Source organism: Haliotis rufescens, unplaced genomic scaffold (genome assembly GCF_023055435.1).
Source record: "Haliotis rufescens isolate VD_foot unplaced genomic scaffold, xgHalRufe1.0.p SCAF_12, whole genome shotgun sequence".
NCBI lineage: Eukaryota > Metazoa > Mollusca > Gastropoda > Lepetellida > Haliotidae > Haliotis > Haliotis rufescens.
In genome coordinates, this window is record NW_025963802.1 from 36,993,235 (window position 1) to 37,137,413 (window position 144,179).

The 144,179-nt window shown below is 41.4% G+C and overlaps 3 protein-coding genes across 4 annotated transcripts in view; 1 reads left to right on the plus strand and 2 right to left on the minus strand.

The window, feature by feature from the left end:
• The first annotated feature begins 340 nt into the window (after positions 1-340).
• Positions 341-56,153, plus strand: LOC124136574 (attractin-like protein 1). Its single transcript, XM_046502530.2, has 28 exons — positions 341-586; positions 12,498-12,698; positions 13,131-13,262; positions 15,321-15,493; positions 15,635-15,797; positions 17,732-17,828; positions 19,492-19,702; positions 20,410-20,593; positions 21,710-21,864; positions 22,495-22,579; positions 23,437-23,501; positions 24,439-24,558; positions 26,209-26,312; positions 27,477-27,609; positions 29,169-29,360; positions 30,927-31,124; positions 33,563-33,637; positions 34,551-34,616; positions 35,965-36,058; positions 36,831-36,883; positions 37,477-37,571; positions 38,012-38,081; positions 39,575-39,726; positions 40,401-40,459; positions 44,699-44,777; positions 44,937-45,065; positions 46,135-46,288; positions 47,239-56,153. The coding sequence occupies exons 1-28, from the start codon at positions 348-350 to the stop codon at positions 47,337-47,339; spliced, it is 3,579 nt and encodes a 1,192-aa protein (XP_046358486.2). The 5' UTR covers positions 341-347; the 3' UTR covers positions 47,340-56,153.
• Positions 56,154-67,291: 11,138 nt separating this feature from the next.
• LOC124136573 (vitelline envelope sperm lysin receptor-like) lies at positions 67,292-82,816 on the minus strand. Of its 2 annotated transcripts, none has more exons than XM_046502528.2 (10): positions 82,740-82,816; positions 81,771-81,814; positions 79,967-80,006; positions 75,544-75,725; positions 74,368-74,522; positions 73,474-73,622; positions 71,779-71,869; positions 69,792-69,945; positions 68,326-68,374; positions 67,292-67,748 (listed from the first exon to the last, which is right to left on the minus strand). In XM_046502528.2, exons 2-10 carry the CDS (start codon positions 81,810-81,812, stop codon positions 67,327-67,329), a joined length of 1,284 nt encoding a protein of 427 aa, XP_046358484.2. In that variant the 5' UTR covers positions 81,813-81,814; positions 82,740-82,816; the 3' UTR covers positions 67,292-67,326. The 2 variants fall into 2 exon arrangements, with proteins under 2 accessions (XP_046358484.2, XP_046358485.2); XM_046502529.2 differs by having other exon boundaries at positions 82,744-82,784.
• Positions 82,817-102,596: 19,780 nt separating this feature from the next.
• Positions 102,597-144,179, minus strand: part of LOC124136572 (UPF0687 protein C20orf27 homolog) — a 44,467-nt gene continuing 2,884 nt past the window's right edge. Inside the window, exons 2-4 of the mRNA XM_046502527.2 lie at positions 124,626-124,853; positions 105,736-105,864; positions 102,597-104,032 (exon numbers count right to left, since the gene is read on the minus strand). Coding sequence (XP_046358483.1) covers positions 103,932-104,032; positions 105,736-105,864; positions 124,626-124,853 — 458 coding nt within the window. The 3' untranslated portion in view covers positions 102,597-103,931. The remainder of the gene's footprint in view (positions 104,033-105,735; positions 105,865-124,625; positions 124,854-144,179) is intronic.

Below are 144,179 nucleotides of genomic sequence, written 5' to 3' on the forward strand. Positions count from 1 at the left end.
TAAAACCTGCATGACTTCGGGTTTTCTTCCCACATTATGCTGACACAGATATAACATAATAACTGTCAATCGAGCCCACTCACTCGCCCGGAACCAGGAAAAGGATGTGTGTAACCCCACGAGTTATTTTTCCTCTTGGAACAGTATTTCTATTCATACATGTTTAATAACACTTGAAAAAAAGCTTCCTCATTGCCTTTACATTCATTCACGACGGATGTAATAAGTGAATACACGAGTTTCGCCAGTGCTAGAAGCGTTCGTAAAATACTTGAATGGGAGACGATTCGCTCAGCAGGTGCCCGTTTTCCGGAAAATCACGGAAACAGTCGGAGAGTCTACAAAAGATGGCCGACACTTTGGTGTTGGTATGTAAACGGGAAAGGAAGTCAAAAAGAAAAATGAATCTATGTGGACTACTGTTGACGATATTAATTGTTCAGGATCTTTTATTGGAATATGTAGTGTGTACTTCACCAAAATGTCCACAGGGAGGTTGTTCCGAGGGCAAGTGTGTCGGTGGTAAATGTGAATGCGAGAGAGGTTGGACAGGGGAAAGGTGTGAGAAGTGTTATGGACGGAGAAGGTAAGTCTACTAGTGCTTATTTTTTGGTATGTTAAGACTATCTAGAAGGCATTTACTGTCACTGGTATCATTATGAACGTCTATTTTTTAGTGGTAAACGTTGTCTTCATTACTTGGCCAATATGACCAGTGAGTGACGTTTGTTTACATTGTCACATCGAATACAACTAAATATGGTTGATTATCTGTTTTATCACATCAGTGGATACGAACATGATGCTATACACGAATGATTTTCAGCATTTTGCATGAGTATTTCCAGTGATCATTAATCACTAATAAGGTGATATTGATATGGAGGCACCTAATTGAGTTAACATGGTAAATGGTGCTCTCACTCTACCATGTATATTAGGACTGGGACGGGTAACTTTGGTACTCGGGTCGGGTGGGTCCTGAGTAGGACCCGGGTATGTTATTGCAACATATGAGATCTTTGTGTACTATCTTTGTTGTCAAGTCATGTGACCTCCTCTTTGGTCTAGTGGTAGAGCGTCCGCCCGGAGAGCGGAAGGTCCGGAGTTCGATCCTCGGCCGCGTCATACCAAAAGAAGTTAAAAGATGGTACTTGTTGTTACCCTGTCTGGCGCTCGGCATTAAGGGGCTAAAACAAGGACTGGTCGGCTAGGAGTCAATTTACTGTGTCTGAGTGGGGTATTCATGTTAAACTGCGGCATGGTATCTCAGTGAGCTAGCCCTATAAATCGGCATCAGTCCGGTCTAGTACAAGCAGCCACACACACGTGCATGCACCTCGCTATATAAGTGCAATAATCTTGGACGCGACGTTAAACCCCATTTCACCTCACCTCCAGTCATGTGTTGGAAATAACCTTAACTGGGAAAGGATATATACATGATATAGTTACTTTTCACTATTAATTGCAATACTGCTGCAGGTGTAGGCATTTGTTTTCTTAATTCTTATCATTTTGACTGATGTTGATTACTGAATACTGGTGACATGATTGACCTCATAGTCTTAAAGCACAACAATTTACCATGAATTCACTTCTGTTTGTTTGTTTGCTGTTTTATGCCGCACTCAGCAATATTCCAGCTATATGACCGCGGTGTGTAAATAATCGAGTCTGGACCAGACAATCCAGTGATTGATATCATGAGCCTCGATGACATGCTTCAACCAAGTGGTAAAAGTCTATGGCCTGCATCACTTCAGGCTTTCAGACATGTGTGACATAACTGCATGACATTATGCCCAAAGTGGTGTTCAGCCTCACTCACTCACTCACTCACTCACTCACTCACTCACTCACTCACCTGTTTTTGTTATACTGTACATTATGATCAGAACTTAGCTGTGCAGGATATATTTAAATATAATTTGTTTATCCTTAAGAATTAAAAAACAACTTACGAACTATCTAGTACAGTAGACTCGGTTTATTACGAGCTGATATATAAAATACGTTTTTATGGTCCCGGGTGTTTGCTGTATATTTTATCATACCAAATTAATGGATATAACAAACCTGCTTATGACGAAAAACTGGATATAGCAAACTCAATTTTATGGTCCCATGTGTTATATTATAATGAACTGTTAATCTCTGCACTGCTTGCTTGTCATCAATCAGCCTATCATAACATCCACGAGCACGCATAGCTGTTCAAAGCAGCCATAAACAATTGAAGGCAAGTGATCAGATGGATTAAGTACTGATACTTGTCCTCAATTTACACCCTCAATAGTAAAACAGTGATTAGGTAATAGCCTTTAAATTGAATATTTTCTGTCTAACAACTGCGACGGCGAGACAGAGAAAACGTGACTTGATCCAAGATATCGGACAGTCGAAATGCTTACGACGAACTTCGGTTATAACAGACTAAAATTGGTGGTCCCTTTGAGTTCGTTTTAACTGTAGTTTACTGTAGTTTGACGGACTACTGGCTGCATACATCAGTGAATCCGAATCATAAACTGGTAGGACTCTCGGGCGTGTTGGTCCCAGTTGTCATTACCCAGTGTGAATAAAATCTCGAAGACATTTTGGAGTACAGCCAGTCAAAGTCCTAGAAAATGAAATAAGGCATGATTGTCACTGGGTCCTTGTCATAGCCGAATGTTGAAACACCGTGAGGATGTTCCTAGTTTAACATACTGTGGACATGGTAGAGCAAGCCTCAATGAGACCACCAAGGTTTTCCCTGATGCTGAAAACATGTGTATTTGACGCAAACTAAGGAGAAAATATGCAATATTATTTCTCCATTGGGTCAGTCATGACACAGATCATTCAGACTGTCACAATCCATTAATTGCACCATACTGTTGGAACATTAAAATTTGAAACAGACTTATCCCTTGACAATAAAATATGACCGTTATCAGCTTTGTCTAATGTTGGATAACCTGATGTCTACAAATGTAACAGACGTACTGGCAAGCTCTCGGTTGCAGCCAATCAGAATTAAGTCTCAATAGTTGCCTAGCAGGGTGGTTGTATTTCCTGTCAGTCACTGTCAAGAATATGTTACGCCACATCATGTAAAGAGTTAAAATATTACATAGTAGTTCCCTTATCAGTCTATATCAATCTGTTATCTGCAAATGTTATAAAAGATATTGGACATTACAAATTACATGTAAAAAATACTTAAAGCATGATTTAAACAGCTTGATTAGAAAACAAGATAATATGTTTTAAATTAAAAATAAAATTCATTACAAAATCTAATGTCAATTAGTATTTTGTTAAAATGACCCTCTTTGAAGGACATATGACTCCCTGTATTACTGCTAAGGCGTCATTATGACCCCAAGTTTTAAGAGGCCAAGGCAAACCCTGCTCCTACTGAGCACAGCTGCCAATGAAGGCCTTTCAGGTTATATGTTAGTGTTGATGTGCAGCTGCCTTTGATCAACGTAAATGTATACCTGTGACAGTCTCTCTCTGGACCATGCTGACAAAAGCCATTAGCTGTGCTTTAAAAGGAACATGAGGTTTGATGCGTTTTGAGCCACACCAGGAAGTACTTGGTGTCATCCACTTGACCACACATTTACCATCAGCGATTGTATGATGTTCAATGTAGATTAGATTTACGTGGAAATATGACAGTGGCTTTGTGTGTTGCCATGGCTACTCAATATTAGTGTAATAATATTAATAATTATAATAAAACACTGCGTGTTGTAAGCTATTATTACTAATTCTAATTGAACTTAAACGGCAATTCCCATGGGTATACACAACTTTGCAGATTTGGGTGTGTCCTAACGTTGTTAATGCAAATATATTCAAAACATCGAAAGTGGCATGTGAATAAGATTTATTTGCACTTTTGTCCTTTCTATCAGTTTCAAAGGCTGAAACGGAAATACAGAGGAGATGGAGCCTTTTTATACAGAGGATCCATATGTGGATCCATTGGTGGATCGCACACTTGATCACACTAGCAAACCCCTCTGTTCGCACTCTAGCAGATGAGCCTCAGTTCAAGGTCATGGTTTGCTGCATACGTTCTCGGCAAAGCAAACCTTTTCTTTGCCCTTTTTAACCCTTAGACATTCTCCTATACGCAAATAGACAATGATCATTTGTAGACTCTACTTTCCTGCGAATGAGTGGGATTAAAGCATTAAAATATACTCCTCTTTCTTTTAACAACGGAAATGTTACAAAGGCCATTTACATCACAAACTGAGTTCACTATTCGATGAGACAATGTGCGAAATATGCTTTTTCTTCAGTTATATATTTTCTTGCATTTCTGTACTTTCATTTATTTTGTTGTTAGACTTTTCTGTGTTTAAAATATTTGCAGACCTATGTATAAGATGTTGAAGCATTGATCGTATTTATTTCGTTTCTTTTTGCGGTATCCTGGTCACATCTTGTCGATATGTTCGACTGACAGGGAGAATAGTTGTTTGAGTTTTCATGGAATGTGAATGTTCTTGGGAAGATGAATCCACCCGTGAAGATCCGGGGAAGAATAGGTCTTCAGCAACCCATGCTTGCCGTGAAGATCCGGGGTAGAATAGGTCTTCAGCAACCCATGCTTGCCGTGAAGATCCGGGGTAGAATAGGTCTTCAGCAACCCATGCTTGCCGTGAAGATCCGGGGAAGAATAGGTCTTCAGCAACCCATGCTTGCCATAAAAGGCGACTATGCTTGTCGTATGAGGCAACTAACGGGATCGGGTGGTCAGGTTCGCTGACTTGGTTGATGGATGTCATCGTATCCCAATTACGTGGATTGATGCTCATGATGTCAATCACTGGATTATCTGGTATAGACTCGATTATTTACAGACCGCTGTCATTTAGCTGGAATAATGCTGAGTGCGGCGTTAAACAACACACAAAGAAAGAAAGAAAGATAGAAAGAACGATGAATTGGTGATTTCAGGAGTGAACCCCTACCTGTGATCGACAATAGTGACGAAAATAATCAGGATGATCCCAATCTTGGACGCATGGATTACAAGTGATGGCAAAACACAGACAGGGTTTTCTCCAAGTCACAATATCCTGTTGTAGACTAGACTCAAAGATGAAGCGACATGTCATAGACTCACTGAATCCGTGTCACTTGCAAACGTGTTACATTACACTGTACACACGGCTGAGTGTTCTATGATACCTGGACTGACCGTTGACATACATACAATAATCTACTGCTGAGAGATGAGTGGTAGGTGTGAAAAACACCGTTCCTGTTAATTATGTTGATGTCTAACTTCATAATGGCACGGAATGAGGGGGTGGGGATGTGTGGAACCTGCGCCCTAAAATTAATAAGGAATGTATCTTAGGGTGTTAAAATTATGTAATTCACGTTAAATCAAGATTACTTGACACACTCCCCCCCACCACTAGCCACACTCATGACATGCATAGAATCCATACCAGCGTTATATGTACAACTCAGGTCTCCAACAACTAATGAAATGATCGCATACATTCTGACTGACTCGTGGTAATATCCAATTAGCTTGCAGGCCTAGACTGACATGCAAGATAGACCTTAAAATACATATTTTTAATTAAGCTCGTCAGCGCTAACTTTAAGTTTAAAGTTTAAATACTGAATAAAATGTCTATCTTTAAGTTTTCACACATTTTGTTCTCGACCATGGTATTGTACATGATATTAGCTCCATAATGATGTAAAAAAATCTATTACGATTTTTTCACAATGCTTGTACTTTAATCAAGTTAATCAAGTTCATGGGCATTTGAATGTTTTTGGAAACTGAAAATTATTTTTTAGGTGTTCAAAATCATTTGAGGGGTTTTGTGGATCAAATCTGCCAATAATTATGACGCACTGCACTGGACACACTGGACACTATTGTCAGCAACAACAAAACCATACCTCCTGAAAAGACTGGATGTATTCAATGACCATACATCACAACTTATGAATAAGTATAGGATTGGTGAAATAGGATCACAGTTTTTGCTTAATTCAAATTATTTATAATACATTGAGAAATCAGACAAATTGATATCGTTGGATGGAAAACATGCAGGCACCGAAAGTCCCCATTGTAACCAGTGAGGTGGCCTAGCTTTGTTTGGTGGTGGCTTATAGCCCATGTTTTAAACAGTTGTCGATAATATTGTTGCGCCCAAATATCTTTGACAAGTTTGTTTTTAACTATAACTTTGTATTCATGACTCAATTGTGTATGTATCAACTTGTTCTCGTCGCTATATGTGATTGATATCATTAGCATCGATGACATGCTTCAAACAATCGGTAAAAGTCTATGGCCTGCATCACTTCGGCTTTCCTCTGACAACAATCAGACATGTGTGACATAACTGACATTATGCCCAAAGTGGTGTTCAGCCTTGCTCGCTCACTCACTCGCTCACTCACTCATCCACTCACTCATCCACTCACTCATCCACTCACTCACTCATCCACTCACTCACTCATCCACTCACGGCACACGGAGAGACATGTAGTCTGTCAAGTTTGTCAGGTCAGGGATGGCAGTGACACATTGTGATTTAATCCAGTTTTTTAATGCATCTTACATGTCTTCTATTTTAAGCCAGTTGACATTTGTGTGTCTGAAGGACCCGCTAATAATGTTGTGTTTGTTGATAGCAGAGCTCCACACAGCAGTGAATGTTCATACAATTCACAAATATATGTACCGTTATTAATTACTAATGCCCACGGAAATGTCATCAGACCAATAGGATTACTACGTTATTAATTACTAATTCACACAGAAATGTCATCAGACCAATAGGATTAACAACACTAAGTGACATTCCCCAATGTGGCTTCATCACATGAGTACATGTATCACCTTACAGATCGTACTTACCTATCTAACACAGGCATCACTTACACAAACACTAGTGCAGTGAATAATGCACAATAATGCACATCTCTTGTTTTTGTAACTAGACATGTATCCAATACAGGTATCACTTACACAGAGAATAGTGTCCATCATATTGATGTGCCTGTGATATATCACTGTTGTCACCAGCTTATATGACATGTGACCCACCTGGGACAGAACATGAACAAGTGTCAAATAGAAATCACCTCAAACAGCATTTTAAGCAGAGTTATTTGAAATAAATGTTCACTCACTGGTTAAGATGACCAATATACTGGACATTAGGGGGTAAAAATATACTGAATAACCGAGGAAAAATATAAATACTCAGTGAAAATGATTATTTGTGAATAAGTACTCCGTGGCTTACGCAGATATCTCAGGTTCCCATCAAGTTAGCCATTACATCCTCGCCCAGAAGATAAATGGACATTAGAGATAACCAAAGCTCTGCAGTCATCTGTTCTTTCGCTCCAACCTGCTTCTGTAGAGAAATGTCAAAGGATTCTTCATGCTGATAATGTCCAACCTTTGCTAATAACTATGGCAACCAGATGGTTACTAAGCAAAGGTGACTGTCATGTTGGGAAGCTATATGGGCGTTATGGCACTGTATTGATTGTCAGTGATGGCAATTATGATCATTATTTGAGAGGTGAAATATTGATAGTGTGTGATGAACATGGTGAAAAGATATCGATAGACACAATTAAATTTTATTAAATTTATTTTATATGCTCTTTTTTGTTTCTGTATCAAATCAATCTCTACATCCAGGATTGAGTGATGAAATTGTTTTGTGAGCGACGAACATATTTAGAGTGGTGATACAAAATCATGTAATTAATCACCTTGACAAATATAAGCTTAACTAAATCCAAGATTCATTTCAGTTTTAGAAACTTGGTTTGAGGGCTTTCCTCCCACACCAAGCTGACACACCGTGATGTAACTTGGAACACTGTTCATTGTGTCATTAATTGCTACTTACAGTGATTGAAATGTAGTAACATTGATTAGAAAGCAACTCATTTAAGAACCTAAAATTTATTGGTTACCGCAAAGTGCAACTCTAAATACTCAACCAGTTCTCAATGTTCAGTTTTGCTACAAATTTGAACTGAATGTAACTGACAGAATACTGTAAGTCTGGAAGATTTGCAACAGGAAAGGACTTTAAAAACTGTGATTGGCACACACTCGCAATATTTTCATGATTCAGATATTTTTGTAGACAACAAACAAAAGTCGTAAGGAGGCATATTTCTCTAATTGCTTTCACACTTTGTCAAACCAGCCAGTACATGATGTAACAGGTAATCCCTCTTAGCTTGTGATTCTCTGATTACACATTGTCACTCGGTGTCAACAGTCTAATTAGTCCAAGGTCACTAGTCGTAAGTGCCATGTTTCATCAAGTTGGGGGGCACGGGTGGCCCAGTCGTCTAAGGCGCCGCGATTCACTGTGCAGTATTGCGTCCCTTTGGCACGCCAGAAACCTATGATTTTGGGTTCGAAACCCGGTTTGACCCAATTACGTTTCTAGGTTTGTCAGCACCATACCTGTGCTCGTGGGTTTCACCGAAGTGGTAAACGTCTGAGACCTGCATCACTTCGGGCTTTCCTCCCACATTAAGCTGACACGCCGCGATATAACTGGAATACTGTTAAAAGCGGTGTTAAACCCAACTCACTCACTCATCAAGTTGATATAACACTGACTGAGTAATCCAGACATACACCAGAATACCCATTACTCCAACCTCCCTTGTCAGCTACAATAACACATGCATCTAGTTTTAAAAAACACTGACTGACACAGAGTTATCATTTCATTATGCCGCTTCCTGCTTATAAAAAAATAACAAGTGCAAATGTATCTTTGATCTTTGGTCATTTTAACAGGGTGACGCAAAACTTTCCAGATGTAGTTAAGGGTAGTGTTAGCCACTTGCAGTAAGTTCATGGCGCACAACTGTCCAGATTTACAGTATGTAATCATTTTTGTCTTTTTTAAGAACTAGCTACAAAGTCCTCCAGACTAGTCTTAAAAAGCACCCGTGGAATAGGTCGGAATATAGGTCTTCAGCAACCCATGCTTGCCGTAAAAGGCGACTATGCTTGTCGTAAGAAGTGACTAACGGGATCAGGTGGTCCTACTTGCTTACTTGGTTGATGCATGTCATGATATCCAAATTGTGTGGATCGATGCTTATGAAGTCAATCACTGGATGGTCTGGTCCAGACTCGATTATTTACAGACCGCCATCATATAGCTGGAATATTGCTGAGTGCGGCGTTAAACAACAAACAAGCAAATCTAAAAAAAGACAAATTTCTGAGGCTGTTGAAGCTTTGTGTTTCAGATTGTTTGTTAATGTCATGGAGTTATGTATCTCTCTATCTGTAAGTTCGTGTGACTTTAACATATTGAGTAGGAAGCTACCGAGTGTCTGAACTGCAGGGAATGGGTGTGGTTGTAATACAATGGAGGCTTCAAGGTGCTGTAAGCTTGTGATTCACATACAAGTTTATATCCTCACTATAACAACACAAGTGGTATCTCATGAAAACAGCTTTACAGAGAGGATGTAGTTGTTATTTGTGTCCATATAAATCGTGTTCTAAATTCAATGACACATATTTCTAAATATTTGCCTTGTCACAGCCTGTATTTGTTTCCCTTGAATTTGTGTTATAATGAGGTCTGTAGCCGGTATTTTATATAAGGTGACAATCAAACAAGGTATTTTTAGCTGTCAACAATGATGTGGTAAATGTTGTTGCTTGTAATATCACGAAATAGGACAAGAAAAGTTTAGAAACTATTAACATGATTTATTGGACACATTTAATGTTAAATAATTATATTAAATCATGTTGGTATAGAATTTATGGCAATTTTATTTAATCAATTGTAGAGCTACAATTTTACAGTATTTTCTGAAGGCAAATTCTCCATTTGTCATATTATTTAGATTTAACAATATTTCTGATTCAAATAAAACAAATATCACACTTGAAAGAACATTGACAAACAGATTTGTAGAACATTGATTGTATTTTGTTTTGTTAGTTTGTTTGTTTGTTGTTTAACGCCGCATTCAGCAATATTCCAGCTACATGTATCTGTAAAATAATTGAGTCAGGACCAGACAATCCAGTGATTGACATCATGAGCATCAATCTGCGCAATTCGGATAAGATGACATGCATCAACCAAGATAGGAGGCCACTAAGGGGATTTGGTGGTGAGGATTATGTGAACATGGTGAATACACTGTACATGTATCTAGTGATGACCTTATTATGTCTCCCTGTTGCATATGTTGCAACAGGCATTTAAGAGCATTCACGCCTCATGCCGAAGACCCAGTTCAATTCCCTCCATTGGACAATATGTGAAGCCCATTTCTGGTGTCCCTCGCCTTAATATTGCTGGAAAATTAATAAAGGTGGCGTAAAATAATACTCACTCACTTTAACTACCCCAGTTATGGAGATTATAATAATAAGTCCATTACATTCACCAAGTGAATGCTCATGGCGCTACTCTATTATTACATCGGTCAATAGTCAGTGTGCACGTGATTATCTTTCTCATCTCCCTGGGGAGTATACAATCCATGCTGCCACTGGTGCCAGTGAGGCGCTAGTAGGTTGTCATAATACTGTCACATCCTACCAGGTACCCATTCACTGCTGGGTGAACAGAGGCATGTTTCGAACAGTCTCTTGCCTAAAGAGACGCCACATGTGCTACATGTGCTTCAGTGTGAGGCAGGGACTGAAGCTTGACTGGCCCTCATCTGCCGAACACGGTCACCCAGCGATCAGCTTTGCTTAACTGCCCCTGATTTGTGACCTGTGTGTTGTACACAGGACCTCGTGCCACTGTTTCTGAGTGGAGAAGAGGTGGAAGGTTGTGCGTGATCCGACTCTTTGATTCAGCATTCTTCAGCAACCCATCCTCACTCCTGTACTCTGAGCAAAAAGTAGCAAGACACATGTAATTGAACTCGTCACCTTTTGGTCTGCTCTTGTATCAATCAACAATGCTTGTCATCCGACCCGTGAAGATTCCGGGGTAGAATAGGTCTTCAGCAACCCAGTCTTGCGACTATGCTTGTCGTAAGAGGCGACTAATGGGATCAGGTGGTCAGGCTCACTGACTTGGTTGATGCATGTCATCGATCCCAATTGTGTGGATCGATGCTCATGTTGTCAATCACTGGATTGTCTGGTCCAGACTCGATTATTTACAGACCGCCATTATATAGTCGAAATATTGCTGAGTGCTGCGTTAAACAACAAACAAAATCATGTTATATCAGTGATCAGTGTTCACTGAAGTAATGTTTTTTGTCAAACATGCGAAATTAGAAATTATGGGAATGTTTAATACTTATAAGAATAATGGTTTTCCTCACAGAATATTTCTTGACATTTTGGTTGCTATGGTTTCTCTTGCGGTCATGACGACAAGTAAGTGGAAAAAAGTCATTTCATCTTGAAAAAAAGTATTAAAAATGTTAAACCCCCCCCCCCCCCCCAAATATTCAAAACCCAATTACTTTCAATTAACTTAAGTACAGAAAAACTCACATGTATAGTAAATACCCAGTGAAGCTTTCTCAGCATGTGTACAAAGGAGCTAATTTCCATAACCCAATTATGATCTAATTTACTTTCCGAGTCAAGCCTATATATTTAGAACAGTTATATACCTCTAAAGCATTATTTCATTTTTTTTTTAAATCATAAAATGTTGACTCAGTAATGAATAGATGAGTGAAAAAATACTGGTTACCCAATGAAAAATGTAATAACCCTATTAACATCGATTTAGATCGAAATCCTAGACAATGCTTGAGTAAAAACTCAATTGCTCAAAAAGTTATCTGGACCTCTGTCTGGGAAAATGAGATGATCTGATATCCAACATTCACTGACATGAACAGAATTAGTTAGTCAACAAAAAAGGCTGTGTTGTGATGATTTCAATCAAACTTGCTGGGACAGCCAGTATTAAAATTTGAGTCCCCCCTTAAGACTACAGAACTAAGGACAAGCAGTTTCACCTGTTTCATTTTATCGTATGCAACTCAACATTTGATAGAGATGATCAGTTAACATGGTTAAGTCCGATATATGTAAATATACAGTTGAATGTCAGAATGAGTTTTGTGTATCATGGAAAGATACACGTATCCCTGTCAAAAGAGGAGTAGAGTATATTCACTTAATTTACTCTGTATTTTTAATGGGTTTATCACTTTGTTTTTTTGAAAATTCCCACACTGACTGATTTGTCGGCACCATGCCAGTGCCCTGAGTTTCACCAAAGTGCTTAACGTCTTGAGACTTGGATCACTTTGGGATTTCCTCCCACAACATGCAATGATAAAATTTCAAAGCGGTGTTAGCGTACTGACTGTACGCTACTGAAGAAAACAGCTGCTAAAAACAAATATCGGCAACAGTTGAGATGAGGACAGGTGAACCTGTTGTTACTGCTACTTGTTCTATCCTTTGCCCAGCAGAACCTTTAAAGGAGAAGTTTGTGTTTCAGTTTTAATGGCACAGAAGGATCTATATATGATGGTGAGGGGAACTACACGCTGGACACCAAGTGCAGCTGGTTGATAAACACCAACAGTAACAACACCACCATCCGACTCAAGTTCCATCAGTTCGCCACGGAGTGTGGCTGGGACCACCTCTATATACACGATGGGGACTCGGCATTCTCTCCCCTCCTGGCGGCCTACAGGTAGGTTATAACTGTCAATACAGCATTATCTCCCTGGTTATCCTACATGCAGGTTATAACTGTCAATACAGCATTATCTCCCTGGTTATCCTACATGCAGGTTATAACTGTCAATACAGCTTTATCTCCCTTGTTATCCTACAGGTAGGTTATAACTGTCAATACAGCATTATCTCCCTTGTTATCCTACAGGTAGGTTATAACTGTCAATACAGCATTATCTCCCTTGTTATCCTACAGGTAGGTTATAACTGTCAATACAGCATTATCTCCCTTGTTATCCTACAGGTAGGTTGTAACTGTCAATACAACATTCTCTCCCCTGTTAAGCTATAGGTATGTTATAATGGACAATACAGCATTCTCTTCACTGCTATGCTACAACTGTTTCATAAGAAATGTCCTATTTTGACCACAACTATTATATTCCAGTGGTCTGCTGCTCACTAAAGACAAGGCCTACACAGAGGTGGACTTCATCACTCGTATACGCCAGCCATACATCTACATCCACTTCTACAGTGACGCTGCCTACACCATGGCCGGATTTAACATATCATACAGGTAGGTGAACCTGGTTGGTCAGTTTGATGGAACACTAATGCAGTATGTTCTTCAGGCAGTGCCATGGATTATTACTATTTCTGTTGATGTCAGGATTTCATGGTTGAACTGCTTCCCATTTGGCACGAATCATTTCATCCGGCAGTTTTATATTCTGCACCACACGATGTATACAGTGTAAGAATCAGTAGCATGGTACACTATATTATCGCGGTAGTTAATTGATAATGGATTGTTATAGCGCACGCTTACTAACCTATTAAATGTCATAAGCAAAATGTCAAAACGTTTCTGACACATCAATTAGGATTGATTGATTTTCTTAACGGAGTTCTGTAAACAAAGTACCGGTCATTAGCGACTCAAGGGTGGGCAACTCTATATTTTTGCCGTATCACTATTTTGTGGTGTGATACGTGTGGAATATGTGCTTTACATCACTTCCTGTTTGGGATTATGCATTATCAGTATGCATACGACTTATGTTGGGTCAAGGGACATTGTGTAAAAAATGGGTTCTTTTATGATCAATTTCGAATGGAGGTAGGGGTAATTCCACTTCAAGAACATTCCAGAAACTATCATTAATAAGTTCTGTATTCGATCCAGTGATGAAATATCGTGCTTAGATTTGCATAAGTAAACAGTAGATGGGGCAGGAATTACGATATTTACCGATACTGTGATAATATGGAGTCCTACTGTATCCACCATACCCCTGCAGTAGGTTCTTGCCAAATGGTAATCCTATACAACCTGTGTCACTTCAGTCTTTCTTCCTGCTTTGAGCTGCCAGCCAATGAAATGTCGGAAATACTATTCAAAGAAGCATTAAACCCAACTCACTCACTCACTCACTCACTCACTAAATAAAACATTCACCCACTTTCCCATCCTCCTCAACACTCACCCACTCACTCACTCACCCAACCCAACTCACTCACTCACTCACTCACTCACTCACTCACTCACTCACTCACTCACTCACTCACTCACTCACTCACTCACCACCCACGCACTCACTCACTCACTCACCCAACCACAAACCCACCCACCCACTCACTCACAAATTTGATGTCTAGCATAATCCAGCTGTATTATGTGACGTCCATAAGGAAACACATGGTGTTAGCCTGCTTGAAAACAATAAAACAATAAAACTTGGAGGGAGGGAAGCAAGGAGGAAGCTTTCTCTTGGATATCCCACTCAGTGAAGTTGTATACCTGTCTCGTATATCAGTGGCAGCCTGCTGGAGGAGCACTTCACGTGGGTTATGGCCATGTGACTATTGGCAACTCACATCCTGACAGCCAGTTTCCCCGATTGGTTTTAGATCACATCAACCCTAACAATATAAAAAAATGGAAAAATGTACCTGAAGAGCATTTTTTTGCATCCCATCAAAAGACAAGCCTAGGCATTATATACAGAAAGGTTGTGCATGATCTGATAGGTTTAGCTCCAAGATTTACAATCTTAACCATAATAGCTGATATAGTCTCCCACACCCTAGAGAATAAATTAAACAATAAATGAATTCAACTCAAGTCTAGAATGATTTAGCAAGTCTAGTTTGCCTCAGCTCTAGGGTCTGTCCAAGTCTGCAGGGCAATGAAATTAAAAATTGTTCTGGGCTCCATTTGGATTTTTTATTCGTTTTGTAGATTTGGACTTTTTAATAAGATTACTTTTTTTCTGGGACTAAATGTTAGTCCATAAGCTGACACTGCAAATGGGTAATTAAGATATGTTCTTTCAGAAAGTCACACTTCAAACTGTCTTTCCATTTCAAAATGCTGCTATTTGGAGTTGTAGTTTTGAATCTGACTGAAGTCTGATGTAAAAAAATGAAATTCTTTTGAAATATTTTCAGATCTGCTTGAGTACTATGATCATGATGATATGAAAACATGTTTTCATTTCAGTAATCACTTGTTACCACATCTTGACTCACTCACTCACCCACCCACCCACCCACCCACCCACCCACTCACTCACTCACTCACTCACTCACTCACTCACTCAAGATGCGTAACTGGTTGTATTCTCTTCCCCAGCATTGGAGACTGTCCCAAGGGATGCTCGGGGAATGGGCAGTGTAATAACGAGATCTGTTCCTGCAATGCCAACTGGACAGGAAGTGCGTGTGAGACGGCAATGTGTCCCAACAGCTGCTCCAATAACGGAACCTGTATCAACGACATCTGTGTGTGCGATCCCGGTTACCGAGGTGAGTACTTCAGACTAGGGGGAGTGTCGATAGCGTCTGTGTATTCCAGCACTAATGTTAGTGTTGTATGAACACTACTAGTGTACAGTACTAATGGACAGTACTAATAAACAGTACTAATATGTGTGGCTCCCCCTACAGGTGAGGACTGCAGCCTGACCAACCAGGATGGGGTGTGGTCCACTCTACAGACGATCACTCCACCGGCAGGGTCAGCTTCCCACTCCGCCCTCGTTGACGACAAGACCATGTGGGTCGTGGGCGGCTACAGCCTCAACGACTACAGCTACGAGAGTCTCAAGAAGTATGTGCTGTTCCTCCTGGGGTGCTAGTTTTCCAGTTTCCTGACTAATCAGGGATGATAAAAGCGTCATTAGTTGGTGATGAAGGCTTAAACACTCGTTTAGACATATACTATGGATGTGATGATAATGATATAAGAAAAAAAAAAGTAATCCATGCATTTTCTCTCCTCCATCACCCCCCAAAAATAATGACAAAATTTTAATCTCATTAAAATCAGATCTTATTACTCGCTATCGCTAAACAAAGATCTGAAGACATCCCATTTCGGGTCACGTCAGAACGACCTTTCATCCGACCAATCAAAGCGTCACTTACCAGCTCATGAAAGTGACAGTCAGAATGTGTTTTCTACTCATGCAACCTCGAAAACGTTGACACAGGGTATTCCGAACAACAGTTACAGATTGATTTCGTGAAATTATCCTCTATCTCTCGCTTCCATGGGATAAACATTTGAACGGAGGAGGCGTTGCACAGTATGTGGGAAGTACAACGTACTGCCATACAATCCCAGCCATATATTAGACATTCCAGAATGTCCGTTTTGTTCACTTTTCAAAATTTTGAGCAAGAACTGTGTCAACATATTGTTCAAGTGTAGTCTGAAATGGAAGTCACCAGGTTGAAACCAGTGCTGTAAAGCTCGAGAAAGCTGCTTTCTAATTGGCTGATGTAGACTTCTTGTCGTTCTGACATGACCCGTAATGAGATGTCCTCAGATCTTTGTTTAGCGGCAGCGAGAACTTAGATCTGATTTTAATGAGATTGGACAAAATTTGTAATTTGGGGGAGGCCAAGCATGATGTTGTAATTTTAGGCTCAAAATCGTAAGTATGGGAATTACGTCCACTCATAATGGTTGGGTTGGCTTAATTACAGAGCTTCAGTCGCAAATTTCTATTTGTAAATTAAATATTTACATGCATGAGCAAATTGTTGTTGCACCAGTGACATGAAGCATTCTGCCCACTATGCTGACCAGTGAGAGCCTTGCTATCAATTCACATCGTGTTGAAGTATTCATTCCCTGATATGAGGTCTCTGATTGGTTGCATGTTAAAACACACTCATTTGTTGATCGATTTTTTTGGGTGCAAAGAGGGAACAAATTGCATGTACACTGTTATAGCTTCAGAACTCAAAACACCACATTGCCTTTCTGAAAAACAGTTAATTAGTGTCACATGATACACTTTACGATGGCGTGAAACTAGATCACATTATCTTCCCAAAGGCAAAGGAGTTACCTGACATTAATAGACCAGTTTCCACCCTTGCCAAACTAGGCTTGAATGGAGTTAAGGTTTGTGCAATGTCCAATCAAAATCAAGTAACAAAATCGACATCCGGTTCGTAAACAACATTCACATTTCGATTGACTGCAGGATTTGCAAATCATGTGTACCGTCAACTGGGCGTTGACAGAAATTTTGCAAATCTTTTCATGTTTTTAATCAAGGTGCTCACTGATTTGATGCACTTCGTGGGGTAAGACCCATTATAATACAATATGGATCCTGATTATCAATCATATTGTCTTGACTGGGTGCTGCCATTTGGTTTGAATCAAATGCAAGCAATATGAAAGATGGAATCTGATTGGTCAATAGGAGGGACAGAGAAGGAACATAACTCGTAATAGCCACTGGTGGCGCTGCAGATGAGCTGGGAAATTCCAGCCTAGTTCGGCAAGGTTAAACAATGGACTTTTACAGTCAGTTAACTCCCTTGCCTCAGGAAGATGAGACTAAATGTTCATTTACATCTAGGCCTAACGAAAATGTCGGAGTGAAAACCCATGTCATGATAACTCTTTTTCACATGAAATTACACTTTTTTATCTCACTGACTACCCCAAAGCTTCAATGTCAGGTAGGCATCTGTGTATCTCCTTCAGATTGCCCTGAGCATTCAGCCATGTTGTGTTTGCAGGTATGACTTCAACAGTAACACCTGGAGCCCTGCTGCGGTGGTAGGCGATGCTCCTCCCCCACGATACGGACACTCTACTGTTCTGCATCAGGACCAGGTAATGCCAGCGTACATGAAAGTGAGTTACCGTATTCGACATAATAAGTGCCCCACTCTAATAAGCGCCTACAGCAATATTTGCCAATGTATTGGCAAGTGAACAATCTCAATTAGCACCCTTCCGACTGATCAATGTACACAATTCATGTACATTTATTCATGTATAATACGCACTCGTGTGTGATATGCACCCTTAATTACAGGCAATTAAATTCTGGAAAAATATATCTGTCATGTATAAGACGCACAGACTTTTCTTTTGTATCATTTTAGGCTGTCAGCAGAAACCATAATATTTACGATCTTTCGACTCTTTCACCAAAATTATATTCTAATATAAGCCCCCTATTTCTAATTTTGAGAGTGCCCTGGGCGCTTATTACGTCAAATACGGTATGTATAGGATAAAACCCGATTCCTTTGTTGAGAATGTAAACATGATGGGGAGAGAGATTCAAGTGGGACAAAGGCAAAAGGCATTCTCTCGACTCCAAGTGTTTACATTCTCAACCATGCTTGAGGAAGAGTGTTTTATCTTAATCAGGAACCAAAAGAAAAATCTGAAACATTTATCAACAGTTATGATCATTTTGCAGCAGCTTAGACGACAGGGACTTCCTTGTCCCCCATTCTTGATTAAGTTCTAAATCAGTGATGGATTAGTAGGGATAAGATATATAGATAAACAACTTCTTTATTAAGTAAAGATAAGCTATATGGATGAACAACTTCTTTATTACAATTAGGGGCGACGTTTTGGTGTAGGTTCTAACACTGTTATCAAGCAAGTGATGTACAGAGTATGGTTGACTAGTATATATACAGGATTTGAGGCAGTGTTTATACAGTTGAGTAGGTTTAAGATGTAGTTACACTGTTTGAGTGGAGAAGGTTGTTATGTATATTGTATAAAACTGTCTCATATCCTGTATATATACTTGTCAACCATACTGTCAATCAACAGTGTTAGAACCTACACGGAAACGTCGCTCCTTATTGTAATAAAGAAGTTGTTCATTCATATATCTTATCCTTACTAAGTGCTCAAACTTCTTAATGCCTTTCAAAAAAGTAACTTCTTTAGTAGGAGTGATGTTTCGGGGTAGGTTTTAACACCTCAACCACGCTATCAACGGTGTTAGAACTTTCACCGAAACTTAGCTCCGAACTGTGATAAAGAAGTTGTTCATCCATACATCTTATCCTTACTTAGTGCTTCAACTTCTAAATGCCTTTCAAAGAAGTGACATTAATGGATGGATTTTTTAACTTCATATGAAGATTCAAACTGGAGGCACAAAAGAATCACAAGAACTATTCATTGAGAATCAACACAGCAAGTTGGAATCAAATTTTTTACACAGAAATGACACAGATGTAGCCACTGTGAGTGGCAGCACTAATGTCAAGACCATGACCTCATCACATCTGTGGTCACCTGGGAGCTGTGTGATAGGGTTGTCCTCACAGCTAATTGAAACAACTTCTTCTTCAGCAAGACTTCACACAGTTTTTCTTCTGTCAACAAGAAGCAGTAATATGCATTTAGGAGTAATGCAGGATAAGTATACAAAAATATAAAATATCTAGGGATTTTACTGGTTACAAAGAAGTATGTCACTGTCGGATTGCATATACTGATGACACAGTTGTTGTTACAGAAGCTGTTTGTGTATGGAGGTGTGGTGGACGGCATCCCCGTCAGCGAGAACTGGATGTACGACATCACCGCCAAGACCTGGAGCAACCTGACAGCCTCCGAGTACCGCGTGTCTGGCCACACTGCCCATTTGCATGATGGGAAGATACACGTCATCTTCGGATACAGCCCTCTGTATGGCTACCTCAACAAAGTACAGATATATGATATTGGTGCGTTTGTTGTATTGTTCTACTTGACAGTTGTAGGAGCGGATGAATATAATATGAGAGCAAGGGAAATGAGTGACTAAGGCCACACTTTTTAAATTTTATGTTTCACAGATTTATTCCAGCTTTTCCACACATGGTCGCTTGAAATAAAAATGAATAGCTATGTCAATCATTTATTTATTCGTATGAAAATCCTTCTGCAGTTTATTAAAAACTGCAGCTCACTTCTTGAACCTCTGATCATGATGTAGACATGGAATTTATATGAATTTTTTATTGAGGGTCTATATTACTCAAATTAAAAACTATATTAATATAAATGAATATTTTATGTTTAATTTATTTATTTCCCCCTGCATTTCCATTGGGGCGGTGGGCCTGTGGAACGAAAAATAAAATATGTGTGGCCCAATAGTCAAGCATATGATAGACTGAAATATGAGGTCAAGTTTGCAAAAACTGATTGCATATGATGAGGATTCAAACTCGGACATCATTGTAATACTGCATGCCTTCTGGCCTCACTACCACGAACCAATTACTTTGTTTTCTGTCAGTTTGCTGAAAAATATTTCCTAAATTCCAGGCTGCATTTTCATAGTGTGTTAGCATTTAAGATGAACTGCTGACATTCTGGAAATGCCTGTATTATAACAGGGAGTCTAGAGCCAGTGGTATTTACCCTTTGACGACTCTTTCCCATCCAGCCAACGACTCCTGGAGCCTGGTGGACACAATCGGTGCTTCTGTTCGAGGTGGATATGGCCACACCAGTGTGTATGACCCCGAAACCAAGAAGATCTATGTGTTTGGGGGCTACAAGTCAGGGAGCCAGTCCAGCTACAACCTCACAGACATGTTGTACTCGTATGATCCAGAATTGAAAAAATGGTATGTCATCAATTTGAAGTTTAAGATTTAATAACCACTTTACAAACCTCCTGGTGTCATTGTCAGCAACCTGTGAAGATCCAGGGTAGAATAGGTCTTCAGCAACCCATGCTTGCCATAAGAGGCGACTAACGGGATCGGGTGGTCAAGCTCTCCAACTTCGTTGATGCATGTCATCCTATCACAACTGTGTAGATATATGCTCATGATGTCAATCACTGGAATGTCTGGTCAATTGTTTACAGACCACCGTCATATAGCTGGAATATTGCTGAGTGTGGCGGTAAAACACAGACATACAAACATTGTCAGCATTTCATGCAAAATCTAAATTGGAAAGGATGTGATTGTACTACATTTATTTGGAGATGTTTTTTTCGGTATTTATTGCATCCATCCATTCCTACCTTCCATCCATCCTTTCTTCAATCCATCAATCAACCCATCTACCCAACCATTCACTCTATCCTTCCATCCGTCCTTTCTTCAATCCATCGATCCAACCATCTACCCAACCATTCACTCTATCCTTCCATCCGTCCTTTCTTCAATCCATCAATCTACCCATCTACCCAACCATTCACTCTATCCTTCTATCCATCCTGTCGGTCTCCATACACTGATGTTGTGTGACGTTTACAATGACGTACAGATCGGTCTCCTTACACTGGTGTTGTTTGACGGTTACAATGACATTCAGATCGGTCTACATACACTTGTGCTGTGTGACGTTGACAATGACATACAGATCGGTCTCCATACACTGGTGCTGTGTGACGGTTACAATGACGTACAGATCAGTCTCCACACACTTGTGCTGTGTGACGGTTACAATGACGTACAGATCGGTCTCCACACACTGGTGTTGTATGACGGTTACAATGACGTACAGATCGGTCTCCACACACTTGTGCTGTGTGACGGTTACAATGACGTACAGATCAGTCTCCACACACTGGTGTTGTTTGACAGTTACCATGACGCACAGATCGGTCTCCATACACTGGTGTTGTATGACAGTTACATTGACATACAGATCGGTCTCCACACACTGGTGTTGTTTGACGGTGACAATGACATACAGATCGGTCTCCATACACTGATGTTGTGTTCCAGGATGATCCTGAAGAACAGTGGGTCACCGCGCTATCTACATTCGGCTGTCATCATGAATGGGCTGATGTTGGTATTCGGGGGCAACACCCACAACGACACGTCTGTCAGCTACGGCGCCAAGTGCTACTCCTCCGACTTCATGGCCTATGACATCAGTAAGTATCTTCCCTCTGTGGAGTCAGCAGATGTAGGCATGATAAGGCTCACAAAAAACACTGATTCAAGGAGTTGCTCTCTCATTTCTGCCTTTACAAGTTGCGATGTTGTAGGAATTAATTGGGAATTTTTGTCACCGGATCGATTAAAATAGATTTCAGTTTAAACCAACACACTGGTAGTAGTGGGACCATACACTTCTCCTTCAATGGATCAATACAAGTTTCGATCACAGTTGCACACATAGTGAAAAATATCGATTCTTACTTTGTATGTTTTCTTTAATAACTGTCACACCAAACACTAATTACGAGCTTTTAGTAGTGAAAACGTAAATATTTTCATCCATTGTGCCATATTTGACACTGCCAACTGTAAATCGTCAGTGTGCAAGGTATTTGGCCATCCTGTCTATGAAAAAGGTTGCTTACACACCACAGAGAAGAGCACATACAAGTATCGTGATATGTATCGGATTTTGAACAAGGTATCCTTATACATTTCGGACCGCACAGTTGGTGTATCGTCCAAGCCCTACTGATTGGTGTTTTGTAGCTGATTTCTGTGAAGTGCTTGACTTCCGTAATGTGGCATTGTGTTAAAGTATGTTGTGTTACATTGTGTTCCAGCATGCAACACATGGCACCACTTGCCTGAGCCGAGGCTGAAGGATGAGATCAGTAGATACGGTCAGAGTATGGTGGTCAAGGATGGGTGAGTCTCGCTTCCCACTCTCTACAGGTTTACAACCTTTCTTAGCATAAGATTGCCGAGAATTAACTCAAATATTCTCCAGAGAAATGTTGTTCCCAACTCAGTCCTCCTGTCATCTTACGGAGATTCATGTTTAGAATAAGTCCCCAGCAACCAATGCTTGTAGGAGGCAGGTAATGGATGGAGAGGTCAGGTTCTCTGTTTGCTGTCTTTGTACCCTGACAGCATGGGATATTACTCATAATATCAACCATTGGTTTACCAGATCCTTGATTATTTAAGACCGCCTCCGTGGTCTAGTGGTAGAGCGTCCGCCCAGAGAGTGGAAGGTCCAGGGTTCGATCCCCGACCATGTCATACCAAAAGACGTTCAAAGATGGTACTTGTTGTTACCCTGTCTGGCTCGGAGTCAGTATACTGTGTCTGAGTGGGGTATTCATGTTAAACTGCAGCATGTAATCGCAGTGAGCTAGCACTATAAATCGGCATCAGTCCGGACTAGTACAAGCAGCCACACAAACACACACGTATATGCACGTCGCTATATAAGTGCAATAATCTTTGACGCGACGTTAAACCCAATTTCACCTCACCTTGATTATTTACAAGCTGCCCTGACATAGCTGGAATTCTGCTGACTGCAGTATTAAACAAAAAGAATACAACACATATTCCATCATTAATATCAATACTGTTACCATGGTTACCAGGGTTACCATCTTTAAGTAAATGGAAATATACATAATTATTACAGAATCCAATTTTAATATATTTTATTCAATTATTTAATGTTTATTTATTAATAGACATGATAGAAGGGATGTACAGCTTGTGAACACTATGTGACTTTGTTTCAGTTCCGTATACATGTTCGGGGGCTTCAGCGGTGTGATGAGGAACGACCTCATCAAGTTCGAACCAGGTACAAACTTTCTGTGTGGAACCTTCAGGGGTGTATCCTGATGTATTGTCCATGGAGACTCATTCGTGTTAACTGTTTGTGTACACTTAGAAAAATCATATAATCCACAGTCAGACTGACATCACCATTTTGGGAAAAGTTACATGCTTGTGAACAATGATAAATAAGTGGTACTTTTAATTTGTCATGAAAATGTGCCATGTTCCTACATGTTCAGTTACATAGTTATCAGGACCTGTCAAGATCCGGGATAGAATAGGTAAATGTAAATGGTTATTAATGAATACGAAAACCAATAAACAGTTCTGGACGAGATGCAGCGATCAACAATTGCTATAGATTACCAACAGTGTGCCACATAAGGATTTGAAATATGTTTCTGATAAAAAAATTATTATAATGAGTTAGAATAGGTCCACAGCAACCTATGCTGGTCAAAAGAGGCGACCCAATGGATCGGATGGTCAGGCTCAGTGACTTGATTGATTGGGTCATCATGCCTCAGTTATATGGATCATTGTTCACAACGTCAATCACTGGATTGTACAAATGGATCGGCATGTCGGGCTCGGTGATGGTTCATAGTGTGTCACCCTGCCTCCATTGCGTGGAGGGCAGTCGGGTAGCCTAGTGGCTCTTCACACCGAAGACCCGGGTTCGATTCCCAACATGGGTACAATGTGTGAAGCCCATTTCTGGTGTACCCCGCCGTGACATTGCTGGAATAATGCTAAAAGCAGCGTAAATCCATACTCACTCACTCACTCCATTGCGTGGATTGTTGTTCGTAACATCAATTATTAGATTATCTAGTCCAGACTTGATTATTTACCTCTGTCATATAGCTGGAATACTGCTGAGTGTGGCGTTAAACAAAAAAACCAAACCAGACAAATATTTTAACAAAATTGATGTGTGTTGACTGTGTCTATTTCAGGTGTGTGTGATGCCTTCACCGACAATATCAGCTGTAACAGTGTGATGTCTGGCGTGCGATGTTCGTGGGAGGGCGGGGTCTGTGTGCAAAAGAGCCCCACCAGCTGTAATACTTCACAAGGTACGTCATGGCCGCATATTCATCCACTCTGGTAATTGTGTTGCCTGGTCATGTACGACCAGGGGCAGTCGGGTAGCTCAGTGGTTAAAGCGTTCGCTCGTCACGCCGAAGACCCTGGTTCGATTCCCAACATGGGTACAATGTGTGAAGCCCATTTAAGGTGTCCCCCGCCGTGATATTGCTGGAATATTGCTAAAAGCGGTGTAAAACCATACTCACTCACTCATGTACGACCAAATTCAGTTACTGAATGGGATACAATGAAATAAACCATTATTGTTGATGTAATAATGATATGCTGCAAAAACGTATAAATGTTGACATGTTGTCATAATATTTTAAATAACAATAAATAATATGCTGTTCTGATATTTTTTTATTAATCACATATTTAATGTATTTTTCACGGCTTCTGTGTTAATACGATTTTTTGTTATATCTGATTTTGAGATATTTAAAATTTATTGCTACCATTAATCACCTATTTTTGTATAGTTTCCTGCGTTTTAAAACAATCCTAGAAATGTGAGTGAGTGAGTGAGACAGTAGCAAGGGATTTTGGTCTCAGATTTAGGAGCATCCTGGTTCACTGAGTTATTGGGGCAGTCGGGGAGCCTAGTGGTTAAAGCGTTCGCTCGTCACGCCGAAGACCCGGGTTTGATTCCCGACATGGGTACAATGTGTGACGCCCATTTCTGGTGTCCCCCGCCGTGATATTGCTGGAATATTGCTAAAAGCGGTGTAAAACCATACTCACTCACTGAGTTGTTCTGGGAATGACTTATACACTGACCCACTGGACAAATACCAGTGAAGCTTACTCCGGGCCAGTGTGAAGTCAGGATGGTCTGACTAGCTAGAGGACAATCTGAAATGTCAATGTTTAACATGCTTAATGTCTTCAGATGGCAAGATGCTTGTGGAATTGAGTTTGAAGTAGATTAATGAATTTGTGAAAGGAGATGTTTTGCAGCTGTCTAGAAGATGTCTGTGAGACCTTCATGTATCAAAATCCTCCTAGTGCCAACATTTTAAATGTATATGTAGATTGTGACATCTTGACATCCTAGATCCCCATATCTTAGATCAGTGAACTGTGAGGTCTTCATGTCATAGATCTGTGGACTGCGCGGTCTTCATGTCATAGATCTGTGGACTGTGCAGTCTTCATGTCATAGATCTGTGAACTGTGCAGTCTTTATGTCATAGATCTGTGGACTGTGCAGTCTTCATGTCATAGATCTGTGGACTGCGGGGTCTTCATGTCATAGATCTGTGGACTGCGGGGTCTTCATGTCATAGATCTGTGGACTGTGGGGTCTTCATGTCATAGATCTGTGGACTGCGCGGTCTTCATGTCATAGATCTGTGGACTGTGCAGTCTTCATGTCATAGATCTGTGGACTGCGGGGTCTTCATGTCATAGATCTGTGGACTGTGCAGTCTTCATGTCATAGATCTGTGGACTGTGCAGTCTTCATGTCATAGATCTGTGGACTGTGAGGTCTTCATGTCATAGATCTGTGGACTGTGCAGTCTTCATGTCATAAATCTGTGGACTGCGCGGTCTTCATGTCATAGATCTGTGGACTGTGAGGTCTTCATATCATAGATCCCCCAGGTGCTAATGTCATCATGTCTGTGTTTCAGCTGTGACTATGGACTGCGAGGTCTTCACGTCGTGCCCAAGCTGTCTCGACACGGCCAACAACTGTTCGTGGTGTGATTTCAAGTGTACCAAGGCATGTGACAAGGTGAGTGCAGCACAGAGTAAAGTCAAAGGAAATTATCAGCGGCAACTTCTGAATCTCTCAGTTTTTCGTCTCTCTGCTGTCTTTTATATGGCAGTATCTCCACTGGTGAAATTTTCAGTTTAATGAACTTGACTAATTGAAGCCAAAAGCACCCACCATAGAATAAAATAAAGTGGTTTTTACTTGCTTTGCCCAATTGCTCTATCTTTCATTGGGTTAAATGATAGAACTACAAAAACCTAACAATATGAAGTTTTAAGGTGATACTTGATCAAATGCATTGTAAGGTGACATTTATTATCTCTGGCCTGTGCAAACATCTTTTATTCTTCAAAAGAAAGTACAACAGTAAAATACGTTTATAACGAACATGCTTATAAGGAACTGACGGATATTACAAACTTTATGTTTGGTCCCGGCCAATTGCTGTATAGATGTTGTATATATGCTTATAACAAACTACGGTTATGACAAACTAAAATTAGTGGTCCATTTGAGTTCGTTAAAATCGTAGTTTACTGTATCTCAGAAAGAAATGATGTCATATAATACTTGACTTAACACAACTTATATATATGTGACTTGCAAAAACCTTCTGTTGAAATTATGAAAATATACTCACTTCAGCAAAACTGTTTAATGTAATCATGCTGACAGTGATTTCAACAGTTTAGACATTTCATACAGCTATCTTTATAAAGGAAGATTAATGTCTTGGGGACCTGAATGGGAAGCTTATTAGAGTAGGGAGCTAATGATACAGTGTTGTACAGATTCAGTGTTAGTTCATTTCAGAATTATGTTCGTTTTATATGACATTTCTATACTGATGCTGTATGTAATAAATCAAAATGCTAGCTTGATGCTAATATAATGAGAGATTTGCATTCAAAATCGTGGCCTTGTAAGAGCGAGCCGTTGTATGGATTCTGAATCACTGGATTGTCTGGTCCAGACACGATTATTTAAGGACCGCCGTCATATAGATGGATTATTGCTGAGTGCGGCGTTAAACAACAAACCAACCAACCAACACATGCACACACATACCCACTTTTCTCACACACATACACACTTCTCACACATTGTTGCACAAGTTGAGGATTGTACCAGTATGTATTATGTATTTTGTTTTATTTCATTTCGTGTTTTCCTTTGTTTTAGACCAATCAGACTTGCAGCAATTCCAAGAACTACGATTGTGAACGTCTCAGCACATGTAATGCATGCATAGAAAACACGGCATGTACGTGGGAAAATCAAGCGTGTAACGTGAAGAACGCTCGACAGCTTGCAGGTTTGTAGTTCACATACAATCTCACGATAAACAGAATGTGACAAGTCCTTCCCTGTGCTTCTTTCCACAAAGTGATCCCAGCACTACAACTGTTTTCAATGTATGATTGTGAACAGGACTAGGTGAGGTGAGATTATTGCACTTAAATAGCGACTTGTGTGTGTGTGTGGCTGCTTGTTCTAGTCCGGACTGATGCCGATTTATAGTGCTAGCCCACTGAGATACCATGCCGCAGTTTAACAAGAATACCCCACTCAGACACAGTATACTGACTCCGAGCCGACCAGTCCTTGTTTAAGCCCCTTAATGCCGAGCGCCAGACAGGGTAACAAGTACCATCTTTTAACATCTTTTGGTATGACGCGGCCGAGGATCGAACCCTGACCTTCCGCTCTCTGGGCGGACGCTCTACCATTAGACCATGGAGGCGGTCCGTGAACAGGACTAAGGTTAGGTGCCACGGAAACGAAATTTAGGCATGTTATTGAATATCAGAGTCGCCATGTTTGGGCACCCCAAGCATCAGAATAGATCCTACTCCATGTGTTAGAAATGGATCGTTGCAAGATTTGCTATGGGAACGATTTTCCCTAAACATTTCCTGCAGTGATTGGCCACATTTAGTTGTATTTTGTAATGACAAAATATATATGATGATAGGTAGAGTTACTTCCCTTTGTCCTGTTATTTTATGAGAGTTACTCCCCTTGTTCAGAGTGAGCATTATACACTTATTCGCACGGCATCGGGCTCGCTAGCCAAGTTCTCCACATTATAATTTGAGTTAGATTGAAATGTGATGCCAGATGGTTGTCTGTATTTTCACTTAACACTGACAGTTGATTCAAATATTTGACTGGATAGTAAGAAGCTGAATCAGGTCCTACATTGGTCAAAATGCTTGATAGTATACAAGTCTTTGAGGCGAAATGAGACATTTTGAGAAAATTCTACATTTGATAAGCTGATAAACTTTTTAAAAAACCGAAAGTCAGACCGACTTTCTGAGATAGGAACTCCTGATAAGGAAACCTGTGATGAAGACTGTCTCTATCAAGACTTCCCTGCTCATTTGAATCTGTTTACCAGTTGTCTTCTCTTGGCAAGATGATCTGCATAATTTAAGAATTCTAGATTGTAATCCTTGAGCACTTGAACAAATTCCCTTTGTTTCCTCTTGCATTTTAAAATTTCAAAATTAATTTTCTTGAAAACAAAGAATTTGGTCTGGCCTGAATTAAATTTGAAATATGACTATCGCAAAAACCTCAAAAGCCTGTATGTAAAGTAGAAACGTTGTGTGAATGATAATGATCATAATAATAACCGTAAGTAGTTCCATGTTCGAGAAGTCCGCTGTTCTGTTGCTACAAGGCACAACACGGTCATGACACTGTTTGTTTTTTTTATCTTTATGCGGAAATGAAACTCTGTTCTGCAGGATCATTTAACTCTTATTGAAATTAATGTAAACCAAATATTTGATTTTTTAGCGGGATATGTTTCTGTATTCGAAAATAGCATCCTTCATAATCCCTTTTATTTTTGTCTTCCTACAGAAGAAATTGGCGCCAAGATTAACAGTCCCCAGTGCCCCATCCCGTGTTCAGAGCGCAAGGCGTGCAGCAACTGCACCAAGAACAACTGTATGTGGTGCAGCAATATGCAGCAGTGCGTGGAGACCTACTCGTACGTCGCCTCATTCCCCTATGGCCAGTGCACCGAGTGGACAACCAAGGACAAGTGTCCAGGTCAGTAAACTGTATACCGTTGATAACTCGGACCTTGATGCCAGAAGCTGAATTCGAATCACCGTTTGTCCTGATTATGTTTGTAGGTTTGTCAACACCACACCCGTGCTTGTGGTGAATTTTGAAGCAGCTCCAATAATTCTGAGTGAGTGAGTTAGTTGGGTTTAACACTGCTTTTAACAGTATTCCAGTTATATCACGGCGTGTCAGCTGAATGTGGGAGGAAAGCCTGAAGTGATGCAGGTCTCAGACGTTTACCACTCTGGTGAAACCCACAGGCACAGGTATGGTGCTGACAAACCTAGAAACATAATCGGGGCAAACCAGGATTCGAAACCAACAATCATAGGTGTCTGGCACGCTCAATGGATGGAACTCGACACAGCGAATGGCAGCGCCTTAGACAACTGGGCCACCCATGCCCCCTCCAATAATTCTGAGGTTATGTGAGATGAAATGATGTTTAACATTTGCATTGACTCTAGGCCACCCAGTCCTTGATTTATCATTTTAAGGATAACTGCCAGGCAGGGTAACAACAAGTACCTTCTTTTGACATCTTTTGGTATGATGCAGCAAGGGTCCCCGAGCTCCCGCTCTCCGGGCAGATGTTTTATCCACTCACCTCGACAGCAGTCTCGATAATTTTGAGTGACAGAAAAGGATGATCATTTATAAGCTTCTGCAATTCTCTGTGCATAGTTGCCTCCCTTAGATGTGCCAGAAACTTGTGTTGGTTTTCCATTCATTTTGACCAAAATTATATATTGGGTCATAAGTCCAAACTTTCAAGTGTAAGAAAGAAACAAGGCAAGTTGAACATCTGTGGTAGAATAGGTCTTCAGTAATCCATGCCTACCGTACAAGGTGACTATGCTTGTCTTAAGAAGTGACTAACAGGATTGGGTGGTCAGGCTTGCCGATTTGGTTGATGCATGTCATAGTACACCAATTGCGTAGATTGATGCTGATGATATCAATCACCAGATTGTCTGGCCCAGACTCGATTATTTACAGACTGCAGTCATATAGCTGGAATATTGCTTAGTGCAGTGTTAAACAACAAACGAAAAAACAAACAATCATTGCTGATCAAAGATGTCACCCGTGAAGTTAGAACAGGTCCCCAGCATTTTATGTTGAACATCAGAGGTCACATAGTTGATCTTATGGTCCGGTGACTTGGTTCATGGAACATCATCAAGCTCATGCAGCAAGGAGAGTTGCTCTCAATATCAATCACTGGATTGTCAGGTCCACATTATATTATTACAGGCCTCCATCATTCAGGGGGGTGTTAAAGCGTTCGCTTGTCATGCCGAAGACCCGGGTTTGATTCCCGACATTGGTACAATGTGTGAAGCCCATTTCTGGTGTCCCCTGCCGTGATATTGCTGGAATAATGCTAAAAACGGTGTAAAGCCAAAACTCACTCACTCACTCACTCACTCACTCCATCATACGGGGGAAAAATTGCTGAGTGGTAATAACAAATCACTGGTTATACAAATAACAAATGAAATGAAGTTTTTAGTGATGTCTTTCTGACACTTCTTCTGTCTGCAGCCACCACATGTAAAGGTCTCAACTCGTGTGAGGAATGCCAGGCCCACCCCATGTGCGGCTGGTGCAACGACCCCAGCAACACCGGGCGTGGCAGGTGTATGGAGGGCGGACGCCAGGGACCAGTCACCAATGCCACTGACCACACTATAGATCTCGGCCAGTGCCCCAGGGAGCAGTGGTTCTTCACTGACTGTCCAAGTAAGTATGTTTGACTGTCCCTTTAAGAATGTTTGTTTGAAAAGTGGTTGAGGTGGGGTAGACTAGTGGTTAAAGAGTTTGCTTGTCACACACAAGACCAGGGCCCACTTGCACAAAGCGATCTTAGCGCTAAGACTATTGTAAGCCTATGTTAAAGTATGGGAGTTAAGATCATCTTAGCGCTACGACTATTGTAAGCCTATGTTAAAGTATGGGAGTTACGATCATCTTAGCGCTATGACTATTGTAAGCCTATGTTAAAGTATGGGAGTTAAGATCATCTTAGCGCTACGACTATTGTAAAAGTATGGGAGTTAAGATCATCTTAGCGCTATGACTATTGTAAGCCTATGTTAAAGTATGGGAGTTAAGATCATCTTAGCGCTACGACTATTGTAAGCCTATGTTAAAGTATGGGAGTTACGATCATCTTAGCGCTATGACTATTGTAAGCCTATGTTAAAGTATGGGAGTTAAGATCATCTTAGCGCTACGACTATTGTAAGCCTATGTTAAAGTATGGGAGTTACGATCATCTTAGAGCTATGACTATTGTAAGCCTATGTTAAAGTATGGGAGTTAAGATCATCTTAGCGCTACGACTATTGTAAGCCTATGTTAAAGTATGGGAGTTAAGATCATCTTAGCGCTATGACTATTGTAAGCCTATGTTAAAGTATGGGAGTTAAGATCATCTTAGCGCTACGACTATTGTAAGCCTATGTTAAAGTATGGGAGTTACGATCATCTTAGCGCTATGACTATTGTAAGCCTATGTTAAAGTATGGGAGTTAAGATCATCTTAGCGCTACGACTATTGTAAGCCTATGTTAAGGTATGGGAGTTACGATCATCTTAGAGCTATGACTATTGTAAGCCTATGTTAAAGTATGGGAGTTAAGATCATCTTAGCGCTACGACTATTGTAAGCCTATGTTAAAGTATGGGAGTTACGATCATCTTAGCGCTACGACTATTGTAAGCCTATGTTAAAGTATGGGAGTTAAGATCATCTTAGCGCTAAGACTATTGTAAGCCTATGTTAAAGTATGGGAGTTACGATCATCTTAGCGCTATGACTATTGTAAGCCTATGTTAAAGTATGGGAGTTACGATCATCTTAGCGCTATGACTATTGTAAGCCTATGTTGAAGTATGGGAGTTAAGATCATCTTAGCGCTACGACTATTGTAAGCCTATGTTGAAGTATGGGAGTTAAGATCATCTTAGCGCTACGACTATTGTAAGCCTATGTTAAAGTATGGGAGTTACGATCATCTTAGCACTAAGATTGCTTCGTGCAAGTAGGCCCTGGGGTTGATTCCAGACTTGATTATTTACAGGCCACTGTCATATAGCTGAAATATCAGTCTTGCTTGACAATGGTATAAGGATCTATACTGAAATGTCAATACAAAAAATAGTATCTACGTAGTAACTTCTAAGAAATGTCTATGAAACAGCTGTGTGCAGCATTAAACACATCCAACCAAAAGGACTGTAATACTTGTCCATTTGTAAGATGCTATCCATGCAGGATATCATGCTGAAAACACACAGAGAAAAAGCAAAGTTCAGTCAAAGGTTCCGTAGAAGAGATGGGTCTTGAAGGATGTTCTGAAGGCAATGTAGGTTGGAGAGACGCAAAGCTCAAGGGGAAGATTGTTCCAATGTTGGGCTGCTGCATTAGAAAAAGATCGCTTAAGCTTTAGGCACGAGAAGTTGACGTGATTCTGAACAGAGAGATCTGGATGGAGTGTGGGGCGGACAGAAGGCCAAGGAGATGTGATGAAGCTGTTTGAAAGTGGCACTGATGGGTAGTTGATCTGATAAATGTGTAGCAGTGAAATGTATCGAGGATATTTCGTGTGTCGAGTGAAATATCATGTTTCTCTCATCGAGTGACGGGGGGAAAGGAGATATTTTCACGAGTGGCGAAAATTCTATATCATACATATAGATATGATTATAAACAAAATATCAAAAATATTCTTGAAAACTAGGAGACTGCTGTTAGAAGCAAAAGAATACACGCTGGTCAAAGAAATAAATGGCGCTTTGCGATTGACGAGTTAAATGAGAAATTTACAGTTTATAACTAAACATTTTCGAAAGAATAACAAACTGCAAGGAGTGATATTAACTCCATAAATGACCATCTGTCATTATTTTGCCTTGTCAATGTGGAACTAGCGTAAAAAGGACGTCAACATTTTATGTAGGGGCTAGACACTTACGATAAAGGGAGACAATTAAAGGGGACAATAGTTCTGTCTAAGTGTTATGTTCACTGCAGTGAATTATCAAGTGTTATGTTCACTGCAGTGAAATATCAAGTGTTATGTTCACTGCAATGAAAATATCACTTTTCTCAACTTCTGAAAACTCAGTCTTTCACATGTAAGTGTATAATAAATTTGAATATCTTCTTCTTACAGAATGCCAGTGTAACGGCCATAGTACCTGCCTCAATGAAAGCAGCACCTGTGATGAGTGCAAGAATCTGACTACAGGTAAGAACATGGGTCTAGTATCATTTGTCTCCTTTATGCCACAAGGTCATTGTGCAGTGTTGCGTCCTTGTGTGTGAGAACTGTGTATATTTTGTAAAGAAGGATGGTTCATATACTGCAATGGGGAGACCTGTGGCCAGATGGGTGAGTTGGATTTTAAAAGCCACATCCTCTCTTCTGGCCCTGGTGAATGTCAAGGTGGCTGGAGCCTCTGACTTTAAGCTGCCATGATGGCACTGCTGTAGTGTGCAAAATGGCATTAAACACAACTCACTCACTAAACCCTGTTGATATGTGAAGTTCTCCTATCTAACTTTAGCAAACCATTTTATTTGAAGAAACAGGTGATAATATACTTATCAGCAAAACGTTGACTCAATCATGCAGAAGGTAGGGTAGCGTAGTGGTAAAGGCGTTAGCTAGTCATGTTCAAACCCCAGGTTTCCTATCTCCGGACGTGATAAAACCTAACACTCACGACCTTACTAACAACAATGACACAAGATGAAGCAGCACCCAATTATCCCCCAATGAACTCAAGGACCACAAAATTGAATTGTGAAATCTTATTTTTATGCTACTGGTTTCATGCTGAGAAGAGAGAAGCCCCCAACATTCATCCCAATGCCCACCCCAACAGCCACTCCAATGTCCAATCCCAACACCCATCCCAACGTCCATCCCAACGTCCACCAGACGCCCACCTCAACATCCACCCCAACATCCACCCCAACATCCACCCCAACAACCACCCAAATACCCACCCAAATGTCCATCCCAAAGCCCATCCCAATATCCAAAGAACCACCACTATGCCCACCCACTGTCACCATGGACTGAGAAGCAGGTGTTCCCATGTGTTCATCTGGAGACCATACATGCAGGCTACTGACTCACTGACTTCACGTTTCAGGCTCACACTGTGAAAAATGTCAGGATGGCTTCTTCGGGAGCCCCAAGAATGGTGGCGAGTGTAAACGTAAGTATGTGTGAAAGATTTTACAGAGGCCAAAAATCATTAACTTTGTTCTTGATTACCATTATTTAAATCTCGGACAAATACAAGAAACTCTATAATTGCACCAGGAGGAGAGTTCCTGCTGGGAATCTTGGTACACGTACAAAGGGATATAACCCAGTACCCAGGATGCATTAGAAACACCTACAAACTACGGGGAATTAGGATGATCTGGAATTCCATGTAGTGACTTGTAGGGCTGTTACGATTCACTCGCGTATTCGGTGAATCAAACCGTATCCATTCATGAATTGAATTCGTTATTCGTGGTCACTAGAATCAAATATTCATGAATATGCAGTCATGTGCATTTACATACCCTGACCCTTAAAATATCCGTAAGAACTTATTATATGCTTAGATTTCTTCAGTGACAGTATTTTAGTCACTGGTCATTGTCGCATTTGAGCAGACACTAGTACCTGGATTAGTGAAGTATATAATGTATAATAAATTAATAATTAACAAACCATGTCAAATAATTCATTTTGTTATTGTTTCACTGAATATCATAAATAATACATCAACTGCTGACTTGTTATTATTCGTTACCCTATATTCATTATACGAATCATATTCGCCTTATGGTGTATTCGTTGCAGCCCTAGTGACTTGGTTATTCCATAGCAGACCTCCAGATAACTTTTTGAGCAATTGAGTTTTTATGAGGTTTCTATTTTAATTGGGTTATTACATTTTTCACTGGGTGACCAATATTTTTTCACTCATCTATTCATCACTGTTAGGTTTTTCCAAAATTAGTGATCATTTTAAGAGTTACAAAATAATGAAATAATGTTTTAGATGTATGGAACTGTTCTAAATATGTAGGATCGACTCAGTAAATTAGCTCCCATTGAAAAGACCGAGGGCTTCTGCAAATGATAATGTCCTGAAAAATAGCATTACTGTTATTATAGGTATAATGGATTGAATTTGTTATCAAATAAAAATAAACAACAATATCGGTTTTGAAACGTTTACTGCAATCAACACGAATTTCAGTGACCCACTTTTACACAAATATGGAAATGTCACAGAACAAACCAGATGACGTCTCTTGTGAACGTGACCTCACCTTTCCCTATCTCTATGACGTCACCCAACAATGGCCGTGATAATGGCATGTCGTCAAGCAATATGAGGGCATTATCAAGTTACAGTGTCCCGCTCATTTTTGATAACATGCGGGCGGTTTAATGATAATTCTATCCATTTAAGCTATCATGATGCTAACAGTGCATTACTGACCGCAATACACGACATAGTATTTCCTCGCTACATACATGCTATTCGTCTCTCCCTGCAGCGTGTGAGTGCAATGGTCAGGCGGACAGCTGCTCCCCTGACACCGGCGCCTGCTACTGTCGGACGAAGGGTGTGACCGGGGAGAAGTGCGACAGGTGGGTGACCGGTCCGAGCTATCATCTACATCATCTGCTTGTTCCATCAGGAAACAGTAGTCCATTTGTGGATGTGGCCATTTTTTAAAACTTTTTTTTTTACAAGTTTTGTTTTGATTTTTTTTTTTTCACGTTTTTTGCGAAAAGAATTGTTTGGTTAACCAATCAAATGCCATTGAATCACTTGCAAACTTTTTACATGTATATGACATTCAATACGTCTTGACCTGGATGGGACTTGGTACCAGACAGTGGAACACTGTCTCCCCTTAAGTCTGTCAGATTTGTTAGATTTGTCATAATGTTAGTTGCTTGGAAAGAGAAATGTTTTGCTCAATATTTTGTATTATTTTTCATTATCCATGTTAACGGAAACAAGTTAAGCCATCTGTCAGATGCAGTGTAGTTCTAACATGTAAGGGGTACTACGTGTACTGTACACACCCGTGCAGATTCGGGGTAGAATAGGTCTTCAGCAACCCATTCTTGCCATAAAAAGCATCTTTGCTTGTCATTAGAGGCGACTAACAGGATCGGGTGGTCAGACTCGCTGACTTGGTTGATGCATGTCATCCCTTCCAATTGCGTGGATAGATGCTAATGATGTCAATCACTGGATTGTCTGGTCCAGACTTGATTATTTACAGACCACAGTCATATAGCTGGAATTTTGCTGAGTGCTGCGTTAAACAACAAACTAACAAAACTTGTAACACGTAAGGGGTAGATGTGGATTTGCTGGGTCCATGACTCTCGTTGTGTGTGTTGACAGCTGTGACGACACCCACAAGTACTACGGCGACCCCAAGTCAGGAACCTGCTACTGTAAGTACTAACAAACTGCTTGTATGGGCGCTTTGTTAAAGTTGTTTCAGAATTTGTCGCCAAAATCTTTATTAGGCAAGTCTGACAAGACTTAACATTAAGAAAAACAGAAAAACTAGGAAAAACATGTATAATGCTTGCCAAATCTTATTTCACAGCCCCTGTTGATTGTTTACTTAAGCAAATCTATTTCATCGCTTGATTGAATACAGGACTCGTTGCAGTATCCCACAGCTACTTATAAGTATACACAAAAACTTTTTTATGAGTTTCTGGAATGTTTTTGAAGTGGAATTACCCCTACCAGAAATATCCGAAATTGGTTAGAAAAGAACATATTTGTTTGGACAATGTCCTTGACCCGTCCTTGGTCATATGACAGGTACTTTGTTTACCGAACTCAGGTAAAGAAAATCAGGATCGATCAGTCCTAATTGATGTGTCATGAAAGTGGAACAAAGAACAGGAAACATTTTGCACATGACATATTTAATAGGTTAGTAAGCGTTCACCATTACGATCCATTATAAATTAACTACCACGATGGTAAAGCGTACCATGCTACATGCTAAACTGTTGAACGTTGCTTACAGACCAGCTTGTGACGGACTACCAGTTCACGTTCAACCTGTCCAAGCCCGATGACAAGTACTACACACACATCAACTTCATGAACATCCCCAAGGCTGTGAGTCATTACGCTTTTCTCTTCTTCTTCATCTTCTTCACTTTATTCAGTATTTGTAGGCCACGGGCCGTTTTGTACAGACAAAATACAATTAAGGTGCAAACAGTATAAGATATAATACACATTTTTTGTTTTTTAACAAAAGCAGCGTTAACATAATTTTGTTTGTTTGTCCAGACTTGATTATTTACAGAATGCCGTCATATAGCTGGAATATTGCTGAGTGCAACATTAAACAACAAATGAAACAAAACTTTGAAACGCAGTTCACGTCACCTCTAATCCCTACTATTGTGAATGAACTTAATGGTTGACATTTGTCCTGGCTGAGGGTGACTGAGGGGAAAGTTTTGTTGAAAATATTGGTTATAAATGTTACGGAGAGTGTCTCAAGTTTGGTGGCTCAAGTTTTGTATGAACCATGTGTTTTCTTATTGCAGAGCGACAGGGACGTGGACTTCACACTGAACTGTTCCGGGGATGCCCTGCTCAACATCACCTTCAAGTCCAGTAAGTTCCTCATTGTCAGTGTGACCCCTGGAGACCGGGGTAGAATAGGTCTTCAGCAACCCATGCTTGTCTCCCCGTGAAGATCCGGGGTAGAATAGGTCTTCAGCAACCCATTCTTGTCTCCCCCTGAAGATCCGGGTAGAATAGGTCTTCAGCAACCCATGCTTGTCTCCCCGTGAAGATCTGGGATAGAATAGGTCTTCAGCAACCCATGATTGTCTCCCCGTGAAGATCCGGGGTAGAATAGGTCTTCAGCAACCCATGCTTGTCTCCCCGTGAAGTCCGGGGTAGAATAGGTCTTCAGCAACCCATGCTTGTCTCCCCGTGAAGATCTGGGGTAGAATAGGTCTTCAGCAACCCATGCTTGTCTCCCCGTGAAGATCTGGGGTAGAATAGGTCTTCAGCAACCCATGCTTGTCTCCCCGTGAATATCCGGGATGGATTAGGTCTTCAGCAACCAATGATTGTCTCCCCGTGAAGATCTGGGGTAGAATAGGTCTTCAGCAACCCATGCTTGTCTCCCCATGAAGATCCGGGGTAGAATAAGTCTTCAGCAAGCCATGCTTGTCTCCCCGTGAAGATCCGGGGTAGAATAGGTCTTCAGCAACCCATGCTTGTCTCCCCGTGAAGATCCGGGTTAGAATAGGTCTTCAGGAACCCATGCTTGTCTCCCCGTGAAGATCCGGGGTAGAATAGGTCTTCAGCAACCCATGCTTGTCTCCCCGTGAAGACCGGGGTAGAATAGGTCTTCAGCAACCCATGCTTGTCTCCCCGTGAAGATCTGGGGTAGAATAGGTCTTCAGCAACCCATGCTTGTCTCCCCGTGAAGATCTGGGGTAGAATAGGTCTTCAGCAACCCATGCTTGTCTCCCCGTGAAGATCCGGGGTGGAATAGGTCTTCAGCAACCCATGCTTGTCACCCCGTGAAGATCCGGGGTAGAATAGGTCTTCAGCAACCCATGCTTGTCAGGATGTCAATCACTGGATTGTCTGGTCCAGACTCGATTATTTACAGACTGCCGTCATATAGCTGGAGTATTGCTGAGTCAGCATTAAACAACAAACTGAAAAGAAAAAACACTTTAGGTGTTGAAGGTTGTCACCTGAAGGTTACGATGAGACCAGACTCCAGTCCAGTGCTTGTCGTGAGTGTCATCATTCATGGTGTTCATGCTGTCAGTCACTAGTTTGCTGAACTCCATTACTGACATCCACTGTGATACAGATGGAACACAGCTGACTGCAGCTTTACACAACTCTCATCCACTCACAGGTCTCTGTGGTGTAGTGGATAGAGCGTTTACCTGGAGACCGGAACATTGGTTGTGTGATCTATAGCCGTGTCATACAAAACGATGGACTAAGATGGTAGTTGTTTCCCAGCCTGGCGCTATGTATGTGTACTGAACACATGAGTGTTTTATATGTAGCCCATTCTAGCTGTTTAATTAGGATAAAAAGTCACCAAGAATATTCCATTTTTCCTGCTGCAGAATCTATCCCCGAGGGACGGACCATTGTGTATCAGCGAGAGTGCTCATACTACCGCAGCAAGTTTGAACACAAGGATTACCCATTCGCAGGCGAGGAAAACACAACATTCCTGGTGTATGTCTACGACTTCAAGACGCCATTCTGGCTCCAGGTACTGCCCCCACATGCTTGTCGTGAGCTTGTCTCAACTCATACACATGTAGATAGATAGACAGGACTCTGGCGTGTTGTACAGACTGGATTTAAATAAATTCAAAAGCACTATAGGTCGGGTAATATCTGTCTAAATATGACCATACCGGTATATGTTTTATGTAAAATGACTACTATGCTTGCAACTATGCATGAATTTAAATTCTGATGTTAATTGTAAAAGTTGAAATAAGACAGACAATTATAAAATATTAATTATTTTGTAAACTAGGTTTTTTACTCTGAGTTGTTAAATTTTTATTTATTTATTTTTAATATTATTATTATTATTATTATTATTATTATTATTATTATTAAAGCTGTTTGGTGAATTACAAAATCATTAAAGGATCAGCAAAACCAGAATAAATATTTACCATATAACATTTTACCAATTACTGACTAAATAAGACTTAAACACCCATTATCATCCTTTTTTGTCTAAATTTATTACTGGCTATTGACTAAAAGCATGAAATATGGAGGCAGTACAGTTATACTTCCAATGATATGGTAGCTGAATTATCATCGCATGAACTGTAGACTCGGCGTGTGTGTGACTGTAGGAGTAGTCTTGATGTGTTTTCATGTTGATTGTACAGCATCATCAGTTATCTCCCCTGCCTATTGCAGATCTCCTTCTCCCAATTCCCGAAGATCGACCTGGTCCACTTCTTCGTCACATTCTTCAGGTACGTCTCATACATCCACTAGCTGGGAGTTGGTGTCTGTAGTCACTCTGTTAGATAGTGTGTCTAGTGGGACAGGAGTGTTGGGAGTTGTTGCCTGTAGTCACTCTGTTAGATAGTGTGTCTAGTGGGACAGGAGTGTTGGGAGTTGTTGCCTGTAGTCACTCTGTTAGATAGTGTGTCTAGTGGGACAGGAGTGTTGGAGTGGGTGTCTGTAGTCACTCTGTTAGATAGTGTGTCTAGTGGGACAGGAGTGTTGGGAGTTGTTGCCTGTAGTCACTCTGTTAGATAGTGTGTCTAGTGGGACAGGAGTGTTGGAGTGGGTGTCTGTAGTCACTGTGTTAGATAGTGTGTCTAGTGGGACAGGAGTGTTGGAGTGGGTGTCTGTAGTCACTCTGTTAGATAGTGTGTCTAGTGGGACAGGAGTGTTGGAGTAGGTGTCTGTAGTCACTCTGTTAGATAGTGTGTCTAGTGGGACAGGAGTGTTGGAGTGGGTGCCTGTAGTCACTCTGTTAGATAGTGTGTCTAGTGGGACAGGAGTGTTGGGAGTTGTTGCCTGTAGTCACTCTGTTAGATAGTGTGTCTAGTGGGACAGGAGTGTTGGGAGTTGTTGCCTGTAGTCACTCTGTTAGATAGTGTGTCTAGTGGGACAGGAGTGTTGGAGTGGGTGTCTGTAGTCACTCTGTTAGATAGTGTGTCTAGTGGGACAGGAGTGTTGGAGTGGGTGTCTGTAGTCACTCTGTTAGATAGTGTGTCTAGTGGGACAGGAGTGTTGGAGTGGGTGTCTGTAGTCACTCTGTTAGATAGTGTGTCTAGTGGGACAGGAGTGTTGGGAGTTGTTGCCTGTAGTCACTCTGTTAGATAGTGTGTCTAGTGGGACAGGAGTGTTGGAGTGGGTGTCTGTAGTCACTGTGTTAGATAGTGTGTCTAGTGGGACAGGAGTGTTGGAGTGGGTGGCTGTAGTCACTCTGTTAGATAGTGTGTCTAGTGGGACAGGAGTGTTGGAGTAGGTGTCTGTAGTCACTCTGTTAGATAGTGTGTCTAGTGGGACAGGAGTGTTGGAGTGGGTGCCTGTAGTCACTCTGTTAGATAGTGTGTCTAGTGGGACAGGAGTGTTGGGAGTTGTTGCCTGTAGTCACTCTGTTAGATAGTGTGTCTAGTGGGACAGGAGTGTTGGGAGTTGTTGCCTGTAGTCACTCTGTTAGATAGTGTGTCTAGTGGGACAGGAGTGTTGGAGTGGGTGTCTGTAGTCACTCTGTTAGATAGTGTGTCTAGTGGGACAGGAGTGTTGGAGTGGGTGTCTGTAGTCACTCTGTTAGATAGTGTGTCTAGTGGGACAGGAGTGTTGGAGTGGGTGTCTGTAGTCACTCTGTTAGATAGTGTGTCTAGTGGGACAGGAGTGTTGGGAGTTGTTGCCTGTAGTCACTCTGTTAGATAGTGTGTCTAGTGGGACAGGAGTGTTGGAGTGGGTGTCTGTAGTCACTGTGTTAGATAGTGTGTCTAGTGGGACAGGAGTGTTGGAGTGGGTGTCTGTAGTCACTCTGTTAGATAGTGTGTCTAGTGGGACAGGAGTGTTGGAGTGGGTGTCTGTAGTCACTCTGTTAGATAGTGTGTCTAGTGGGACAGGAGTGTTGGAGTAGGTGTCTGTAGTCACTCTGTTAGATAGTGTGTCTAGTGGGACAGGAGTGTTGGAGTGGGTGCCTGTAGTCACTCTGTTAGATAGTGTGTCTAGTGGGACAGGAGTGTTGGGAGTTGTTGCCTGTAGTCACTCTGTTAGATAGTGTGTCTAGTGGGACAGGAGTGTTGGGAGTTGTTGCCTGTAGTCACTCTGTTAGATAGTGTGTCTAGTGGGACAGGAGTGTTGGAGTGGGTGTCTGTAGTCACTCTGTTAGATAGTGTGTCTAGTGGGACAGGAGTGTTGGAGTGGGTGTCTGTAGTCACTCTGTTAGATAGTGTGTCTAGTGGGACAGGAGTGTTGGAGTGGGTGTCTGTAGTCACTCTGTTAGATAGTGTGTCTAGTGGGACAGGAGTGTTGGGAGTTGTTGCCTGTAGTCACTCTGTTAGATAGTGTGTCTAGTGGGACAGGAGTGTTGGAGTGGGTGTCTGTAGTCACTGTGTTAGATAGTGTGTCTAGTGGGACAGGAGTGTTGGAGTGGGTGTCTGTAGTCACTCTGTTAGATAGTGTGTCTAGTGGGACAGGAGTGTTGGAGTAGGTGTCTGTAGTCACTCTGTTAGATAGTGTGTCTAGTGGGACAGGAGTGTTGGAGTGGGTGCCTGTAGTCACTCTGTTAGATAGTGTGTCTAGTGGGACAGGAGTGTTGGGAGTTGTTGCCTGTAGTCACTCTGTTAGATAGTGTGTCTAGTGGGACAGGAGTGTTGGGAGTTGTTGCCTGTAGTCACTCTGTTAGATAGTGTGTCTAGTGGGACAGGAGTGTTGGAGTGGGTGTCTGTAGTCACTCTGTTAGATAGTGTGTCTAGTGGGACAGGAGTGTTGGAGTGGGTGTCTGTAGTCACTCTGTTAGATAGTGTGTCTAGTGGGACAGGAGTGTTGGAGTGGGTGTCTGTAGTCACTCTGTTAGATAGTGTGTCTAGTGGGACAGGAGTGTTGGGAGTTGTTGCCTGTAGTCACTCTGTTAGATAGTGTGTCTAGTGGGACAGGAGTGTTGGAGTGGGTGTCTGTAGTCACTGTGTTAGATAGTGTGTCTAGTGGGACAGGAGTGTTGGAGTGGGTGTCTGTAGTCACTCTGTTAGATAGTGTGTCTAGTGGGACAGGAGTGTTGGAGTGGGTGTCTGTAGTCACTCTGTTAGATAGTGTGTCTAGTGGGACAGGAGTGTTGGGAGTTGTTGCCTGTAGTCACTCTGTTAGATAGTGTGTCTAGTGGGACAGGAGTGCTGGAGTGGGTGTCTGTAGTCACTCTGTTAGATAGTGTGTCTAGTGGGACAGGAGTGTTGGAGTGGGTGTGCATGATATCATACTGCTGTGAACAGCAATGGGGCACAGAACAAGACTGGTCAGTATACTGTGTCTGAGTGTGGTATCCTTTTTTATCCCCCGCCAAAAAGTGGAAGGGGGATATAGGAATAGGTGCTGTTCATTTTGTTTTGTTTCCAGAGCAGAACTGAAAAACCATAAGAGATATCTTAACCAAACTTGGCACATAGATAGGTCTTGTGTGAACTGGTGCCTTTTGATATTTTGGGATTTTTATAAAAAAATATGTATTTTCGAGTTTCCATGGCAACAACTTTGACTTAGACTGAAAATGGCGGTAGTTCTCCTTTCCTGAGCAGATCTTGAAAACCGTACAATATTTCTTCTCCAAACTTGGCACATAGATAGGTCTAGTGGTAAACTGGTGCCTTTTAATAGTTTGGGATTTTTAATTTCTTTTATTTTTCTAGCTTCCTTAGCAACAACTTTGACTTGAAAAGATCTTGAAAAACGTACAATATTTCTTGCCTTGACATTTTTTAATGGCAGGGGATACTCAGGGGATATGAGTATTTCATGCTTGTTGACTGTAGCATGGCATGAGGGCTGGGATGAGGCCAAATATACTACCCCGGTACCAAACACCCTGTTACTCGACCCTACCCGGGTACCCGCTTAGGGGTCAAGAGAATGTCCAATCGGCAAAATGTATTTAGAGACACTTATAAGACGATCTGGCCATGCATACCTGAAGTTGACTGTACCTTTACCTTAATTCAAACATTTAAAAGTCTGAAGGAATGGTTGCGTAAAAAGCAAGAAATGCGAACATTAGTGACTTGTAGTTTAACCATAGAGTTCTAGATCATTTTTGTCATTAAACAATATATCATGTGACTAAACACGGGTCCAGGTAGTCCTGTGGGTACTTCTCAGCATCGATCTGAGTACCGGAGGTACCCCTCCCAGTCCTACATGGTATCTCGGGGCTTTTACTATTAAAAAACAACATAAGTCTGGACTCGTACAAGTAGCCCCACACGTGTTGCACAATGCTGCATAAGAGCAAGTGTCTCGAACACGACATTCACGACTTCACGTCGTCTGAGGGCGGTCGGGTAGCCCAGTGGTTAAAGCGTTCGCTCGTCACGCCGAAGACCCGGGTTCGATTCCCGACATGGGTACAATGTGTGAAGCCCATTTCTGGTGTCCCGCGCTGTGATATTGCTGGGATATTGCTAAAAGCGGCATAAAATCCAACTCACTCACTCACACTCACTCACGTCGTCTGACATTGTTCTGTGTTTTAGCTGCTTCCTGTCTCTCCTGCTCATCGCTGCTGCGCTGTGGAAGATCAAACATAAGTACGACAGCTACAGACGACGACAGGTGATAATTCTACATCTGTTACAATTTTTATGCTAATAATGCTGTCTAAAACCAACATATAAAAGCATCAACAACCAGAGCATAAAGTTATCCACATCTGTTCAAGATGGCTTCAAACCTAACAAACTCACTCATTCACTCACTGCTCCGTGTTTCCAGCAAATGATAGTCGAGATGCAGCAGATGGCTAGCCGCCCGTTCGCCACGGTAACGGTAGACGTCGACCGCAAGACGGATCCGGATAAGAAGGATCATAAAGAGGTCACGGAGCTACGCAAGAGGAAGAGGGTGAGAAGTGCTGTGGTTGTATTGTGGCAGCTGGATAACTAGCATGCATTGGGTTGGGAACATTACAATATATGTGACCCTTTCAAGAATGCAGATTAAATAAGTCATGTTTGTAATGAACAGGTGACAATTTCTGATGAGGCTGACATCAATACTTTAGTCATTACATTAGGAAGTGTCAAGTCAATTATGATGTACCGTATTCGACGTAATAAGCGCCCAGGGCGCTCTCAAAAATAGAAATAGGAGGCTCTTATTAGAATATTATTTTGGTGGAAAAAAACAGAGTTGAAAGATAAATTTCGTGGTTTATGCTGATGGCCTGAACTGTTTATATACGACAGATATATTTTTCCTGAATTTAATTGCCCATAATAAGGGTGTATATAACACACGTGTGCATATTATACACGAATAAAAGAGTCTTTTGTACATTGATCAATCGGAAGGGGTGCTAATGGGGATTGTTCACTTGACAATATGTTAGCAAATATCGCCGTGGGCACTTATTACGTCAAATATGGTACCTCATATTGAAGACATGTACAGTATATCAAATTTTGGATAAAGAAAGACGAAATAACTAGATAGATTAATATATAGATTTCATCCTGACCAATAATACCTTGAGATAACTTCATGTGTGAATTGGGGCATGGTTGGCCCAGTCGTCTAAGGCTCCGTTATTCGCTGTGCAGAGTTGCGTCTCTTGGGCACGCCAGGAACCTATCATTGTGGGTTATATAACTGGAATACTGATAAAAGTGGCGTTAAACCCAACTCACACACTCACTGTCCATGTGTTTATGTGTCCATGTGTTAATGTGTCCATATGTTAATGTGTCTATGTGTTTATGTGTCCATGTGTTAATGTGTCCATGTGTTTATGTGTCCATGTGTTTATGTGTCCATGTGTTAATGTGTCCATGTGTTTATGTGTCCATGTGTTAATGTGTCCATGTGTTTATCTGTCCATGTGTTAATGTGTCCATGTGTTAATGTGTCCATGTGTTTATGTGTCCATGTGTTAATGTGTCCATGTGTTAATGTGTCCATGTGCTGTGTTCAGGGCGGGAGCAAGCCAGCAGCTGTAGCCCTGGAGCCTCTTCACAACACTAAGGCAGCCATCTTGACCGTCATCGTCCAGCTGCCAACAGGCTTTGAAGAGTACGCTCCTTGTGGTCAATCCGGGATAGCCATGGGCAGTACTTTAATATCATATGGTGAGTCTGGATAGTGGGCAGTACTTTAATATCATATGGTGAATCTGGATAGTGTGCAATACTTTAGAATCATATGGTGAATCTGGATAGTTTGCAGTACTTTAGAATCATATGGTGAGTCTGGATAGTGGGCAGTACTTTAGAATCATATGGTGAGTCTGGATAGCCATGGGCAGTACTTTAGAATCATATGGTGAATCTGGATAGTGTGCAATACTTTAGAATCATATGGTGAGTCTGGATAGCCATGGGCAGTACTTTAGAATCATATGGTGAGTCTGGATAGTTGGCAGTACTTTAGAATCATATGGTGAGTCTGGATAGTGTGCAGTACTTAAGAATCATATGGTGAATTAGGATAGTGGGCAGTACTTTTGAATCATATGGTGAGTCTGGATAGTGTGCAGTACTTTAGAATCATATGGTGAGTCTGGATAGTGTGCAGTACTTTAGAATCATATGGTGAATTTGGATAGTGTGCAGTACTTTAGGATCATATGGTGAGTCTGGATAGCAGTACTTTTGAATCATATGGTGAGTCTGGATAGTGTGCAGTACTTTAGAATCATATGGTGAATTAGGATGGTGGGCAGTACTTTTGAATCATATGGTGAGCCTGGATAGTCATGGGCAGTACTTTAGAATCATATGGTGAATTAGGATAGTGAGCAGTAGGTTGTTTTACGCATCATGGTCACTGCTTCTTCACACTGTCTACCCTCTGCTGGGGAGCATGAGTCGCCCAGGCATCTAAGGCACCATAATTTGCTGTGGAGAGTTGTGTTCTTTAAGCATGCTAGGGTTTGAAAACCAGTTCACGCGGAGTATGTTTCTAGGTTTGTCAGCACCATACACATGCTTGTGGGTTTCACCAAAGTGGTAAACATTTGAGACCTGCATCACTTCTACCCTGCCTTTGCTGAAACATAAAACCAAGATTGTGTTTGCAGGTAATACAAGAAAACAGAGTGTTGAGCATATAAGAGGGGACCGAACCCGCCTACGCAAACACCCGCCGACACACCACACACAGCCCGATGCCAGTGCCTAGAGTCAAAGCAGGTCTCTCGACAAGAACTCTCCGATAACTACAGTAACTCTCTCTAACACCACTCTCTAACAGCAAAGTGGTATATTCGTTCTAAGACACAAATTCTGACAGGACCATAAGTTATAGATCAGAAGCCTACATTATAAGAGGAAGTTGTACCGACTGGGCTAGGTGAGAGAACCAGTGTAGTGCGAGGTTAAAGTATTGGAACGTTATGCCGATACACTGGACCTTTTGTGTCAACAGGTGGGATGTAACTGGAATATGGTATAAGCAGCATTATAGGGTAGTATCTGCCCATTGTCGGAGGACAACTACCCATGTATTACATAGAAACAAGCTGGGAGACGCCAGAGGCATTGAGGACGTCTGCAGAGTCTGAAATATTGGCAATTCTATTTTCATCACTTATACAAAACCCAGAATTATATAGTCACAAAATACTTGTGAAATGTACTGGCTACTCTTCCCTTCCTATCCTGAACTCGTTTATCGAGCGACAACATAGGATTGAATATATCCCTTGCAATGTACTGATGTAGGTGAAGATGGTTGCTACGTCACCGTGTCACGGATGTAGGTTACGATGACGGATTTAACAGAGAGCCAGAATAGAAAGACCCTGCTCTTCCAGGCTGTAATTGAGTATTGTAAACCTATAGAAAGTGTGTTCTGTGTTGTGATTGGCTAATTTGGGTCACATGACCAAATGTCAAAGGGTGAAAATATGATTTGCATTCCCTGAAGCAAGCGACCGAATCACTGTGTAGGAATACATAATTACACAACTGTGATAGCTCGCTGAGTTAAAGAGTGTGACAGTTCTTTTGCAAATTGAAATACAAAATTAACATTCATAACAAAGATTTTGATTTTCTCTATTCATGGGAATTATTAAGATTTTAAAATTTTAATTAAAAAAAAATTATAATGAAATAATTATCAAAATCACAATCACCATAGCAACAACAGAACGTTCGATGTTGACGCCTCACAACCGAGTTAGTACGAGGTTCTAAAGAGTGCGCATGTTTTTTTCTAAATAAAACAATAGGTTTACAATATCGATAAATACTATGTGTGTGTCACACACATAGTATTTTCTAAATGCTCCCTGTCCAAGCTGCACAAGGTAATCTTAGCGCTCTGAATATCATAGCTGCCATATTTACAAATCTTAGCGCTAAGATCACTTTGTCCCAGTGGATGCCCGTATATATGTAGCTTTGTCACCGTCACCGTCCTGTAAGAGAGGTTTCCTTAATAACAGGGTCTGTACTTACAGGGTAGGAACTATCATGGATTATCGCTTGACTCCCAAAGATTCGTTAGAAGAGAGATGTAAAAGAAATTGTTCCATTGCGTGTAAATATTTTGTCATGGAGAGTTCCCCAGAGAGGCCCTTGTATATTGTTGTCTATGTTCACACACAACTGATGTATATAAGTAGATATAGACGTAATGTAAATACATGCTGGACCCTGGTCCTCCAGCCTGTGTTGTGTGAGGGTAGTCGGCTACACCAATGTCAGGCCTCAAGTCTCGGCTTGTTCAATGTCATCTTTGTACTAAGACAATCAATCTTCCCCTACTTTAACACAGACTTACGGTTGTTTTCCTACTGAGATTGCTTGTTGAACTGTGCCCTGGGTCTTAGCGTTTCGCAACGTCCGTGTTACGGTATGGAAGTTGTGACGGTTGACATTAAGATTCCTTTGTGGAACACGACCCAGGAAGCTATAGTATAGAAGCCAGGTTTTATGATCTTTGACTTTAAGAGATTGTACGTCCAGTCCTTTGACACAAACCTATGATAGTTATACCACTAAGATTACTTTTTTGACAGCTCTCTGGGTCTTAGCACTTCGCCTGTCATAAGTCTGTGTTAATGTAAGGGAGTTTTGCCGTTGACATGCTAAGATTGGACCACTGAGACAGTACTTTGTTGACAGCTCTCTGGGTATTTGCTTTTTGCTGTCATAAGTACGTGTTGAAAGTTACAATCTTTGTGTAAGATCACTTTCTGTGAGTTGAAGCCATCTGACACCAGACTCTATCACAAGTAGAGACTTCAGATCCAGATGTTGATCTGTTTATCAGAAGCACTTGTCCATCCTTGAAAATGAAGGTTGTCACGTAGCTCAGTAGGTCATGTGTGTCCATGTCTCGCATAGATCTGGGTTCTAATCCTGCAGCAGGGCAACATGTCTGGTGCCCCGGAGGTGTGCTGGATCTCAGAGGCTGAGAAGGTCTGAATCCCTGCCCAATCTCATCCCCCCAGGATGCTGACCCTCACACAATACAGGACTGTATGGGGACCGTTGTGCCCTCAGATAACACTGTCTCACCTTCCATTCCACAAGTGAAGCTTTTTCAATACAATAATGTTTGTGACTTGGTTAAAACTGTCCAAAAACAACATCCGAGCCTCCTTCCACAAAGCGATCTTAGTGCTAAGGCAATCTCATAATTTAACATAGACTTATGATTATCGTAGCGCTAAGATCGCTTTGTGGAACGGGGCCCAGGTCCACATAGTGTTGTAGATATAATTTTGTTCTAATTGATGAAGACTTAGTATGTTGTTTTTATTCTTCCCTTTGAATCAGCTATAATAAGGTTCGGTGGGTTAGTCTAGTGGTTAAAGTGTTCGCTCTTCACGCTGAAGACCCGGGTTCGGATCCCCATGGGTATATTGTGTGAAGCCCATTGGTGGTGTCCCCCTGCCGTAATATTGCTGGAATATTGCTAAAAGCAGCGTTAAACCATACTCACCCACTCACTTGAATCAGCTATACTCACAGGAGCCATTAATCAGAGATAGTTTCTTCGAAATTAAATCAATGTTATTCCCTAGTCTAAACAGTTTTTACATTTGCCTTGTTCCTTGCAAATGAGATACACACCTAATATAAAAAGGGCATGAGTTCACTAGTTGTCTAAGCTAAAGAGTTGTGTCCCTTAGCCATGCCAGGAGTTGATGATCGTTAAACATTATGCTGACATGTGATTAGAACACAGCAGTCATGTACTGGAGAAGCTTCATTTGCGCAAGTATTGGAGTTGTGACACAAACCTAAATGTACACTAACACAAATCTGTGATGAATATTGTGAATATGTCAAATGTACAGTTTTAGTTGAAATCACTTGTCCATGTATATAACACTCCATAATCATGTTTACATATGACCAAAAACATAACTATATTATTTCATTTGGTTTCCTGATGTTGATTCAGTGGCTGCTTAAGTCATTAGTCCTCCTTGTATGCACTCTACATTGATGTTTCTCCACATTATACAGAACAGCTGCATATCTTAATGTATTTCAAAATACTTCCATACACAAATAGGGGCGGTCGGGTAGCCTAGTGGTTAAAGCGTTCGCTCGTCAACCCGAAGACCCGGGTTCGATTCCCGACATGGGTACAATGTGTAAAGCCCATTTCTGGTGTGCCCCGCCGTGATATTGCTGGAATATTGCTAAAAGCGGCGTAAAACCATACTCACTCACTCACTCATAATCATGTTTACATATGACTAAAAACATAACTATATTATTTCATTTGGTTTCCTGATGTTGATTCAGTGGCTGCTTAAGTCATTAGTCCTCCTTGTATGCACTCTACATTGATGTTTCTCCACATTATACAGAACAGCTGCATATCTTAATGTATTTCAAAATATTCCCATATACAAATAGGGGCGGTCGGGTAGCCTAGTGGTTAAAGCGTTCGCTCGTCACCCCGAAGACCCGGGTTCCATTTCCAACATGGGTACAATGTGTTAAGCCCATTTCTGCTGACCTGCCGTGATATTGCTGGAATATTGCTAAAAGCGGCGTTAAGCCATACTTACTCACTCCATGCACAAATGGATGTCAAGGATCTCTGTTCTAGTGAGGGGTTTTAATTACTAATAACTATTAATTTACTACCCTATGTAAGTGGAACATCATTGTCTTCTAAATACGAGGGGAGGTGGGATAGCCTCATGGTTAAAGCGTCGGCTTGTCACGCTGAAGATCCAGGTTTGATTCCCGACATGGGTACAATGTGTGAAGCCCATTTCTGGTGTACCCCCTGCCGTGATATTGCTGGAATATTGCTAAAAGTGGCTTAAAACCATACTCACTCACTCTTCTAAATACAAGTTTTGTATAAAAGACATTGCTTTCTTTTTTAAAAAGCAGAAATTTGTATTTTGTAGATCCTCATTCTCATCTAAAAATGTGTGGTACAGGCTACGTGAGTGTGTTGGTGACACCACCCTAAACACAGGTCATTGGGCTTTTAAGTTTAAATCCTCATACAGTGAAACCTCTTTAATCCGGACACCACTGTTCCAATTTTAATTCTATAATTTCCAAATCACTGAATGATTGTTACAATCATTCAGTGATTTGGAAATTATAGAATTAAAATTGGAACAGTGGTGTCCGGATTAAAGAGGTTTCACTGTAGCAGGGTTTCCAGATTATGAAGGTTTTATGAAGATGGGATCACCTGTATCTTTTATACATCCAAATATTACAACGACTTACACAGTATATGGCATCATGTATTCTCTTGTGCTGGTAAACACCTGTTTTTGTTTGTAATTCTGCATGGGAGATAGTGCCACGTGACTTTCACAGCAACTGTAAGAATGTTTTGGTGGGTTGAAACACAACCAGCCAGTTGCACCTTATACAGTGGAACCTGTCTAAACTGAATACGTGGGACAGAAAGTTTAGGCTGGTTTAGACAGAGGTCGGATTACTGAGATTGAAACACGATAAAATTGTGAAGTTGAGTTGAGGTTGAAACAAACTATTCATTGCAGATGGAAATTGAGCTCCATACATGTGGTCCAGTTTTGACAGGTTTCACTGTACTAATAACGGCTGATAGGATTTTCACATCACATTTTTAGTCGGCCAGGAGTCGAGGCTGGGAATATCAACCTGCATGTTGGAGAAACCGTGCAGGATGTAATGCCATGTTTTTATAAAGATGTTTGTGTAGCTCTTGGATATGCAGAGCAGTACTAACACATTGGATCATCAATAACTTACCAGTGAGAGAAACTGTATCACATCCATTTACCATATTCGCCCTAATAAGCCCCCCTGACAACTTCTAGCAAGGGTGGATCCAACAATTTTAAAACTGATGGGTCCAGATTATCAAAATCCTCTCAGATAATTTTACTGTCTACAGCATACTACATTTGGTTTTCAAAGAGGGGGGGACCTCCTGGATCTGCCTATGTCCAGGCAAATCTATACGGAATCTTCATAAGCTAAATGACCAGAATACATATGACCAGTCAGTCCTTTTTTTCATGTGTATAGTACAGATACATTTTTTTCACAGAAAACATCAGTGCTGAATGGGTATATTAATGCCTTGTAACTATTTTCTAAAATGTTTCAGTTGAATCAATTTATTAACCAAGTTTGTTTACTTATTTTACGAGCGGTGTATGGTTTTGTTAATTTTCGAAGCAGACAGGTCCCTTTTCACAAAGCTATTGTGGCGCTAAGACGATTGTAATCCTCAAACATTAACAGACATAGACATATGACTTTCGTATTGCTGATGTCGCTTTGTGGAACGGGCCCCAGGGTATTTATTATTGTGAATATGGTAGTTGGTCATGCTCAAATAGTTCTGTATCATTTTAGTGGGTGCTTCTGACGAGTGAATAGCTGTATCAATTCTTCTTCCTTGGTAATGCTGAAATGTGTTATTATTCAGCGCTTTGTTCATAGGCTTAGTGAGGATAGTCAGAATTCTAGTTCCTGTGATAATATCGGATTCTTAACACTGCAAGTATTTGATTTTGTGAATCTCGAGGCAAATTGGTGTCTCGGTGTATAGATTATATATCTCTGATAATCAGAAAGTCTCATCTTGTACACTGTAAAACTATATGAGACAACATGTATATTTATCGGTTTATGAAGTATTGATGTGTAAGCTTCAAATCTATTATTTTTCGTATGAGAAAAGTCATTTTGTGATCTGTATGCTTAATCATTAATGTGGAACATTAGTAAAATATTGCAATCTTGCACCATTTCCGTGTTACGTTAAACCATGAGTCTCAGCTTTTTTTGTGAAAATTTCAACTGCAATTTAAATGTGTATTTTTATAGAACATTGTGACTATGTTTTACATTGTGTGTGATACATAACGTCATTTGCCATACTGAAAATATTCACAAGCAACCAATCGACATTTATGAATTAACGTGTCCTGTTCAGGCTTACTCTAAAACGTTCATGTACTTGTACTGTAACGCCAACCACAAGTTTAACATGGTCGTAGTTTCCCATTACCCTTGGTATAGAAATGTTACTTAACATTACAACAGAGTCCTTGATTGCTACGCAAAATGTTCTGTTATTGGTACAATGTGTGAAGCCCATTTCTGGTGTCCCCCGCCGTGATATTGCTGAAATATTGCTAAAAGCGGTGTAAAATCATACTCACTCACCCCAAATGGTTCTAAAATTGTGAAGTTTATGTTTTCACGGACATAACCAGCTGCTCAAGGCATTACCTTCTTGCACGAATGGCCACAGAAGCCAGGGTTGACCTTGAGACAAATTCACCCCTGAGTTGAGACTACAATGCTGTTTAAAATTAAGTACCCTTAACTGGCACATCAAATACTTGGTTGTGATCATGTTTGTACACTAGTCAAAACTAACATCCAATAAGTGTTGCAAAGGGTTTTTTGCACGATATTGTGGGATGTTTAAACAGAAGAGTATTTCATAATCAATTCACTAAGATTGAATGATTTGCTCAGATTTTGCAGAGTTAAAATTTTTGCTCCATGAAACAATCATTTCTGTAATAATACTTTTGACAGTTTCCATGTCAGGGGTGTCTTCTAATTGGCCATTTTACTGTTAGCTTGCTGTGCAAGTTCTTCATACTGATAGGGGCGGTCAGGTAGCCTGGTGGTTAAAGTGTTTGCTCGTCACGCCGAAAACCCGGGTTTGATTCCTGACATGGGTACAATGTGTGAAGTCCATTTCTGGTGTCCCCAGCCGAGATATTGCTGGAATATTGCTAAAAGCGGTGTAAAACCATACTCACTCACTCGCTCTTCATACTGATAAGATGAGGTTCAGTCTTGTAACCCCCACAAAAAATTCAAATGTTTTGTCTGTAAAATGTTATTTCTCCAACACAATATGTTACCATTATGTGGCATGGTGTCGTGGTTATCAGTTGTGTATATGAAGGATAATAGCTTCTATTTTGATATGTTGACAGTAAACAATGCCTGTTCTGAAGGTTGTGCAAGGTTTGTGCCCATTAAATCAATATCCGGTCATAGCTTCTTTCACTGCTACTGTGTAAGCTACTGTCCATAAGGTATATGGCTGGTCCAAGGTGTCACAATGCATTGTGCAGAGTTGCATCCCTTGGCTGCACCAGGATGTACTGGTCATGTCTCTGTCAGTACAATGCACATGCTCCTGGGTTTCGACAAAGTGGTAAAATACATACCCCGCATCACTTCTTGCTTTTTTCTCGTGATAGGACTGAAAGTGTTCAAAGCAGCCATAAATGCAACTCACACACTCCTTTAGCCAGACTGCTGTGAATGGATAAGCCACACCAGGTATGGGCATTGTTTACTGAATGTGGGAATTTAATTGACTTGTGGCTTCTTGTAATGTATTATGTTTGTTATGGTGAGATAATGGGAAGAAACAGAAATTTATTATCAAGATAAGGACATTTCCATTGTAGATCATTGGTTGAGGTGACAGACATCTGGTGTTAGACCAGCACACAATAACTTCACTTTGTACAGTACTGTAGCATATATGGATGCACTAGAATAGAAGAAATCAAAATTATTTTGAACTTTTGAACAGTACAAGCTCAACTATATATATCCTATGCATTAACATTCAACATCTTGGTTGTGAAGAACAATCTAAAGCTGTTTTGACAGCCCCCTCCCCAAATAATGTGGCATATTAGCAATATGTATTATACAGCAAGGCTTCAGATCTTAAATCCAAGATGGCCGACTGAAAGCCATTTTGAAATCTGTCCACGTCCAACTGTGGTATTCAGCCTTATTTTCATTTAGGTCCTATGACTTATGTATGATGTAAATAAGAAATGTATAATAGAGAAATTAAGTTCTTATCTGTAAAATATAACCATCATGTGTTTATGCTACTGTATCTAAACAGTACACCACTGATATAAAAATGACAAAAAAGGAATATTTTTTGGCTTCAAATTGAAAAAAAATAGTCGAAGGCCAGAATTTGTTGTGACCCGAATTTTCAAAATGAGTCGTTACATTCTGGACTCAGAGCGAATGTTTTGATGGAAAATTGTAAGGGTTGGCCTCACAAGTGTCCCGGAATCTTTTCTGCCTCCCTGGAAAATATATGTATGTAAATTAGTTTGAATATTGTTGGAGGAGAAAAGATTCAGGATGTATACAGACCACATGTACATTTAGTTTGAATCGTTACTTTTTCAACTCGCGCAATTGTTTGACTTTTTTATTGCCAAAATAACAAAAAATAAAACAGACCCATTTTCCTAAAAACTGAATATCTTGCTTCAAGAGAGTAAAAAAACATGCTCCATAAGCAATTATCATTTCCTTATAAAAGTATTACTGTAACTTTTGAGACCACCCCTGAGCGTTGAGATGATTGTTTGCCTAGAGAGGCGCCTGTAAGCTATAATTGTGTATGTGTGCAATCACTGTATGAATGTGAGAATCTCCAGTAATGATGTTGACTTGTTTGTTAAATAAACTAAATGATTAACAGCGACTTGAGTTATGTTTTGAAAAGTGACCTCTGCACGATTGCCCGTGGACACTTATAGGGTCCCACGGATAAGGTTAGCCAATGTAGGCTTGTCAACTGTCTCGCAAGACCGCTCACGACTGTGCAGTCATTGAGGAGGTTAATGTAATGCATGTAAGAAAACAACACTGGGTGGTCACCATGGGTGGTGTCTGGTCCAGACTCCATTATTTACAGACCGCTGTCATATAGCTGGAATAGTGCTGAGTGCAGCTTTAAACAACCAACCAACCATCCATCGGTGGATCCAGAATTGATATAAGAGAGGTCCAAAATATCAAAATCCTCTTTAAATTTTACTGCCTACAACATTTATTAGGGGTTGGGGTGGGGCAGTGTACCTTTGAGGGCAGAAGGCAGAAGCAGCTTTCTTGGGTCAACACAATGTCAGGATGCAAACCTCTTTGGTATCGGCTAAAGTGTGATCAGCAGGGTATGGAATCGATAACTGACGTTTGGATCAGCTACCCAGGGCAGGTGGTCCACCAGCGGTCCACCAGCGTTCCACCACACAGCGGGAGACGTCATCACTTCATGATTACCACCACACTCAGAAATGACCTGCGGAACGCCTGTGGCTCAATCATGATTTGTGGTGGGATCAGTAGCATTGGAAAAACCGATCTCCGTGTCCTACAGCGGCACTGTGACAGGTGTGTGCTACAGGGATGGTATTCTGCATGAGATCGCGAGACGTATGCTGTTGCTGTCAGACCGAATTTCATCGTCATGGACGGTCAAGCGCGACCTCATTGTTTCAGGGTCGTTTAAAATTGACTGGCCTAATGCAAACCTTACGGTCCCTTTCAGACAATGTTAAGCATAATGATATAGATGTTTTACTTCAACTTCTTCAGTGAGGTGCATGACAATATATCTTTATACATTAAAGTGACTGTTTCGCCAGCTCTCCGTCGGGCTCCGATGACAGCACTTGGAGCCGTATAACTAATGTAAACAAGAGATAAAAACGCAAATGGAACGTTTTTCACATTTTAGCATATTTTCTCAATGAAAATTGACCAGTCTATGACATGTTTTCTAGACGTGTGGACTCGTCAAAATTAAAACGAAAAACATGCAATATCTTGAATCCTGATTCTTAAGATGAGACGAATTTTCACTATGCTGACCGCATGGAATTCTGGATAGGAGATATGCCCTGTCCAAACGGCATCTATAGGAACTCGGCAATGTTCTTACTGAAGAGTGGAACAATCTTCCCTTGGCCACCATACAGACACTAAGGGGGCATGAGATGACGGTGCCACTCTGTTATCCGAGAGCTGGGTTATTTTGGACAATGAATATGTTTTCGTGATTTTTTTGACGTTTCAGTTGTGGTCAAGTACTCTCATTTTGACTGATTATTGCTCACGTTTGTTGGCATTGTGTGATACCGACACCCTTTCGTTGGGCCCCATCTGTTGGTGACAATTAAAACTCACCTACTCATGTGTTAAAACGTATATATATGCGCCGATACTATAAAAAACGACCAATTACCTAAAACAAATGGATTTTAATGAATACTAATGTTCCATACTTATGTGTATGACATGGTATCCCGGAAGTCGTAAAAGTATCAACTTTGACAGGCCACTCAATATTCAAATAGTATACTCATGAAACTTTTATCCATGATTAGGTGAGGTGAAATGGGGTTAAACGTCGCGTCCAAGATTATTGCACTTACAAAGCGACGTACGTGCGTGCGTGCGTGCACTAGTCCGGCCTGATGCCGATTTATAGTGCTAGCCCACTGCGATAACATGAATACCACACTCAGACACAGTATACTGACTCCGAACCGACTAGTCCTTGTGTTAGCCCCTCAATGCCGAACGCCAGACAGGGTAACAACAAGTACCATCTTGTAACGTCTTTTGGTTTGACGCGGCCGGATATTAAACCCCGGACCTTCCGCTCTCTGGACGGACGCTCTACCACTAGACCACGGAGACGGCCCTATCCATGATTAGAATTACGTATTTCTTGAAAATAAATACTAACATGTAACATAAACCCCTTTATTATAAAGATACATTGAATAAATACCAACATAATATCAACCGACCCGTGAAGATCCGGGGTAGAATAGATCTTCAGCAACCCATGCTTGCCGTAACAGGCGACTACGCTTGTCGTAGTAGGCGACTAACGGGATCGGGTGGTCAGGCTCGCTGACTTGGTTGATGCATGTCATCGTATCCCAAGTGCGTGGATCGATGCTCATGACATTAATCATATGCCGTCATATAGCTGGAATATTGCTGTAGAATATTGCTGATATCGGCGTTAAACAACCAACCAACCAACCAATAATATCAACCTTAGGTTTTGATCGTAACTTAAGGCAGTGTTCGAAATACCTGCCTGCCCGACCGTCCGAGACGGGTTAATTTCCACTCGGGCTGCCAGATTTTCAAATCCCCCTGCCCGACGGTCGGGTTATATTTCATATGTAAAAATATTCTAAATATTTCCCGATGATAAGCATTATTTACATGATGTATTCTAGGATATTAAATACAAATCTGACCTAAAAAGTGTTTGCTATTTCTTTTCTTGCATTACTTCATGTTCAATGAATTCGATTTAAAGTTTTAATTAAATTATCCTGAGAAACATATGATTATAGTGGGCAGGCAGGTTTTGGCCAGGGCTGGCAAGTAATTCAGCTAGCCAGTCCTGTGGTCTGGCTGAAAATGTTGGGAGTTTCATACCCTGCTTAAGGTTAACCTTAGTCCAGGTTGCGTGGAACAGTATGCTAACCTTAACTAAGGCTTAGGTTGAAATCTCAGAACTGACGATCACCTTAGTCCCAAGGTTATTTTGTTGAACGGGCCCTTAAATAACAATAAAGAATAGTGCAACGGAGAAACAAGCTTTAAACTTTGAGATCACTTAGGAAGATACAAGCCACAGGGAGGATATTTTTACCTCGCTTCATTATCGGCCATAATAACAGTGCCATGATCACAGCGGTGTTATCCGGAGGCCGCCGTGTGCGACAACGTCTAGACCCCAGACGCAGCTGCAGTTGTTGAGGATGCAATTAGCCCTGTCATTGCACCACTTCGTGTCTGTAACTGCCATAGCAGCTGCCGCCATGGAACTGTCACAGTACAGAGTCCAGGGTTCCACCACCAAATGGACATCTACTGTTTGTTTGTTTGTTGTTTAACACCGCTCTCGGCAATATTCCAGCTATATGGGGGCGGCCGGGTAGCCTAGTGGTTAAAGCGTTCGCTCGTTACGCCGAGGACGCGAGTTCGATTCCCGACATGGTTACAATGTGTGAAGCCAATTTCTGGTGTCCCCCGCCGTGATATTGCTGGAATATTGCTAAAAGCGGCGTAAACCATACTCACTCGCCCACTCACTCCAGCTATATGACAGCGGTCTGTAAATAATCGAGTCTGGATCAGACAATCCAGTGATTGACATCATTGGCATCGATCCACACAATTGGGACACAAAGACATGGCCGACAACCAAGTCAGCGAGCCTGACCACCCGATCCCGTTAGTCACCTCTTACGACAAGCATAGTCGCTTCTTATCCCAAGCATGGGTTGCTGAAGACCTACATTCTACCCCGGATCTAGACCGCCTCCGGAGAGCGGAAGGTCCGGGGTTCGATCCCCGGCCGCGTCATACCAAAAGACGTTAAAAGATGGCACTTGTTGTTACCCTGTCTGGCGCTCGGCATTAAGGGGCTAAAACAAGGACTGGTCGGCTCGGAGTCAGTATACTGTGTCTGAGTGGGGTATTCATGTTAAACTGCGGCATGGTATCTCAGTGAGCTAGCACTATAAATCGGCATCAGTCCGGACTAGTACAAGCAGCCACACACACACATACACGTGCATACACGTCGCTATATAAGTGCAATAATCTTGGACGCGACGTTAAACCCAATTTCACCTCACCTCACCTACCCCGGATCTTCTCGGGTCGGGCATCTACTACGAGAAGAGCTTCCTACCTTTGTTTGAATTGGTCATAACAATGTTAGAAGACAAATAACGCAGCGTCATTATTACAGGGTCACCTCGGTATGTTTCGGTTTTTTTGTTTAACGCCGCACTCGGCAATATTCCAGCTATATGCCAGCGGTCTGTTCATTATCGAGTCTGGACATTATGAGCATCGATCTAAGCAATTGGGATACGATGACATGCAACAACCAAGTCAGCGAGCCTGACCACCCGATCCCGTTTGTCGCCTCTTAAAAGCATGGGTTGCTGACGACCTATTCTACCCCGGACCTTCACGGGTCCACCTAGGTATGTAATGTGAAGCCATCACGCGTCAAGGTCTGGGTACGTTGACAATGTGATTAACAGCTGAACATGTTTATGCCATTGTCACACTGATTAGATTCGTTTACGAAACTGGAAAATGGACAACGCCTATTAAAGACAAAGAAAATGTGAAATTGGGTTTAACGTCGCGTTCAAGATTATTGCACTTATTAAGCCGCGTGCATGCACGTCGAGTGTGCGTGGCTGCTTGTACTACTCCAAGGAGACCACCAAAGGAAATGTCAAACTGCAAATCAAGGTAAATCTTCAAAATACGAAAACTAAATTTGAGTACAGGACTTCCTACATAATTTCATTTGTAAAAACATTTTTGGGGATGTATTTGGTTGGAACATGCCTGCCAATAGCCCGATTCATTGCTCCAGACACAATATGGCCTCCGATCCACTGGTTTCTGTAACTAAACGGACAAGCAGGCTGTGGCACGTTAACCATCAGCTAAGCTGATATTACACCCAAAGCACACTCTCTGCGGGAGCGGCAAGAAAGCTTAAGACGACCAGTTAATTTGACCCGAGTAGGATGGTAATTTTAGAATCTAATTAAAGGCTTCACGTATACAAAGTATCCACGAACAACATGCAGTTCTTCCCTATGCCAATAAACACTCCTACTCAATTTCGGCGACTTGGGAAATGAGAAATGGCTTCGAGAAAATAGAATGGCTGCAATTATTTCCATTTGCTTAATGACCAGAATTCGTATTTCACGAACTGAGCAAAAGTACACGACCAGCGACACCTGATGGCAATGTCCTCGTTGACCCCAATTGATATCTCCGCAATGACATGCGTGTAGTCTTCTAAAGCAAGTGCCACGCGGGCTTTCTCCGTCGCCGACAGCATGTCTGAGATGTTAATGATAGCAAACATTTTCGGCGCTATATCCATGGAAATTGATTGTCGATCGTTTGTTTGTTTGTTTGTTTTGTATTGTTTTGTATTGTATTGTATTGTATTGTATTGTATTGTATTGTATGTAGCAGGTGTATATATTTTTATAGGTATTTTCTATTTCAGCGTCTGTTTCTGTTGAACTATATTCAACAGAGGTTTGTTGTCATTTCAGGATGGCAATATATTTTGTTGTCCAACAAGTAGTTTTTATCCCTACATTCTCTGTCCAGATCAATCACATCCCAAGCTATCCTGTGATTGGCCAAATTCAAACTCTAGCTTCTTGCTCTGACTAACTCCATATTGCCACTTTCACAATGTCCTGCATTGGGGGCACTTGGGGATCATCACTTAAGGTTAGTTTATAAGATATCTTTACTTGGTAGTAATCAAAGGTTAGGTTATAAATAAGCATCTAAGCAGTAATTATCATATTTACATTAAATCATATGTTTGTATGAATGTTGATGTTTTAAATGAATGTATTTTAAAGGTTGAAGTTTAACCTAAGCAAGTAAAGTTCAATAGTGTATTTTAATATTTTCTTGCATATATGCTAGGGTTTATCTACCATTATAGAAGTGCACAAACTATATATGCATTCTTATTTTTATTTCATTGCATTTGGTTTGCATCGTAATTTGTCTGTGCATAATTTGTAATGTTATTTTCTTGTCGCTTAAGTATTTACATATTGTGTCGAATTATGAATAAGAATTTATTCCTGCTCTTTCATGTGCAGGACATACGTCATGAGCAGTGACGGTTGAAGTGTGTCACGTTTCACACCCTTGTGCTACATGGGGCATGTGGGCATTAGGGCTGGGACGGGTAACTCGGGTCTTCTGGTCGGGTGGGTACTGAGAAGGACCCGGGTACCCACAGAACTATCCGGACCCGTGGTTGGTCATGTGATATATTGTTTAATGACAAAAATAATCTAGAACTATATGGTTACACTACAAGTCACCTGTCACTTTCTGACTATGCACCCAGACTTTTATATGTTTGAATAAAGATAAAACTTCAGTCAACGTCAGTGTATGCATGACCAGATCGATTTATACGTGTATCTAAATACATTTTGTCCAGGGCTACAGTCAAACTATTCCCAATCGGGCAGTTTGTACCTCTCTCTTGAGACCAACAGTGGGTACCCGGGTAGGGTCGGGTATAGGTGGGTGGGTACCCGGGTAGTAAATTTGGACTCGTCCCAGCCCTAGTGTGCATTGTATATTTTATCATCTATGATACATGTAGAAGTACATCACGTGTAACTATTTTATCCAATATGAATTATAAGCCATTTCTCTCATATCATCTAATATTTGGTTGTAAGCAGTGTAACAGAAATTATTGTATTGCTTTGATGATATATGTTATGCTTTAATATGCATATACTATATTATCTATTGTTTATTATTACACTGAGTGAGCGAGTTTGATTTAACGCCGCTTTTAACAGTATTCCAGTCACATCACGGCGTGTCAGCTTAATGTGGGAGGAAAGCCCGAAGTGATGCAGGTCTCGGACGTTTACCACTTCGGTGAAACCCAAGAGCACGGGTATGGTGCTATAGGTTTCTGGCGTGCCCAAGGGACGCAACTCTGCACAGCGAATCGCGGCGCCTGAGACGACTGGGCCACCCGCGCCCCCTTATTATTTATAGAATAACCCACGAGGTACGAGTGATTACGGAAAATATGTCACGAGTGAAATTAATGTTTTAAGCTCCGAGCTTTAGCGATAAAAAAAATCAGCTGTTTTGTATCAATCCGCGCGTGAAAAAACACTGTCCATTCACTCTAATCGCATTACTCAATTAACGTGCCGTTATGCGTGAAAAATATAGTTCTGTTTAAGAACTGTAAAGGTCACATTATTCCAGTTATATTTCTGTCCGATTTACACAGCGTAAACTCTAGCATTGATATAGAAGACATTTTTCCAAAAAGGTTCATCAGGTTTTTTAATCAAGGCTTGTTTTGACAAGATCTCGTCACTGACAGACAGCCCCCGTCGTGCATAGGCAGAGACATGCATTTCACATTGAGAAGAGAAAACACGTCAAATTTTTTATGTCATTTGAAAAAAATGCCAAAACCTACAACAACAGACGGAATGTCCAGAAGTCTTGTTTTTTAGAGAAAAGTTACGAAAAGAAGGTAAACTTTCAAAAGTACGATTGCCGCCACGGTGTCTGAATGAATGATCCGACATGTGAAAGCCGAAACCAGGAATGACGAGAGAACCGGTGTTACAGTTTAATCCGGACAACAAGTTTAATGAACATCGTGTGCGATTTGAGACAAATGTGACTGAAGGGAAACATGTGCATGTGGGATTTTAGGAAGACTTGTTAAACACGCTTGTGGAGTGGACACAGATGGCGAGAGTTTGTTGATATTTTGATGCGATTCACAATACAGGGTGTTTACCTTGCGCATTAACAATAAATAGAAGCCTCACACCCCGTAGCAGTCTTTGGTGTCGTCTGTATGTTATGGATAATGCCACAGAAAAACAAGGTTACGTGTTTGGAGGCCCCAGTGAGGAACACGTGTGTGTTAAAGAACTAATTCCGTGTAGATTTGTCCATCTCGCGAGTGATTGTCAGGTCCATGTGGTTGGGTCTTGTGACCCTGGGACCTACTGACCTTGTGACAGTGACCTTGACCCAGAGACTCCAAGGCAGGTCATGTTGACATTTTATTGGACTTGATTCAGTGATTGTGAATTGCGACTCATTTTCCGGACTATTGTTTCACATATCTAATTGGATGTTTTCATTGTTCTTGAACTGTAAGCATGTTTCTACATTGCCATACAAGCAATTTTGCTTTGATGAATGTAAACATTCATCATTCTGTTCATTATGAACTTGTAAATAGTTGCCTGGCATAAAGCCCCATCTTTGCTTCAATTACCTTTACGGTCTGTAGCATTGGTTTTGTTTCCATATTACCTGCAGGTTATTTACCTTCAATAAAATGTAGTGTCAAGTGCATTTATTTTCATTCAATGTACACATATCCATGTCAATTTGCGTTTGTTTGTACATAGTTGCGCTTGTACAAGCTTCGCCGATGTTCTAGTTTATTTCCACACAGAAGTATCTTTAATCATTTACATTTTTCAGGTGTGACGTGTGAGTATGATTGTGTGAATATCATTAAACTTAGCCAAATAAACTTTGGTTTAAATCAATCTTCATTAGCTCTTATCAAGGGGTATATTATTCAACGTGTGCTGCTACTTTCTTTGTCTTTAATAATTTATTGTAGGGTAGAATAGGTCTTCAGTAATCCATGCTTGCCGTAAAAGGCGACTAACAGGATCGGGTGGTCAGGCTCGCCGACATGGTTTATGCATGTCATCGTATCCCAATTACGTGGATCGATGTCAAAATGTGTAAATATTCAAACAACTCAATTAGTACTAATTGGGCCTTGGCACAAATACAACATATCACAGGTTTTTATGCCTTTTTACAAGTAAAAGTGTAAAAATGTGAATAAAACAGACTATTGTGAAACAGGGCATAACCAGGTGTAAGTAGATCAAGATGAATGTCCATAACCTATGACACCTTGACAGGTGCATAATGCCTATAGTCTGTTTCTGCTATGTCAATTTGGACTTGCTTTTATTTTTGAAAGTTGAAAGTGACGACAAATTACCTCTTTAAAGTACATTTTGTATTGTTTACTGAGATCAAACTAGCAAATCCAGACTAGTACTTTACAGTACTATTTACAGCGACGTAACACTTTGTGTCGATTTTTAAATTGAGAAAAACAGTTTTTGTCCATTTTCGTGAGTACTTTAGTCTTCATAATTATTGTGGTGCACTTATTATTCTGCCTCTATATACCATGTTATAATCTTAGGTCAAATCTTGTGAATTACTCATGTGTGCAATACTTGTATTTTCCATTTAAATCCAATTGTTGTTTCCTCGCTGTATGTTGCTTTCACAGTATCGTCTTTGTAGATGACACATTCACAAACCACCATCTCCTTCACTTCAGGTTATTGTGTTGTGCCTATGAACTATTACCGTCAGTGTTTGATTTGTTTCTTTACTTGTGCCATTGAAGATGGGTGAAATTCAAGAAGAATATGCCAGTCTGGTTGATAATCACGGTTATCGGACTCAGGGTGCAAAACTAAGTCTTGGTTGAAGCAGTAGTTAAGCAGGGTGGTCCAGTTGTGAAGAAGGAAGAAGCTTCCACTTCAGATGGTTCTCAGCCAGAGCAAGTGCCACTTAGTTCTAAGGTTGCTCATCGTCACTTCCCTAAACCTCCTGTGTTTAGTGGTACGGCGACCAAGGATGCTGGGCGGTATGAGGTGAACTGTCTCATGGAGTCCAAGGTCCATGACAACTTATCCTTCAGGCTATTCGTCAGTCTCTTAAGGGTGAGGCGGCTCTAATTGTGATGAAGCTTGGTCATCATGCAGTTAGAGTTCTACAGCCCTTACCAGCGAGATGAAGAAGTGACTGCATGGAGCTGTCGACTTGAGAGACTGTTATACCAGTTGGCGGAACAGAAGCAGAGCAGAATGAGATGTCGAGGTCCAGAAGTCGAAGTCCGCATCCGTCAACATGGCCAGTAACCAGCCACTGACATCACTGAGCTGAAGGTGATGATGAAGGATCTGACCTACGTGACCAACATCAGCAGCTGTCAGGCCAGGTGTACCAGCCTTCCTTTAGTCCTACCGCCCACGGACAGCAGTATGGGAGAAAACGACAGATCAAGAGGCCGCGGACAGAGGAGGATATCATGAGCTTTGTATGATCCACGATCCAGCGAGTATCCTGCTCCACATCCCGATTGGACGAGTGCCGCTGCCCCTTCCATCAATCTGCAACTAACGACAACAGATCTGCCGCACCTGGACAAGCGTCGGATCATGAGCCCGTGTTTCATGTGTAGGTATCCTGGACATTTGTATTATGGTTTCGTGTACGTCTTGACCATCTTAAAGGGCCACCACGTCTATGGCCCGGTGTGTTACATCTGTTGGGAATCCAAACGAGGTAGATATACTTTGAGTATATTCCTGTTAGGGCATTAGTGGACACAGGGGCCATAGTGTCTACCTTATTTTATGATAGGTATCTCATTCATATTCCCATACACGCAAAGATAGCGTTCTTAATATATCTCGGTTTTGCGTCCATATAAACAAAACACACATTCTATATCAAATTAAATACAGATGATCCGTCTGACGTAGCGAGTGTCTCTTACGCCGCATTTAGCAATATCACGACTCTTTGTACCCAGGTGAGCTTGACGAGCTAACTGTCAACAAACCGTCAAATGCCTTGGATGAATCGTAAATATTGTAATTTTTCACAAGTAATGGGGGAAGTGCGACTGTCCAATAGTTGTTCGATCAAAGTTGTATGGTAGACATTTGACACGCTGACAAAGTATGTCCGAAGCAATTCCCTATCCCCATGTATTTTCGCGAACGCCTGGCATCATCACATCACTATTTGACTCACAAACATGCTCAATGCACCGAAAAGCTGTTTTTCATCGGTCAAATAGTTTGCCGCATCGGGAATCTTGCAGCTATTCCCGGCCATCAATATTTCTGCTGGACCCGTTTAGAAATAGGACAATGCTCAACAGCTATCGTTTAACGCGGCACTATTCCACCTCTGACGGCGGACTGTAAGTAATCGAGTCTTGACCAGACAATCCAGTGACTGACATGAGCATCGATCTAGGCAATTGGGATACGATGTCATGCATTGACCACCCGCCTCTTACGACAAGCATGGGTTGGTGACCTATTCTTATCCGGATCTTCACAGTATAACTAAGGCGGTGGCAGACAAACGACAATATTCTCTTCCTGAAACCACAAGTTTTTTTATTACCATCGTGTCTGTCACACTTCACCATGGCTGCTATTGCAAGGTATCTCACATACTCCACTGGAGGACCTGATTTTATAGGGTCTCTCCGTTTCCAGATGTGCAAGGCGGTTGAGGTCATTCTGAGCCGCCCAGGAGCTCATACATCCCCCTTCGCCATCCCAACTGCAACCGCATGGCCTCAAGGACAAGACACTGACCTTTGGCGCAACCTCGTACTTTCTCGCGAGATTCCGGCGTGCGCATGCGCGTGTCGCCGCTCCGATTGATACCAGTACACCAATTGCCATAATTATGACGACTGGCGCCCAAATGAACACTCTCGAGACCCAAAGATGTTCGTCGGATGTCCGTCTCGAAACAAGCTCGACAGACTTCCGGTGGTCGATTTTGTCTGGAGAAATAAAACCGGAACTGGCAGGAATGAAGCTCTCGTCTGGAAATAAAGTATATTGACTACAGTACACGAAAACCTGTCGTGAGAATATTATTGTCCTCTACGTGAAATAGAAGCACTAAATGTCGTTATTATTTGCATGATAGTTGCATGTGTAGTAATACTTTGGCTTGTTTTCACTGCAGATATGCATTTTGTCTTCGTTTATTATAATCGCGTATTTTCGTGATTCTATTTCACGTGGTAATGACTATAAACCGATTTTAGCGATATGAAATACTGAGTCAATATTTAACATTTAGTTATGTCTTCGATTAAAGGGGGGGTTACGCCGTACTCGGCAATATTCCAGCAAAATGACGTCGGTCTGTAAATAATTGAGTCAGGACCAGACAATCCAGTGATTGACATCATGAGCATCGATCCACGCATCAACCAAGTCAGCGAGCCTTATCACCCGATCCCTTTTTCGCATCTTACGGCAAGCATGGGTTGCTGAAGACCTATTCTTACCCGGATCTTCACGGGGCGATACTCATGATGAGACTCGATGTACAGAACCGCTGTCATACCTGGAATACTAGGCCTAGTGCGGCGAGTAGGGACTCAGACCTACCTGAAGAAGCCGACTTCCGTCTTCTTGCCTTGTCCACTGCACACGAGTCCTGGTAAATAATGACGACTTATTTAACAATTATTTATAACACCAATAAAGTGATCGATCAAGATGTAGCTATATAAATATTTAGTCGTACTATAACTGTTGCCATAAAACAAATCAAACAAAATATTCGCATCGAAGTGACCGAGTTGGTTTTAACGCCGCTTTGAACAATATTCTAGTCACAAGACAGCGAGTTTATTGTTGGAGGAAAGCTCAAAGCAGGTCTCAAACGATTACCACTTTGGTGAAACCAACGAGCTCGGGCGAACCGGGATTCGAACCCACGACAAATGGCTTCTGGCGTGTCCAAGGGACGCAACTTGCTGTGCCTATCCTATCGAAAGCATTAACATCGGCCTCTCAAGCACCAAACAGTTTCACAGATCCTCTCATTGTAAATCTTGTCGAATAGATGGCAGTGATTGAAGTATATGCTTCATAACATTTACTTTTAGGTTTCGGGTTCGCTCGCGATTTTGGTAGATTGCCAAACGTACATGTCAGGAAGACTTCATTGATTTTGGGTCTTTACATCTTTGCCTAAAGGTTTTGGTACAAATCATAAAAAGAATTCATTAGAAAGGTTATTACTACCTGTGGTTTACACATGGTAGATGGCAACAGACAACCACCAGGCCAAGATGCACTGCAGGCGTGAATTGGGTTTAACGTCGCGTTGATCAGTATTTCAGTTATTTCACGGCGTGTTAGCCTGATTTTGGAGGAAAGCCCGAAGTGATGCCTTTTGCCACTTTTGGTGAAACCCACCAGCACGGGTATGGTGCTGACAAACCTGAACACAATCGGGGCGAACCGGGATTCGAACATACGATCAAAGGTCAGATGAGAACTTTCTTCAAAATGCTTTGGTTTGTTTAAGGCCGCACTCAGCAATATTACAGCTATATGACGGCGGTATGTAAATAATCAAGTCTGGATCAGACAATCCAGTGATTGGCATCGTGAGCATCGATCCACGCAATTTGGATAGGATGACATGAATCAACAAAGTCAGAGAGTCTGACCACCCATCCCGTTAGTCACCTCTAACGACAAGAATTGTCACCTTTTATGGCAAGCATTGGTTGTTGAATTCTGCCCCGGATCTTCACGGGCTCTTCAAAGTGGGAAATAAGAACCAGGGGTCTGCTTTCACACCACATTTGTTATTGAATTTAAGTCAACCATGCAATGATCTATCTACATGTATGCACAAACACAAAGCCTAGAACAAAATGTGAGCTGCCAGGATGACAAGAATGGTCTTCCCACTGTACCTATGAGGGGATTCGAACCTGAAGGGTGTGATGGGCCAACGTTTCAATCACACCCCAAAATATCAGACAAAAAAATATAGAAACTAGAAAACAAAAAAACGACTTATAGGGCGCATTAATAACATGTAGGTTGAGACTCACCCCATCACAGTTTCTTTCACACACAGTGAAGTTGCACTGGAACCGCATCGGTTCCTTATTAGGGAGGCTGAAGGCGCTGAAGAAAGGGCTGGCGCAGGACAAGCCCCTGGTGGTGAAACCCTGGTTCCGTTTGATGAACCACCCGTCTCCGCATCTGGAGGTCAAGTGGGGCAAGATGTATTATCTCAAAACCAACCTAATTCATAACAGTATCCGCACATAGCCATGACGTCATGACAATACGTGAGTGAGTATGGTTTTACGCCGCTTTTAGCAATATTCAAGCAATATGGCGGGGGAAACCAGGAATGGACTTCACACATTGTACCCATGTCGGGAATCGAACCCGGGTCTTCGGCGTCACGAGCGAACGCTTTAACCACTAGGCTACACGACTGCCCCACTTAATTTTGAACAGCATTGTAGTCTCATCCTAATGAGAATTTGTCTCAAGGTCAACCCTGGCTTCTGTGGCCATTCGTGCAAGAGGGTAATGCCTTGATCAGCTGGTTATGTCCGTGAAAACTTTATATTTTTAGAACCATTTGGGGTGAGTGAGTATGATTTTACACAGCTTTTAGCAATATTCCAGCAATATCACGGCGGGGGGACACCAGAAATGGGCTTCACACATTGTACCCATGTCGGGAATCGAACCCGGGTCTTCGGCGTGACGAGCGAACGCTTTAACCACTAGGCTACACGACTGCCCCTCATGACAATAGATGACAATAGGTAACAAAAGGTTCCCACCATTCCAAGCAGCAATTGTTGTCCATCAACTCCGCCTTGTGGCACTTACCATTAACACAGTGAAACCATTTAAACCGGAGGAACAGTTTCACCACGACAAATTCTTCGCATGTTGGTTATATCTTATTTAGTTCAGGTTGCAATTCCTCGAAATAGATAATTCCGCAGATATACAAATGGTTTTGAACTGACATGCCGATGTATATATCAGGCGTACAGAACTTCCATGGCAATACATACCAAGCTCGGGACAAAGAGAAATCATGGGTACTCTCCGAAAAGCCTTATTTTGTGTAAATGTTATGCGAATTTGTATCACCAAGGTCAACCAGCCCGATCTGATCTCATCACACCACATGTCGTCGATCCCAATTGCGTTGATCGATGCTCATGATATCATTCACTGGATTGTCTGGTCCAGACTATTATTTACAGATCAGCCACCCCCGCCCTCATCACACCAGGGCCATCCACCACGCCCTCATCACACCAGGGCCATCCACCCCGCCCTCATCACACCAGGGCCATCCACCACGCCCTCATCACACCAGGGCCACCCACCCCGCCCTCATCACACCAGGGCCAACCACCCCGCCCTCATCACACCAGGGCCATCCACCACGCCCTCATCACACCAGGGCCACCCACCACGCCCTCATCACACCAGGGCCACCCACCCCGCCCTCATCACACCAGGGCCATCCACCCCGCCCTCATCACACCAGGGCCATCCACCCCGCCCTCATCACACCAGGGCCACCCACCACGCCCTCATCACACCTGGGCCATCCACCACGCCCTCATCACACCAGGGCCATCCACCACGCCCTCATCACACCAGGGCCATCCACCACACCAGGGCCATCCACCACGCCCTCATCACACCAGGGCCACCCACCCCGCCCTCATCACACCAGGGCCAACCACCCCGCCCTCATCACACCAGGGCCATCCACCACGCCCTCATCACACCAGGGCCATCCACCCCGCCCTCATCACACCAGGGCCATCCACCACGCCCTCATCACACCAGGGCCATCCACCACACCAGGGCCATCCACCACGCCCTCATCACACCAGGGCCATCCACCCCGCCCTCATCACACCAGGGCCACCCACCACGCCCTCATCACACCCCGCCCTCATCACACCAGGGCCACCCACCCCGCCCTCATCACACCAGGGCCATCCACCCCGCCTTCATCACACCAGGGCCACAGGTCGTACCACCTACCCGGATCTAAGCAAGGCGAACCTGGCTCCGGTCGTCACTCCAATGGCGTCACAAGATACAGGTCGCAGACCCCGTTCGTTGGGAGCAGTACCTGCAATGTCGGTCGAATTACAAATAAGCGAGTTGTGTGACGCAGCTATCTGTACTGAAGGCATGAACAGCTATCCACGAGGACTCGGGGTGAGGGTGAAACAGGGTTGAACGCTAGGTTATAACATCATGTACAAGATTATTGCACTTACATAACGACGTGCGTGCGCGCACTATTGCCAATATATAGCGCTAGCCCACCGAGATACGATGAAGCCGCAGTTTAACATGTATACCAAATTTAGACACAGAGTGACGAACAGTCCTTGTTTTAGCCCCTTAATGCCGCGCGCCAGACAGGGTAACAACAAGTACCATATTTTAACGTATTTTGGTATGACGCGTCCCGAAATCGAAACCCCCGTCCTTCCGACCTCCGGGCAGACGCTCTATCCACTACACCACGGAGGCGGTCTACAAAGACCAACGCAAGCAATCATCTCACCGGGTCTGGCCACCTGAACCTCCTCACGTTGCTCTTACACATAAGGATCATAATGAAACTGGAACATCGTGGAATGAGGTAATAATCCACACTTTGTTGTTTAATGCTGCACTCGGTAATATTCCAGAATTATGACGGCGGTCTGTAATAAGAGCCCCATAGGGCCTGTATCGCTCACCTGGATATTTACGCAATCATGACAAAATATACATTTGCATTGTACATGAATATAATACTGCAAATATTTCGTAATTTTGACTGTCAGCATTTAACATAGGTGGGTGGCAAATCTGACAGCATGAACGTGTACTTCCCTTGATACAAATGTAGCATAAAGATCTGAGTGAGTGAGTTGGGTTTTACGCCGCTTTTAACAGTATTCCAGTTATATCACGGTGTGTCAGCTTAATGTGGGAGGAAAGCCCAAAGTGATGCAGGTCTCAGACGTTTACCACTTCGGTGAAACCCACGAGCACGGGTGTGGTGCTGACAAACCTAGAAACATAATCGGGGCGAACCGGGATTCGAACCTACAATCATAGGTTTCTGGCGTGCCCAAGGGACGCAACTCTGCACAGCGAATCGCTGTGCCTTAGACGACTGGGCCACCCGTGCCCCCTATAAAGATCTGAACCGTTTCCAGCCCCTCCATTTGTACAATTGTGAATTCCCACCACCTGAGAAAACTTCCAACCAAATATGGTTGATATCTATCTCTTCCAGAGAAGTCGTTGTTTAAAGCAATATTGCTATATTTCCTTTTTATCCCCGCGGGGGTTCAGCCTCTCCATTTCTCCAGTTTGAATCGCCACCATTGGAGAATGCTTCAAACCATATATGGTTGATATCTTTGTTCCAGAGAGGAAGTCGTTAAAAGCAATAACGCCAAACTGCCCCTATTTGGTCCCGCCCCTCAGCCCCACCATTTGTACAATTTTGAATCTTCACCACAAGGGGATGTTTCCAGTCAAATTTCGTTAATTTCCAATTGGTGGTTCAGAAGAGGTAGTTGAATAATAAATTGTTGACGTACAGACGACGGACGCCACGGCGTGGCATAACCTCACATTGGCTTAAAACGAACAGCCTCATGATAGCTTTGCAAGAAACTAATGTCACAACGGGAGACAACTCGACTATACCAAGTGGAGACAACTCGCCTGTCGCAAAAGCCTTGAGCTGCACCTTGCGTCCTGCCGCCAGCCTCTGGCCATGCACGTCTCTTCCAAGGACATCTACCAACAGGAGGCGAATGACGGCGTTTGTCTTCTTCCCTGACCACGACTTGACCTCCTTTGGGGCTACTCGGCTGGAAATGTCAACTAAGACTTAGACAGTCAACCCTACCGCGTGAGTGATCTAATCCTGCTCTGAGGCAAGCGAGTTAACTGACTAACTGGACGTTTACGGTCGGTTTATGGTCCAAGACCTGCATCACTTCTGACTCCTCACTCGTCAAGCTGACACGCCGAGGTGTGAGGTGACGTGAAATCCAAGATTATTGCACTTATATAGCGACGTACATGTGCGTGCGTGCGTGCGTGCGTGCGTGCGTGCGTGCGTGCACTAGTCCGGACTTATGCCGATTTATAGTGCTAGCTCACTGAGATACCATGCCGCAGTTTAACATGAATACCCCACTCAGACACAGTATACCGACCCCGAGCCGACCAGTCCTTGTTTTAGCCCCTAATGCCGAGCGCCAGACAGGGTAACATCAAGTACCATCTTTTAACGTCTTTTGGTGTGACGCGGCCGGGGATCGAACCCCGGACCTTTCGCTCTCCGGGCGGACGCTCAACCACAAGACCACGGAGGCGGTGCTGACACACCGAGACAACTGAAATACTGTTTAAAACGGCATTAACACCTCACACTGTAGGGAAAACATTCAGCGGATCCTGTCACGCGACCAAAGGGACGCAATTACACAGCGAATTCTGTGCCGCCCCTGCCAACTTCCCTCACCGACTTGTCTTTAATGAAAGCAAGATTAAGACAGGAATACAACATTCGTTCTGAAAAAAAAATGTTAACCAGTCGCCGTTTCCTACCTGGCTCCGATTTTCAACTGTTTCGTAAGTTGCGTATTCTTGGCGTCGAACGTGCATGTGATGGTGTACTCCTCTTGGCTGTGGTGGAGGGCTGCGCCCGGAGAACCGTACGATACGAACATCTTCAAGACGTACACACGAGCGCCTTTCCGTTTCTGATTGCAGAAGATAAAGTCAATACGTATAACTTCTGTGGATATTCTGATGGATTCTCCGACGTCAGATACACTCCCTAAAATGTATATTAACCATGACCAACCCTCTGACGCGACAGTATTAGTAGGATGTAGAAAAACTGCGGTGTCTAATCTTAAAATGCATTTTAGTTCAAATATCGAAATAGTGATATCAAGTTCGATTTAGTGAAATCAATAAATCGCCGTCATTTCTCTAAAGAGTGGAACATTCAATAAATTTGTGATATCCTACCAATTAGTCCTGTCACACAATCAACTCCTCACTTGAGTGCGGATTGCTTAAATTACTACCGGAATGTAATGTTTTGTTTTAATATTAAGTCAAACTGAAATATATCCATAAATTTATGTACGCGACATTTACGACACAAGGGTATGTTTGGCATAATCAACTGGTACCTAACAACCCAGATTCGTTTATAGTATCTATATGCCAAAGACTTACAAAAATGGTCATCGCATGTTTTAAGTTCAGAAAAATGCAATTATTACAAGCGTTTTAAGACAGCTATTTCCACAGAATTCCATCATTTGATATCAATTTTTAAAAATTTAGAATATGTTTAGCACAATTAAGATGCAGCTCTCACACTTTACGATCGAAGTAGGCGGACATAGACACAGAGCTAGAGAATTGAAAACGTGAGCAATGTGATTTAAATTTGATTGAAAATGAGTTTGATTTTCTGTAAGTCCAAAATACGTAGTCCATCTAAGTAAATATAATGAACTGTCTATGTACATCCCACTCAACAAACAATTACATCGATCATGTCAACAACTGGCGGCAGAGAAGTGATAACAAAAACAATAAAACTTGTTATTAATTCATTTCTTCGTATCACAAATTCGATTTTGACTGATGTCAATAAAACCGATGCATTTTTAGATCACAAAATAGAATCTGTTATATCAATAAATGAATGATTGATATAATAATACAGGGAATAAGTAGAAAAAATGCGTCGTCTCCCAATACCTGAAACTGACAGGCGTGAGAGCCAAAGCCAGGGTATCCGACCGACAGCTTGAAGTTGACTTCGTCAGTCGACGTAAAGTTCTCACTGGACGTTGCGCAGTCTGCACGAGCCGCTATGTCCAAGTCCGTTACTATGGCTATTTCGGCACCCTTGGCATTTTCCTTACCGCAGTTGGAAGTCACTGGATTGGAAACATTCTAACTCACAAATGAGTCTTAAACATGGCGCCAAGTGAGTAAGTGAGTGAGTATGGTTTTACGCCGCTTTTAGCAATATTCCAGCAATATCATGGCGGGGGACACCAGAAATGGGCTTCACACATTGTACCCATGTCGGGAATCGAACCCGGGTCATCGGCATGACGAGCGAACGCTTTAACCACTAGGCTACCCGACCGCCCCACATGGCGCCAAGGCATTGTAAGCTCACCCGAGTCAGCTTTGAGTTAGTATTATAGTTGTACGTCGCTTTTGGCATATTCAAGCAATATCATGGCTGGGGACACCAGAAATGGGCTTCGCTCGCTCATTGTACACATATGGGGAATTGAACACTAGTCGGCAAGACTTACGCCCGTTTTCCCCTAAAAAATATATATAATTAAAACGACTGCGCGGCAATGCATACATATATAAGTTTGGAGGGGGTGTGGGGGTGTAAAGGTGGAAGTCTCTCTTCCCACTAGTCTACCTTACTGCTCACAAACAATGGAAAATGTGAGAAAAAAATGATCACTTAGCAAAAAGTCATCATTTCTTTCTAATCTCATTGAATATATGTTTTACAAAAGACAAAATTTATCCAACTTCAAAGAAATGATAGTGACAAATTCAACATAAGTGTTTAATATTTCAGTTACCTGTATCGGAGAAAATGCTTCAGGAAACGCCTTTTACTCGTGACCTCGACCCTTGACTAATCTTGGCCAAAACCTTATAGCAGGATCCAGACAATGGGGATTCCGGGAAAATAGGTCCACATCAACCTAGGCCTGTTGTAAGAGGCCACTAATGGATCGGGTGGTCAGCCTCGGTGACCTTATTAATTGCTTGTCATTTTTTTAAAAATGGGTGGATCGATGACCATCACGCCAATCACTGTATTGTCTGGTACAGACTCAATAACATAGTTATGTAGTATAATAACTAATATTTCGGTTCTGCGTTCAAGAGCAAACACATAGAAATCAACACATAGGTACTTGCGAAACTGTCACTTTAGTGAGAATCTTTATAGTGACCTTGACCCCTGACACGTGACATGATACCCAAGTCCAGTGAAAGCACTCATTAACAATATTGCCATGGTTTTTTTGTAAAGGAAATTGAAAATGTTAAAACAGCTTAATTTATCTTTTTCGTGATTATAGAACCCTTTTAACTTATTGTATATGAAATAGATGTATGCTTTAATAGATTCTGCGACAATTCGGTAAAACGTTTGTTCTTCCAACATTGCAGACGGCATCGAAGTTGAACGCCACCTTCAACATCTAATCCTTTTTTATTAAAAATATATCAGCTCTCTGGACCTTAGGTCTTTTGGAATAAGATGTTTTCAAATAATGATCCCAATGATCTGATTAAACTATGAACATGCACGACAAATTTCAGCATAATCTGAACACAAATTTCACAAGTTGACAGGAATGCATTTTGCACACGAATCTTAGGGCATGGGAGTTGTCAAGGTCAATTTAATATTATCGCAAATGTAATCACAGTTGTGGCCCCACTGCTAACACATACTAAATTTCATTATATGGTGAAACAAAAGACTTTAAAAACAGGATTCAATTTTTTAGAACGGATTTAGTTGTCATTAGCGGATCAAGTATACCATGTTTCAGCTGAATTGATGCAGAGGCTGCTTAGGAGCTGATGTTAACTTTGTTGTTTAGCACCGCACTCAGCAAAATTACAGCTATATGACGGCGGTCTATAAATAATCGAGTCTGGACCAGACAATCCGGTCATTGACATGAGCATCGATCCACAAAATTGGGACACGATGACATGCATCAACCAAGACAGCGAGCCTGACCACCCAATCATGTTAGTGGCCTCTTAATTTTGTCAACAGATACGGGCTCCACCGTCCGAGACAATGGCGTAAGCTAACCTCACTTTCAGTCAGGTGAGCTAGAGGTGAGGTGAGGTGAAATTGGGTTTAACGTCGCGTCCAAGATCATTTCACTTATATAGCGACGTGTGTGCGTGCGTCTGTGTCCAGACTGATGCCGATTTATAGTGCTAGCTCACTGAGATACCATGCCGCAGTTTAACATGAATAGCCCACTCAGACACAGTATACGGACTCCGACCGACCAGTCCTTGTTTTAGCCCCTTAATGCCGAGCGCCAGGCAGGGCAACAACAAGTACCATCTTTTAACGTCTTTTAGTATGACGCCAGGTGAGCTAGAAAGTGATTGCCGCTGGTCGAAGGAACCTCAGCAAACAAGAAAATAAATCTTGTTTCTATGGTATTATTGGAAACATTTAAAACCCACATAGGTCCGTATCATATTACACAAAGTTAATCACCCGATTCTTTCAAATTACTGTAGTTAATCTGTCATGTCATGAGATTAAATATGTTACTGTGAAAGAGTCGCGTGAACCTTGTTTACTTTTGGAGAAGTATGTAACGGTATCCTATTTATTTGCCGAGTTGGATATGAAATACAAGAAGTCGACTCCGTCTTGCCATCATGTTACACTTATATTTCTGCGACATTTAACTGAATTGATATTTAGAATACAGTTTGAAAAGATCAAGGGCAAATATAACTATTGAAAGCCTTTCAGAAACAATTTTCGTTTAACTTTCATCGTAAACAAACGCTAACCATGCACACCTTTACCTGAAAGGTGAAATGTGGGTTCAGGCTGAAGCCGCTCTCTAGATATTCTCATGATTATCGTGTGCTGCACATATTAGATCGAGGTCTACTTAAGAATTAGGTTTCCAAAATTTTGGTTCTGACATGACCTGCGATGGGATGTCCTCAAATCTAAGCGGTTGGGAGCACTAAGCTAAAACTTTTAAAGAGATTGCGTCTATGTATATTGTATGGGAAATGAGTGAGTTTGGTTTAACGCTGCTTTTAACAGTATTCAAGTTATATCACGGCGTGTCAGCTTAATGTGGAAGGAAAGCCCGATGTGATGCAGGTCTCAGACGTTTACCACTTCGGCGAAACCCACGAGCACGGGTATGGTGCTGACAAACCTAGAAACATAATCGGGGCGAAGCGGGATTCGTACCCACAATCATAGGTTTCTGGCGTGCCCAAGGGACGCAACTCTGCACAGCGAATCGCGGCGCCTTAGACGACTGGGCCACCCGTGCCCCCGTATGGGAAATGAAAGATCTGATTTTAATGCTATTGTTTCCATAAATACATGGTTCTTATCACATTGTGCCGTGCGTAAACAGTTCATTACGCTGTCCCAAACCTTCAAAACAACGGTTACCCCTTAAACACGAAATATAAATTACATGTGTGCTCAAACGTATTATGAACATACTTATGTGTGATCTATAGTCTATGTATCCCTTGCAAAAACATGTTTGTTTGTTTAACGCCGCACTCAGCAATATTACAGCTATATGATGGCCGTTTGTAAATAATCGAGTCTGGACCACCCAATCCAGTGATTGATATCATGAGCATCCATCCACGCAATTGGGACAATTGGGATGTAATGACAAGCATCAAGAAAGTCGGTGAGCCTGACCACCCGATCTCAATAGTCGCATCTTACGCAAAAACATACCAATGTATTTGCATGAGCAACAATGTCAGTTATAATTCTTTGTCTTGGAGTAACTATTTACTGCTAAATTCGTTTCCTTGTCCTTAGAGTTATAGTTGATGTGTTTTCCTGGTGTTTCAATACATAAGCGATTGTAAGTGAAAACGTCACAATACCTTCTGATGTTTAGTATTTGTGTATACTGAAACTGGTTATGTAAAGTTATGGTTTAGGTTTCGCATGAAGCACCCATGTAGGTAATCGAACACGGATCTATTAAAATTATGAGCGACACCTTCCACTGGGCCATCGCCCCGAGTGTCAGGGTGGATGGTCTGGGATACAGGTTAAATTTTCAAACTAATCTAAATCAGACACCAAACCCGTGAAGATTCCGGGGTAGAATAGGTCTTCAGCAACCCATACTTGCCGTAAAAGGAGACTATGCTTGTCGTAAAAGGCGACTAATGGGATCGGGTGGTCAGGCTCGCTGACTTGGGTGATACATGTCATCGATCCCAATTGCGTGGATCGATGCTCATGATATCAATCACTGGATTGTCTGGTCCAGACTCGATTATTTTACAGACCGCCGTCATATAGCTGGAAAAATGCCGAGTGCGGCGTTAAACAACAAACAAACAAACAAACAAACAAACTTACCATGTAAGATGTATCCGTGTGGTATAACAGCCCAGGCACTCTGCAAACGCAAGGCGATACATTCAGCAAACCAGCTACACTAAACATTCGATACCGACAACGAGTTATTTAAACGGTTTGTGTTTTGTTAGTTGTTTAACGCCGCGCTCAGCAATATTCCAGCTATATGACGGCGGCATAAATAATCGAGTCTGGACCAGAGTATCCAGTGATTGATGTCATGAGCATCGATCCACGCAATTGGGATACGATGACATGCATCAACCAAGTCAGAGAGCCTGACCAACCGATCCCGTTAGTCGCCTTATACGGCAAGCATTGGTTACTGAAGACCATCTAACCGGGTTCTTCACGGGTTGTGTGGGTTATGGCGTTTCCAGCCATGACGCCAAACAACTTAGCCACAAATAAGTGAACATTTAGTTAGGAGTGATCTTGCATCCCTTGCATCATATCAAACCAAAAATGGGGCACAAATTGCAAAATAATTGGTCAACTCCAACCCACTAAAATGTTAACTTAATACTAAAGACATAGAACCATCCATTGGTATTATTTTAATGTATTGACATATTAATAGAGCGTTTTGTGTGTGTGTGTGTGTGTGTGCGTGCGTGCGTGCGTGCGTGCGTGCGTCCGTGCAACACCAAATTCTTTCATGTTCCAATAGTTCACATTAAGTATAGTAATGAATGAATCGGGGGTTCTTTAACTTCTTTTGAGTAGTATACTGGCTAGTAACCAGTTATCGCCGAGGACCAATTATCGCAAACTCCCCCTTAATAGCGCACGTGAGCGCATCTTATTTAACTTTTGCTCGTTTTCATTAGAAGAGAAATATTTATCCGAAAATGATGAACAAAACGGACTATTGTGAGGAAATATTAAAACAAACACCATATAATCACTTTGCTCAAATACGACTTTAGAAAATATGCGGGCGGTGTCACGTGACTGATTCATCCGAAAATCAAACTACACGATAATGCACATTCAGTCATAGCTGACTGTCAGTCATTTCTTTCCAAAAATACAATTCTAAAACCTATTTGAGCTAAAAAAAATTCTCCAAAATGCAAAACCTGCATGTCTCGAAATCCATAGTACAGTGTAAAGAATAAGCATGTATAGATCGAATTTGGGGAATATTGGTTTATGTAAGTTTGCAGACGACAAATTGAAAATAGCATTTCTTAACAATTTTGATGAATGAGCGCGATACCCGAAATACTAAAACTAATTTGTACAACAACCGGTGCACGTGATCTCGTGGCACGTGCTGTTAAGACGATGGCGATAACTGGTACAGTTAGTCAAACGGGAAAGTTCTATTTCCACTGTTTTTATTACCTATCGTAGCGCCATAACAAATTTAATGAAACTTATTCCACGGACAGAAATAAGCGCATTTGCACATAGTTTCACAAAAACCAAAGTTACTGGTACAGTCAACTTTGCACGAGGAATGTCAGAAATAACAAAATGGCGATAACTGGTCAGTGACCAGTATCTCTATTCGAGTGAACCAACTGCATGTGTGGTTTGGTTTATCGTGACGTCTGGCTTGGATTGGTATAGAAAAAGTTCAAACATATTTCAGATTCACTTCATTGTGGTTCAACATGGCTTCAACGTATTTCGTTATCCTACACCTGTTGATGGGCGTTCATAGCGTCATTTAACTTTGATCAGGTCAAAAAGATATTACCCGTATATGCCTTTTGTCGTTCTGTCCGCCCGAATCCCAGTAGCATTATAGTATAGGGTAGTGTTACATGTCTAATGCGAAAGTATTTTGACGTACCATGACACAGGCGCTCACCAACAATAATGGGAACAGCGACATGACTGAAGAATAAGAATAGAGAGCCATTAATACATCTATTCAACATCTGGTCACCTCCGAGGATCGGTTGATCAGGCTCGCTGACCTGGTTGATGCATGTCATCGTATGCCCAACTGCCTACATCAATGCTTATGTCAATCACTGGATGTTCTGGTCCAGACAAGTATTTACAAACCGCCGTCATATGGCTGGAATATTGCTGAGCGAGGCGTAACACAAACAAAACAAACCACGACAGTGAGCTTGCTACTGCAGCTGAAGTCGTTGTGCAAATACAAGCAAACGCGGCTTCGTCCTTCTTGGCCAACAATACACTCGTTCTAGGTATGTCACTAAATGAGTTAGACATAGGGATCTTGTACATTTACTTTAAGTATGCCCTAAAACATATTTCGAATACTTAAATGTGTAGCAGGATTTGGTTGGTTGGTTTGTTTAACGCCGCACTCAGCAATATTCCAGATATGTCGGCGGTCTAAATAGTCGAGTCTGGACCAGACAACCCAATGATTAATATCATGAGCATCGATCCACGCAATTGGGATCGATGACATGCATCAACCAAGTCAGCGAGCCTAACCACCCGACCCCGTTAGTCGCCTTTTACGACAAGCATAGTCACCTTTTACGGCAAGCTTGGGTTGCTGAAGACCTATTCTACCCCGGAATCGTAGCAGGATTTGAAAAGGGGATATGCGCACCCCTGCCAGACCTGAACTCGCCTAACTTTCCATTCAAATATTTCAGCTAACGTTCTATTTAGGACTTCCGCCCGTGTCACCCCTCAAAAATATATATAAGTACGTAAATGGCTTGAGCGGCAACGCGTACATACACAGCTTTTGGTGGGGGTGTACAGGCGGAAGTCTTTCCTGAAAGTGTGAGTTGACATATAATATAATTATGGAATATCTTTGATGTCTCACCTACGAGCCAGAATCTTCGACCGTCAGGGCAGAAGCCAGGCAGTTGTGTCAGCCACACTCACGTTTTCGAAAGTCAGACATACTGGTCTCCATTCGTGTTCCATCCTTCCTCAGTCACTCTGTCGCCACGTTGGGTGCAGGCCACGACACGGCAACCCTGTCCCATCAGTCACGATATAGAAAGCAGACCACCCATACTCGAGATATCTGCACGAGAAAAACGTAAACTTTGCTTCTCACGTGCACGGGCGGCCGTCTTGGCGGGCATTGTTGTCAGTTGAAAGATCAACACATTTTGGTGGTGTTCTTATTTGGGTTTTTGTTGAGTGAATCCAAATTAAAACATTAAAAAATTTAAACCGTTTTGTGTGTGAGAGACCAATAGCCGTAATAATTAACGACTGGTGAATATTCACTTTGAAGTCTTCCCTGGTATGAAATGAAAGTCAACGTCTGTTTATCATGGACCCGTGAAGATCCGGAGTAGAATAGTTCTTCACAGGTATCACCTATATGGAAGAAAATTTATATTTTGAAAAGGGGTGACTTTTCTTTTCACTGTTGTTTAAGTAAATTCAGAACTGATAAAAAACTCTAAAGTAGAACAAATGATGAGACCGTTGATATTTTATTTCATGTGTATTTTATTTCATTTATCTGAAAACGACTTGCGTCACGTTTGTGTTTCTAGCTGACGCACCTGATAGCACTGAAATACTGGTCTAACCGGCGTCAAACAAAACACATTCAGTCCAGGACAAATATCAATCAGACAATAGGATGTGAACACATTAACTGATTACATGTATAATTTGCAAATAACTGCCGACGGAAGTTTGTGCATGGCAAATTAAACAATCAATCAAATCTCCAAAACAACGCCCTTCTGTTCTAAACGTTGTGTGTTCAGCCTGGTTCCCTGGGTAGGCTGCGATTACGCTGCACTGACAGTATGTGCGTTCGATTGGTATAATTTGAGTGGGCTGTGTCAACCGAGGGTACCACATTACTGACAACTGCGGTTGAGTCGGGTTGACTAGATTCAACCTGAGTTAACCAGTGTTGATCAAGGCTTTTCTAGGACAGTACCCGATATAAGACGTATAAAATACAGCCTAATATCAAAAGCAGTATACAGTATACCAGTGTAATATACAGTATGCCACATGCAGTAATATACAGTGGACCGCGAGCAGTGTGCGCTGGGCAGTAGCACACATTTCCTCCCCCTCTCCCTCAGGCCAACCCCTTATGGGGGAGTAAACAGGTCACAGGTCAGGCGTGCACTGGTCAGCTGTTTCACCGCTGGCTAGTGAGGGGTGCGGGAGCCCGGCCATACATACTCTTAGAGTTATGGGACTGCAACTTGATGCTTTTGTCTTATAAGGCCAAGAGTAAGATCACCAGGGCGACCACTGCACGAGAGGCATGTGGGTTGTGGACGAGGTACTACGTGGCATAGCTGTATTACCTTAGAAAGAATAGTATGAATGTTAGAAAGAGATATATGCAGCTAGACCGGCGCAAGCTAGTAGTTGAGATCTGGGAGCTGAACACGAAACAGTAAAGCTCTCATGCTCAATAAAACGTTGTGGGGCCGCAGACGGAGTTGTGTTGTATATTGAAGACGTATCCCCTAGAACAACATACATTTTCTACGGCGGAAACTTAGATATAATGATGTCTGGCAGGAGGCAGAAAAACACAACAGCAATGTGCTTCAACACACAACTATGAAGGATTAACAAGGTTTTCATTGCTTGACGACCCGTGAAGATCCGGGGTAGAATAGGTCTTCAGCAACCCATGCTTGCCGTAAAAGGAGACTATGCTTGTCGTTAGAGGCGACTAACGGGATCGGGTGGTCAGGCTCGCTGACTTGGTTGGTGCATGTCATCGTAACCCAATTGCGTGGATCGATGTTCATGATATAATTCATTAGATTGTCTGGTCCAGACTCGATTACTTACAGACCGCCGTCATATAGCTGGAATATTGCTGAGTGAAACAAACAAAGTAAGCATTGCTTAACAAAACTGTCATTGTACCTTTTCTATTAAATGCATATAAAATGACAAGGTACTTCAAAATAACGCCTAAAACATCAAACGACATGCAAAATCATCATCAAAGATGCATTTTTAATTCTAAAGTATTTATATACACAATCGAAGGTTAAATTTCCCTGACCCATATTAGCAAAAACATCGACTTTCAAAACCTAGTTAGTTATATTCATTAAAATGTTTTATTCACGATTGAATCAATAAAAGAAAGAAATAATTGTACTTACCGATGACGTCAACCAGAGGACCCAAGTTGTCCCAGATGGTATGGGAAGCTAAGGTCAACCGAAGTATGACGTCAGTCAGTTAACATGTTCTAACATTGGTCAGCCAGGGTTAACTTGGTGAAAACGGGTACACCTGGGTTTTCAAATCGAACGCAAGCAGTGTAGTGCAAGTGTAGCCTACCAAGGGAACACTAAATATGCGTTTGATTAGTAAAACTTCGCGGATTACTCGAAATAGAACGCAAAATATGCAACTTTGGTCATAACAATGTCTGCCAGGAGAAACACCACAACCATTGCTGTTGCCAAGGGTAACAAGTTTGTCATTGCTTGACAAAGCTGCCATTGCACCTTTCTATTTAATGCATGTAAAACGACAAGAAAATTCCAAATAACTCATTAACACCAAACAAAGATGCAACATCATTGTCCAAGTTGCAAAATTGATTCTAAAATATTTATATAAACAATGGAAAGTTAAAGTTACGTGATGCATATCAAATAGATATATACCATCAGTAACTGGTTAATTGTATTCATTAAAATGCTTTTATGCATGATCACTTATGGGCTGATAACTCTGCTGCTTTCTTTTCAGGAGGCACGGGTGGCCCAGTCGTCTAAGGCGCCGCGATTCGCTGTGCAGAGTTGCGTCCCTTGGACACGCCAGAAACCTATGATTGTGGGTTCGAATCCAGGTTCGCCCCGATTATGTTTCTAGGTTTGTCGGCACCATACCCGTGCTTGTGGGTTTCACCGAAGTTGTAAACGTCTGAGACCTGCATCACTTCGGGCTTTCCTCCCATATTAAGCTGACACGCCGTGATATAACCGGAATACTGTTAAAAGCGTCGTTAAACCGAACTCACTCACTCGCTCACTCTTTCTTTTCAGTCACCATTCGTACGTGGGTATGCTCCCACAAGCAGTACGTTGTCTGATTCGTGACCTATGACCTTAGAGTACACACTTGAATCTTGTCCTTCCGCGTAAACAGATCGACAACCTTCTTATGACAGATGCTAAAACAGTTCACATCCCAAGAATACTGTCTATTTCCTCAATCGTTGTTCCAGGATTCTGAGCACTTACCATATTGGCATCAATGCTTGGGTTTTTTCATTGTGAAGGGTGCTATTAGCGACCAGAATGTTCCTGAAGACAAGACAGATTACTTCATCTGAAGCTAAACTACTCGTAATTAAATTAACGCCCGCCATCTTCTGTGTAACGCGAGTTAAGCGGTATTAGATCATCACCAGAAGTGCGGACAGTTATTTGCATAATGATGCATGTTCTCGTCAAATCTCGTCTCACGAGAATATCAGCAACACGCCTTCACCCTACTGATGGATATATACGTTGTAGGGGCGCAGCGTACAGAAGGGAGAAGCCATTTGGGGCCTGAGGTAAACGTCCGCATCGTGGTCAAGGCAGTGTGTTGCGGCCAACAGGGTGTCGTGAAATGAATTTATTCCCGAGTCCCTAGAGCATCGTCAATCTAATCATTGTCAAGTAGGACCGCAAGAGAATGAATTGTTGATGATTGGGGATGACAATGGAGTTGTTAATTCGAATTTGAATTTGATTTATTTCGAATAATATATGTTTTAATGATATTTCCTTGAGCTTGACAATCAATGAATAGCTATGTTTTTTCTGTGATGCCTTCTCAGCCTGAGGCAATTGTTTGGGAGAAACATACTTGGCCCACAAAATGTCTGCGCAGGTAATTGAGGCAAGGAGGTCTATACATTTTTTAAAACTAAAGTACACTGCTCCTGGTCCAAAACAAGAAACAGCATCTATTGTAGTTGATATTCAGTCATACACCGTTGTGTCGAACTTTGATGTGTTGAACTTACGGTTGTCTCGAAGTACAAACATGGTCCCTGCATATTCCTTCTTTATTCATTTTCGGTTGTCTAACATCGGATAACTCGAATTATGTACGTATGTTCACTTCGACACATCGGTGTTTGACTGTAATTGATTCCTATATTGTTCACCGTTTCAGATAATCTCTATGTTGGTAGCGCTTTTCGAGTTATATGTGAGTGTATGTGATGAACGATAAGACCTCGTGCCTCGTCGTTCTTGTGGCAACGTTTCACGTTCCCATTACACGTGTTCGTCGTCAGCAATAAAAGGTGGCGTAGTGTGGCTGACAAAGCATTGGCTTGTGACGCCGAAGGCGACAGCGAGAATCAAGATCTGATTTAAATGAGATTGGGTTCATTCCCCACAGGACCACAATGTGTGAATCACATTCCACATATCCCTGCGCTGTAGGTGGCTGGAATATTGCTGCAAACGTCGTAAACCCGTCAAAGTCTTTGTGAAAATGCAAAGGTGTGATGAGGTGAAATGGGGTTTAACGTCGCGTCCAAGATTATTGCACTTATATAGCGACGTGCATGTATGTGTATGTGTTTGTGTGGCTGCTTGTACTAGTCCGGACTGATGCCGATTTATAGTGCTAGCTCACTGAGATAGCATGCCGCAGTTTAACATGAATACCCCACTCAGACACAGTATACTGACTCCGAGCCGACCAGTCCTTGTTTTAGACCCTTAACACGTTTTGCACTCCATTAGTAATTTGAAAATATCAATAAAGAAATAATTGCTAATTTCCGCATAACCTATAATATGTATTAGAACTTTCAACGGGTGATTATTCTGTGTTAAAGTTTGAAATAACTGTTTCAGTGTTCTAGCACCAATACCTGATTCCAGGCTAGAGCGCCGTCTTTCTACCGTGTGGCCCTGGCGCGTGCTGCGTCAGAAAGGTGAAGGTGACGGCCCTGCCGAGCAGACACTTATAGCACAGTACGGATATTGCAATTGGTTGTAATTGTGAGTTATTTGCCGCATCCGTTCAGTAGTGACACAAAGCAGACACAAAATTAGAACTAACAGAGACTATCTGGCGAAGCTGAATCTCACACACGATGGCAAAAACTGGTTCTGGGTTAGAGCCGACCATTTTGATATACGTGCATTTCTGCTGCTGTTGTTGTTGATGTTGTTGTTGTGTGTAGTGACACATAGCAAACACAAAATTAGAACTATCAGAGACTATTTGGCGAAGCTGAATCTTAAACACAAATGCTGGTCCTGGGTTAGGGTCGACCATTTTGAAATTCGTATATTTCTTTTGTTGTTGTTGTTGTTGTTGTTGTTGCTGTTGTTGATGCCATCTGTCTTCTTTTTTAAGGGTGTGTGTGTGTGGGGGGGGGGGGGGGGGTTAATCTGTCGACGTAAATGTTGGAACATTTGTCCTCAGACTATACCTCTGTCAGCGTCCACAGAGGTTATCACGCGAGTGAGTTTGGGGTGGTAAATATCCTGTATTGGGAATAAATATTCTATTCAGCGAACCTTTTTATCATATTATGTCATTCATCTTACTCAGAAGGTAAGTGCATGATGTGAGTCTGTCGGACAGTGACAACAGTCAATATAGTTCCAACTGAAACCTGTTGCTTAGACATTGGCGTATGTACATATAGGCAAAACAACACAAATTGTTTCTAGCGGTCTGTCCGCTAGAGTAACTGCCCTTTATCAAACATTATCACACAGACATGGAAACTGGTCCTGCTAGGCTAGTGTCCTCGCTAAATTGTCTCGCAATTTATATCTCCAAAGTTGCCAAAACTTGTAAAATGTCTCAGCTACGTCACAGTTAAACACTGATTTTCAGTATATCAGACAATTCTTTTGATAATGATAGCAATTATTCCAGTAGTTTCTCCAGAGTCCCGATGGTTAATTCTGACTCGATCGCCGAATGACATGGGCGACGCCATGTTTGTTTCTAAACACTGAAAGTAGTACCTACTTGACCCTACATATTTGCATCTATCCGAATATGACCCCAATTGATATCGTTTTTATCCCTTGGCTCTATCCTGCCGGCTCACCTACCCATTATATGATAAAAAAAATGGTATGTTTTGCAGCGCTGACAAAAATATAATCTGTTTTTAATTGAAATATCCCCTTAGAAATATTAAAAATGCTTGGTCCCTCCTTATACGACAAGGAAAACGGGACAACGTAAGCAGTCATTTTCACTGACGCATAATGTCTCGAAGCTCCCGAATATCCTTCATTAACCATCTCGTGGTTCTCCTTTCCATGCTTGTCATATTTGTGAAAAACTAAATGGAAATATTCATTATCGGTGTCACGGAAAGTGAAACTGCTAAAAGCGTTTGCGCGTCACGTTCAACATCAACACTGGCCGATAAAAGGGGGCAAGAGTTGTTACAACTAGGTTCCGTCTTGTCTGCGAGCAACGTCACAAATCTATAATTCTGCATTGCGTACAGTGAAACACCATTCTGAAATGATCCGATTGAGTTAAGTCAGGGAACTCAAGTCTGAATAGCCGTCCTCTGGCCACGAACTTGTGAACCTCCTTTCATTCAATCTACATCGTCCAGAAGAGGCAATGCACCTTCTCAGTAAATGCGCCCGTGATGCCATGAATGGGTTTAGCTCAAATGTCATAAGATTCCTGTTGGTAAACTGAAGTGTAACTACTGATGGCAATGTCATTCCGGGCCTTCAAGTGCTTGCATTTACTGTCCTATACATGGAGACGGGATCATAAACACGAACTTTCAGTTTCTGGAGGCTTCAGAGGAAATGTCGAAAATGCAATAAACACGGTAAACAGATGTATATGAAGGTCAAAGGCCATAGCAGTGTAGATAAAAATATAAATACACAAAGAAACGTCAGGTATATATTTTTTATATCACGTACTTCATTATGTTACATGCACAACTGCATAAATGATAATTTCAATATGTCTGCCGTGGCGGCCATGTTTAATATCTGATCGGATTTCTGTCAGCATGTTCAAGATCCACCATAGCTGGGATCAGTTTCTGTTTCAGACACATCGTAATTTCAGAGATGTCGAAAAAAGACTTGTAACAAGTCAATGTTGGAGATGATTGACTTTGTTTGCCGTCAGGAAGGTCATTGTCCTATTGTTTAGCATGCCTCGTTATAAGGACACTGATGAGTGAGTGAGTATGGTTTTACGCCGATTTTAGCAATATTCCAGCAATATTACGGCGGGGGACACCAGAAATGGGCTTCACACATTGTACCCATGTCGGGAATCGAACCCGGGTTTTCGGTGTGACGATCTAACGCTTTAATTAACCACTCGGCTACCCGACCGCCCCAGGACACTGACGAGGAGGCCTAATGGTTAAAGCTGTCACCGAGAACAGGGTTTGATTCTCCACAGGGGTATGTAAGAACCACAGTCTGGTCAGTCTGGAGTGCTGATGCTGCAATATTGCTAAAAGCCGAGTTCAACCCTATATCGACGATCTATGGCGTCCCACAACATGAGTGATGTTTTGGAAAAGAACTATTTTGTCTGCCTGCATCAGAAGGATCGTTACCTTATCGACATTGGTGGAGAGATATTCACAGCACATTCAACAATATTCCAGGTATATGATGGCGATTAAGTGTGGTAAATCAGAGGCACGCAGCATGAGAATTGATCCGTGATGGCACGATCAGTCAGGACGTCATGCATTGAAACCACCGGGGCCCAGTTTCGCAAAACGATCTTAGTTCCTCCCATACTTCAACAGAGACTTAATTAGTGCTGAGTTCGCTTTGTGAAACCCGCCCCTCGTCCCCAATTATTGCGTTTGCAAGAAGCAAGCACAATGGCAGACCCGGAGTGTGTGCGTGCGTGCGTGCGTGCGTGCGTGCGTGCGTGCGTGCGTCAGTGCGCGCGTGTTACCTGTTAAACTAACATGAAACTGAAGGCAAACCCAGATTAGAACTATCTGGTAACTTCAATATACCATGCCAAATAAGGGAACGCTACTCAACAGTATAGAGACATGAACATTATTGCCAGGGAACGTTTGCCATGGCAGATATGAGCTCCTGTACAATCGACTTCATATTTAAGACCACGGAATACTTGAACGGCTGCCCATACCATTTCAGTACACTACTTTAAACAGCCAAAATGAGTTTAATAGGAGTCTGACACGAACATACAAGTATTTGAAACCCAGCCAGATCTGTGAACAGCCTCCACCTTGGAGGCGGAAGCCACAAATGAGTATTTTTAAATTGTTTCCTCTTTATAATTTTTCAGTTTTCTGAAGCGGGCAAAAGACATTCGGCGGTTAAGTACTCCCAGTACCTTCAGCAGTGCGCCATGACGGGGGCTCGGGTGGCCCTGTCGTCTAAGGCGCCGCAATTCTATGTGCAGAGTTGCGTCCCTTGGGCACGCAATAAAAACCTATGATTGTGGGTACGAATCCCGGTCCGCCCCGATTATGTTTCTAGGTTTGTCAGCACCATACCCGTGCTTGTTGGTTTCGCCAAAGTGGTAAACACTTGAGACCTGTATCACTTCAGGCTTTCCTCCCACATTAAGCTGACACGCCGTGAAATAACTGGAACACTGTTCAAAGCGGCTTTAAACACAACTCACTCACTCACTGCGCCATGACTAAGCTCCACCATAGACTTTCTATAAGTGTTAATAAATTACACATTTACAGCCTTTTTCAAAAAGCGTTAATGTTCCAGCTTTCCCCGATGCTATATATGCTGTCATGCAGTGTTTATAATTCTTGCTGCCACAGCGGTGTGACTGACACGGAGAATGGACATCCCATGTTGCATCCTTATGGAATCGAACCCGATCTCAAGCTCCCGTATTGGCCGCTGGTGTAGCCCAGTGGTCAACGCGTTCTTTCTTCATCAGAAGCTCTTAAGCTGTACAAAACCTCATCAAGCAAGGTCTTGGCATATACTGGTGATCACACATCTAGGCATTGTTCTTGCTCAACAGGGGGCACGGGTGGTCCAGTCGTCTAAGGCGCTGCGATTCGCTGTGCAGAGTTACGTCCCTTGGGCACGCCAGAAACCTATGATTGTGGGTTCGAATCCCGGTTCGCCCCGATTATGTTTCTACGTTTGTCAGCACCATACCCGTGCTCGTGGGTTTCACCGAAGTGGTAAACGTCCGAGACCTGCATCACTTCGGGCTTTCCTCCCACATTAAGCTGACACGCCGCGATATAACTGGAATATTGTTAAAAGCGGCGTTAAACCCAACTCACTCACTCTTGCTCAACAGCCATTGTGTCAAGGGAATACCCCATTTAAGTTGCCCTATAAGAATATTTGGGACCTGCTATTCGATAACTGTGAAATAATTACAAATCTTTGCTGTCGTGTCTCTGGATTGTTTGCTCCATCACTGGATTGTCTGGTCCATCTATTGATTGTCTGGTCAAGACTCCATTGTTTGTGACGGGTGCCGCCGGTGGGGCGGGATACGCTCACCTTATCGCGAACACGTGGTGTCATCACTGTTGGATAACGATTCATAAATACATGCTCATGATACAGTCGGATTCGTACAGTGGACTCTGTGTTTGGCAGAGATTCCTTACAAATATGGTAAGGGTTTTCTCGCTTTTATTACAGGCCGCCGTCGGATGGTATTAGTACTGATGTGTGTCGTCAGGCAACAAACAAATAGTTCCGTGTGCAAATTTTGCGAGTGGCCGGTGATACCGGTATGGCCGGATATGTTTTGCGAACACCTGGTGTCATCATTGATTTTCAGTGATCCATTCTTTAATTCTTACCACTAATTTGCCTTTTCGCACAATGGAATCTGTTTCGGCAGATACTCGAGACTGATGGGTTTTTTTCTGGAGTTGACGTTTTATATTTGAGAGAGAGAGAGAGAGAGAGAGAGAGAGAGAGAGAGAGAGAGAGAGAGAGAGAGAGAGAGAGAGAGAGAGGGGGGGGGGGGGGGGGGGGGGGAGAGCGAACTTACAATAGCATGCTTACAATAACTGGAAAATAGCATGCTTACAATAACTGACGTTTTATATTTGCCTTAAATGGCCAAATAGTTAATTTCCTTCCACTGATTTACCCACATGAACTAGAAACCAGTGAGGAAGCCTCGCCTGTTTCATATTAAGATCTGTGCATAAAAATTCAGTGTGACACCAAAAACCTCTCCACTGTTTCTTCAACTTTCCAATAATCAACTTTCCCTTTATGTCGAGCAATATTCTAGCAATTCCAGTCTTTGGTATCTAAATGACACATTTTTTTAGGTACAATCAAGGAGGCTCTTTCTACGAAGATTTCAAAGAGCCTCATACGTCTCTTGCACAAAACTTGTTTACAACGTTCAAGGCTTCAGTAAAGCTTTCATGAAGAGTTATGGTGGAATTGTGAAGGACATTTCAAATTTGACGCAAAAAAATTGATATCCAATACAATCACCTATTTGGACTCGTACCATATGTTTTCTCAGGTGAACAATTGACTAGTCATTGCATGTGTTTGTGATGGGTGACACCGGTCGGGCAGGTTACGCTGGTATCATCTCTATTTGAAAGTGATTCATCATGCTCATTATACAGTAAGAATCGTACCATCTACTCTGCTTTCAGAAGGTATTTTTCTAGCCTATGGAAAGGGTTTTGTCGCTTTCATTTCAATATGGTGACAAAAAACGAAAAATGTGATATTGAGTTACAACAAGATTGCATTATTGCCCTCACTGCGACCGTGACAAAGTTAGTTAAAGCCAAACAGACAAAACATGCTTTGTATTGATTTTTCATCTTGAAATACTCCACGTTGCTATTTGTTCAAGTCCCCAGCATCACAAATCACCTCAAGAGTAATTACTGCAGAGACAGCCCATTCCTGCACCGTTCGAGTTAATGGCAAAAGTGTATTTAATAACAGCAACTAAATGAAGCAATATTTCTTTTTCCAATATTTTATCTTTTACCGTGAGATTTAACAAGAATTGATTTGAATTGAGAAAACGGTTTCGTATGTTTCCTTCATTAATGTGGTGTCTGTAATTCGCAGTGAATAGTTAAATATTTTATTTTTTCGTCAACTGAAAAACTGCTCGTTTCCTTTTCACACATTGCTTGTGGAACGTTCAGTTAAATGTCTCTGAACGTGTGGAATAAAGTTGTTGCATCGCAGCACGTCCCCCGGCCTGGTTTATTGCCAAATGCGGCTTAAAACACAACTCACTCACTGTAATCAAATACACATTCACTGCATGTCAAATGACTCAATGATACGTTCGTATTTACCTAAATTACATTCCCCCCGCGGGGATTCTTGGTTGGACTTAGACCCCTGCAACCTATGCTGATCGTAGGAGGCGATAAATGGTGATCAGACTCTGTCACTCGGATGATTGCGTGTCATCGTGACCCTACGGCGTGTTTCGTTGCTCATGATGTCAATCACTGGACTGGACAGGTGGAATGTTGCTGAGTACGGCGTAAAGCAACAAATAGATGACGTGGTTGTATGGCTACCAAAGTGGTCGTGATATTCTGTATTCATCAACCCTTGAGACACCATCTCTGGGATTATCCCAGTCTAACATTTAGTCCCAGAATTTATCTTTTAAAAAACAACAAATCTACCAAAAAAATCTAAAACAAGTCCAGAACAATGCTCAATTACATTTAATCCCAGAAATAAAAACACATTTAAAAAATATGTATTTACAAAATAAAATAAAAAAATCCAAAAGGAGCCCAGAAGAACCCTTAATTTCAGTTAGTCCCAGAAATAAATTCATTTCATTTACAATGTTTAATTTCCCAGAGCTGAGGTAATCAAGACTTGTCAAATCATTCTAGACTTGAGTTGGACTCCTTTCTTAATTTATTTTCTAGGGTCTGTGAGACAGTCTAGGATTATCCATGTGAGGTTTCAGCAGCAATATATGACTTTGGCCCAGTAAGTGTTTTTGTTCGTTTGTTTATTGGTTTGTTTGTTGCTTAACGCCACACTCAGCAATAATTCAGCTATATGACAGTGGTATTGTATACAGGCTTGTTCCTCTATCGCCCTTGAACACATACGACCAGAATCTATATTTAGTCTGCTAATGCAATGAGGTCGTAAAGAGGTCTCATGGAAGGTCAAATGAACCTAACACTGTGCAGAAACTTTGTGCGAACCCTGCCATTGCCTGCCATAAAAGCAATGCAATCATTAGACAAACCATTGTTAGAATCTACATGGTAATGCTGTTATAATTGTAATAAGACAAGTTGGAGTTTCTTTCCTGCACCAGTAGATGTTGGGACCCGTGAAGATGCGGGTTAGAATAGTTCTTCAGCAACTCATGCTTGCTGTAACAGGTGATTAACGGGATCGGGTGGTCAGACTCGCTGACTTGGTTGATGCATGTCATCGGATCCCAATTATGTAGATCGATGTGCATGATATCAATCACTGGATTGTCGATTTTATTTTTACAGACCGCCGTCATATAGCTGGAATATTGCTGAGTGCGGCGTTAAACAAACAAACAAACAAATAAAAACATATCAGCTTTCTGGACCTTAGGTATTTTGGAATCACTGGATTGTCTGGTCCAGACTCGATTATTTACAGACCGCTGTCATATAACTGGAATATTGCTGAGTGCGGCGGTAAATAAACAAACAAAAACAGAAGATGTTGTTTCACAGTCATCTGTCCGCAAAGCCACCGTAACGCTATGGCCTACGTGGACCAACTCGTTACAAACGGAGCCTTATGTTGTGGCAAGGCTATTCTCCCCATGTGCAAGTGAGCCCTGGCAAAATCAAAACAAGAGAATTTGGCCAAGAAGTTTAACTTAACTTCGGGTATATGGATTATCTGAATTCGTTCAATAACGGTGAAATAGCCAATTACCATCCACTGATTTACCAATCTGAACTAGAAAAAAACCCAGACCGGTGAAACCACCTCATCGGTTTCATATTTAGATCAAAGATAAAAGGGTTACAAAAAACTCACCACAGCCTATGAAGACAGAAATGACTTCAACTTTCCCTTTGTATCGAGCAATTTATCTCCAGTCATTAGTGTCTGCATTTCACAACTTTTGAGGTACAATCGAGCATGCTCTTTATCGCAAGATTTCAAAGAGAGTCGTACGACTATTGCTCAAAAGTTGTTTGATCAAGGTACAACATTCAAGGCCTCGGTTTTATGAACCAACTACAAAACAATAACAGACCTAATGCTCACCTCAATGAAATGCTAAGATGTTAACTGATCCTAAGGTAGTATTATAAGATCTGAATAATAAATTCGATGTAAGGTGAACCGTAAAATGAGTGAGTGAGTGAGTGAGTATGGTTTTACACCGCTTTTAGCAATATTCCAGCAATATCATGGCGGGGGACACCAGAAATGGGCTTCACACATTGTACCCATGCCGGGAATCGAACCCGGGTCTTCATGACGAGCGAACGCTTTAACCACTTGGCAACCCGACCGCCCCGAACCGTAAAATGAAATGAATGGACACTCCCACTTCTATGCACCATAGAAATAGCAGCGTAAGCAAGTAGGGACATTAAATGAGATTTTGTCACAGTCAACTAGCATGACTTTCTGTGGCAGAACAACGAATCCTAAACAACACTGAGGTATCTCTCATGTCTAAGACATGCCCTGCAATGGTAAGCGCACTTTGAAAACATCTAAACACAGAAAAAAAGTCTTTGCCTTTAGTGATAACATCTGGAAAATAATGAGCAAAAAAATCATCTAATTTCTATTTGCTAATGAACATCATAGCTCCAAGCATAAACCTTCAGGCTACGGGAATGTAATCACTCAGAAAACAGATTCTCATAACGGTTGTCTCCCACTTCAGGAAGAACCAGAAAAATAATATTCTTGCCTAAATGGACAGGATATCTTTTTGCAGGTCACTATTTTAACAAAATTATTAAATTAGTTGGCATACAGAGATGGGTTTTTTTCAAATGGTCAGTTGTCAAAATTAAAGAATAAAATTTGTAATAATGCCGTCTCTTATTGTTGGTTGGGTGAAATAAGAAAATGGATTGAAAGAATTGCAGGTCGACGACTTTCCCTTGCCAACTTGAGTCATTTTGGATTCTATTTTTATTGAATATTAGTTAAGTTTTGGCCAAAAAAATATTTCCTTCAAATTTAATTTTATGAACATTTGGGTAGACATGCCCGCAAACCAAGTAATAAAAGCTGCTTAATCACAACAATTGTTACTGAAATATATATCCGTGAACTTTCCATCCATCCATCACAAAACGTTTCATCCAGTAATGAATACTTCACTTAATCTAGTTCCAAGTCGTCCTGACCGCGAGCCGGTATTAATTCATTAGTGCTGCTGTCAGCTTCAATATGCAACAGTAATATCAGTTGATATCATTAATCTTTGATGTAACCACCTAAGCTTATACTGCCAAACGATATCAGGAGGAATGGTCTGGAACATCAACTCAATCATTGCCACGAATACAAATATTGGTAAAAAAAAAGATCTGGGAATACCGTACATGGTGGCATATGTTCACAACGATGTCAAAATGGGTGATGGTCGCTCCAAGAGAAAGGTTTTCAATATGGAGGTTAGAGTGATGTAAAATATACTTGAAAATGCTCAAATCCTTTTGTTCAATAGTGAGTGAGTGAATATGGTTTTACGCCGCTTTTAGCAATATTCCAGCAATATCACAGCGCGGGACACCAGAAATGGGCTTCACACATTGTACCCATGTCGGGAATCGAACTCGGGTCTTCGGCGTGACGAGCGAACGCTTAAACCACTAGGCTACCCGACCACCCCCTTTTATTCGATAACCAAGACCCTGTCACATGTGTCTCGTTTGAATATACTGAAGGAATAAAGTAAGAGAACACATGCCGTAATATAGCGAGTGAGTTTGGTTTAAAGCTGCTTTGAACAATATTCCAGTTATATTTGTGGGAGGCAAGCCCGAAGTGATGATGATGATGATGATGATGATGATGATGATGGTGGTGGTGGTGGTGTTTGTTGTTTAACGCCGCACTCAGCAATATTCCAGCTATATGACGGCGGTATGTAAATAGTCGAGTATGGACCAGACAATCCAGTTTTGACATCATGAGCATCGATCCACGCATTTGGGATGCGATGACATGCATCAACCAAGTCAGCGAGCCTGACCACCCGATTCCGTTAGCCGCCTCTTACGTCAAGCGTGGTCGCCTTTTACGGCAAGCATGGGTTGGTGAAGACCTATTCAACCCCGGATCTTCACGGGTCTTGCAGGTCTCTGACGTTTACCACTTCGGTGAAACCCACGAGCACGGGTATGGTGCTGACAAACCTAGAACCATAATCGGGGCGACCGGATTCGAACTCACGAGCATAGGTTTCCAGCATTCCCAAAGCCCACAGTGATAGGCAGTTACAACCATGCGTGGAGTTGAACTCGCAGCTGACTGGCCGTTTATATGTTTACAAACAAGTGATGACTGTCGTGATGCTGAATGGATCACGTGGTTACAATCCGATTGAGGCTCGACGGTCAGGTGACTGCGAGCGAGCATATTGAGCGCTATTGACCAAGGTCGCTGCTGAAAAAAAACTGCTCACAGTCGATTGTGACCCGGATTGTAACCACGTGATCTAATCGCTAAGAAAATGGACATTTCTTGAAAAGCTCACAGTTTCTGCCATTACAGTAGGTAATATTAATTTCCTAATCGGTGGAATGGCTTCTTTTCACTTTATAAGTTTCTTCTTCATCTTCGTGAATTAATCATCGCCATATTTCGTGATTCTATTACCAGTAGAGCGGACTATCAGTGGTGATATCAGGTTACACGACTGGACTTCCACACGCTGTCTCAAATTCAACTTGAGTTTCGTACAGAATAAATACTTCCAGTCGTTGTACTCAAGAAAATATCTTTTCCTGCTAAGGCCTGACGTTTTTTAGGCTCACGGGTGTTAGCCCTAGAATTCAGGTCGGTAGGTCGAAAAACAATGTTTTTTAATTCCAATTTCCAATAATGTTATTGATTTCTTCCTGTCGTGATCATTCGTTGTGTTTGAAATTGTCTAAGATACATTTTCAACAGGTTTTCATTACAGTATTTGATCATAGGAACTCGTTAATTGGTGAGTAAAAATATATCCCCCCATATATATATATATATAAGTCGAGAACATATTTGGGGTATATATTGACTGACCAATAACGAGTTCCTGTGTATTTTAAATAATTTTCTTAATATTGATAGCGACAGTTTGTTGGTTGTTGTTTTACGCCGCACTCAGCAATATTCCAGCTATATGACGTCGGTCTGTAAATAATCGAGTATGGACCAGACAATCCAGTGGTTGACATCATGAGCATCGATTCACCCAATTGGGATGCGATGACATGCATCAACCAAGTCAGCGAGCCTGACCACCCGATCCCATTAGTCGCCTCTTACGACAAGCATAGTCGCCTTTTACGGAAAGCATGGTTGTTGAAGACCTATCCTATTCTATCCTGGATCTTCACGGGTGATAGCGACAGTAAATTATGAGGTTGTTTTTCAACATATTATTTATTTCTTGCTGGCGGTATAAAACCTAATTTTAATTCTTTAAAAAATATATATATTTCAGGCTTGCTGGGTTTATAATGTTGATCTATGCAGACCTCTTGTTCAGAAGAGGCAGTATGATTGTTTGGTGAACTTCTGTGAATAGTTGGTGATAAGAGTGATGGTAATGTCAACATCACTTCTGTAACAAGGCTATTTGGGCGAACAGATACGGGGTATTTATCATAATAGAATGGAAATATGACAGCCTGCATGGATAACTGTAGATGACATTCGTCACCACTCGCCCCTTTCCGTAACCTGCAAGAAGACTCGTCCCCCTATCGATGAATGTCATGTGTGAAAATACAACAAACCAATCAAAATGCGCCTAGTTCTTCGTCAAAGAATCCCTTAGAAATAGTTTTTGATATAACATATGTCTTGCATCTAAAAATAAACCCAAGACACAGTTAAATGTGTTCTATCACACTGTATAATTCGGCATGTTTCGATGTGCTTTACATTGCATCTGAAATATATATAATATATGGGGAAATATATGTGAACCATTACGTAACGAGTTGACATTGTGTTGGGTATGCCCGTTTGCGCTTAGACGGAGCCCGGTCGCCAAAATGGCCATGAGAGAGGCACGAGTCGCTATTCGGCCTGTCCCGGAATAACACGAGTTGGTCACGAATGTGTGGATGAGTTACCAACTGGTGGACATTTTGGAGATGTTCTCATGCTAAAAGAAATCCGATGCATTCGCTGGTGACCCAATAGTTGATGACATGTCACTGTACCCATAAAGATCCTGGGTTAGAATTGACCAATACCTGTAGCAAGAGGTGACTTTGTCCCATGAAGCAATTTTAGCCTTCAGGCGGTCATAACTCTCATACTTCGTCAAAAATGACTAACGGGATCGAGTGGCCACCTGGCTGACTTGGCGGATGCATGTCATCGTATCCCAATTGTGTAGATGGATGCTCATGATGTCAATCACTGGATTGTCTGGTCCAGACTTGATGATTTATAGATAAATAGTTGGAATAGTGTTGAGTGCATCGTTAAACAACAAACAAAGAAACATGTCACTTATATGCACAAACAAGTCCATTATTTCAGCAAGCCAGAAGCTAAATTGGCTTTTTTTCAGTGACTTCACTGACAAGGCGAAGATGAGCAAGTATTCAAAGATTTATGTTTCTCATGCCATTGAAAAAGGTAATGATTTGAAACATAGTTATCAAATCTTATGTGCAAAGCCACTGTGACAGAAAACCTGTATGACTGCAGTTAAACACATTTAAAACTGTTAATTTCAAGAAGACAAAAAAGATCGAATTTCAATTTTGATCTTGGTAATCTTAAATCTGTTGCTAAATCAGTGAGCGAGAGTGAGTGAGTGAGTTGGGTTTGAATGAGTGAGTTGGGTTTTACACCCCTTTATAGGCAATATTTCAGCACGATCATTCTGGGGACAGCAGAAATGGGCTTCACACATAGTACCCATGTGGAGGATAGACAACCTCTAACCACTAGGCTATCTCCACACTGTTCAGACAGCTAGACATGTTGCAGAGCCTCCCAGATGCTGCAGCCAGGCTTGTGACTCAAACTGCCCAGTACCACATCACACAGGTCTACGCTTAGGAGTCCCAACAGCCTTCAGGACAGTAAGACAGGCTTGTGACTCAAACTGCCCAGTACCACACCACACAGGTCTACGCTTAGGAGTCCCAACAGCCTTCAGGACAGTAAGACAGGCTTGTGACTCAAACTGCCCATTACCACATCACACAGGTCTACGCTTAGGAGTCCCAACAGCCTTCAGGACAGTAAGACAGGCTTGTGACTCAAACTGCCCAGTACCACATCACACAGGTCTACGCTTAGGAGTCCCAACAGCCTTCAGGACAGTAAGACAGGCTTGTGACTCAAACTGCCCAGTACCACATCACACAGGTCTACGCTTAGGAGTCCCAACAGCCTTCAGGACAGTAAGACAGGCTTGTGACTCAAACTGCCCAGTACCACATCACACAGGTCTACGCTTAGGAGTCCCAACAGCCTTCAGGACAGTAAGACAGGATCATCTTCAAGCTGCTAACAATTGTCTTAAAGTCAGTCTATTGTTTGCCACCAGTTTATCTTCAGCAGCTAGCTGACATCTACAAAAAAGATTGTTCAGCTGACCAGCTAACATATTATTAATATTTTTAATTCCCATCTGGGAATTTTGCAGACATTTTTGGAGTGAGTTTGTTCAACATTGCAGTATTTCCGTTATATCATGGCATGTGAGCTTGGTGTGGGTGGAAAGTGAGTGAGTGAGTTGGGTTTAACGCAGCTTTTAACAGTATTCCAGTTTTATCGAAAGCCCGAAGTGATGCAGGTCTCAGACATTAACCACTTTGGTGAAACCTACGAGCAAGGTATGGTGCTGACAAACCTAGAAACATAATCGGGGCGAACTGGGATTCGAACCCACAATCATAGGTTTCCGGCGTGCCCAAGGAACGCAACTCTGCACAGCGAATTGCGGCGCCTTAGGCAACTGGGCCACCCGTGCCCCTAAAGTCATAGATGCTTAACTCTGTGGTAAAAACCATGAGTAAGGGTATGGTGCTGAACAGGAAACATAATGAGGGCAAACCTCAGATTCAAACCAACGATCATAAGTTTTTGGCATGTCTAAGAGAAGCACGTCTGCCCAGCAAACTATGGTACTTCAAATGACCAGAGAGTTTACTAGAAAATCCACACACATACATTAAAGACATAATTCTATAAACCCCAACCCCAAATATTTTCAAATTAAACCAGTTCTTAAAAGGGTTTGCCTTAGAACTGATTGTTCTTCTTTCTTGATAAAGTGAAGTAATTCTTGAGAAATTCTTAACATAAAATCCCTTCAAACATGAAAGTATTCTGTTAAATGCCAGTACTAGCAAAGTACCCATCCTCTCAATCTACAGTACATTTCAGACTAGCATCCAGATGCTACCTGACCATCTCTACAGAGCACGAAGATGAACACCCCATGGGATGCACGGAGACTGACACTCTGCTGAAGAAAAGCTGGTCTTTGCTGTGAGATTAACAAGACTGACACCAAGTTTCACATTCTTCGACTTTTAATTCTAGAGCACATGTGTGAAATCTTATGACATAGCATTATAAAGACGCTCATTCAGGCATAGTTTTTCTGTATAGAAATATTGCTAAAAGTAATTTTAAACAGGAAAAAACCTAATACTGAGCAGCTCATGACCATAACATATTTCTAATACCATCCATCCATTTCTAACACATTTCTAACACAATCTATCCATTTCTAACACAATCTATCTATGTGACTTCGCTTGTAATTATTATCCTCTTCTACCACATTTGCATACCTTCAGACCTGTCAGGTAAGTTGGTTTTGAAATTTCATGGAAGTCAAGGCCCCACTTTCTCAGACATGATATTGAACTTTCCAGATTAATTCCCAGAACAGCGGCATATCAAACCTCATGCTGATGACAACCTTTGACCTTATGCTTTGCTTGCGGATCAAAGAAATCATGTCAAAATTTTACTGTAAATATATATAAAAGCCCTCTTTTCAATGGTCCAATTTAATCACCGTCTAAACAACATACAAAGTAATTATTTCCTGTTATTAAATCCCATATTGATATTTGTGTTATGAAAAGATCAATTTACTTGGAAACAGAGAAATGAAAGTTTCTTTGACCTTCACCTTGGTTTCTTCTTTTCAAGGTCATTGTGTTACCATGGTAACTGATCAATAACATTTTGCATTCAAAGAACTTCAACCAACATGACCAAGACAGTCAATGATTGACAACATTCCCATTTTGTATGTACATTTCAGTTACGTGAACACTGCAGCTCCAATTTCACAATACAAATAATAGGACATTATTTCGGAGTTTACAGTTGCCGTTGAAGGATTTAAAAGAACCTCAAACAGTAATATTTGACATTAGGATGTCATTTTTGACAGGTGTGGAGTACCCAACTCCAAAGTGGTCATGTCTTGAGTTCAGGGTATGTCTTGTTCACGACGGTCCCATCTTGACGGCAACAAAGTCCATACGGACATATCCTAAAACATCGTCAATACTTCATGGCTTGTATACACTATGTTCCTCTCTCACCTGTGAACACATATGGCCGCCATATAGGGTAGTAGTGACACATATTTTAGTGAGTGAGTGGTTTTACGCCGCTTTTAGCTATATTCAAGCAATATTACAGCAGGGGACGCCAGAAATGGCTTCACACATTGTACCCATGTGGGGAATCGAACCTGGGTTTTCAGTATGATGAGCAAAACACTTTAACCACTAGACACAAATAGTGTCCCCTGTATTCAAGTGTAATTGAGGAAAGTTGTGTGTACAAGCCATGGGTGCGTCAACAATGATGTTGTCGGGAAGAGTCTAGTTGAAGCCCTGCCAGTCGCTGACGTCGGAGTCTTCGTCCCAGTCCACGCTGAGACAATGGATGCCGTTACGTAGAGCAGGTGTTCCCTGGCCCTTCCCTACAACAAAGATGGCTGGAATCAATGTCTTCCTCCATGTCAGCTGTGAAGTCCTACCTCGGTACTGATCTGCCTTTGCTAGCCGACATCTAGCCGTCACTAACACATAGCTACATCCCGTTTTCTCATCGTTGCTGTGTTCGAAAAATAGTAGCAGCTGACGTGGGATGCTGACAAGTTTGTATGTTGAAGGTGGGATGCTGACATGTTTGCGAGTTTTGGGGAAGGGTGGTTACAGGTTTGTCAGTTTTCCATCTGACAAAATCAACTTACCGTATTCGACGTAATAAGCACCCCCCTCTAATAAGCGCAATATTTGCTAATATATTGGCTAGTGAACAATCCCCCAAAGCACCCCTTCCGATTGATCAATGTACAAAAGACTTATTTATTCGTGGATAATACACAGTCGTGTGTTATATGCACCCTCAATTGTGGGCAATTAAATTCTGGAAAGACATATCTGTCATATATAAACATTTCAGGCTGTCAGCATAAACCACGAAATTTATCTTTCAACTCTGTTTCTTCCACGAAAATAATATTCTAATAAGAGCCCCCTATTTCTAATTTTGAGAGAGCCCTAGGCGCTTATTACGTCGAATACGGTATCAGAATTTACACAGTTCAAGTCCACTAACAACAGCTCCAATGTTCGTATCTTTACCCTGAAAATTACTTGTGTCACTCTTGTCATAATCATAGGTAAAAAGAGTTGAATTCAAATATTTTAAAAAGAAAATATCATGCCTGTGTGAAACCCTTCCATGGTGTGTTGATACTGCTCTATAAATTCTGTTGTAGCGTGTGTGGATAAACTGTATGCAATAGGTGTTTGGGTGTTTTTATTTCTGAGATATTCTTTATAATGATGTCTACATTTTCACAATTTAAGCATCAAGGGGAATGTCAGAAAACTCTTTAAAATCATATCTTAGTGCTCGCTACGGCTACCTCTGACCTTTCGCAAACTTTGACCGACTAATGAAATGACTAACAGTAAGTCAACATTAGCCAATCAGAAAGCAGCTTTCACTTGTGAAAACAGATCAAAAGAGTGAGTGAGTGAGTTGGGTTTAACGCTGCTTTTAACAGTATTCCAGTTATATCGCGGCGTGTCAGCTTAATGTGGGAGGAAAGCCCGAAGTGATGCAGGTCTCAGACGTTAAACACTTCGGTGAAACCCACGAGCACGGGTATGGTGCTGACAAACCTAGAAACATAATTGGCGAAGCGGGATTCGAACCCACAGTCATAGGTTTCTGGCGTGCCCAAGGGACGCACGTTTACACAGCGAATCGCGGCGCCTTAGACGACTGGGCCACCCGTGACCCTACAGAACAAAAGAAAATTCTGTAATGTCTAATGGATGGCCGAGAATGTTTGACAGTACCCCCCATGGGCTATAGAAAAAAAGTATCTTTCTAATCAAATGTTAATCCCATAACAAGCTACTAAAATCTCATTTTAATGAGATTGGAAAATTTAAGGAATTAAGTTTTGAACTGCTTCTTAACTTCCAGTACAGATGTACCGAAAAGCTGACAAAAAATAATGGTAGAATGATAGAGTTGAAAAAAAACTGCCTCTGAGTAAAAATAATGATCCTCCTGTCATTGAAATAAAAGACATTCGACAAAGAAAACTAATCTAAAACGTCAATTGTTCAAAAAGGGCACATAATAGTGTGTTCTTCATCTCACCGAGGACACGAGCGTGGAAGGCCAGTGTTATAGATTTGCTCTTGTCCTTGGAGTCTGTAACCTTCAGACTTTCTTCTAAAACCTTCTCTCGATGAGCGTTGAATATAACGACCACTTGGTGCCCTTCTCCTGAAACAAACACCGTCATCATAGTTGTCAGTCAAAACTGTTATTGTAAACAACAGCATAATTGGGTTTTACACCTTGTCAGCAAAAAAAATTATTATGGCAGCCAGCAAATTGCAAACAGCCTTTGATGAGACAAAGCAGCGAGTGCTGTAGGCTATCTGGCAGCCACGGTTACCATCCTGTCAGAATTTCTATAATATAACAAGGCCGCAGGAACATTCTGAGTAAGATGAAAGATGTATGTAGTGAACTCTTCTGCAATGAAGTTAAAAAAATGGACATATGACATTACGAAGGTTTAACATATTTTCCCATTAACTGTGTCTTGTGGTCTTTTTGATGTTTTTCAGAATTCGCAATTGTTTAAGCCGAGTTACTGACTTAATTTTGGGGGCCAGAAACAGGTAGAAACTATTTGAGTCTGTATTTTATGTGGGCCGGAAGTGGATTAGTCTGCATCCACTAAGCTTCTCGGGTCTACAATAATTAAGTTTGATCAACACAGAGTAGCATCTTGAAGTGACTAATGTTACCTATACTCACAAGAGAACTGGGCTTCTCGTTTCAATCAAACCACTACTCATACCAAACTGGGCCCCATTCCACAAAGCGATCTTAGCGCTAAGTCGATCGTAACTACCATTCTTTATCACTGACTTACGACAATCATAGCGCTAAGAGGGCTTTGTGGACTGGGCCCCTGAACGCCAGCAATTGTGGCTGAGTCCTATTCCACAGGGCTGTAGATATTAGGATCATAACAATATAGCTTAGAATATTGCTTAGTCTCTGAATACCGTACTCAATGTAATAAGCGCCCCGCTCTAATAAGCGTCCACGGCGATATTTGCTAATATTTTGGCAAGTGAACAATCCCAATTAGCACCCTTTTCAATTGATCAATGTACAAAAGACTTATTTATTCGCGTATAATACGCACTCGTGTGTTATATGCACCCTTAATTATGGGCAATAAAATTCTGGAAAAATATATCTGTCGTATATAAACATTTCAGGCTGTCAGCATAAACCACAAAATTTATCTTTCATCTCTCTTTTTTCCACCAAAATAATATTCTAATAAGAGCCCCCTTTTTCTAATTTTGAGAGCGCCCTGGGCTCTTATTATGTCGAATACGGTATATATTATTTCGATACAAACAAGCAGCAGCTACAATTAAATTGAAATGGAGCCCCAGTGAGAGGGGAGATTCAGTTACTAATAACATCTGCTTTGGAGGCTGCTGGGGTCCTCATCAATTAGAAATCACATTCTGCTACAATCAGATGACAGTTTCAGCTACAGACATACCGGGTATATAATTGCCCTCCTACCAAGCTCTGTCCTCTCTCCATGGAGCCCACCCTGTATCTGTGAAAATCTAGACTTGCTTCATTTGGGGCTGTACTATTACAGGAAGGGCTGGAGGGAAGGGGAAATAATATGATTCAGGGACAGAGACAATCTGGACCAGACAGTCCAGTGATTGACATCATGAGCATCGATCTACACAATTGGGATAGAATGACATGTATCAACCAAGTCAGTGAGTCTGACCACCCGATCCCGTTAGTCGCCTCTTACGACAAGCATAGTCGCCTCTTTCAGCATGCATTGGTTGCTGAAGATCTACACAGATTTTCATGGGCCTTATGTATGTTTTAAATCTATGTGCCTGTTGGAGGAATTTCATAAGAAAATAGGTGTTTTTTGTCCATTTTTGTTAAGACCTGTTTTTTTTCTTAAATTCTAAATGATCAATGTATTCAATGCAATAATAGAAACTAAATATTGATTCTGTTTCCTCTTGGTTGATCTTGTTATCTAAAACATCAGTCAACACAATTATAACCTGAATTGGAGCACCTTCATTCTTTTTGGGACATCTTACCAATGTATGCTGCAATCAGAGACCTTGTTTAACAAAGATATCATTGCACTATGATGGTGGTAAGTCTATTTTGTTGTTCTTTGTTGTTTAACGCTGCACTTAGCAATATTCCAGCTACATGATGGCGGTCTCTAAAAATAAAATCAAGTCTGGACCAGACAATCCAGTGACAGACATCATGAGCATCAATCTACTCAATTGAGACACAATGACATGGATCATCCATTCCTGCTAGTGGTCTATGTTAAGTATTGGAGCTCTGAGTGCTAAGATTGTAAAATGGAACGAGGCCCCAGGCCCTGATATCGATCTGCAAGAATTCCTTAATAAATCTTGACAATCAGTGGCGAACAAACACCACCTCAGGTCGCTGCGAACAGCTTACTATCAGCTGAGTATCGTAAGGGCCATGTACAGGAAGTTTAATAACAGTATTCCAGTCATATCACAGCGTGTCAGCTTAATGTGGGAGGAAAGCCCGTAGTGATGCAGGTCTCAGACATTTACCACTTCGGTGAAACCCACCAGCACGGGTATGGTGCTGACAAACCTAGAAACATAATCGGGGCGAACCGGGATTCGAACCCACAATCATAGGTTTTTGACGTGCCCAAGGGACGCAACTCTGCACAGCGAATTGCGGCGCCTTAGACGACTGGGCCACCCGTGCACCCCATTGCAAACAGCTTACTATCAGCTGAGTATCATAAGGGCCATGTACAGGAAGTTTAATTTCAAGAAGAACTTAAACATGACACAAGTAATTTTCAGAGTAAAGATATGAACATTGGAGCTGTTGTTAGTGGACTTGAACTGTGTAAATTCTGATACCGTATTCGATGTAATAAGCACCTAGGGCGCTCTCTTGACCTGATTTTTTTCATAGTGTTTATCAGACACAGGAAAATATTATGTTGGCCTTGATGTAAGTAGAACTAATTTAAGCTTGATATAAATGCTTTAAACTGTATTTTCTTTATGTAGTATTACCATGGTTACTGTCTGTGTCAAAAATATTTGATTCTCCTTGCATGAACATGTCACTTGACATCGTAGCCAGTAGGTTTTAGTGTCTTATTAACACAAGGACATTTCTAACAATAGGTTACTTGAACAAAAAACATCTTGCTGGACAGATTGTTTTTGACAATATGTAGACAAGAGTCATCAAGAGATGCCATATCCCCAAGGTCAGGTGCAATTCAGAAACAGAGTTTGGCCACGTTTATACCACTTTTGGTTCATTGCCATTGGATACCTTCAGTTCAGTGAAGAAAAAATGATGTTGTTCAGTATCTGTTCAGTCACCAAAAGGCACCAGTTCACCACTGGACTGATCTGTATAGCAAGTTTCATCAAGAAATATTCAGTGGTTTTGGACTTCTGCTCCAGAAACAAGCACTAGCTCTATTTTCAGTGTAAGTCAAACTTGACTTCATAAAAACTATTTACCAAAAAATATATAAAAAATTACAAATCGGAAATTTCAACAAGAAATATTCAACAGTTCTTCGGGAACGTGAGTTCTGTTCCGGAAATGGAAAACAGTCGGTGGCCAGATGAACATGCTGATCATTCAATTCCTCCATTTTTCAAACCGGGGGCACAAAAAGATTTTAACTATAGTTTTAGAGTTTATTATTTTTTCACTTGAGATGTAAACATGTCTCACGGCAGCTAAAAGAACATGCATGATTTATCAAAACAGTTTTTGCAAATTTGATAGAAACATGGTGGCTTCTAAACATGAATATTTAATCATTCAAAATTGTATAACATGTTCACAAGGATTCAAGAAAGTTTTTTCCATAACTGTAGTTTAATCAACATTTCCACATGTGTGAACCATGTACCGTATTCGACGTAAAAAGCGCCCCGCTCTAATAAGCGCCCACGGTGACATTTGCTGACATATTGGCTGGTGAACAATCCCAATTAACACCCCTTCCGATTGATCAATGTACACAAGACTAATTTATTCGCGTATAATACGCACTCGTGTGCTATATGCTGCCCCAATTATGGGCAATAAAATTCTGGAAAATATATCTGTCGTACATAAACATTTCAGGCTGTCAGCATAACCATGAAATTTATCTTTCAACTGTTTTTATTCACCAAAATAATATTCTAATAAGAGCCCCCTATTTCTAATTTTGAGAGCGCCCTGGGCGCTTATTACGTCGAATACGGTAATTAAGAATAAGCATGATGCGCGCCTTACATAATATAATCCCTGTTATGGGTATTTGGATGCTTAAGGAACATTCGTAGTTTTCTCAATAATCACAAGAACAACTGTAAAACCTCTCACTCACTTATAAAAGACAAATTTTATCTCACAAACCAAACCATCATATAGGTATTTACAATGTCTATGTGATGCCACACCCCTTGTTCTAGCGCAAATAATTGCAATAAATATGGCCGTCCAAAACCTATGATCCGACTATAATACATCTTGAGCTACAAAAACAGGAATCTATATACATGTATGTAATTTGGTTGCGTTAGATGGTATGGGTTTCACAAAGAGTGATTACTTAGCAATTTACAAGATCCAGGTGTGGAAGAACTCTGCTAAGAAAATGAATGTTGCAGGTTCTGAATCTTGAGGCTGGTGACATCAACTCCCTCAGCATGCTCAAGAGAGAGAATGTCTAGTTTGGAATTTGACGTTGTCCTTATCTCCCAAGGGAAAATTAATCAAGGGTTCCAATAAAACCATAATCTCAATCAGGTCCTCATTCAGAAACCCAACTCAATCACTAATGACGAGCCATTTCATGAACAATAGTCCCCCGTGGGCAATCCGGGTTGGAATAGGTCCCCAGCTACCTATGCCGGTCATCAGATCCTAACCAAATGGATAAGGCGGTCAGGATTGGTGACTTTGTAATTGCGTGTCATCATTGCTCACACTGTCAATCATTGGATAGTCAGGTATAGGCTTGATTATGCCTGGAATATTACTGAGTGCAGCGTTAGACAACAAACTTCCACTAAGATGTCACAAGATTACTTTGAACGACTGAACATTGCGAAATAACAATAGCATAAAAAATGTTTGAAAAGCCACTAAACCAATTTGCAGTCCAGATTTCTACGACAACCATTCAACTTTGAGTGAAAGCTGTAATACTCACTGATCAATTAAGCTTCAAGTAATACCCTGAATTGGTAATAAATGTCAGAATACGACCAAAATACAAGATTCATGTTTCAGAACAAACTCTGATTCTCCACATTAAACATTTCAACCTCAGTAGACACAGTAGTCCCTCAATGTTGTCCACGTGCATTTTTTGGGGATCAAAACAGATTGTTGAATCCGGTTCACGTCGTATCTAAAAGTTAATATGTGATGTCAGTGAGTAGCCATGACAATATTACATCAAATTAACGTTTGACCAGTCAGCTAGAAACCCATACACATATTGATCTGTTTTAAAGAGCCGTCAATTGTGTAACATATCGGCACATTTAGCCAAATGAATTGTGAAACATATCGGCACACTCAGACAAATGAATTATGCAACATATTGACACACTTAGCCGAATCAATTATGAAACATATCAGCACACTGAGACAAATGAATTATGTTACATATGGGCACGTTCAGCCAAATCACTTTTGTAACATACCGGCACTTTTAGCCTAATGAATTGTTACACCTATATATAATATATATATATCAGCACGCTAAGCCAAATCCGTTGAGTAATATATTGGCACGTTCAGTCCATGCAGGTCCAAAATAATTCTTGCTACACAGTCTACAATATCAACAACACATTTGGAGAACAATGTGCCAGGTTTCATGAATATTGTGCTCTGGTTGTCCCCCCATTTCTATGTCCAATACGAAACCTGGCACATAGTTTTCAAAATGGTTACCTGGGTGCCGTTGTACAAAGCGATCTTAGCGCCAAGGTGATCGTAACTCCCATACCTTAACATAGACTTACGACAGTCGTAGCGCTAAGGTTGTTTTGTACAACGGCACCCTGACCTATAAACATGATAAATATTCCATTCAATATGACGCTCTGCTACATGCTGATAAATGTTTGAGTGTAAAACAAACTGATGTGTCTAGCATCTATATGTTTGTGCGAAAAGCTTTTGTCTTTTCTCAAAAATTCATTCTGCTTCTCTGAGTCTTGCAAAATGTATACATTCTATAAATTATGAAATTAATGATAAAAAATGTCCCTTGCTCACACTTTTCTTACCCACCTATGGGTGAGGTGGGTGAGGTGAGGTGGGGTGGGGTTAACGTCTTGTTTAAGATTGTTGCACTAAAATAGCGCACATGCTGCAGTTTAACATGAATACATCACTCAGAAACAGTATACTGACTCCGAGCCAACCAGTCTTTGTTTTTGCCCCTTAATTCTGAGTGCCAGGCAGATTAACAACAAGTCCCATCTTGAGATAACTGGTACAAAACATATGATCAAATTCCAAATCCATGACTGGCTACTCCATGGTGATAACCTTAGGTTAGATTATGACACTACTTTCCTGAGTGTAATTCACTGATAAGTTACTCATGCTTTGGTCGAATTCACCTACGCCTTCGTCAAAACTTTATGGTTTTAGAGTGAAAAGAAATGTTCTTTGATCTTGTCTATCATCATCATCATCATCATCATCATCATCATCATCATCATCATCGCCTTGATGATACACAGATAGTACAGCAACTTTTTTCATAGAGGGTCACACTAAGTATGAGTGGTAAGCAGTGAGCCAGATGACGTCCCCCATGACTGTTGTGTTATGTATTAATGTGTCACTGGGATCATGAGAAAAGACAACATACTCATTGATTCAATGCAAAAATGGTGAGATTTTAGGGTGTGTAAGAAACAGATTACTACTCTTGTGCTTGTCATATACCATTTACCTTACAACTTGTTGTTTCAAAACTTGCTTTGGCTAGTTTGATGTGTTTTGAAACAACTCTTCAGATAAATGGTATCTGACACCCACTTGTGCAGTGATCTCTGTTTATCTGGACATATTGGAGTCACGTCAGGTTCGCTCCACACATCAGAAAAATGACATAAATCTGTTATATGGCAGTAGAGATAAGTAAGTTTATGTGTAGGGATTGTCAGTGGCAACAAATGATGGAAACGGTCAGAAAATGTTGAGTCCTGTAGTGACCAGATTATTACAGGAAGTGTGATTTAGAGTTACCTCCCATTGATGTTGACAAGCACAAGACAGCTTAATCATTCAAGAAATTTAGTGATGTGACAATCAGAAAGGCTGGCTGTACCTGTATGAGAGCAGCACGAAGGTGATACGAGGACGATTCATGAACTTGACGACCTAACTTGCGTCTTATCTACTTGCCAAGATCTGATGGGACACCTGTTCAAAAACACCAACTTTTCCGCCAGCATCCAGTTGTATTCCAGAGTTTGTGCCTTTCAAGACAATTGACAGTGTAATTCTGGACATCCATGAGAGCACTGACAGATATCACAGGGCTTGTTACTATTTATGGCTGCCACTAATGTGACCGACTGTATTGCTATGATTTTCAACATAACATTATATTTCAATATGATTTGTTAATTATTCACTGAACTTGTGTGGTCATTTACTGATTTCATAACTAAGTTGTTTTGTACGAACCCGAAATCCCTTTGTTATATGACACAAGCTAAATGAGTACTAGATTTAGAGCTCCCCCAAGCTCCTCACAGCGCTAGCCCTTTTTCAGAGCTCTCTATACTATCACTGCCACCATTGTGATATGTGGCTACAACCATGCTTGGAGTTGAACTCGTAACCGACTGACCGTTATGTTCACAAACAAGTGATGACTGTCGTGACACCAAATACTCTCACTCCCGCTGAATTATTTCTTTGTTTGTCAATTAGACTTTCTATTTCATTTGAAATTAAACGTAATTGGTATAGTAAGAAAGTAAGGGGGAATTTGGGTGATTTCTCGTTATTCTGCAATCTGAAACTAATCTGATTAAACAAACGAAAAGGTAAATTCATCTGGGAAATCTGGTCAGTCTTAAATCTTTTCAAAATACATTTTGATGGCATTCCCAAAGATGAAAACATAAGCAAAAACATTATTGGTTAAGAGGTCAAATTTTGTTATTCTTGTAATGGCTGCTCCCACACTGATGGCAGCGTTGTTTCTGAGAGTTAACAAAGGTGTCACACGCTGGGAAGGAGCTTGCTTCTCCCCATGTACTGTGTCAGTGTGGTCAGCTGGTTTACACAAGTTGCTCAAGCAGCTATGACAGTCGTCAAACTGTGTATGAGCATCAGTGTACTTAATAAGCTTGTCAAATAAATATGTAATAACAAGCAAAACACTGCTCATCCACATAGTGAACATGTCCAGTACATTAACAGCAGCTGTTCCATCACACTGCATATATACATTCAGAGGATAGCGCGAACTTATGAAAACCAAATGAATTGCTAGCCCTGTGAGACTCTACCATGAGCTGTATTCCTCTACAACTCAGCGTTGTATGTATGTTATATCTGTTCATTGGTACACTTGCATAGCATCCTTATGTAGGTGAGGTGAAATTCAAAGATTACTGTACTTAGATAGCGACGTGTGTGTGTGTGTGTGTGTGTGTGTGCGTGTGCGTGCATGTGCGTGTGCTTGCATGAGCGTGCGCATGTGCGACTGATGTCGCTGTATAGTGCTAGCCCACAGAGATACCATGCCACCCCGGACCTGCCGCTCTCCGGGCAGATGCTCTACCACTAGACCACGGATGCTGTGCATCCTTATGTAAATACACACAGAAACCTCCCTACATTTAGGAAACTCGGAACTAAATACAAAACATCAATGCTGAGCGTAATTGGCCCCGGCGTTAAAGGCAAAATAGCAATGAAAATTATATGAATGGATCACTGTCTTGACACCAGGTGTTTGCAAGAAGGGTAAGCATGTCCTGCTCTACCGGTAGCACCCGCCACTCACACAATTTGCATAAAAAAGTAAGTGTTTGTTGCCTGACGACGCTCAGCACAGCAGTACTCCCACGGCGGCACGTAAACAAACAGAATAATGAAAGCAGGCACTAATGAAAAACCTATTAACCCAACCTGAGCCATGATTTCTATGACAGCCATTCAAATGGCAGTGAAAGCGTTAATGCTCTCAGAGCAATTGCGGTTCCAGTAATACCTTAAACTGTGCCCCACTTGAGTCATAAAAGTCAGGTTATATATAAAACACATGATTTATGTTCAGGGGCAAACTCTGATTCTTCACATTAAACAGTTCGACCTTGGTAGACACAGATTCCCATGTTGTCCCAGTTCATGAGGTATCTAAAACTGGTATGTGATGTCAACTCAATGCTTTGATATCCATCACAAGATGGTGACATGAAAGTAACGGTTCACCAGTACATGCGTACGATCAACTGAACCCAGTCATGTTGCCTCCCCGAACATTTGATTGGTATTGTTTGTTTGTTGTTTAACGCCGCACTCAGCAATATTCCAGCTATATGACGGCGGTCTGTAAATAATCAAGTCTGGACCAGACAATCCAGTGATTGACATCAGGAGCATCAATCCACACAATTGGGATACGATGACATGCATCAAACAAGTCAGCAAGCCTGACCACCCGATCCCATGAGCATGATGAGTCGCCTCTTACGACAAGCAAAGTCGCCTTTTACAGAAAGCATGGGTTGTGGAGACCTATTCTAACCTAGATCTCCATTGGTCTCATGTCGTATCTAAAACTTGATATGTGATGTCAACTCTGTGATGTCAGTTCCTTATATGGTTACAAGAAAGTAACAGTTCTTCAGTACAGGCGTACAATCCAGTGAGACCAGTCTTGTTGCCTCCCTGAACATTTGACATTTGTGTAAATGTGGCTTCATTACAAATGGACCTGTGGAGATTTTGGATTAGATTAGGTTCAAGCAGCCTATGCTGGTCATAAGAGACGACGAAATGGATTGGATGATCAGCTTCAGTGACTTGCTTGATGGCATATCATCATATCCCAATTGCATTGTCTGGTCCAGACATGATGTTGTACAGACCCCCGTCATATGGCTGGAATAATGCTGAGTGTGGGTTTAACAAGCAACCAAATATTACAGAAGGGACAATACTGCATGTCACACTAACACTGTCTGCTAAACAGGAAATATCTGACAGACTAAACCACTTCTATGACATCAGAGCTCCAGATAACTTTTTGATCAATTGAGTTTTTACTCAAAGGTTTTTATTTTAATTGGGTTATTACATTTTTCATTAGGTAACCAATAATCTTTCACTCATCTATTCATCACCCTATTGGGTTTTTCCCCAAATAAGTTAACATTTTGAGATTTCAAAAAATAAAAAAAATTAATGTTTCAGATGAATATAAGGGTTCTAATTATAGGCTTGACTCAGAAAGTAAATTAGCCCGTAACTGTGTTTTGGAAATTGGAAATTAGCCCCCTTGTACGCATGCTGAAAAAGCTTCTTTGGGTATTTACGCATGCTGTTTTTATACTTTTGAGTTTTTCTAGTCTGACCGTCCGATCCCGTTCGTCCCCTTTTACGACAAGCATAGTCACCTTTTACAGCAAGCAAGGGTTGCTGAAGACCCATTCTACCCCGGATCTTCACGGGTCGAGTGAGCATGTAGAATGTAGTGTAGGTAACTAAGCAATGTATTATTGCCAGTATATTATAAGGATGACTCCCTGACACACCACCCTGCGGAATACATCCCGGTTGGCTGTATCAGCTCTGCTAGTTCTCACCTTCCGTAGGCCGCTGATAAACGAGAGATGCAAAGATGACAGAACCTCATTGTCGTCACCTGCCTGGGGCATTACGGCATCAAAATACTTTCTTGGTGATTGTCACATAAATAACTCAGTTGGAGAGTTGACATCATCTCAACAAAAGTGACAGACACAACGCCACAACTGACTACAAGTTTCCTCAAGCCCCAGCCACGCCATTGCATCAATTTGCATTAATTGACCAGATTCCTGTTTCCTGCTTTCACTGGGCGCTCAGAAAACTGACAAAGAGGGCATTTATTACAACCACACACAAGTCCATTTGACGACCAGAAATCAAGGGAAGTGAACAAAGTTCAAACACAGACAAAACTAAAACTTGATTGATAAAAGTTACCAAGCAATATTATACCCCTTCTATATTTCTGTTTTATCTTGATACAAAAGACAACAGATTGTCAAGTAAGGTTCCGAACTTATAGTAAGGGTACTTATAAAAGATTACACTGAGTATGGTTTTACGCCGCTTTTAGCAAATTTCCAGCAATATCACGGCGGGGGACACCAGAAATGGGCTTCACACATTGTACCCATATAAAAGATTACAGACTGCTGTAGGAGTTGATCAGAGGGCACTTACTGGAGCAGGGTGGTTTGTTTGTTTGTTTGTTTGTTTGTTTGTTTGTTTGTTGTTTAATGCCCCACTCAGCAATACTCCAGGGATATGACGGTGGTCTGTAATCAAGTCTGGACCAGACAATCAAGTGATTGATATTGTGAGCAACAATCCACTCTGCCAGGGTACGATGACATGCAACAGAAAATGTCAGCGACCCTGACAACACAATCCACTAGGTCGCCTCTTATGACCAGCATAGGTTGCTGGGGACCTATTCACTATCTGAAGTACTTTTTTAAAATCACAGAAAAACATATACACGTTTTGAAGAAGTGACCGAAAATACATCTCACACAAACATCCCGGACCCCACCAGAGTGAGTGAGTTGAGTTTTACGTCGCTTTTAGCAATATTCCAGCTTTGGGGGACACTATAAATGCACTTCACACATTGTACCCATGTTGGGAATCAAACCCGGGTCTTCGGCGTGATGAGCAAATGCTTTAACCAGTTGGCTACATGCTCTACCAGAACATTATCTGGTGGTCCCGGAGGCCAATATCACTTAACATCACATTAGGGGAATAACTGCCAGATTCCCATAGCTGGGTGTTGCTGGAAGGGCCAGGGAAGAAACAGACCAACTAATGTTGCTGTGTCCGGACAGGAACAGTACAAGCCTGACAGACAAGTTTGTCAACAGTCACTCTCCTTTTTCATTACAGCCTGTCCCTTGACAGAAATAACCATGTAACATATGTCCTCAAATATCAGAAATAACCATCTTACATACGTCCTCAAACATCAGAAATAACCACGTAACATACGTCCTCAAACATCAGAAATAACCACGTAATATACGTCCTCAAACATCAGAAATAACCATGTAACATACGTCCTCAAACATCAGAAATAACCATGTAACATACGTCCTCAAACATCAGAAATAACCGTGTAACATACGTCCTCAAACATCAGAAACAATCATCTAACATATGTCCCCAAACATCAGAAATAACCATCTAACATACATCCTCAAACATCAGAAATAACCACGTAAGAAACGTCCTCAAACATCAGAAATAACCACGTAACATACGTCCTCAAACATCAGAAATAACCACGTAAGAAACGTCCTCAAACATCAGAAATAACCACGTAACATACGTCCTCAAACATCAGAAATAACCACGTAAGAAACGTCCTCAAACATCAGAAATAACCACGAAACATACGTCCTCAAACATCAGAAAATGCATAAAACAAGCAAGAGCTTGGAAAGTTAAAACCACCTAGAGGACCAAACAGATTGGTGTGACGACAAACTATTTCTGTAACCGGTTGAGTCAAGTCTAACACTAGCTTATTCCAGGTACATCACACCAAGATCTGGTTTCACATATTGCACCCTATTGGGGAATTGAACCCTGGTCTATGGGATGAGGAACACTGTAACTACAAAGCCACTCCAAGAGCTACCACTGGTCTTAGAAAATGTGAATTCTTTGAAATTAGTGAATATTTTACACCAACCTGTTAGGGGTGTCACAATAAATCGAAATATTGATATTTTGCTATTGGTAAGCACTTTAAGTCAATAAATCAATTGTTAAATCATTATCCGATCAATAGTATCGATTTCAGTTAGGAATATTGATAGTTTTGATTGTATTTACCATATCATGCGATTGAGTCACGGAAAAACGCTCGCGAACGAGTGAAGATTAGAGTTAACTGGCCTTGATGCTTAGCAACCGGTCTTTCTTGAAGTAAAATGGCAGAGGGTGACAGTCAAGTGGAGTTTGTGACAAACTTGGATGGAAAATCCAGTGTTTGGAAGTATTTTGGCTATGTTAAAGAAAAAACAAATCAGTCATATCTCAAACTTTACTTTTTATTTGTTGTTATGGTTTTCACATTCAAAGGAAACTTCAGTTTAATTCAACTCTAAAATCCATCTAAAATGATACACTGAAAACTATCGATATTTATCGCAATAGTTGCTTGTAATATCAATAGTTATCGCAATAGTTTCTTTCAATATCAATAGTTATCGTAATAGTGATTTCCAGACCAATAGTCACCCCTACAACCTGTCAATATGAGCCCTGACCAAGGATAACAAAGTCATTATGATGTCAAATGAATGGAAATTACCATAGTCAACATAATTATAGCACAATTAGCTCATACTTAAGGCCAGTAATTGGCAATATGAGGAAGGACAATACACTTAATGATAACGGTATTTGTCGGTCATGCACATACCCTGCATACACACCCTGAAGTCATCCATACATCAACAACAACTCTTTCACTATTCTTTACATATACAACACTGAACAAGAAATTGAAACGAGCCATGTTTAAAAGGTTACACAAAAGAAAAACCCACATTAACTGTAAAACATGTTGGCATTAACCTTTCCGCAGGGACAATAGTCAGATAACATTGTTTACATGCACATTAACATCAAACATGCGATACAATCTATACAATCTATACAAAATGTATCCATTATGGTTGAGATAGGTTTTATTGATCCTCGTAACCAGTGAACAGTTCAGCCAACAGAGGTGACAGTGCAGGAAAAACTTAGCTTGTGTTACCCTCAACTCAAATGTGTACCTTCCACAATGAACGTAAATGTTTTATTTTTAAAATATTTTGATATTTGCTTTGTACTCTTCTAGCAAACAGCACTGTTTGTTTCCTGTCATCATCAGCTGGATGTTGTTGGATGTTGTCTGTTTGTTGTTAAACGCCGCACTCAGCAATATTCCAGCTATATGACAGCGGTCTGTAAATAATCGAGTCTGGACCAGTCAATCCAGGTGCAGGTGAAAATAGCAGTTCTCTTCACTTGAAAGTTTGGTAAAACATAATTACCAAATGGATCACTTCTGTCCACCATTTGTGATGTACTTTTTGAGTTTTGGCGATTTCAGTGTCAAAGCTTATTATTGGAGCCTTGCATTATAGCACTGTATAAGCCCATACTATTAGGCATGTTTGTTTAATGGGTTAATGGTTCCCCCAAGCCTCCATTACGTTAAGGGCTCGTTAATGTATGGATGGTGTCATGAAAAATTGATACAACCAACATAATCGCACATTAGTCAGTGGAGGTTTTAAGACACGTTAATGAATTACAGTTTGACACAATGGGGTCTTGAACCTTTCAGGGGACTGAGCCTTTGAGCTTCCTGGGGAGTGAACGTTAGAGGAGTGAATTATTACCCTGGTCAATGGATCAGCGTGCACTCAGTGTTTCATTCTCAGCTCCCTGGGGAGTAAACAACCTAATCTGTGTGTGAGGTGTTAGAAGATTAACAGTTGAATTACCATCTCATCCTACCAGGTACCCATTCACTACTAGGTGAACATAGGCATATTTTGAAAAAAGTCATTTGCCCAAGGAGACACCACATATACTTCATGTGCTACATGTGCTTCAGTGTGAGGCAAGACCAAAGCCCTAGAAACTCTCACGATCCAAGCAATCGAACAAGGTAACCTATCCAAAGACTCTCTGTGATCAAAGGGGGGGCATGGGTGGCCCAGTTGTCTAAGGCGCTGTGATTCGCTGGGCAGAGTTGCATCCCTTGGGCACGCCAGAAACCTATGATTGTGGGTTTGAATCCCGGTTTGCCCTGATTATGTTTCTAGGTTTGTCAGCACCATACCTGTGCTCGTGGGTTTCACCGAAGTGGTAAATGTCTGAGACCTGTATCACTTCGGGCTTTCCTCCCACAGTAAGCTGACACGCCATGATATGACTGGAATACTGTTAAAAGCGGCTTTAAACCCAACTCACTCACTCACTCACTGAGATCAAAGTTGCTTAACTTTGCCTGTTTTGCGGCCAGTGCGCTGTACACAGGATCACGTCCTGAAAATTACTTCCTCTAGCCAATAGCAACACTCACACAGCCAGTATCCGAAATGACTGCCTGCCCACCTGCCCGTGGCTGGTAACTTTTCAGTCGGGCTGAATGAAATTTTCCTCCACCTTCCAGACTATCTGACAGACTACGTATGTATTGAGTTTTATCATAACTCCTTCTAGATTCTCAAGTAATTGTTTGCATTTTTTCAACTGAATAAAGACATGATTCGTCTCTTAGTTTCTGCAACTTTTCAATATTTATCATGCCTGTCATGCTGGCAGGTAATTTTGAAGACGAGCAGGCAACACTTATGGGTCACCTGCTCGACTGTCTTGATGGGTTATTGTGAACACTGCAGCTAGCTGCCCCTGCCTGGCTCTGACACCCAATCCCTCCTCTGATTTGCCATCTTTCACAAGTACACAGATACATCATACTGAAGGAACTGGAAGTGACCACTGGTACAACATTTGGACTAAGGCTGTCCATGTGAGATAAGCCGTCTGACGCACATAAGGATTAATACAAATACATTGATCTTACTACCAAACAAAGCAGGCTTCATCTATCTTATAAGTGTGCATTCTTGCAGCAGAAAACATGATATATTCTCAAGCTACTTAATGTCACATGAAACACTCGTTATTACAGTTGGCCAAACTTAACCATACATCCACGTGTAGTTTGTCATGTTGTGTAGTTTGTACACGCATGTTGGACAGATCGGTTACCGGATCATGAAAACCAGCCACAATGCATCCATTCCCACGGCACCTTTTCTCAAATGATATTGTGCTGCAACTTAGCAGCGATCATAATCCTAGATAAACTATGGGAGATTGGCAGAAGTTGTTTTCATTGCCTTACAAAATGGGGCAGATGTAGTGTTATTGCTGTACAGGATAGGGCAGATGTAGTGTTATTGCTGTACAGGAAGGGGCAGATGTAGTGTTATTGCTGTACAGGAAGGGGCAGATGTAGTGTTATTGCTGTACAGGAAGGGGCAGATGTAGTGTTATTGCTGTACAGGAAGGGGCAGACATAGTGTTATTGCTGTACAGGAAGGGGAAGACGTAGTGTAATTGCTGTACAGGAAGGGGCAGACGTAGTGTTATTGCTGTACAGGAAGGGGCAGACGTAGTGTTATTGCTGTACAGGAAGGGGCAGACGTAGTGGTATTGCTGTACAGGAAGGGGCAGACGTAGTGTTATTGCTGTACAGGATAGGGCAGACATAGTGTTATTGCTGTACAGGAAGGGGCAGACGTAGTGTTATTGCTGTACAGGAAGGGGCAGACGTAGTGTTATTGCTGTACAGGAAGGGGCAGATGTAGTGTTATTGCTGTACAGGAAGGGGCAGATGTAGTGTTATTGCTGTACAGGAAGGGGCAGACGTAGTGTTATTGCTGTACAGGAAGGGGCAGATGTAGTGTTATTGCTGTACAGGAAGCGCAGACGTAGTGTTATCATTGCTGTACAGAATGGGGCAGACGTAGTGTTATTGCTGTACAGGAAGGGGCAGACATAGTGTTATTGCTGTACAGGAAGGGGAAGACGTAGTGTAATTGCTGTACAGGAAGGGGCAGACGTAGTGTTATTGCTGTACAGGAAGGGGCAGACGTAGTGTTATTGCTGTACAGGAAGGGGCAGACGTAGTGGTATTGCTGTACAGGAAGGGGCAGACGTAGTGTTATTGCTGTACAGGAAGGGGCAGATGTAGTGTTATTGCTGTACAGGAAGGGGCAGATGTAGTGTTATTGCTGTACAGGAAGGGGCAGATGTAGTGTTATTGCTGTACAGGAAGGGGCAGACGTAGTGTTATTGCTGTACAGGAAGGGGCAGATGTAGTGTTATTGCTGTACAGGAAGGGGCAGACGTAGTGTTATTGCTGTACAGGAAGGGGCAGACGTAGTGTTATTGCTGTACAGGAAGGGGCAGATGTAGTGTTATTGCTGTACAGGAAGCGCAGACGTAGTGTTATCATTGCTGTACAGAATGGGGCAGACGTAGTGTTATTGCTGTACAGGAAGGGGCAGACATAGTGTTATTGCTGTACAGGAAGGGGAAGACGTAGTGTAATTGCTGTACAGGAAGGGGCAGACGTAGTGTTATTGCTGTACAGGAAGGGGCAGACATAGTGTTATTGCTGTACAGGAAGGGGCAGACGTAGTGTTATTGCTGTACAGGAAGGGGCAGACGTAGTGTTATTGCTGTACAGGAAGGGGCAGATGTAGTGTTATTGCTGTACAGGAAGGGGCAGATGTAGTGTTATTGCTGTACAGGAAGGGGCAGATGTAGTGTTATTGCTGTACAGGAAGGGGCAGACATAGTGTTATTGCTGTACAGGAAGGGGAAGACGTAGTGTAATTGCTGTACAGGAAGGGGCAGACGTAGTGTTATTGCTGTACAGGAAGGGGCAGACGTAGTGTTATTGCTGTACAGGAAGGGGCAGACGTAGTGGTATTGCTGTACAGGAAGGGGCAGACGTAGTGTTATTGCTGTACAGGATAGGGCAGACATAGTGTTATTGCTGTACAGGAAGGGGCAGACGTAGTGTTATTGCTGTACAGGAAGGGGCAGACGTAGTGTTATTGCTGTACAGGAAGGGGCAGATGTAGTGTTATTGCTGTACAGGAAGGGGCAGATGTAGTGTTATTGCTGTACAGGAAGGGGCAGACGTAGTGTTATTGCTGTACAGGAAGGGGCAGATGTAGTGTTATTGCTGTACAGGAAGCGCAGACGTAGTGTTATCATTGCTGTACAGAATGGGGCAGACGTAGTGTTATTGCTGTACAGGAAGGGGCAGACATAGTGTTATTGCTGTACAGGAAGGGGAAGACGTAGTGTAATTGCTGTACAGGAAGGGGCAGACGTAGTGTTATTGCTGTACAGGAAGGGGCAGACGTAGTGTTATTGCTGTACAGGAAGGGGCAGACGTAGTGGTATTGCTGTACAGGAAGGGGCAGACGTAGTGTTATTGCTGTACAGGAAGGGGCAGATGTAGTGTTATTGCTGTACAGGAAGGGGCAGATGTAGTGTTATTGCTGTACAGGAAGGGGCAGATGTAGTGTTATTGCTGTACAGGAAGGGGCAGACGTAGTGTTATTGCTGTACAGGAAGGGGCAGATGTAGTGTTATTGCTGTACAGGAAGGGGCAGACGTAGTGTTATTGCTGTACAGGAAGGGGCAGACGTAGTGTTATTGCTGTACAGGAAGGGGCAGATGTAGTGTTATCATTGCTCTACAGAATGGGGCAGATGTAGTGTTATCATTGCTCTACAGAAATGGGTCGATGCTTTATTATTACTTTACAGTAATTTACAGACATAATCAATGCATCATATCTGTTATTTCAGTAATTGGTCCAACTTATTCATGACAGCCTGGGCAGAATTATCCCTGTACTGATAACATGATGTTTTTATCAATAGTTATCAGGATGTTGATTTAAACAATGTTTCACTGAGTATCAAATCCAGCCTAAACTACTGTCAGACTTTTCTCCCACGTCAATCTGAACCGCCGTGATTTAACTGTAATACTGTTCACAGCGGCGTTAAACACAACTCACTCTCCCTCCTCACCATCTTCAGTTGGCTGATAGCTCTCCATCTTGACGTGAAGGTTCTGTAAGGGATCAGCTTCAATGTCCTCTCCAAGGGTATCTTTAACACAGAACGTCACCTTGTACAAGTGTCGGAATTGCAGGAAGCCCAGGTGGACATCATATTTGTTTTCTTGACGGACGATCTGAATTTCACTGTCATGGGTGACCACCTGATCAGCTGGAAAATGAACATGGCCGTTCCTGTCTGTGAAGAAAAGAAAACATTTGATCAGCATCTGAGAAGATCAATCATCAATAACAGGTGGCAGCTGGGGAGATTATCAGACAATAAACCTAAAACAACATCATCCCTGCCCGGCTAAATTGGCAACAATATGGAAATGAACATTGCGGCAAGGACATTGTAGACAGGGAATGAGCTGTTGGACGGAGGTAATAACGTCTAAAGAGCAGGGTCGCACACGTCGATGTCTCTTCCAGCTATAAGACCATTATTGCGAGCAATAATGACAGTAATAGCATCTATCACCTGAACAGTTCAGTGCTGAATGTATCATCCACTCAAATAATCACAGATAATGGGCCATTGGAGAGGTGTATCAGAACCCGGAGTATTTGTTGTCGACTTCAATACTTTCTGCAGGATTGCAATTAATTTTCAAGAGAAGCTGATATATCAACTCCGTTCTGCTTCCCTAGGATATCATTCATGCGATTAAATGAAAAATACCTAAGGTTTTAATTGAAATTTCTGTTGTTCAAGACCTCATCTGTGACTCCTTGTTATCCTTCATCACATATACTACTCAAAATTTGATAGGGACACCGAAGTATTTCATGCTGTGACCTAATGTGAGGACAACTTATTTTGTGTTTATGTTGAATCAACTTGAAACGATGCTGCACATGCTTCACTTCCATGGCAAATTCAAACACTATTTGTATGACAACTTATTGAACTGTGTATTTATGTTGAATCAACTTGAAATGAAAATGCACATGCTTCACATTCATGGCAAATTCAAACACTATTTGTATGACAACTTATTGAACTGTGTATTTATGTTGAATCAACTTGAAACGATGCTGCACATGCTTCACTTTCATGGCAAATTCAAACACTACTTGTATGACAACTTATTGAACTGTGTATTTATGTTGCATCAACTTGACACGATGCTTCACATGCTTCACTTCAAAGGCAAATTCAAACACTATTTGTATGACAACTTATTGAACTGTGTATTTATGTTGAATCAACTTGAAACTAAACTGCACGTTTCACTTCCATAGCAAATTCAAACACTATTCGTATGACAACTTATCTGAGAAATCAGTTACATCCAGACCCCATCTGGAAACTTCCGATCTCTATTGAAAGTTGAGTAGTATAGATGGAAATCTTTACACCAATTCTCCACACTGTACAAGATCATGTCACTACGTATCCATTACTTTGAAAGTCCATTTGTGTCTCTAATGAGTTGTTGACGTCAGTTGAAAGACAAAGCAGATCGTTTTTTTCTTTCTCTCAGCAGTGTTTGCAGCTGATTTTACATTCAACATCACAGAAGACAGAGATGTTCATATGTTATTATCTTTAGGGAAACACTACTGAAAGGCCACAAATGATCATAAAACTAATGTCTTGAAGTTTCTATCACATCTCTACACATGGCAAGTCCTCAAGGAAACTAATCAAATTTTACACAAAAACGACCAGTGATGGTAGTCCTCTAGTCCTGCACCATTAACCGTGGAATATATTCCTTTTTTGAACAAAAATCAATCTAGAAAGGCAAACAAAAGCAAGTCTAGCCAGCTCTATTCCACAAATCTGAATTCTGAAATCAGCATAGGGAAATTGTTTTTTTATTTTTAGAGTCAAGAAGGATATTGTGTAATATAAGATTTCAGAGACTAAATGTTAGTCTAGTAGTCCTCATAGACTTCGAGGGCTATAATTCTGAACCTCACAGTGGTTCTCAACGCGCCAACTTGGCTATAAATTAGAACTGAATAAAACTAAAAAAAATATAGACATAGTAAACAGTTCTGTCTTGTTCAAGCAGGACAAGCTACAAACTCATGACTAGAGGGACTGGTTTCCACTTGAAAAGTATACTGAACAACAAAAGTTCCTGTGACATTGAATAAGATTTAATGCAAAGTTATGTTTTTTACCAAATCTGAGAGAATTTCAGTTTGCAACAGATAAAAGACTCCTGTAAGTGTTCAAATGGTTTAATTTCTCATACTGACTTTAGAAAATATCAATTTACAAATCAACAGCGTGTGTGTCCACCTCTGGTTGCGATGCAAGCAACACATCTTCATCTCATGGAATGGACCAGGCATCGCACAAAGTCCTGTGGGATATCTGTCCATATCTGCTGGAGCATGTTTCGTAGTTCCTGGAGTGTCTGTGGAACACGTGATTGACGTCAAAAGCGCCGATCCTTCTCATCCCACATGTGCTCGATTGGTGAGATATCAGAGGTGATATCAGTAGCGCTGTCCATTGAGATTTCCCTCTACCACTATCAAACGGGTCCTCTGTCTTGCTGTAATCCCATCCCATACCATAACGCTGCCGCCCCTGAACCGATCTTCTTCCATGACACAACGATTGATGTAACATTCACCTCGACGTCGGTACACTTGAATCTGTCCATCGCTGTGACTGAGGTGAAAATGTGACTCGTCAGTGAATAGAACTTGTCCCCACTGCATGGCCGTCCTGCATAGACACTGTCTGTACCACTATTGACGTGCTGACGGTGGTTTCCTGTCAAAACGGGACGTCTGGCGGGTCTTCTGGCGACAATCCCTGCACATCTGTTGGCTGGAATCGATTTCGTAGGTGTGTTGTTCGAATCCAGTTGTCTTGTCGATTATTGGTTATTGGCCTGCCCCTCCATGGATGGTCTCTGACTGCATTCATCTGTTGCCAAGGTTGCCATAAACACCAAATTGTGACTCTGTGGACGTTAAATTGTCTTACAACATCACGTTGACTCAATCATGCTTCAAGCATACCAATGGCTCGCAGACGCTCATTTTCGGACAGGCGTGGCATTTCGTAATGTTGAATAATTGCGTAATTTTGTTGTTTTTCTGAGTGGCTGTTGTCAGCACGATGCTAAACAATGCATATGGAATCCTGTTAATGCATATATTTTTATGCCCATTCTTGGGTAGTGAAATGCATGGGGCTTGCATATAAGTCAACTTTTGCATGGAATGCCTGATTTTCTGTAGCAGCTGCGTTTTTGTGACTTGATTCCATACATGTACTACAATATTGAAAACCAAACTTTACTTGTTTGAAAAATAAAGTAAAATATTGGTGTCACAGGAACGTTTGTTGTTGAGTTTATTTCTAACATGTCTAATACTGGGTTGTTTTGTTTGTTTTTCATTGTTTAACGCTGCCCTCAGCAATATTCCAGCTATATGACAGCGATCTGAAAATAATCAAGTCTGAGCACCTGATCCCGTTAGTCGCCTCTTACGACATGCATAGTTGCCTTTTACGGCAAGCATGGGTTGCTGAAGACCTATTCTATGCTGGGTTGTACTAGACATAGGGTCGCCATAGGCTACTTCCTCATAAACCCTCATAAACCCACAAACATAACATTTAGTCACAGGCAATCTAACAGTTTTCCAAACACTGCATTTTCCTCCAGCACATTTCCCACATGCTGCAACAAAAACGATACATTTCTGCAAATATTAGTTGATCATTGGCAATCAGCTGTATGAAGTGCCTCTCCTCTTTACACAAGTTTCATTATGTTATTCAGCAGGAAACTTAATAGCCCTGATGTATTTCTGTTGTAAATATTTTCCCCCAGGTAATGCCGACAACCTGTCCCTTACAACAACAACATTCCTCCCACCACCTGCACTGTGTATATATATCCCAGCAGATGTGTGCAGGCAATCATCATATTCCACAACACGCTTAGAGACAAGGGAAGATAACCCAAGTCACTTTGTCTGTTGTAAGTGTTGCCCATAGGATGGCACAAACCTGCATTACGTGACTACTTCCTGTCTCTGGCCCAGACATGCATATGTCGGATCTCCTGGGGCTTATCATTATTTCTAGCTGTTCCATGAAGAGTTCGAAATAAGCGCCTGCCTGTCGGCCCGTAGCAGGTAGACATCGTGTCGGGACTGTAGTTTCACGAGTGTTACTTGAGTCAGGGCCTGCAGTTTCTAAAGTCTGTGGGTCCTGATGGCAGACTGGCAATTTTTCTAATTTCAAACACTGTTTGCATGTTCAGTATTCCTCCTCAATTTTGTCCAAAACACCTTTGGATCGGACAATCAGGCTAACTGACTTGTTTGATGGATGTCATCGTATTCCAATTGTGTGGATTGATGCTCATGATGTCAGTCACTGGATTGTCTGGTTCAGACTTGATTATGTAAGGATCACCATCATATAGCCGGAATATTGCTGACTGTTGCATTAAACAACAAATGAAACATACACTACGCTGTCTCAACCTACATCCAATACACCTACATACACTATGGTTTCTCACATATACTACTCAAAAGAGTTAAGGACCACCAATTCTTTCATAATACTATAGTAAATCTATAAACTATAGCAATATGAAAGACTCAGAATAGTTAATCTGTCATGCCAGTAGCATGAAAGAATCATGTGGTCCTTATCTTCTTTTGAGTAGTATATTTCTCATACACCTAAATAAATGCCTTCTCTCTCTTCCTTAAGACTGGGGGTAGCCTACTTGTTAAAGTGTTTACTCGTCACGCAAAAGACCCGGGTTTGATTCCTCACATGGGTACAATGTGTGAAACCCATTTCTGGTGTCCCCCACCATGATATTGCTGAATATTGCTAAAAGCAGCGTAAAACCCTACTCACTCACTCACTCTTTGAGAGTGCAGTCTGCAACGTTCCATTATATCATGTTATACCAGGACACGCACAAATAATGGAATCTCCACTAAGCAAACCGGTGACTGAAAGCATGAACAATCCCAACATTCAGGGCATGATGACATGAAACTCATCAAGTCTGCATCAACCCACCACAAACTCTTTATAGAAAAACTCTTTCACCAGCATGACATGAGGAAAACTTTTGTCCATGAAATCCTCACACAGGTACAAATAGTAGGCTACAGCCTCACTCAGCATGCTGAGCACAAACATTGAAATCTGCCGCATCCAAAGCATACATGAAGCACTACATATATCTCATTCCATTACAGTACACACGGCTATGGACCTGCCAGTGTTATTCCTTAGACTCAAAAGAAGCGTATTGTTGCGAGCAACAAATACATCTAAACTTTTGAAAAAAATTCCGCCTTTTTCAAATCTTGAACAAATGTTTGCCAGACTCTTAAATTTTATGCCATCAACAACTGGATCTCTGTTACCGTAAAAAAATGCCAACCTATACACAGAACTTGAGGTGATTTCACTTAGCAGCTCCGGAGGAGAAATCACTATGTGACAAGTTTACACGATGAACTCACTGCTATGACATATGGCCTTTTTTTAATCCAAGTGAATGGATAACCACACCATGGTTATTTTAATATTGATTTATCCCTGATGCAGCATTGCAGATGGACAAGAGTCAGAATCCATTCTGTTATCATGAAAATCCTGGACCCGTTTACAACACCTTTGTTTTGAGCCATTCAAATGACATGATGCTCAAAATAACCATCCTATCAAATTGAAATTTTATTTCATTAGTGAAACCAGCGGCAATAGCGCCAGCTCCAGTATAGAATAACAACTAGTCTCTGAAATGAACATATCGTACAGAAAAAACAGTTGTTCAGTTATCTTATATAATAAAAAGGGAGCTCAGTGATTCTCTTCATTTTCCTGATACTGCAGTAATCTAGACTTGCCAAACATTATAGACTTGCATGGGCTGTATTTGATATATATTTGTATCAGGGTCTGTAAGACAGACTAGCTCCAGTATTGCACCTTGTTGTTTACCACAGATACAACTGGGAACTCCTGGCTCCAGAAAGGCTTCCTTCCCACAATAATATTACGCAGGAAAACATCTTTTCCAGTAAGGCCACACCTTTTTTTTAACAGCTTTTTCACAGGACAAATACATGTCAGCAGGTGGGGAGAAAAAAGAAAAGCAATTCAATTCAATTTTTTAGTTTTCTGCTCCACTACAGTTCGGCTGGTATAAACAGAATGGTTTAATGTGGGAGGAGAGCCTGCAACACAGCTGTTGCTTTAAGCCATGGCAAACCTGACGAATCTAGCGGGGGAACACTGTCGTGCATCTATGCATCCTATCAATTTCAGGCAAAACAACAAACTATATTGTGACTCCCATGTTTAATATTGTCAACTTCAGTGGGTCCTTGTTTAGAAAATATTTTTGGGAGCAATATGCTATCAGCTTACCGACGGGATAAAAGAGAGAGCAAATTCTGAAACATTTTGTTTCCAATTCAACAAAATATACAGCCGGCAGATCGATAAAACAAGTAAAGAGAAAGGTGTGGTCTGAAGTTCATACATAGAAGTCTTCTCATTAGATTAAAAATATCATAGGCTTGCTCGTAGGAAGCAGCAATTTTTAATGTAGGTCTACACCGTTCTCGTGGTCAGAAGTGGTTTCATCATTAGTTGTTGATTACAACTGATACAAGTCACCAGCGAGCGAGAGAAATTCTGTGCTAACTTGGAGATGGTGACCCATTTCTTAAACAAAACTTTCAAGTTTGGTGGCAAATAGGTCAAGGGCATTAATCTTAATAACATGGAGATAAACTACACTGGATAGCTGAAGCTATCTGAAAGGAGGCTCATCATTTTCACAGGTAATGTGTTGCCTGATTGTGAGACTGCCATTAAGTGTTGAGGTCAGGTTTAATGTCGGGTTCAGGATTACTGCATCTGCCATTAAGTGCTGTGTTTGGACCAAGGGAGGACTTTGAGATGGGCTGTATTGCCATATGGACAGGAGTCAAGTGTGCATACACTAAGGATATTTACAAGTGGCACAGAGCACGGTCAGACTGCCACATTCCTCCCTGAAGTACTCACTTATCTTCAGCCTTCCAGACCACTCTGCTTCCTGTAATCAATACGGGACACCCTGGCTGGAGGTGTGTGTGAGTGAGTGAGTTGGGTTTAACGCCGTTTTTAACAGCTTTCCAGTTATATCACGGCGTGTCAGTTTAATGTAGGAGGAAAGCACGAAGTGATGCAGGTCTCAGACTTTTACCACTTCAGTGAAATCGACGAGCACTGGTATGATGCTGACAAACCAACAAAACATAATCGGGGCGAACTGGGATTCGAACCCACAATCATGGGTTTCTGGCATGCCCAAGGGACGTAACTCTGCACAGCGAATCGCGGCGCCTTAGATGACTGGGCCACCCGTGCCCCCTAGCTGGAGGTTTGAGCTGCTACTACTGGCAGTCACCATTGCAGAGGATATCTCTGTCAGATCAACCATGTCCAACATCAACCATGTCCTGACTATCGTTTCCCTTGAAACAGATATTGGAAGCCATATTGACCCCCCAATACCCAGTCTAGTGAAAGCAACCACTGCTTGCATCAACCATGTCCTGACTATGGTAGCCCTTAAAACGGACATTGGAAGCCATATTGACCGCCCAATACCCAGTCTAGTGAAAGCAACCACTGCCTGCATCAACCATGTCCTGACTATGGTAGCCCTTAAAACGGATATTGGAAGCCATATTGACCGCCCAATACCCAGTCTAGTGAAAGCAACCACTGCCTGCATCAACCATGTCCTGACTATGGTAGCCCTTAAAACGGACATTGGAAGCCATATTGACCGCCCAATACCCAGTCTAGTGAAAGCAACCACTGCTTGCATCAACCATGTTCTGACTTTCATAGACCTTAAAACGGATATTGGAAGCCATATTGACCCCCAATACCCAGTTTAGTGAAAGCAACCACTGCTTGCATCAACCATGTCCTGACTATCATAGCCCTTTAAACAGATATTGAAAGCCATATTGACCCCCCAATACCCGGTCTAGTGAAAGCAACCACTGCTTGCATCAACCATGTCCTGACTATCATAGTCCTTAAAACAGATATCAGAAGCCATATCGGTCCCCAGATGCCCAATCTAGTGAGTGAGTTAAAACTACTGTGGTCTGTGTTACCCATCAAGGTAACCTTGGAACCATATTGACCACCCGATAGATTACAAGGATTTTTCTGGATGTGAAATATCTATGTGGTACGCACCAAAACAGAATGTACCACACTAATATCAAAGTCGGAAGGTACATTGAATACCTGGAAATCATAATATGCAGAGCTCTTCAAAACAAAATGTAAGGTCATAATTGTTATGTCAAGTTGGTTTGTTGGTTTGTTGTTTAACGTCGCACTCAGCAATATTCAGTGAGCTATATGATGGCGGTCCGTAAATAATCAAGTCTGGACCAGCCAATCCATTGATGATATCATGAACAGCGAGCCTGACCACCCGATCCCATTAGTGGCCTTTTACGACAAGCATAGTCACCTTTTATGGCAAGCATGGGTTGCTGAAGACCTATTCTACCCCGGAATCTTCACGGGTCTTACCGTATTTTCTTGAGTATAGTGCGCACCCATGTATAATGCGCACCCCCCTCTAGTGGGTTCAATATTTTGGAAAAAAAGAAATTTGAATATTATGCGCAGAATTTTTTTACACCGTACCCTTTCAGCGAAGTCCGGCAAACGAACGGGTGCTGAGAAACTTCGTCAGTACAAATTCGAAATTTGAGATAAAAAATCACCAGACATGTTTATTTACCGTTTAAATAGTATTTATTGTTCTGCTAGGCATTGTTTTATATTTAGGGATTAAGATTACCTTGCGTATTTTCTCGTAAACTAAGCTGGAAACAGCAATCAGCTGTACACACACTTTCTTGGAATCGACCGGTGATTCGGTCAAGACACACCCAATGATATAACTTTATAAGATTTTTAATGCAAGGATCGGCAACAATTGTATCTGAAACTATTTTATTTATCAGGAATAATATATTCCATTATTTTCTTAATTATATGCAACCTTTACTAAACATATTTAAAATAATAATAACCCTAAGCGAAGCAGCTGACCGCTATTCCCGGGTATTATTTTTTACATGGAACATGTCTGACCAGTCACCGTCAAGGCTCACGCGCACGTGATCACGTGATCGCGAGAATTTCATGTTGACATAGAATCGTCAAACAAAAACAAATATGACTTTTAACGAGTCAAAGTATGTCATTTATGATATATGTATCCATTCTCTGTCAACTAAAGTTTGTTTCAAGGCGTCAATAGCGGTATTCTGACCGTGGTTGCTGTTAAGAACGGTGAATGGTGCGATCTTCCGATCGCTTCACACACGATTTCGCCGAAATTAATAAAAACAATATTATAAGGAATTTTGAATAAAATCAATGAAATAAGTTACAAACATAAGTCCAGATATACAAAGAACACTTTTTATAGCAAGACAGTGTAATTACATGGTTATTTTGCGTACTTCAGTATGGATTTGTTGACATGGTATTCCCGGTGTTTCGTGCTCACGGTAATGTCTTTCCATGGGGGGTAAAAAAAATCCAAACTCATAATTCGTGTATAATGCGCACCCCCTTCTACACAGCTGTGTTTTTTCGAAAAAAAGTGCGCACTATACTCAAGAAAATACGGTATGTCAAGTAAACTACAAATACTGTCCATCAAACAGTTATGAATATTTTCATGAAAAAAAATACCTTAAGCTAAACACAAATCAAAACATGCAGAATGTTGAGCTATTTTTTTAAGGATGGATATTACAACTGCAGATATATTATTGTAACTAAACACAATTGTGGTGTTACGGTGTTTGTTGTTAAACATGGCACTCAGCAACATTCCAGCTATATGACAGCAGTCTGTACATAATCGAGTCTGATCCAGACAATCCCGTCATTGACATCATGAGCATCGATCCACGCAATTAGGTATACGATGACGTGCCTGACCACCCAATCCTGTTAGTCGTCTCTAACGACAAGCATGGTTGCCTCTTTCTGCCCCGGATCTTCATGGGTCAAACACAACTGTTAAGCCCCTTTCTTATACACCCCCCCCCCCCCCACGCACACACAGACACTTGTTACAATCAGTTAGGCAACACACACATCCCAAAATAATCTAATGGGCAAGATTGCCATCAGAATCGGTCAGACAGTTCTTGACAAATGTGTCTCGCCAGTGGCACATGCACTTAGTGGAAATCTTGTTCCATACGTGGAAGAGACAACCATTTATCTGTAGATGCTCGTGATGAAGCAATGATTGATTATAACTGATGATTGATTAGCTACAATGAAATGATCAATCATATGTGCCAAAAATTGATCCAGGCAAAATAGAATTTTTAGTCAAAATGTGCAACCCTTTCGTTGATCTGTAAAAATATACACACGTGAACCATCAAAGTAAACTCAATCTTAGTCTGTCTTACAGACCCTGATACATTTATATCAACTACAGCCCATGCAAGTCTATAATGTTTGGCAAGTCTAGATTACTGCAGTATCAGTCTGAAAATGAAGAGAATCACTGGGCTCCCTTTTTATTAGATTTTTATTAAGATAACTGAACAACTGTTTTTTTCTGTACGATATGTTCATTTCAGAGACTATATGTTAGTCTAACTCAATCTATTCAAACTATTCTTAAAATGTCCTTGTTTTATCCCCAACTTGCTGAGTGCCAGTCAGGGACACAACAAGTACCATCTGTGAACATCTTAGGGTATGACATGGCCAGGGATGGTACCACCAACCTTCCACTCTCCAGGCAGACACTTGATTGGTTGGAACAAACTGATTCTGACCATATGCAATGATCTCTGATGAGTGAGTGAATGAGTTGGGTTTAACGCCGCTTCTAACATTATTCCAGTTATATTGCGGCGTGTCAGCTTCATGTGGGAGGAAAGCCCAAAGTGATGTAGGTCTCAGACGTTTACCACTTCGGTGAAACCCACGAGCACGGGTATGGTGACAAACCTAGAAATATAATCGGGGCGAACCAGGATTCGAACCCACAATCATAGGTTTCTGGCATGCCCAAGGGATGCAACTCTGCACAGCAAATTGCGGCGCCTCAGACGACTGGGCCACCTGTGCCCCCTGATCTCTGATGAAATCCCAACAGACACCACAATTATTTAAGAATTGACTACAATATTTTTTGCGTTTATGGAGGTATAAACACAGGAATTGGTACGCACATTGACAGACTTTACCCTGAGATGTAACTTGTCCTACTGTCAATGAACATAGACGCCTGATTTGTGACACTAGAAGCATGAGAGTGATTGAGTGGGTTGGGTTTAACGCCGCTTTTAACAGTATTCCAGTTATATCACGGCGTGTCAGCTTAATGTGGGAGGAAAGCCTGACGGGATGCAGGTCTCAGGCCTTTACCACTTCGGTGAAACCCACGAGCACGGGTATGGTGCAGACAAACCTAGAAACATAATCAGGGTGAACCGGGACTTGAACCCACAATCATAGGCTTCTGGGGTGCCCAAGGGACGCAACTTTGCCTATCGAATTGTGGCGCCTTAGATAACTGGGCCACCAGTGCCCCCCAGAATCATGAGAAGATGATGGACAAAAAAAGCTGAAATTAAGTGTCTTGCTTCCAGCTAAGCTAATGAGGAAACTAAATGCACTGGCTTCAGCACTTTCAGCATGCCCCTGTATGGGGTGGAAAGATGCCGAATATATAAATGGCGTAATATTTTCAGCAGAATAACATCATTTGCTCATAACATTTGCGGGACTGAGAAAACTCATGACATGAAAATTTCAAAACAGACTCTTGGAACCTTGATTGGAAAGTTATTCCTGTTAAACGACATCACTGCCAGTTTGAGAAGACACATGTCTAATGCAAGGCCACTTTAAACAGAGAGTCTTTCACTCTAGCCAACTTCATAAGAGAGCATAAAATATGCACTTCAGTATAATGACTGCCACTCGGCTTGGGAAAACAGATGTTACAAAGTAAGACAGCTATAAAACAGACCATCACAGATTAATTTCAACATTTGGAAACGTAGCTCACCTGGATATGTTAAAAGTCTAAAATGTCAAGAAAGACCGACACTTCAAAGCTGTTGCAGTCAGCATTGCTGTTCAAATATTTTCGGCAGAAATACAGAGGACAAAAATATTAACAAATATATAAAAAGTAACTTACTTTTTTCTAAATTGGCAAAAATGAATGTACTATTGTAGAACATTGTAGCAATACAGTTAAATGTACTCAGCACAAGTTTTAACTCTGAGCCACATAAACCTTCCATTAAGAATAATTTTTCTGATGCTATATAATTTTTCATACTTTTTTACACTCAGTCGGCCATATTGATAATCAGATTCAACACTCTTACACAAAGTGGAGTGTCATCGTTTGTGGGAACAAGATCAGTTTCTAAGAAAAGGTTTCAGGCCAGGTGAGCTAACACACATGCACAAAGCCATACATATTCATAGAGAGAGTGTCAAATGACACTGGTCTTCAATTGCAGCTAATCCCAGGCTCAATTAGCTGATTGGAAACATGGAAACAAGCATGTTAGTTCAGTACACAACGAAACAGAACAGAACCGTCACACAGCCATATCAAATCTTATAAGATGGCTCTGAATTCCACATGACGACTTATGACTTATGACCTTGAGTTCTACATGTGTGGAAGTGGACTGCAATGGATAAGGAATGGGCAGGTACCGAGATGGACATTGACATTGCAGGATAAGCATGATTAATCATTATGATTACCGTATTCGACGTAATAAGCACCCCGCTCTAATAAGCGCCCACGGCGATATTTGCTAATATATTGGCTACTGAACAATCACAATTGGCACCCTTCCGATTGATCACTGTACACAAGACTTATCTTTTCGCGATAATACGCACCTTGTGTTATATGCACCCTTAATTATGGACAATTAAAATCTGGAAAAACACATCTGTCGTACATAAGGCTGTCAGCATAAAGCACAAAATTTATCTATTAACTGTTTTTTTCACCAAAATAATATTCTAATAAGAGCCCCCTGTTTCTAATTTTGAGAGCACCCCGGGTGCTTATTACGTCAAATTTGGTATGTCATCTTATTTTTGATGTTCTTGCAATTGATTCTGATCCAGAAATTCACTGGCCATTCTCAACATGCATTTTAAACAAGTCAAACTGACACAACTCATTTGGCAAAATTATACTTCAACCATAAAATGGTTTAGTCAGAGAAATCAGCCCTTTGGGGCTCATTGATTCTACTTCCAGAATCAACAGATTTGAGAGATTTCTCCATTACAGATTTCAGTGCTCGAATTCCCTTTAACCACACTTTTTAACCCATCAGATAGAAGCACGCACTAGTATTTGTTTTACAATCAGAATTAAGGAATTAGGAATGGATGGAGTTGACGTCCATGACCCAAACCAGCCATTGATGAGATGGCAACTGCATTAAATTAACAATTTGATCATGGTCGGTACTTGGTCAGTACTTAACCATCAATGCATGAGCTTCATATTGATGTGTTTGTTTGAATGCTGGGATAGAAACATATTTTTTCTTCAAGCGTGCCATTATGCAGGGCACTCATGGAGAAGTTTAGTTGTGCCCTTTGGAATTAAAGTAGGCCAACTACAAGGAGACTTTTGATGCATCAACTCAGAGAATGTCATTTCACAAGGCTAGAAATTACGCAGTAGAAAATTTTGAAAGTTTGTCATTCCCTTTGTTTGTTTGTTGTTTAATGCCGCACTCAGCAATATTCCAGCTATATTAGGCCTGTCTGTAAATAATCGGGTCTGGGCCAGACAATACAGTGATTGACATCATGAGCATCGATCCACGCAATTGGGATCGATGACAAGCTTTGACCAAGTCAGCGAGCCTGACCACCCGACCCCGTTAGTCGCCTCTTACAACAAGCATAGTCGCCTGTTACGGCAAGCATGGATTGCTGAAGACCCATTCTACCCCGGATCTTAACAGGTCCATTTGCCATGTGTTTATCATGGTTATTTCTGGTCTCAGTAACACACAGTGTCCCAAAGTATTGTTGTAAGAACTATGATTTCTTAACGTGGCCTTCAGGCACTACTAACTTATTTCGACTACACCATTATGACTTTAACCATCGGCACTAAAATAGAAGGAATTTCATAGCCTGGAAAGAGGTGAGGTCAAATAGGGTTTAACGTTGTGTTTAAGATTATTGCTCTTATATAGCGACGTGCATGCATGGGTGTGTGTGTGGCTGCTTGTACTAGTCTCGACTAATGCCGATTTTATAGTGCTAGCCCACTGAGATACCATGCCTCAGTTTAACATGAATACCCAACTTTGACACATAATACTGACTCCAAGGCAACTAGTCCTTGTTTTAGCCCCTTAACGCCGAGAGCCAGGCAGGGTAACAACAAGTTTCATCATTTAAGGTATTTTGGTATGACGCAACCGGGGATCAAACCCTGGCCCTTCTGCTCTCCAGATGGACACTTCACCACTAGACCACAGAGGCGGTCTAGCCTGGAAGGATTCTGCATAAATGTCTATAAATGATCTTACTATATATTCAAATAAACTAAATTCATAAACTAAACATCTCTATTAATAAAACAGTCTTTGTTTCAGTGGCATAGAAAAGGGCTGTATCTGACAGATCCTAACATCATTTGTGTTCCTCGAGAGAGAGAGAGAGAGAGAGAGAGGAGAGAGAGAGGGAGAGAGAGAGATATTACAAAAGCATGCTTACAATAACTGGACAATAGCATGTTTACAATAACTGGACATGACTTTCACTGTTGCCTCTCAATCATGCCATCCACGACAAGTCTCCGCCAAAAGTACAAAGGAAATCTCAAGGAACTTATTTTTTCTCAGATTTCTTGCCACTAATCACAACATATAGGCAAGTAGTTAACATGGTCAAAATAAGATTTTTCAAGTCAAATTCCGCTTGCCCAAATAATACTTTTAACATAAAAATTCCATTTAAAACGCCTGATATTTTTCTCTGTAGTCATGATGACAAGGCAGACCTCAAAAGTAGATTTTTTACTAAGGGAGGCTTTTGGCTCTTGATGTTTTCCTGGTTGTCAAGTCATATTCTTAGCACTTATACAATTTCACAAGAAATTCAGATCAGACTGTCACTAGTAAAGCAACATGATTGCCTGGTTGAACAGCAACAGAAACTAACAGTTTTAGTTCACTGGTCCTTATAATGATAACATACAGCAAAACCCTTAAAAAGGGCAAATTTCTACTAGACCTTATGATACCTTAACTGTTAGCCAGTTTGGCAAGGACTATAGGACTTAGTGCCAATTTCTAACACTGTTGAAACATCAAAGCATGTTATTTTATACCTTACATCGGGTATTAATTTGAAGGCAAAAATACTAAATTGTGATACTTGGTTGTGTATTGACCAGTACCCTATTTTCTAACGACACCTATTTTCAAACAGCCGAATTTGATATTTATTGTGACATCATCCATACTGCCACCTGGAGGGTGCATGCGTTCGACCTGTCAACATTGGGTTCATGTGAGGTACTGTACATCTGACAAAACATTCCCTCATCGGTCAGAATATTGGTGCACGTGTCGTGGTAAAAGGAAGAGTAAAATAGTGTGAAGACGTTAATTTGACAAATATTGATATTCTTTTAATAGGATTTCGATGCCGATCTGCAAAAATTGCATTGAGAAATGTGCACCAAAACATGTCTGTTCATTCATGAAAACCCCGCTAAAGTAAGAAACCAATCAGGTGTTCGAAAATAGGTGACGTCACACGAGTGCAGCGGAAGTTAAGACGAGGTAATGGAGGTCACGCCTTTTTATCGAGGATTTGTTTTCTTTCGAAATGTAGCTGAATTCTATTGCTGAAGACATCACCTACCATGCCTACTGGTATGAAGCAGAATTAGAGTTTTGATTCACTCATCCCTAGAAATATAAGCAGTGCCATCTTAGCCTTTCAAAATTAGGGTACGTCAGGATATTTGAAATAACTGTGGTCAACAACGTGTGTGTTTTTTCTTGGTGTTTTGTGGTTTAACACAACATTCAGCAATATTCCAGCTGTATGATTGCGGCCTGTAAATAATCGACTCTAGACCAGACAATCGTGAGATCGTGAAACGATTCCCTCTATCAGGGTATGATGACACATAATCAATGAATTCACAGAGGTTGAAAACCCAATCCATTTGCTAACATAGGTTGCTGGGACCAATTCTAACCCGGAATCCAAACAGGCTGTCAATAGGTTTGGCCTGAAGTAGCAATTAGGAACGTAATACAAATGTACACCCTTGCAATTTTAATAGAAAGCTGTTGGGACGTGTTTTTAGTGGGGTGAGCATGGCGAGCAAGGCAGCCAATGTTATTTTAAACTGCAGTCAGGACTACAGGGTTCACACTACACATGTCCATGATGTCTGTTATGAGTCACGACAGACTTCTCTTAAATTGTGAGCCCTGCATAAGTGTCTTTAAGGAGGTCATAGGTGTATTGAAAGGGGTCAAAGATGTCTTTAAGGAGACATTGGTGTATTTAAGGGGAACATTGGTGTATTTTAGGAGGTCAGCTGTACTGATGGGGGTCATAGGTGTATTTTTTAAGTGGTCAAAGAGCATGTAATGGCACATTGGTGTGTTTAAGGGGAACATTGGTGTATTTAAATGGAACATTGGTGTGTTTAATTGTTAGATATTCTTCCCCAATAATGAGTGAGTGAGTTGGGTTTAACGCCCCTTTTAACCCTGTAATGATCATCTATTGTGACGCCCAATACCCATTAATTACAGTGAAGATTCCGGGGTAGAATAGGTCTTCAGCAACCCATACTTGCTGTAAAAGGCGACTATGCTTGTCGTAAAAGGCGACTAACGGGATCGGGTGGTCAGGCTCGCTGACTTGGTTGATACATGTCATCGATCCCAATTACGTGGATCGATGCTCATGATATTAATCACTGGATTGTCTGGTCCAGACTCGATTATTTACAGACCGCCGTCATATAGCTGGAATATTGCTGTGTGCGACGTTAAACAATAAACCAATCAACAACCAATTAATTACAACCTGTTTTATCCTGGCATTACACTTCCCAATATTGATAATGAATATGTAGGTCTTCATCTCATGCAGAAGACAAGCCTAGTTAATGGACAACATCTACAGTGGACAGGTTGGGTCAGCTCTGATAGTCTCCATACCCATCCTGATGTGTCGCTGTAAGCCTGGAGATAAGCAGAGCTTTACCTATAATAGGATCACACTTATGTCCTAGATGCATCGCTCTGCTACGGTATAACTTCATCATATATACACACACAGGGCATATACCGGTATTTCATAAATTTATCTAGAATTCCAAACTAAGTATTTTTTTTCAATATGGGTATTTTTATAAATTATAAAAAGTATGATAACATTGTGTTTAACAATGAAATAATGTAAAATGATGCAGAAAAGCCTCATCTTTGTTGGTCTTGGTATCAGTCAAATGTGTGTGGTTACCATGGTTACATGGTGATTAGTTTCATGGTTCCATGGTTTCATGGAATCAGCAATAACTCCATTATACCAAGACATCACCATATCTACCAACATCCACACTTGATGAAATAAATAAAAAACTCATGAAAGAATGTCCCTAAGTTCAAAAATATTCACACAAAATGCTGTTTAGTTACTCAAATCCTAAAATTATCTTAAGCATGTTGATCTAGGACATTTTGCTGCCATGGTTGAGTTGACATTTAACATCCAGCCATGTGATATGTTCATTGTTCAACTGTGACATATTCCCAGCCTACAGAATGTGTTCCTCCAAACTGGTTTTTCCAGTCCACAATATTTATGTTCAAGCTGTCTCCTTTCACGAACTGTTCAACATATATACCGTATTCGACGTAATAAGCGCCCGGTTCTAATAAGCGCCCACGGCGATATTTGCTGATATATTGGCTGGTGGACAATCCCAATTTGCACCCCTTCCGATTGATCAATGTGCACAAGACTTATTTATTCGTGCATAATACACACTCGTGTGTTATATGCACCCTTAATTTCGGGCAATTAAATTCTGGAAAAATATGTTTGTGGTGTATAAAACGCACAGACTTTTCTTATATATTATTCAGGCTGTCAGCATAAACAACGAAATTTACGATCTTTCAACTTTTTTTCAACAAAATTATATTCTAATAAGAGCCCCCTATTCCTGTTTTTAAGAGCGCCATGGGTGCTTATTACGTCAAATACGGAAGTCGTTTATTTGAAAGGCACTGTAACCATAGCAACTTGACTTTATTTTCCTTTGGCGATGAAATCCTTAACGTCATTCTGTTCTGCTCTCAGACATTCTAACTGTGTAGTATATCATTGGATACAAGTCTTTGCTAATCTATGACATATATTTGTTCAGTTTTAAGTAAAATGCATTGTATATTAACACATACAGAGATCAATTTACAGTTGTACATACACTGTACAAAAAAACAACACCAGAAACATTACCTTCACTCAAGCAAATAAGTTAAAAGAAATTAGGGCTGGGATGGGTAACTCGGGTACTTGGGTCGGGTGGGTAATGAGTAGGACCCGGGCACCCACAGGACTACCCGGACCTGTGGTTTAGTCACGTGATATATTGTTTAATGACAAAACTTATTTTGAATTCCACGGTTACATGACAAGTCACTTATGTTCACATTTCTTTCTGACATTGCACCCATTCCTTCTGACCTTTATAGGTTTGAATAAAGATAAAACATCAGTCAACTTCAGTGTATGCATGACCAGATTGTTTAATACATGTATCTAGATACATTTTGCCAGGGCTGCAGTAAAATAATTCCCAATCGGACATTTTGTACCCAACTCTTGAGACCTACAGCAGGTACCTGTGTAGGGTCGGGTAATAGGGGGTGGGTACCCGGGTAGTAAGTTTGGACTCGTCTCAGCCCTAAAAGAAATACAAACATTAGCGACTTGTAGTGTAACCATGAAGTTTTACTCTTACTGTCGTGAATAATCAAGGATTTGGGTAGTCCTGAGGGTACCAGGATCCTACTCAGAACCAACCTGACCGAAATACCTGAGTTACCCGTCAAAGCCCTAATTTCCACTCACTGATCAATGCTGGGTCAGAAATGGTTGCTCTAGCAACCCACACAACAAGAGGTATCTAATTGGATTGGATGATCAGACTTTGATGATTGCATGTCACTGTACCTGGCTTGTCGCTCATAATATCAATCACTGGACAGTCTGGTCCAGATGCCATTATGTACACGCCGACATTATACAACTGGATGATTGCCAAGTGTGGCGTTACACAACAAACACACACACAAATTTCCATAAGCCGTTGGGATACCTTTAACACCAGACAGACCCGAGCTAGAGGGCTTGTCTGTTACCCTGCCTTTAAGA

What these genes read in the sequence shown, in the direction of transcription:
- LOC124136574 (XM_046502530.2), top strand. Translation starts at nt 348, where the DNA reads ATGGCCGACACTTTGGTGTTGGTATGTAAACGGGAAAGGAAGTCAAAA. An exon ending in GAATGGTGGCGAGTGTAAAC is followed by an intron (nt 34,617 to 35,964) that starts GTAAGTATGTGT and finishes CTCTCCCTGCAG; the next exon opens with CGTGTGAGTGCAATGGTCAG. An exon ending in ACAGCTACAGACGACGACAG is followed by an intron (nt 44,778 to 44,936) that starts GTGATAATTCTA and finishes CCGTGTTTCCAG; the next exon opens with CAAATGATAGTCGAGATGCA.
- LOC124136573 (XM_046502528.2), bottom strand. Translation starts at nt 81,812, where the DNA reads ATGTCGCTGTTCCCATTATTGTTGGTGAGCGCCTGTGTCATG. An exon ending in CTCACGCCTGTCAGTTTCAG is followed by an intron (nt 74,523 to 75,543) that starts GTATTGGGAGAC and finishes TTCTGCAATCAG; the next exon opens with AAACGGAAAGGCGCTCGTGT. An exon ending in ACGGAAGTCGGCTTCTTCAG is followed by an intron (nt 67,749 to 68,325) that starts GTAGGTCTGAGT and finishes CTTTATTTCCAG; the next exon opens with ACGAGAGCTTCATTCCTGCC.